Below are 144,179 nucleotides of genomic sequence, written 5' to 3'. Positions count from 1 at the left end.
TTATAAATTAAAACTAATATAGCGTTAAGCTTTGTTTAAAAGATTCCCTGTAGACGAACCGGACTTACTAAAAACTACACTACTGTACGATTAGGTACACTGCCTATAAGTGTTGTAGCAAGGTTTAAGTATATCCATTCTATAAATAAATAAATATCTAGTGTAAAATTGTATCGTATTTAATAGTTTTTCCTTGTAAAATTTAATAGTATTTTATGCCCCTTAGCTTTAAACATCAAGTTTCCAAGAATGGAATCCGAATGGTCTTTCCCTAGCAGACCCTAAAGAACTAGTCTTCTCCCCCCATTCTAAATTTTTATTTTTTTTAGGTTTTACGAGATGAAGAATTCCTTTGATCTGAACCATGGTCTAATGCTACATGCTATGATTACTAAACGTAATAATGACACACTTCCGAGTGAACTGGTATCATTCATAAGAGAAAAAATGGACGGAGTAAGAAAAGAACTTAGAAAAGATCATCATAAGATACATTTTGGTAAAGAAAAATCAAAATCCGCAACGAAAAGAAGAGCACGACACCTTGAAAGATGTTACAAATGCGGAAAATGGTCACACGAATGTAAATGTTCAAATAATCAAACATATTCAAATACCGAATTTGTTACTCTATGCAGAGAAGGACCGTTCATATGTTTAGAAGAAAAGATATTGAAGATTCAAGGTTATGCTTACGTAGCTATGGAGAACCAAATCACACGACTCTCCTATGAGTCGGCTAAAGCAGGTCTCTGAGAATTCTTTCTCATAGGCAAGTATGTACAGTTTTTTTTTATTGCTTTTAACCTTTTGATAATAAACGCTAAATCGTTCGCTATAAAGTATTAAATTGGTATTCAATAAAATTAGGTATGTGTAACCGAAATTATTGATATGATACAAAAATTTATTACATCAATTTGAAATTTACCGTTTATTCTTAAGGTATAAATATCTTTAATCAATCAACCTAAAATATTTCAAAAATTCGTCAGGAGTAAAACTAGGTCGTTGAACTGAAATTACTTTACCGGAAAGAGGGGCGTATATTTTTGATAATATTTGATTGATTAAAGTGAGATAAAATACCAAAAAGATTTTTAATTTTTAATTTTTACCATGTTTTTAAAATTAATATAGAAATATTAAATTAATATTGTAAACTTTTTAAAATCAATATATTTAAGTTTGTAAATATTTGAAAAATTAATATTTTTAATATAAGTTTGTATGTTTAAAAACAAAATTTTTAATATAAAGTTTGTATGTATAAAAATATTAATAATATGAATTTTTAATTTTATGCATTTTAAATTTTAGTTGGTGTGAATTTAAAAACAAAATTTACTTTATTCCGTTAAGTTAAAAATTTGATATTTAAAATTCGTTGTGAGTTGAAAACTAGGTCGTTGAACCGAAATTGCTCTACCCAAGGGAGGGACGAGAACTTTTATTATCATTATTTTTAATATTATTGAATTAAAGTATGCCAAAAACATTTAAAAAACCCAAAAATCTTTACTTTTAAAACTGAAAAGACAAATTTTAAAATTTTATCGAGGGACGGACTAGGACAACGATCCGAAACGCCCTCACTCCTAAAAAGAAACAAAATTTTTAAAATTTAATTAATTATTTTTTTAATAAGTATAAGGTTTTATATAAAAAAATAAAAAATAATACCAGACCTCCATACGATCGCATTGGGTTTGGCCTTCAAATCCATGCGATCGCATGGAGACCGAAATTAGGTCAGGATCAAAAAGAGCAGTCGCTGCTGCTGCTCCTCACTTCCAACACACACACAAAAATACCCCAAAAACCTCTCTAAAATTCGCAAATTTTCACCGTAATTCGTCAAATTTCTCGCTCTAATCATGAAATTGTTCAGAAGCTTTTCAAAGAAGGTAAAAATTACACCCCTAAACTCATAAATTTTCTGGTTTTTGTGATATTTATCAATATTTTACCTAATTTGATTTTGTTAATTTCTAGTGTTATTAGAGTTAAATTGTTAGTATATTATGCATGTATAACCTAGATTGATGTTATTTAACATGATTTGAAGCCAAAAACTTCAAAAATTTTAGGAATCTAGGGTTTGTGTTCTTGAGCAATTTGGGGCTTTTTGATATAAACAGGTTATGGCCGATTTTTGTCATGAATTATTGCTAAATTAAGTAGTGTAACATGTTTAGGTAGCTAAATGATCCAAACTTTGATCCTAAACATGATTTTTGAGAATTAAAGTGAACTTTTTAGGTATAAAATTCATGAACTTGATTAAATTGATGTAAATGCCATTTGAAGCTTGTTTAATTGCTAGTAATGGTTGTTTTAACATGTTATTTGAGTTAAATGCTTATGAACTTTGTAAACATTTTCATATATGCTTATTTGAAAAAGTGTAGAATTGTAAAAATTGTGAAAATGTATATAAGTTTAATTTTGATTGAACATGTTATTGTAATTGTGTTAATTTGTTATTTTGCTAACACTAATGCATATTTGGATGCACAAATTTTGTGTTTAATGTGTTTTGCAGAGATTTACTAATACTGATGGTGCATCATCATCATCATTTAGACAACCTGCTCCAGAGCCTGAACCAGAAATGCAATATGAACCTGAACCGGAGCAACAACAGGAACAACAACAACAACCTGATCAACACGTACCTTATTATGATCCGCATCAAGAATATGTTGATGCTTACGTAGTATTTCCGATGCATCCGATAGTAGCTCACCCAATGATTCATGAAGAACAGTTGCATCCCAATCTAAGATTTGATCGAAGTTGGAAAGATTACCCAACATATCAAAGTAACAAATTCAAACTGATACCAAAAATTGTAGAAGTGCCAAGGGTAATCGACTGGGAGCCTTCGGAAAGGGTCCAACTTGTTAACTCAGTTAGACAGCATTTGATCCAAAGGTATGGCAGCTCTTCTTTTCCCGATTGGAAAAGTTTATTCACCATTCGTAGACCTGTATATAAGGAATGGTGTATTGAGCTTATGAGTACTATTTCACTTAATGCGGATGTAGATAGATTAGATGATAGAATTTTTCTTAGATTTATACTTAGCCGTAGGATGTACAGAATGTCCATGCTGGATATGGCCAGGGCTTTACAGATATATACGCCCACTGAATTGCTATTACCCGATTGTATGAATTTGATTTATCATGGTGAAAGGGTGGATAGGAATTTTGATGCTAACGCCGTCTGGAAGAGTATGTCAGATTTTAATGTTTTTGGGCGGGCAGGAACACACACCTACTTACATATTCATAGAGCCGAGCTTCGTATAATTCATAGATTTCTGGCTAACTCGATTACACAGAGAGGTCACAACAAGGAGAAAATGACCTTACATGATTTATTCTACCTTAAGTGTATTCGAGACCCAAGAGGCTTTGTTAATATCCCTTACTGTGTTAGTGTTTATTTGTCTAAGATGGTGGAAGGAATACAGGAAGGGGGAATAATAGGAGGAGGTATTTTTGTTACTCTCATTGGAGAGTATTTGGGTGTATATAGGGATTAAGGTGGTCCACTTTTGGTATATAGGGAACAGGTTGAGCCTTTAGGATTGAGGGTCTATCAGGGTGCTAAGGTATTAAAAAGCAGACGCAATCAGACAATACCCTATGTTGGTAATCATCCTCAGGTAGAGAGAGGTTCAGATGAGAAAATGGAGGAAGAAGATGACATTAGGGATGTCATTAGGGAGGCTATGACTGATATCTACCAGCGTGTAGATGAGGTACATATGACCAACGAGGAGAGACATAGACGGTACGAGAAGTGGCAAGCCCGGAATGATTACGAGCATTCCAGGCAACGACAAAATGATAGATGGCACTATCACCAGTATCAGATCATGAGCCGGCTATCACCTCAGGATCACTACGTACCGACCCGACCCGCTTACTATCCTCCACACCAGCCCGAGATGAGACCACCATATACTCTCTACGACCTTAACCAGGCCTACCAGTACACCTATCACCAACCATGGAACCCAACCGACAATATGAACTGGAACCCCTATCCAGATTGATATAGTTCCCGTTGGTGATTTCTATGATTTTTATTTTTTATTATTTTTATTTATTTATGTTTAAACATACAAATATTGATACTTTTATGTAATGTTTAATATTTTTATTATGTTGTACTAATATTTCATATTTGATTTGAAAGTGGGTTTTTAAGTCCCATTTCAAATTACAATGCATGTTTATATTTGTATGTATGTATATTGTCAATTGTACACAACATGGTAAAACAGCGCATTTTCAAAGACTGGCATTAAGTTCAGCAAAAGCTACTAATTTTGACGACAAAACGAAAAACAAATGTGATGTAACAACAAGACGGAGTGAACAAATGATGTGCACCATTTATCAGTCAACAAACAAACGCCAATATATTTGGAAACTTTGGTAAAATTTAATCATTTTTCTACGCTAATCACCCTCAATAATTTAAATTGTTACTGATTTCTTGCAAATGAGGGCATTGCAAGATCTTAAGTGTGGGAAGGGGTTAAATTCTTTCGGATTTTTAAAAATTTTTTAACTTATACACTTGGTTACCATTAAAAATACTAGTAACGCACTAGCTGTATTAGAATCTAGTGCTCTCTGATAATAAAGAACAGCCCTAGTTTTATATACTGACTACCCAATTCTAGTAAAATTCTCAAAATTTTCAATTAAATGAATTCAAAATCATGTTTATACATATTTATGAACGATAAAACTAGGTGTTAACACCGAAATTATTGTTACCTCGGAAAGGACATAAATTGAGAAACAACCCAAAATGTTAGAATTCATTTAAAATGGAATAGAGGACAATAAAAAGGCAAAGAAAGGAAAATAAAAGCCAAGTGTGGGAAAAATTTACCAAGTTATTTAAACATATATCACATATTTTTTTATAAATAATTGAAGATACTTTTGTTTTGGACAAAATTAACCGTTTTACCCGGTAAATTGTAAGATATTTGAAAGAAAGATGGATCTACGCGATGAATCAATTCCATCATTAAAAGGAAGTAAAGTCTTCCGAAAAAGAAACGCGCTTCTTGATTTAGGTCAGGAAGTGGTCGTCCAAACCAGCTGTAGGTTGACGAAAAATCTAGAAAAGTCATCTCTAAAATCAGCAGGAAATCCACGGACCTCAGCATCAAACAGGGTCACCAAGTGGTCAGACTTATCCTAACCATGAGAGGATCTGTCTCGTAAAATGGGGAGGGCGCCATGCAAATTAGCTTGATAAGACTAATGAATCAGATCCTCAGAACGGATAATCTCCTTAAAGATCAAAAATCAGCTTTTATGACTGATATTACTCAATCCTTGAGATTGACTTTTAAAGATTGAGGATTCAAACTCATGGAATTCGATGATATCTAAACTCGAGCTTGAACGAGAAAATATTTTGATCAAAACTACAAACCGATTTGTTTTCTGAAAACACATTTTTAATGCGTTCATTACCATTGAACGTAAAATCCTATGAATTCACCTAGAATTCATTAGGTCACCTGAATCAAATCGGGTGTCAACCGTAAGAACGGTGGTTGCATAGCATGGTCAAAGAAAGGACCTTGTGCCAGACCGAAAAATTATAGGGTGAGCTTTACTATTGTTCCTACAAAGGATAGTAATTGCATCCGACACGATATAGACCATAATTAAAAGCATGTCAGGAGACATTGCCTTAACAGTTGCTTGTTCAACGCTTTCCTCTACAACCGGATGGTAGTTTACCGAAAGGTAATATACGGAGCAAGTAAACTGGACGTGTTGCTTTCCCAATACAAGGTTAGCAAGTGGGTGACACAAAACCGCAAGTTTTGAGTTAAATTATTCAAATCTGAAACCCACAAAACCCACAAAAACAATTTGCAAACACCGGTGAAGGGTTATTCCGGAAAACTTATCTAGGGTAAAAGCTAGATTGTATTTTCAAAAGATCAAATGTTTTCATAAAGATCCAATTTCCTTAAGGATCTAAATTTTTATAGTCATGTGGGACTGTAAACCACATCGTTACTACCATTGTTCATACCACCGTATAGAAATCACTGATGTACAAAGTGTGAAGAATAAAGAAATGATTCTAGTATTTTTATTTCAAGACTATATTGCTTGAGGACAAGCAACGCTCAAGTGTGGGAATATTTGATAATGCTAAAAACGAACATATATTTCATAGCATTATCCCTTAAGAAAGACAAGCTTTTAGTTGCAATTGTTCTATTTACAAGTGATATTCGTTTAAATAATAAAAGGTGAAGACAAAAGACAGATTCGACGAATTGAAGACGCAAACGACCAAAAAGCTAAAAAGTACAAAATACAATCAAAGTGGTTCAAATTATTGATGAGAAACGTCTCAAAATTACAAGAGTACAAGACGCAAAATGCAAAGTACAAGATATTAAATTGTACGCAAGGACGTTCGAAAATCCGGAACCGGGACCAGAGTCAACTCTCAACGCTCGATGCAACGGACTAAAAATTACAAGTCAACTATGCACATGAATATAATATAATATATAAATAATTCTTAAAAATTATATATATTATATTATATTTATAAACTGTCGGCAAATAAGAAAACAAATGAGTGTGAGCTGGAACTGCACTCCATGCGATCGCATGGGAATCAGGCATTAAAGCCATGCGATCGCATGGCCCTGAAATATTGGTCACATCTATAAAAGGCGACGAGTTTTCAGCGAACAAACACATCTTTTTCTCTTCATCTATCAACGTATATATATATATATATATATATATATATATATATATATATATATATTATAACTTTAATTTTAATTTTAATTTTATTTCTAATAATAAGGGTATGTTAGCGAATGTTGTAAGGGTGTAAGTCGAAATTCTGTCCGTGTAACGCTACGCTATTTTAATCATTGTAAGTTATGTTCAACCTTTTTAAATTAATGTCTCGTAGCTAAGTTATTATTATGCTTATTTAAGCCGAAGTAATCGTGATGTTGGGCTAAAATATTAAAGATGGGGTAATTGGGCTTTGTACCATAATTGGGGTTTGGACAAAAGAACGACACTTGTGGAAATTAGACTATGGGCTATTAATGAGCTTTATATTTGTTTAATTAAATGATAGTTTGTTAATTTAATATAAAGATTTACAATTGGACGTACCTATAAATAACCATATACACTCGATCGGACACGATGGGCGGGATATTTATAAGTACTAATAATCGTTCATTTAACCGGACACAGGAATGGATTAATAGTCAATGGACTTATTAAAACAGGGGTGAATTATGTACAAGGACACTTGGCGTAATTGTTAATAAAGTATTAAAACATTGGGTTATACGCAGTCGATATCCTGGTGTAATTATTAAACAAAGTATTAAGACCTTGTTACAGTTTAAGTCCCCAATTAGTTGGAATATTTGACTTCGGATATAAGGATAATTTGACGAGGACACTCGCACTTTATATTTATGACTGATAGACTGTTATGGACAAAAACCAGACAGACATATTGAATAATCCAGGACAAAGGACTATTAACCCATGGTAATAAACTAAAATCAACACGTCAAACATCATGATTACGGAAGTTTAAATAAGCATAATTCCTTTATTTCATATTTAATTGCACTTTTAATTATCGCACTTTTATTTACTGTTATTTTATTTAATTGCACTTTTAATTATCGTACTCTTTAATTATCACAATTTTATTTATCGCACTTTTATTTATCGCAATTTCATTATCGTTATTTACGTTACGCTTAAAATTAAGTTATATTTATTTTTAATATTTTACATTAGGTTTTAACTGCGACTAAAGTTTTAAAATCGACAAACCGGTTATTAAACGGTAAAAACCCCCTTTTTATAATAATAATACTACTTATATATATTTATATATTTACAATTATAGTTTTAAAAATATAGCGTTAAACTTGGCTAAGATCCCTGTGGAACGAACCGGACTTACTAAAAACTACACTACTGTACGATTAGGTACACTGCCTATAAGTGTTGTAGCAAGGTTTAGGTATATCGATTCTATAAATAAATAAATATCTTATGTAAAATTGTATCGTATTTAATAGTATTTCCTTGTAAAAATATAACTATTTTGTATACACCTCTACGCACATCAGTAATGCAGAGCATTCTTCACTCAGTGGAATTTTGTTAGAGTCTGGTATCTTCTCCTTTGTAGAGAGAAGCCTTCGGATGCATCTCTTCTGGTTGGGAACTTTGGACATGGTGTCCAGGAATCTTCCATCAAGTTTGAAGGAATCGAGCTTGGATGGTTCTTCTTGTAGCCTTCCAGGATAAGGTACGCGAACTGGAGTTTCAGGAGTCAGCTTCTGATTATATGTCGATTTGTTCTTGAGCCTAGTTGACCTTCTTCGTGGTTCTTCCTCTGGGATTACGGCGTCAATTTGCTTTGCTTCTTCTATGTGGGGATTTTAGATAGTATTGATTGGCAATCTTCCATGCGGTCGGGTTTTAAGGCGTTATGATAACTGTCCGAGCTGTGTTTCCAAACTTTTGAGCAGAGCCAATTAATTTCTCATTAGTATCTCCGTCTGATCTTTTCTGGTTGTAGTTCTCTGATTTAACTGTTGTTGCCCTTGAATGAACTGAGTTAACTGATCATCAGCTCCAAGAGTGGGGTTAGTTGCTTTTGTAATCTGGGTGGTAGGGGAATTTTCCTCAACTGGGGAACCAGTGAGTGGGAGTGTTTGATCATAGGTCAATTGAGATTGTTGGGCTGGATAAGGTGGATAGCGATAGCGAAAAGGTTGATTGCTTCGCTGAAATTGATTAACCCTAGGTGGTTGATTGAATCCGGGATTTGGTAGACGAGCTGGGTATTGGATGTAACAGACTGAACCGTCAGGGTTTTCGTACTCAACTTGATATTCTTCAGCAGGTTGCGGGTTGGTACAATTAACACAAGCCTGAGCTTGGTTAACCTGCTGCAGTTGCGTCTTCAGTTCTCCGAGTTGTTTAGCAAGAGATTCCATCTTATCCGTGAGGGATTTGATGGCCTCTGTTTGATTGTTAAGTGCAGAGAGTGGGGCAGATGATAAAGTTGTTTCACCACTGTTCCAGTCATGATGATGCATTGTCATGTTCTCGAGCAATTTCCATGCTTCATCTGCGGTTTGGTTCATCAGATTTCCTTGAGCTGCTGCATCGATTGTCGTCCTATGATTTACCATAAGACCATTGTAGAAGGTATAGATTTGGGCTGACCGTTCTAGCTGGTGATTAGGGCATTTCTTCAGCAGGGTTTTGAATCGCTCCCATGCAGTGTAAAGAGATTTATCATAACTTTGTTTGAAGTTAATTATGTCATTCTTCAGTTTGGTTTGTTTAGAAGGAGGGAAATATTTGGTTAGGAATTTAGTAGCCATCTCTGTCCATGACGTGGTGGAATCCTTTTCCAGTCCTTCGAACCAAGTTTGAGCATGATGAGTGAGAGAATAGGGGAACAAGTATAGCCGAACTATATCTTGTCCTATCCCTGGCTGTTTGTAGGAGTTCGAAAGAGATATGAATTTATCAAGGTGAGAATTAGGATCGTCATTCGGTAATCCATGAAACTGACAGCTATTTTGAATGAGCTGGATGATGTGATGTTTTAATTCGAACGAGTGTCCTTGAATCTTTGGAAATCTGATTGGTCCTTCTCGACCTTCAATTGAGGGTTTGGTGTTTTCTGCTAAAGTAACGCGTAACGCCATTTGATTTCTGATTCGTGCTTCCTTGCGTGGTTTAGAGATTATTGCGCCTGGATCAGGTACGAATAACAACAGTCCTGGTATAGATCGGGTTTGGGTCATACACTGGGTATGCGTTTTTGTTTTTAATTTTTTGCAAATAAGCTAAATTATAATAAGCTAAACTAATCTAATCTAATTCTAGGATAATCTAATTCTAAGGTAATCTAATTTAATCTAAGGTAATCTAATCTAATTTAATCTAGGGTAGTTTAAAGTAATCTAAGGTAATCTAATTTAATTAACTAACTATCCTACGGTTGAATATGTTTTTGGTTTTGGCTACTGATTCCTTGGTATTTTGGTAACAGAGCTCTGCACAAACTATTCAACAAACCAAGTGGCCAGGCCGACTATGGAGTGGCAGGATCTTTTTGGTCCCAATATAATTGGCGACTGTTCGGAAAATCCAATAACCAAGTCCGTGTATAATTATCTTTCTTAGACACCACTAAATGCTTGTGAATAAGTTTGATAGAGAGCAGTATTGCCTGATACCAGTTCCCCGGCAGCGGCACCAAAAACTTAGTATCCTCCCGTGATATGGCCAAAACGGACGGTTTTTATTCGCGCGGTGTCGTCAGGCCGCGGCTCGCGAGGGTCAGCCACTCGTGGGAGGAAGGTACTGTTTTAAATTTATATTTAGCGGGGCCTAAATCTTACTACTCCTTATAAGTAAGGGAAGTATGACTTAGGGTCGTATTTTTGAGATATCAGTAGAATCGAACCTATATTTAAGCCTAAGATAGTTAGGGAGTAGTGAATATTTATTTTTGGTTTTCTAATTTATACGACAGATAAAGTAAATGCGATAAAATTCGTATTTCAGATAAGGTTAAAGTGAGTGCATACTATGACTTCATCAGTTATTCTGCCAAGATTATGGAATGCTGGCTCATGAATAGGCAGAGGCCCTGTATTCATTACACTGGTCCTAAACGCCCCTGTCATAAGACATGTCACTGGGTACTGCGTTAGGCTTGAAGATTCTGAATAGACAGCAACGTCCCTTACCCCCGACGCCTGTGCAGTCTGACTACAGGCATACACGTTCAGACGGCTCATCCAATTGAGCGACTCAGTTGGGTGACGTATTAACATTCCGAAATGGTATAAACTTTCTTAAGTATAATAGAATACATGGTTTACCATATCCGAGAGACGTGATGTGTTGCAATTCTTTCGTTAATGATTGGTAAAAGGTAGTTAGGCCCTTAAAAAGAGTTCAACCATAAAGAACACCATGGCCAAGTCAAGCTGACTTCCATGAACACGTTCAGTTATCCTAACGGTCCAATCCTTTATGTGTCTAAACAAACAGTTCCTTAATTAACTAAGAATCCCTCAAGCAGGGTGCAATGCTTGAGACCGCTTTATGATGTAGTGTACTGGTCAACACTAACCGGGTTCCATGGCCTTACTTAGCAGAGGTACAGCTTACAACAACTGCTGTGCTTCAGCGTGCACGTACGAAGTTTATATGCTTGGTGACTACACTAGCATGGTCTAGGACCGACAATGTACTAAGGGTCTAGTCAGATGTTTCACTACGAAAGAGTCCTCAGTCGGAATCCAAAGCTTGATAGACTTACTACAACCGGTGTGCCTCGATCGATCTTACGTTGTATCCGATAGACTTCTCTTACCAAGGGGTGACACAGATAGTGTACTCTGAATCGGGGTTCGCGACTTCCCAATAACAGAGCCTATAACTACGTTCTATTAGTTGGAAAAGCGATTGAGTTTAAAGCATAATCGGAAAGCATTTCAATAGCATACACAGACCATAATATTATTTCGGCATTATAACTGCTTACATCATAGCATACACTAAAGATAACTACTCGCTAATCATGGCAACAATATCATAAAACATTATATAAGATAAAGGATAGAAGTACCAGTAGATTAAACGAGTTTCGAATACAAAAGTGACAATTTCAAGACTCCAGACCACTCCTAATACAATCTTCAGCGTTTTTCTCCGGGTACTAGGTTTCCCGCACGGAGTCGAAGGCCTTGAGAGTATGACTAATATTGTACAAGAGAGAGAAAGAAGTGAATTGAAGTGTGTGTTGGAATGAATGACAAATCCCCTTTAAATAGACTAGGAATTTTCCAAAATACGACTGGCAGGCCGTTTGGCAGGCCTTTTGGTGGCCCGTATTTGGCAGGCCGTTTGCCTGGCAGCCCGTATGGCAGGCCGCTTGGTGAACTGTATTTGGTAGGCCGTTTCCATATTGGCAGGCCGTATGGCAGGCCGTTTTTGATGCTGGTCAGCCTTGATTCACTGGATCATAACTTGATTTCTTGTCTTTCACCGTTTTCGCTCTAGAATCTTCGTTTTAGCTCCGATTCTCTTGATTCTTTTTGCACCGCCTTCGTAATTACTTGTTCTTCAATTCTAACCGACGAAGTGGATATTTTGCCAATAAAGTTCGAATCTTTGTTGTTTTTGGGCCTTAATACCGGGGTAAAAACGTGACTTTTTAGCTGATATCACCATGCGATCGCATGGCTATGCTGTGCAAACCCCATGCGATCGCATGGGGTCTATTTTTTTTTATATAAATCTTTAACTAATAAAAACAATTAATTAATTAATTTTAAAATTTTGTATTCCTTAATATTTAGAATGAGGTCGTTTCGGTACGTTTACCTAGTTCGTCCCTCGCCAAAATTTTAAAATTTTCAATTTCAAAGCGATTGTTTTAAAAGCAAAGATTTTTTTTTGTTTTTGGCATACTTCAGATCAATAAAATTAAAAATAATGATAATAAAATTTCTCGTCCCGCCCTTGGGTAAAGCAATTTCGGTTCAACGACCTAGTCTTCAACTCACGACGAATTTTAAATATCAAATTTTTTACTTAATGAAATAAAGTACATTTTTGTTTTTAAATTCACACCAAACTTAAAATTAAAATTCATAAAATAAAATTTCATATAAATATTAATATTTTTACAATCTTAGATTTGAAAATAATATAGTTATATATTAATTTTTTTAAAACAAGATAAAATTAAAAATAAAAATCTTTTTGGTCTTTTATCCCACTTTAATCAATCAAATATTTACAAAAAATATACGTCCCTCTTTTGGGTAAAGTAATTTCGGCTATATTACCTAGTTTTACTCCTGACGAATTTCTGAAATATTTTGAATTGATTGATTAAAGATATTTATACCTTATGAATAAACGGTAAATTTCACAGTGATGCATTAAATTTTTGTATGATATCAATAATTTTGGTTTCGCATACCTAATTTCATTGAATATTAATTTAATACGTTTTAGCGAACGAGTCAGCGTTTATTATCAAAAGGTTAAAAGCAATAAATAAAAACAAATAAAAACTGTACATACTTACCTATGAGATAGAATTCTCAGAGACCTGCTTTAGTCGACTCATAGGAGAGTCGTTCAATTAGGTTCTCCATAGCTACATAAGCGTAACATCGATTTTTCAATAACTTTTCTTCTAAACATATAAATGGTCCTTCTCTGCATAGAGTAACGAATTCGGTATTGGAATGTGTTTGATTGTTCGAACATTTACCTTCGTGTGACCATTTTCCGCATTTATGACATCTTTCAAGGTATCATGCTCTTCTTTTTGTTGCGGATTTTGATTTTCATTTACCAAAATGTATCTTATTATAATCTTTCCTGAGTTCTTTCCTCACTTCGTCCATTTTTCCTCTTATGAATGATACCAGTTCACTCGGGAAAGTGTTATTATTACGTTTAGTAATCATAGCGTGTAGTAGTAGACCATGGTTCAAATTAAAGGAATTCTTCATATCGTAAAACCTAAAAGAAATAAAAATTCAGAATGGAGGGAGAAGACTAGTTCTTTAGGGTCTGCTAGGGAAAGACCATTCAGATTCCATTTTTGAGAACTACATGAAAACAGAAAATCTAACTCTAGAAAGCATTATATTATCCTTAAAAGATTCTAATCTTCCCACACTTAGTTAGCTGTGGTATCGAAATTGTGATTAACTTCATCTTCAACTTCCATTGGATTATCTATGTAATGTTTAAATCTGTGACCATTAACCTTAAATTCAATCCCATTTGAATTTATTAACTCTACTATTCCGTACGGGAAAAATCTTTTGACTATGAATGGTCCAGACCATCTTGATTTCAATTTTCCAGGAAATAGCTTGAATCGTGAATTGAAAAGAAGGACTCTGTCTCCTTCCTTAAATTCTTTTGAATTCTGATTCTTTTATCACGCCATTTCTTTGTTCTTTCCTTATAGATTAACGAATTTTCATATGCATCATGTCTTAATTCCTCTAATTCGTTTAGTTGACTTAATCGTAAACGTCCGACTTCGTGCAAATCAAGATTACATGTCTTCAAAGCCCAAAATGCTTTGTGCTCAATTTCTACTGGAAGGTGACATGCTTTTCCGTAAACGAGTTTAAAAGGTGTGGTGTCAATTGGAGTTTTGTAAGCTGTTCTAAAAGCCCAGAGTGCATCATCCAATTTCATGGACCATTCCTTTGGATTTGATCCTACGGTTTTCTCTAGAATACGTTTTAAAGCTCGGTTGGTATTTTCAAGTTGTCCACTTGTTTGTGGATGATAAGCGGTTGAGATTTTATGAGTTACTCTATATCTTTTGAGAACTTTCTCAAGTTAATTATTATAGAAATGAGTACCCCGATCACTTATTAAAGCTTTCGGTATTCTGAACCTTGCAAAAAGACGTTTTAAGAAGTTGACTACAATTCGTCCATCGTTAGTTGGGAGAGCTTGTGCTTTCGCCCATTTAGATACATAATCAATGGCAACGAGAATGTAGAGATTATTATGAGATTTTGGAAATGGACCCATAAAGTCAATACCCCAAACGTCGAATACTTCACATACTTGAATTACATTTTGTGGCTTTCATCACGTTGACTTATTTTTTTGGCTCTTTGACAAGCATCACAGGATTTACAAAGAAGGTGTGCATCTTTGAAAATTGTAGGTCAATAAAATTCAGCGTCATAGACTTTTCTTGCTGGGAGTTGAGGCCCATAATGCCCTCCTGTTGGTCCTGTGTGACAATGGTTTAGGATTTGACTAGCTTCATCTCCGAATACGCATCGGCGTATTATTCCATCAGGACAACTTTTAAACAAATGCGGATCTTCCCAAAAATAGTGTTTTATATCACTAAAGAATTTCTTTCATTTTTGGTACGACAACCCTTTTTTAGGGAATCCACATACTAAGTAGTTTGCATAGTCTGCAAACCATGGAATTTCATTATAATCGATTTTCAAGAGATATTCATCAGGAAAGTTACCTTGTATGGCCGATTCGTTTAGAACTTCTAATTCAGGATTTTCAAGGCGAGAAAGATGATCAGCTGCGAGATTTTCTGCTCCCTTTTAATCTCGAATTTCAATATCGAACTCTTGTAAGAGTAAGATCCAACGGATTAATCGTGGTTTGGCATCTTGTTTTGAAAATAGGTATCTAAGAGCGAAATGGTCGGTATAGACCACCGTTTTTGCTAGAACGAGATATAAACGAAATTTGTCAAAAGCAAAGACAATAGTAAGGAGTTCTTTTTCAGTAGTTGTGTAATTCGTTTGTGCTACTTGTAACGTCTTACTAGCGTAATAAATAGGTTGAAATCGTTTTTCAATCCTTTGTCCTAAAATGGCTACCATTGCAAAATCACTTGCATCGCACATGAGTTCAAATGGTAGATTCCAATTTGGAGTTATCATGATCGGCGCATTAGTGAGTTTTTCTTTAAGAATATTAAAAGATTTGATGTATTCATCTGAAAAGATGAATGGAGCATCTTTTTCAAGGAGTTTATTCATAGGAGTGTCAATTTTAGAAAAATCTTTTATGAAACGTCGGTAAAAATCGGCATGCCCTAAAAAACTTCTAACTCCTCTAACATTGGTGGGATGTGGAAGTTTAGCAATTATATCTACTTTAGCTCTCTCCACTTCAATTCCTTCCTTTGAAATTTTATGACCAAGAACGATGCCTTCTCTAACAATGAAATGGCATTTCTCCCAATTAAGAACTAGATTTGATTGCTCGCATCTAATAAGCATTCGTTCAAGATTAACTAGACATTTTTCAAAAGTATCACCGATGACTAAAAAATCATCCATGAAAACTTTCATGCATTCTTCTATCATGTCGTGAAAAATTGCCATCATGCACCTTTGAAAGGTTGCAGGGGCGTTGCAAAGTCCAAATGGCTTGCGTTTGTAAACAAAAGTACCATAAGGGTACGTGAAGGTAGTTTTCTCTTGGTCCTCGGGTGCGATTGGAATTTGAAAATATCCGGAGAAACCGTCAAGAAAACAGTAGTAACTATTTCCGGCTAATCTTTCCAACATTTGATCAATGAAAGGTATGGGAAAGTGATCTTTTCTGGTGGCGTCATTTAATTTTCTATAATCAATACAGACACGCCATCCTGTTACAGTCCTAGTAGGAATAACCTCATCGTTTTCATTTGTGATAAAAGTCATGCCACCCTTCTTAGATACACATTGAACTGGCTTACCCATGGACTATCAGAGATTGGATAAATTAAACCTGCATCGAGCAGTTTAATAATTTCTTTCTTAACAACATCTTGCATATTTGGATTTAGTCTTCGTTGGCGTTGCACATATGTTTTATGACCTTCTTACATAAGGATTTTATGTGTGCAATACGAAGGACTTATTCCTTTAATGTCATGAATCTTTAATGCAATAGCTGGTTTATGAGCTTTTAGCACAGAAATGAGTTGAGATTTTTCATTTTCCGTAAGAGAAGACGATATTATTACAGGTAATTCAGATTCACCATGTAAATAAGCATATTCCAAATGGGTTGGAAGTGGCTTTAACTCTAATGTTGGTGGTTCTTCTATCGATGATTTATATCGATATCTGTCTTCCTCTTTTAGCATTTGAAGTTCTTCTGTTGTTGGTTCGTATTCATTAGCCATAAGTGTAGCTAACATTTCAGCTTCATCAATTGGTTCAGTTCCTTCTCCTAAAGAACATTCTCCTGTTCCTTGTAATTCTGGAAATTCTTCTAATAATTATGCATGTGAATCTATAGTTTGAATATAATAACATGTATCATCTGCAGATTGCGGTTGTTGCATGGCTCTATCAATAGAAAAGGTAACACTCTCGTCCTATATACTTAGGGTCAGTTTCTTACCGAATACGTCTATTATTGCTTTACCCATGCTAAAGAATGGTCTTCCTAATATGAGAGGAACTCGAGAATCTTCTTCCATGTCCAGAATAACAAAATCTACTGGAAATACTAAAGTACCAACTTTAACTAGCATGTTCTCCATTATCCCTCTAGGATATTTTACTGATCGATCGGCTAGTTGTATGCTTATTCGTGTTGGTTTCAATTCTCCAAGGTCTAGTTTAGCGTATAATGAATATGACATTAAATTTATACTAGCGCCTAAGTCTGCCAATGCTTCTATTGAATTAAGACTACCCAGAAAATATGGAATTGTGGAACTTCCCGGATCAAAGAGTTTTTCTGGTAGCTTATTCAACAGCACTGCAGAATAATTAGCATTCATTGTAACAGCTGAGAGTTCTTCCATTTTCTTTCTATTTGTGATTAGATCTTTCAGGAATTTAGTATATCTTGGCATTCCTGAAATCACATCAATGAAATGAAGGTTGATATTTATTTGTTTAAACATATCCAAGAATTTGAATTGCCCGGCTTTAAGTCTTTCTTTTCTCATTTTACTCGGGTAAGGAAGTAGTGGTTGGTATGGTTTAACATAAGGTTTTTCCTTAACTGTATTATCCTCATTAACCTTTTCAACTACCGGTTCTTTTTCCTTATCTTGCTCAGATTGTGCTGCTTATGGAGTAGGAATAGAGTCATCAGAAATTACAAGTATTTCAGGTGGTTTAAGTGTAATACCACTTCTTGTGGTAATGGCTTTAGCTGTTTCATTCCGGGGGTTAGCATTTGTATCGCTAGGTAGACTCCCTGGTTTTCTTTCACCTATCAACCTTGCTAGGTTGCTCACTTCTTGTTCCAGATTTTGAATAGAAGTTTGTTGATTTCTAAATGCTTGAGCATTTTGTTCATTAATTTGTTTATGAGATGTGAAAAACTGCGTTTGAGATTCAACTAGCTTCGATATCATATCTTCTAAATTTGGCTTTTTATCATCGGTTTGTGGTGGTTTATTTTGAAAAATAGGTCTTTGCTGGTTGTAAGTATTATTGGATACTTGTTGATTGCTAAGACCTTGTTGGTTATTGTATGGAACATTTCGGTTACAATTCTGATTTTGATTGTAGTTTGGTCTTGGCGGTTGATAATTATTTTGATAATTATTTCCAGGCCTTTGGTTCATGTATGAAACATTCTCTCTTTGTTCCATTGTTTGTTCAATACTGAGACAATCTTTTGTCAAATGTGGTCCTCCACACTGCTCACAACTAATTCGTATTGCGTGAATATCTTTAGTCATCTTTTCCATTCTTCTCTCGAAAGTATCTAACTTTACGGAAATGGAATCAAAGTCATGGCTAGAATCGGCTCTAGCCGCTTTAGATGATCTAACGATGTCTTTTTCTTGATGCCACTTATGTAAGTGGGAGGCTATGTTATCAATAATTTTGTAAGCTTCAGTTGCGTTTTTCTTCATAATTGAACCACCAGCCGCTATGTCGATGTCTTTTCGTGTAGTAATGTCGCATCCTTGGTAGAATATTTGTACTATTTGATAAGTGTCTAAACCATGTTGAGGATATCCTCTCAACAACTTTCCGAATCTTGTCCACGCCTCATATAAATTTTCATTTGGCTTCTGCGTGAACGTAACAATTTCTCCTTGAAGTCTCACGGCTTTGGATGCCGGAAAGAATATTTTAAGAAATTTCTCAACTAAAACATCCCATGTATCAATCGCCCCTTCACGTAACGATTCTAACCAATCTTTGGCTTCTCCCTTTAAAGTTCGGGGAAATAACATGAGATAGATCTGTTCATCCTCAGCTTCTCTTATTTTGAATAGAGTACATATCCAATTAAAGGTACGAAGATGTTTGTTTGGATCTTCCTTTGGTGTACCACTAAATTGGCACTGATTAGTTATCATGTGTAGGATTTTTCCTTTGATTTCATAATCTGGCGCATTAATGTCTGGTTGAGTAATTGCATGACCTTGGCCAGTGCGTGTATCCCTCATTCGGTCTTCCATACTTAGAGGTTCCTGATTTTCCATTATTGAGTTTGTATAATCTGAATCACTATGGGATTCTGATTTAATAGTTTCTTCTTCGACATTCTCTGGATGAGTGATTTGTGGTTCAGGAGGAATAATTAGTGGTTCAGGATCTCTGAATTGTCCATGAATATCTTTCGGATTCTCAATTGTGAGGTCGGGTTCAAAAAATAGATTATCAGAAATTTGAATTGGAGTACTTGGTCGACTAGATGATGATTCTAAAGAAAAATCAACTTCGACAATGTTGGCTAGATGTCTTGATCGAGTTACAGGTGGTGAACGTATGAAAGGTGGTGAACGTTTTACTCGGTGCATTCACTGAATATCCTATTAGTTATAAAGATAAAAATTATTAAAGTTATCAAATTAATAGACTTATCTGATTTTGCCCACGTTTCGAATAGCCAATAGATGCAGTAGGTAGCCAGGACCCTTTAAATCGGAAGCTCACAACTCGCCACTAACAAATCCAACTATTACTACGAACCAAAAAATTTTGGATGTCTATTAATTTAACCGCTTAAAATAAATTTTTTTTTGAAATTTTGAAGAAGATATAGAAAATTCTATGTCCTAAAAACTAGAGCGTAGAAATGAGAAAGAAGAAGAGTGCGTCGAAAAACGTCGAAAAATAAAAGGGTCGAAAAATAATAATAAGAAAGTAAAGCGTCGAAACTTAAAAGTCTATAAACTAAAAATTAAAGATTGCGTCTAAAGGAATTAAAGCTTAAAAGGAATTCTATATCCAAAACGGCAATAACTTAATAGGCACTAAAATCTATTAAATATTAAAGCGATAAGCGACGTCGTAAAATTCTAAAGCACCTAAATCTTAATCTAAAGAAAAATCACTTAAGGGATTTTACGACAAAGCCTAAAAATCTAGAAATAAACAATAACTATGGCAAAATACTAAGTTTAAAACTAATTACGAACGATAAATTACAAATTACGTACTAAATAATAAAAAGATACAAAAATAAAAAAATTACTTATTTTTATAAAAATATTATTTTTATTTTATTATTTTATAAAAGTATTAATTTTATATTTAATAAAACTAATTAAAACTTAAAATTATTAATTAAAACTAAACTTAAACTAAATTAAACTATTATTTAACAAAACCTTAAATAACTAATTAATTAATAATAATAATAAACCGTAACCCTAATCGTACCAGTTAAGGTTTCAGACCAGTCACATCAACTAATGTGATCGCATGAGTTGAGTATTGTAATACCATGCGGTCGCATGGATTTGGGTTCCAGGCCAGATTATTTTGGACTGCTACAGTTTCGGTGAAGGGACCCGTTCATATACATTATAAACGATTCAAAATAGTTGATTACATCGCGAGGTATTTGACCTCTATATGATACAAATTACAAACATTGCATTCGTTTTTAAAAGACAAAACTTTCTTTACATCGAAAATTGATGGCATGCATACCATTTCATAATACATCCAACTATAATTGACTTAATAATAATTTTGATGAACTCAACGACTTGATTGCAACGTCTTTCGAAATATGCCATGAATGACTCCAAATAATATCTCTAAAATGAGCAAATGCACAGCGGAAGATTTCCTTAATACCTGAGAATAAACATGCTTTAAAGCGTCAACCAAAAGGTTGGTGAGTTCATTAGTTTATCATAATCATTCATTTTCATCATTTTAATAGACCACAAGGTTTCATATATTGTCACGCGTAACTCGCGAATTAAAATTCATTCATATGGTGAACACCTGGTAACCAACCTTAACAAAATGCATATAGAATATCCCCATCATTCTGGGACTCACATCGGATATGATAAATCGAAGTACTAAAGCATCCGTAACCCGGATGGGGCTCGTTGGGCCCGATAGATCTATCTTTAGGATTCGCTTCAATTGGTGGCAATTATCATAAACACAAATTCTTAGGCTACCAAGCTAAAAAGAGGCATATTCGGTTCGATAATCCAACCATAGAATGTAGTTTCGATCACTTATGTCTATTTTGTAAAGCATTTATAAAAGCAGCGCATGTATTCCCAGTCCCAAAAATATATATTGCAAAAGCATTTAAAAAGGGAGCAAATGAAACTCACTGTAATGTATTTTGTAATGAAAATACATATGACGACATTGAACAACTGAACAATGCAGGGTTGGCCTCGGATTCACGAACCTATACCATTTGTATATATATATATATATATATATATATATATATATATATATATATATATATATATATATATATATATATATATATATATATATATATATATATATAGATTATAGATATATATTAAAACATATACTTGTAATCGAACAATTATATATATTATTATTAGTGATATAATCTTTATATTATTAATTTGTGTATTTTGTTATTACTATGTAAAAATATAACTTTTATTAAGTTATATATATCAAATATTTTATATGTATATATTTCATTTGTTTGTTAAAATTGTAATTATATTAATACTAAAATAATATTAATAGTGATTAAAATAATGATAATAATAATACTAGTGTTAATAATAAGGATAATAATATTATTGATTTTATTAATAATAATATTAATGACAGTTTTAATGAAAAATCTTATAATAATGATAATAACAGCAGTTTTTAATAAATTAACTAATTTAACAATAATGATAATGGAAATAATACTTTTTGATATTAATATTTAATACTTAATGATAATAATTGTAACAATTTTATTACTAATGGTAATCTTAATAATAATACTTTTATTAATAATAATAATAATAATAATAATTCAAAAATGATATTAGTACTAATATTAATATAACTAATAGTAACTTTTATTACTTTCATCATAATACTAATAATAATTCTAATAACATTAATAATAATAATAATAATACATATATTAATAATAATTATAGTATTAATAATTACAATACTTGTAATAATAACAATAATTGATAATGATATTAATAATAATAATAATAACCCCCGGATTCATCATACTTAATAATAATAATATTCAATTTTTTAATTATAATCATAATAATAATATTACTTTAAAAATACTAATGATAATAATGCTTCTAATACCTATAAATCTAATCATGATAGTAATTGTAATAATAATTATAATACTATCAATAACAATAATAATAATAATAATAATAATAATAATAATAATAATAATAATAATAATAATAATAATAATGATAATAATAATAGTAATCATAATTAATAATAATAACTCATAATTAATAATAATAACATAACAATAACAATAATAATAACAAGGAAGTAATAATAAAGATTTAATTACTACCTCAAGTGTAAGTCATTCTAAAAAGATTTGTCACTGACGGAATTCGAACCCCCGACCTCTCGTTAACACACCAACACACCAACCATCTAACCATCTCATTTTTCTGCTATAATACGCGTTTGGATTTTATTTAGCCCCTATCTGTTTCGTTTTCTTTTCTTCTTCTTCTTAGTTTCAAGTTCGACCCAGGAGACTCACTTCATAATCATAATAACGAATCAAGGATTGTATTAATATTTGAAACTTAATTATAAACGACCTGTAACAAATCCTTTTGTTCAATTAAATAAAAAAAAAAATTTAAAAAATGACTGCCGTTCGTAAAAAAAATAATATATATAACTCAAACATCAATCTTGTTTTTAAAAACATTTTAAACCATGATTCCTGAATGAAAAAGATTCAAAATAGTTATTAGGAACTTTCTGAATAATCAATTTGAGTGAAACCATCAAAACGATTTCAAATTTCTCGATGAACACTTACTTTGACTTTTTTGAAAATAAGGTTTGACTCCAAAATTCGATTTCAATTCAATGAATTGAAGATTGAATCTTTCCAGATAGATTGAGTAGAAGAATTCAAACAACACTTCATTTATAAATTTTTAAATAAAACTCGAACTCGATATTTGGCTAAAAATACTCAAGAACAGAGGTTAGACTTTTATTTTCTGTTTAGTTTTCGAATTTCTGGGAGAATTGGGATTATCTAAGTAATTGAATGGATTGTAACACTTATAATTGATCAGTATTGTTGTGTAGTGAATATAGGATGTCGACATTTCACGGATTGCAGACAGGAAATGGAATCACAATCTGGAAAAAGAAAAAAAAAGTTAAAACAGATAGTGGTATCAAACAGTTTTCGTACACTTACTGTTATTGTTTGTTATCAATTTCAAACAAGAATCTAAAACAAAACTTGAAAGGAACGTGAAACTGACTTTGACTCCTATTCCAGATTTACGATTTTTTTATATAAAAGATTTTAATAATTATAATTAATAAAAATAATAATAATAATAATAATAATAATAATAATAATAATAATAATAATAATAATAATTAATAATAATAATAATAAGTCTCGGTAACAATAATTTGGTGGGATTTATAATAATATTACTAATGATAACTATAATAATAATACTAATTATATTTATATTAATAATAGTATTAGTAATAATAATTATTTATATCAAATTTCATATCTATATATTATATTTTTAAAACAATACTATTAATAATACTAGTATCGATATTATTATTAAAAGTAATAACAATAATAATTATATTAGTATTACAATTTATAGATTATATACTATATTATAATAACGAGTATTATATATTTTGATAATAATAATATCTAATCGTAATTAAGATATTACATGTTTCCATCTTTATATAATATTAATAATACTGATATTGTTACTAGTAATAATAAATACAATTATAACAAATATATATTTTTAACTTGTAATTACATTTAATTATTAATATTTTATGATATCATGCTGAATATTTAACATTTATACATTATATATATACTACCGTATAATAATAATTTTTAATAAGAATCATATATTTATAGATATATATATATATATATATATATATATATATATATATATATATATATATATATATATATATATTCATTTTAATAATACATAATTATTTTTATTTTACATTTTTAATTATACTCAATGGTTCGTGAATCGTCGGGAATAGTCAAAGGTCAATTGATTTCATGAAATTGTTCAGAATTTTTGAGATTCAATTAAATAGACTTTGCTTATCGTGTCGAAATCATAAAAGATTAAGTTTAAATTTGGTCGAAAATTTTCGGGTCATCACAGTACCTACCCGTTAAAGAAATTTCGTCCCGAAATTTGATCGAGGTCGTCATGGCTAACAATAAGAATGTTTTCATGACGAATATGAGTAGATAAATAGAGTTTTATTACTGTTGAGTAATATGGGTAAGATAACTTGATTACTCGAAGAGTACGAGTGAAGTTGTCACAAAAGAGTGAAATAGAGATTTAACTTTTGACGTAGTCACAATGGATTTTTAGAATTTAAGGAATTTAGAGAAAATCTACGTAATCTATATAAGATTTGATTCTTCAAAATTTAAGAAAATTAAGATCTCTTTAGTTAAATGCAATGATCTGCCTCGATTGCTCTGTCTGATATTTCACTTATAAATAAAACTCTTCCGTTCCATTATTCTCACCATTCTTATACTTCCTTTCTTAGTTCATACATTTAAAAGATTGTGAAAATGCTTAATCCAGCTCTAATCCTTGATATTTTCCTAATTATCATTTATGTCATCCTTCTTTTCAATCTTCCACCAGAAAAATCTGTTTACTTCTACTATTACCTTAGGGTGATACTATTCTTAATTCTACCATGTCTTTATATTGCAATTCATATTAATATCCACTGTTTGTAACCTCCGTGTTGTTATTGGGCTTTATATTTTCTCTTATATTTTGGAGCTCTTTGCCTTTTTATTCTCTTCTCGACCTCTAGTAAAGCGAGTAACGGTCCAGAATTCGTAAGTATGGAGTTTCGAATGAACTTAATGTTCTAAACAATAAAGTACGTAATCGCACGATTTGATTTGTCAAATTACCTGAATCACTGAGAATAGAACTATCAAAGATATACTTTCTTAATATGTTCAGAAGTTAAGTAGAGTGAAAGAGTTATGTAACATGGCACATGATGACGTTATGATCTGTGAATCATCACGTCCCATTAGAAACTCAGCATGAATTACTGTAATATAATCACGTTGATCAAGTGTCATTATATTATACTAACTCATGCTTCAGTTCCCAACACTACTTCAATAACATTCATATTATAAATTTGAATCTTCAGAATTTAGAAATTAAAATAGTTTCCTTTCTGATGTAACACTGATATCGTGAAAAGATAAATGATTTCATATAAGAATAGTTATGAAAATATCTTCAGAAATATCGAGGATATTTATAATGAAAGATACGATGATATCTTAGAATTTCTAATATCGATGGATGATGATGAAGATTTATTCGTAAGAGTTTAGAGTTAGGAGCAAGGTATTCGTTAATAACTTCAGTAGATGTTGGATCATTTGGGTTCTTTGAAGGCAGGTTTAGTCTTTGTGACTTGTCCACAGCCTCCTTCAAGGTTTGCTCAATCCGTTTTCCAGTTCCAACATTTCTGAGCTTTGCCAGCATACAATTCTTTATCATCAAACTTTCGATGGTTAAAGTCGTTTACGGTTGTCTACAGTTTCTGCTGCTTCATTCAGCTTTTTTCAAAATTTAGAGTATTGATTCGTAGGCTTGGTACTTTTCAAAATTTTAGAATGGAAGATGGTAATTCTAAAAGATGAATGTTATATGTATACATATGATTGTTGATGTAGAAACGTTGCGAGATTCAAAATACAGATTTGCTGATTCCCGGTAATTGGTAAAGCAATTCTTGTTACAAGATGTGCATGAGTATATGATAGGGTTTTAATGAACAAATATAATGGTTTTTCGAAGAGACTTAAGCCAATGAGTAATGAAATTGCTGGTAAGTTTAATGCTAATGTGGTGGAATATGAACGGTTCTCCGGTAACGACGATGAAAGGCAAACTTATATATCGAGGTTATAATAAGGCTAATTCAAAATGAAAACTTGAAGTTGATTTGCTGGAGCTGTGACAGAATTGGCTACTTTGAAAAGGGATTTCATAGTTATTTTCGGTAATAACAACGCCAAAAGGGCTAGCACAGATACGTGTTAAACGTTTACTCAGGTTTCGAGTGTTTTTAGGTGCATAACTATATGCATCAATCTTTGCTTCCATAGACGAAGTGCAGTTGGTTCATCCTCTCGATTGAGGTGTTTTCAAGAATCATGAAAGGTGTGAATACAGATTGTAATCGTCAAGATATAAATGAGGTTTAAGATGAGATCAAGTGGCAAACTTGAAGAAATGTTTAGTTTTATATGTTATAATCAATATTTTAATTCATTTTAATTGTCCAATGTTATTAGTCCACAGTCGATAGTCCACAGTTAACAGTCCAATAATTCATATATAGTTTAATACTACCTCCGTCTCATTCCAATAGGGCAGTATTCCATTTTGGGTTGTCCCATTCTGATAGTCCACTTCCATAAATAGAAAGGAAAGAAGATATTTCATTGGTGAATCTGGAAAGAGAAGATATTTCATTGGTGGAGAAATAAAGTTAGTGGAATTTTCTAAAATTGCGTGTTTTTTGTCTGTGGACTATTGGAATGATTCGGAGGGAGTATATAATATTCGAATTAATTAATACGTATCGTGACCCGTGTACATGTCTCAGACTCGATCACAACTCAAAGTATATATATTATTTTAGAATCAACCTCAACTCTATATAGCTAACTCAAGCATTACTGCATATAGAGTGTCTATGGTTATTCCAAATAATATATATATATATATATGTGTCAATATGATATGTCAAAACATTGTATACGTGTCCCGATATTTAAAATGCGTAAATAACAGTATTTAAATGACGATAAATAAAGTGCGTAAAATAAATAACAGAAATTAAATGACGATATATAAAATTGTGAGAATTAAAATTGCGATAATTAAATTACGATAAATAAAATGTAATAATGAATTAACGGTTAGCTAGGAACAGTTAGCTAGGATTTTGTTAGCTTGGATTCTTAATAAAATTTCTCATAGTTAATTTGTTTGTTTCTAACCAATTTTATTTTGTCCAATGTTTTTTTTCATTATGCCACTTGTTGAATTCTGATAGATCAAAATCCAAATATGAAATTGAATGAAAAGGGTTATTCTGCGGTGAACGGATACGTATATTGGTGGTTGTAAATAGGATAGTAAATGACTGTTGAATTAGATTTGAAAGAATGTACAGTGTACTTATTAATGTGAAATCTAAATATTCCTCGGGTATTACCTACCCGTTAAAATATTTTCACCATTAACAGTTTATACGAAAAAAATTTTAATTACAATCTTTATGAAAATATATATACATATACATTTTCTTCAGATGTAATCATGGATTTAATGATTCAGTATGATATTAAACTCATTTGATTTACCGTTAAAACAAGAATATATAATCTCTAAAACATTAGAGATTACATAATCGCCATGTCGAACGAAGATAAATGATGTAGATCGATTCTCATATTGATGATTATGCTCGAGGTACATAATGAGATGTTGAGGTGTGCGATGTTGAGGCTTATGTTATTGGTAGTACTGGTGTTGCCGGTGATGTTGCTGAAACTGGTAGGTTTTGCACCATGTTTTCCAAATTGATTACTCGAGAGCGAAGCTCGTTGACTTCTTCGATTACTCCGGGATGATTGTCGGTAGGAATGAGCGAATGAATAAGGTTTAGAATCTGAGTTATGATATAGTCGTGGCGAGTTACTCTGGAAATGAGAGAAAAAATGGTGTTTCGAACAGGTTCGCAGGTAATTGCTTTAGGTTCTTTGCCAAGAGGGCAATTTGGTTGGTGGAAAGGATCGCCTTCTTCGCGTCTCCATTGATTAAGTCGATTACGAACCCATCAGATGAATTGGGGATGGCTGATTGGTTGATTCATTCTGGTGACGCTGCTTCCGGAGCTTAGGTGAACATCCATGTCTGAATAGCTGTTGGGTTCCGAAGATCTTGAACTAGTGACGAGTTCCATTTCGTACGATTGAGTAAAGGATTTTTCGATATGAAATGATTTTCGGCTATCGAATGGTATCCTAATTACATAGGATATCCGTATATATAGAACAAATGATTTCGTAGACTATGGAGGAATTTACGACATATGTCAGGCAAGTCTATAGTAACAGATACGCTAAGGTATGAATTATCAGATACGCTAAGATATGAATTTTGTCTATACACTATTCATGCAATCAATGTAGTAAGATGTGTCTTGACTAGGAATGATAACCAGGTAATTCCCTAAGGATGATAAGTAGATGATTTTCGACACGAAATGATAAGCCAAACTTTTGACATGCAGATACGGTCGAAGTCCAGACTCACTAATGCATATAAATAACTATCAGTTAGACACACTAATGCAAGACCTGGTTCGCTAAGACCACCGCTCTGATACCAACTGAAGGGACCTGTTCATATACATTATAAACGATTCACAATAGTTGATTACATTGCGAGGTATTTGACCTCTATATGATACATTTTACAAACATTGCATTCGTTTTTAAAAGACAAAACTTTCTTTACATCGAAAATTGACGGCATGCATACCATTTCATAATACATCCAACTATAATTGACTTAATAATAATTTTGATGAACTCAACGACTCGATTGCAACGTCTTTCGAAATATGTCATGAATGACTCCAAATAATATCTCTAAAATGAGCAAATGCACAGCGGAAGATTTCCTTAATACTTGAGAATAAACATGCTTTAAAGTGTTAACCAAAAGGTTGGTGAGTTCATTAGTTTATCATAATCATTCATTTCCATCATTTTAATAGACCACAAGATTTCATATATTGTCACGCGTAACTCGCGAATTAAAATTCATTCATATGGTGAACACCTGGTAAACGAAGTTAAAAAATGCATATAGAATATCCCTATCATTCCGGGACTCACATCGGATATGATAAATCGAAGTACTAAAGCATCTGTAACCCGGATGGGGCTCGTTGGGCCCGATAGATCTATCTTTAGGATTCGCGTCAATTGGTGGCAATTATCATAAACACCAATTTTTAGGCTACCAAGCTAAAAAGGGGCATATTCGGTTCGATAATCTAACCATAGAATGTAGTTTCGATCACTTGTGTCTATTTTGTAAAGCATTTATAAAAGCATCGCATGCATTCTCAGTCCCAAAAATATATATCACAAAAGTATTTAAAAAGGGAGCAAATGAAACTCATTATAATGTATTTTGTAGTAAAAATACATATGACGACATTGAACAACTGAACAATGCAGGGTTGGCCTCGAATTCACGAACCTATACCATTTGTGTATATATATATATATATATATATATATATATATATATATATATATATATATATATATATATATATATATATATATGTATGTATGTATGTATTAAAACATATACTTGTAATTGAATAATTATATATATTATTATTAGTGATATAATATTTATATTATTAATTTGTGTATTTTGTTATTATTATGTAAAAATATTGCTTTTGTTAAGTTATATATATCAAATATTTTATATGTATATATTTCATTTGTTTGTTAAAATTGTAATTATATTAATACTAAAATAATATTAATAGTGATTAAAATAATGATAATAATAATACTAGTGTTAATAATAAGGATAATAATATTAATGATTTTATTAATAATAATATTAATGACAGTTTTAATGACAAATCTTATAATAATGATAATAACAGCAGTTTTTAATAAATTAACCAATTTAACAATAATGATAATGGAAATAATACTTTTTGATATTAATATTTAATACTTAATGATAATAATTGTAATAATCTTATTACTAATGGTAATGGTAATCTTAATAATAATACTTTTATTAAAAATAATAATAATAATAATAATAATAATTCAAAAATGATATTAGTACTAATATTAATATAACTAATAGTAACTTTCATTACTTTCATCATAATACTAATAATAATTCTAATAACATTAATAATAATAATAATAATAATAATAATAATACATATATTAATAATAATTATAGTATTAATAATTACAATACTTGTAATAATAACAATAAAATTGATAATGATATTAATAATAATAATAATAATAATAATAATAATAATAATAATAATAATAATAATAACCCCATGATTCATCATACTTAATAATAATAATATTCAATTTTGTAATTATAATCATAATAATAATATTACTTTAAAAATACTAATGATAATAATGCTTCTAATACCTATAAATCTAATCATGATAGTAATAGTAATAATAATTATAATACTATCAATAACAATAATAATAATAATAATAATAATAATAATAATAATAATAATGATAATAATAATAGTAATCATAATTAATAATAATAACTCATAATTAATAATAATAACATAACAATAACAATAACAATAATAATAATAATAATAATAATAATAATAATAATAATAATAATAATAATAATAATAATAATAATAATAATAATAATAATAATAATAATAATAATAATAATAATAATAATAATAAGGAAGTAATAATAAAGATTTAATTACTACCTCAAGTGTAAGTCATTCTAAAAAGATTTGTCACAGACGGGATTCGAACCCCCGACCTCTCGTTAACACACCAACACACCAACCATCTAACCATCTCAGTTTTTCTGCTATAATAGGCGTTTGGATTTTATTTAGCCCCTATCTGTTTCGTTTTCTTTTCTTCTTCTTCTCAGTTTCAAGTTCGACCCAGGAGACTCACTTCATAATCATAATAACGAATCAAGGATTGTATTAATATTTGAAACTTAATTGTAAACGACCTGTAACAAATCCTTTTGTTTAATTAAATAAAAAAATTAAAAAAAAATGTCTGTCGTTCGAAAAAAAATAATATGTATAACTCAAACATCAATCTTGTTTTTAAGAACGTTTTAAACCATGTTCCTGAATGAAAAAGATTCAAAATAGTTATTAGGAACTTTCTGAATAATCAATTTGAGTGAAAACATCAAAACGATTTCAAATTTCTCGATGAACACTTACTTTGACTTTTTTGAAAATAAGGTTTGACTCCAAAATTCGATTTCAATTCAATGAATTGAAGATTCAATCTTTCCAGATAGATTGGGTAGAAGATTTCAAACAACTCTGCATTTATAGATTTTTTTAAAAAACTCGAACTCGATATTTGGCTAAAAATACTCAAGAACAGAGGTTAGACTTTTATTTTCTGTTTAGTTTTCGAATTTCTGGGAGAATTGGGATTATCTATGTAATTGAATGGATTGTAACGCTTATAATTGATCAGTATTTTTGTGTAGTGAATATAGGATGTCGACATTCCACGGATTGCAGATAGGAAATGGAATCACAATCATGAAAAAGAAAAAAAGTTAAAACAGATAGTGGTATCAAACAGTTTTCGTACACTTAGGTGTTGTTTGTTTTCCTGTTTGCAGACCTTATTATGTCTTATGTCTGCTCGCTCGCAGATGTTTTTACTGCAGACAGTTTGTTTTTCTGAAGACATAATATAAAATTATGTCTTATTATGTCTGCAGCCTCGCAGACTTAGAAATGTGCTTTTAAGTGCTGCAGACAGAATTAAGTTATATTGCAGACCTAAAAACAAACAGTCTTCATTATTCAGCATACAGACCTTCAGACCACATCTTTTATACAGACATGGTCCGCAGATCTTCAGACAAAAACATCTTAAAAAACAAACAGCACCTTACTGTTATTGTTTGTTATCAATTTCAAATAAGAATCCAAAATAAAACTTGAAAGGAACGTGAACTTGAAAGGAACGTGAAACTGAAACGTCAAATAAGAATCCAAATTTACGATTTTTTTTATATAAAAGATTTTAATAATTATAATTAATAAAAATCAAAATACTAATAATAATAATAATAATAATAATAATTAATAATAATAATAATAATAATAATAATAATAATAATAATAATAATAATAAGTCTCAATAACAATAATTTTGTGAGATTTATAATAATATTAATAATGATAACTATAACAATAATACTAATTATATTTATATTAATAATAGTATTAGTAATAATAATTATTTATATCAAATTTCATATCTATATATTATATTTTAAAACAATACTATTAATAATACTAGTATCGATATTATTATTAAAAGTAATAACAATAATAATTATATTAGTATTACAATTTATAGATTATATACTATATTATAATAACGAGTATTATATATTTTGATAATAATAATATCTAATCGTAATTAAGATATTACATGTAATTACAATTATAACAAATATATATTTTTAATAATACTGATATATTGTTATTAGTAATAATAAATACAATTATAACAAATATATATTTTTAACTTGTAATTACATTTAATTATTAATAATTTTTTTATTATAGCGTTCTATGGCGTCCCCGGTAGCGGCACCAAAAATACTTGATGTTAAAACGAAGGGGTACGTAATACCAAGGTTGTAAAAGACGCGAGTCGGGGACGCATCGGCCATGCCTAAAAAACGACGCGTCGGACGCAACGGTGACGCAACGGCCGTTGACTAACGTTGACTTTTTAAAATAGTTTTATTAAATATATATTTATATATAATATTATATAGATCAAATCTTTAAATATAAACTATATTTACAATAAACATGACCAATTAAAAATTATTAACAATATTACAAAAAAAAAAATTGACCGACTTTGACTAACTTTGACCGACTTTTTCCGAATTAGACCAACTTTTTCCGACTTTGACCGACTTTTTGTAGTGACCCGAACTTTTTCATGTTTATATATATTAAATGAAATTGTTATTTACATGATTAAGTGTTTCCAACATGTTAAGCAATCAAGCTTGTTAAGACTTGATTAATTAAAATAGGTTTTATATAGACAATTGACCACCCAAGTTGACCGGCGATTTACGAACGTTAAAACTTGTAAAAACTATATGATGATATATATATATGGATATATATATATATAGTTAACATGATATTATGATAAGTATGTACCTCATTAAGTATTTTAACAATGAGTTATATACATAAAAAAATGAGACTATTGATTTAAGAAACTCGAAAACGATATATATAATGATTATCGTTATAACAACGTCTTACTAATTACATATGAATTATTTTAAGATATTGTTACACTATACATAAACATGATAAATGTTAAGTAAAAATATCATTAAGTATATTTACGATGAACTACATATGTAAAAACAAGACTACTAACTTAAGGATTTCAAAACGAGACATATATGTAACGATTATCGTTGTAACAACATTTAAATGTATATTTATCATACTAAGATATATTAATATATCATAATATCATGATAATGTAATAATTTAACATCTCTTTAGATATAATAAACAATGGGTTAACAACATTTACCAAGATCGTTAACTTAAAGGTTTCAAAACAACACTTACATGTAACGACTAACGTTGACTTAACGACTCAGTTAAAATGTATATACATGTAGTGTTTTAATATGTATTCATACACTTTTGAAAGACTTCAAGACACTTATCAAAGTACTTCTACTTAATAAAAATGCTTACAATTACATGCTCATTCATTTTCATCAACAATTCTACTCGTATGCACTCGTATTTGTACTCGTACAATACACAGCTTATAAATGTATTTACTATTGGTATATACACTCCAATGATCAGCTCTTAGTAGCCCATGTGAGTCACCTAACCATGTGGGAACCATCATTTAATATCTAGCAAGAAATATCTCACAAAATTACAAACTAATGGAGCCTATATGGAGACTACAAGTTCACGTCAATGAGGAGTACCATAAACACATTCACTTTGCAATTTTCTTGAATCAAAGTACTCTCTCTCAAGTGTTCTTCTATTGTTCTAAGTGTTCTTCATCATCTTCATCAAAATCTAGCTCAATCTAGTTCATAAATCCATACATAAACCAAGTTATAAAACAATTACTCAAGAAAACACCAAAAACACTTCCAAGTTTGCTAGCTTACTTCCAATCTTGCAAATCCACTTTGAGTGATCATCCAATCTCAAGAAATCTTTCTTATTTATAGTAAGATATCTTTCTAATACAAGGTAATAATCATATTCAAACTTTGATTCAATTTCTATAACTTTAACAATCTTATTTCGAGTGGAAATCTTACTTGAACTTGTTTTCGTGTCATGATTTTGCTTCAAGAACTTTCAAGCCATCCAAGGATCCTTTGAAGCAAGATCTATTTTTCTCATTTCTAGTAGGTTTATCCACAAAACCTGAGGTAGTAATGATGTTCATAACATCATTCGATTCATATATATAAAACTACCTTATTCAAAGGTTTAAGCTTGTAATCACTAGAACATAGTTTAATTAATTCTAAACTTGTTCGCAAACAAAAGTTAATCCTTCTGACTTGACTTTTAAAATAAAATAGACACATGTTATATATCTATATTATATGCTAACTTAATGATTTAAAACCTAAAAACACGAAAAACACCGTAAAACCGGATATACACCGTCGTAGTAACACCGCGGGCTGTTTTGGGTTAGTTAATTAAAAACTATGATAAACTTTGATTTAAAAGTTTTTCTCCTGGGAAAATGATTTTTATTATGAACATGAAACTATATCCAAAAATCATGGTTAAACTCAAAGTGGAAGTATGTTTTCCAAAATGGTCATCTAGACGTCGTTCTTTTGACTGAAATGACTACCTTTACAAAAATGACTTGTAATCTGTATTTCTGACTATAAACTTATACTTTTTTTGTTTAGATTCATAAACTTAAGTTCAATATGAAACCATATCAACTTTAATCACTCAAAAAGGATTTAAAACGAAGAAGTTATGAGTAAAACAAGATTGGATATTCTTACTTGTTGTAGCTACGTGAGAATTGGTAACAAATCTATATTAATCATATCCTAGCTAACTTATATTGTATAATACATATATTCTAATATATTATGTAATCTTGGGATACCATAGACACGTATGCAAATGTTTTGGCATATCATATCGACCCATCTATATATATTATTTGGAATAACCATAGACACTCTATATGCAGTAATGTTGGAGTTAGCTATACAGGGTTGAGGTTGATTCCAAAAATATATATACTTTGAGTGATGATCTAGCCTGAGACGTGTATACACTGGGTCATAGACTGATTCAAGATAATATATATCAATTTATTTCTGTACATCTAACTGTGGACAACTAGTTGTAGGTTACAAACGAGGACAACTGACTTAATAAACTTAAAACAAAAAAACGTATTAAAAATGTTGTAAATATATTTTGAACATACTTTGATATATATGTAAATATTTGTTATAGGTTCGTGAATCTACCAGTGGCCAAGTCTTACTTCCCGACGAAGTAAAAATCTGTGAAAGTGAGTTATAGTCCCACTTTTAAAATTTAATATTTTGGGATGAGAATACATGCAGTTTTATAAATGTTTTACAAAATAGACACAAGTAAATGAAACTACATTCTATGGCTGAATTATTAAACCGAATATGCCCCTTTTTAGTCTGCTAATCTAAGAATTAGGAAACAGACACCCTAATTGACGCGAATCCTAAAGATAGATCTATTGAGCCCAACGAGCCCCATCCAAAGTACCGGATTATTTAGTACTTCGAATTTATCATGTCCGAAGGGAGTCCCGGAATGATAGGGGATATTCCATATGCATCTTGTTAAGGTCGGTTACCAGGTGTTCACCTTATGAATGATTTTTATCTCTATGTATGGGATGTATATTGAAATATGAAATCTTGTGGTCTATTATTACGATTTGATAAATATATAGGTTAAACCTATAACTCACCAACATTTTTGTTGACGTTTAAAGCATGTTTATTCTCAGGTGATTATTAAGAGCTTTCGCTATTGCATGCTAATATATGGACAAGATTTGGTGTCAGCATACTTATATAATATTGTTTAAAACTGCATTCGGGATTTATTTTGTTGTAACATATTAATATTGTAAACCAATATGTATTGGTAGTGTGTAAGTGTGATATTTTTTAGATTATCATTTTTGGATAATCTAGGTGGTGTTTTTTTAACCTTGTCGATAAAATAAAGGTTATGGTTTGTTTTAAAAACGAATGCAGTCTTTGAAAAACGTCTCATATAGTGGTCAAAACCTCGCAACGAAATCAAGTAATATGGAACGTTTATAATCAATATGAACGGGACATTTCAGTTGGTATCAGAGCATTGGTCTTAGAGAACCAGAAATTTGCATTAGTGTGTCTTATCGAGTTTGTTAGGATACATCAATGAGTCTGGACTTCGACCGTGTTTTCTTTAAAAACGATTGCTTAACACTTTTGTTGGAAACTATATATTATTAACATGTAAATATTATGTGATATATTAACCTCTTAATGTGTTTGATATTGTGTGATAGATATCTACCACTAGTAAAAATCCCATCGACTCACCTAATAATAATGAAGAGTCGAATATAATTTGGGAAGATTCACAAATTATCGAAGAAGAACCGAAAGAGGAGGAACCGGAAGAGGAGGAACCGGAAGAAGAGGAACCGGAAGAGGAGGAACTGGAGGAGGAAGAACCGGAAGAAGAAGAGGTTCCGGAGGAAGAAATATTGATACCTACAGTAAATCGTTTAAATAAAAGAAAATCCTCAACCAACGGACCAAAGTTAAAAATGGTCAATGGTGTTTCCGCCGAGGAAGTAAAATATTTGGAAGATTACCAATTTTCTGATGAATCGGATCCCGATGAGGATTCCGATGATGTTATAGATATTACCTCTACCCAATTTAATATAGCAAAAGAAAATAATAAGGGAAAATGTGTAAAAATAGAGAAACCTGATTCCAACCCCGATGAACTTTATATGTATCGGCAACATCCGTATCTCCCAAATTATAACAATAACCCGGGAATCTCTAAACCACCAGGTTTTTCTAAACCATTGTGGAAAACGACGGCTCGTATTAGAGGATCACCATATATCCCTAGAAAATTAGGAAAACGAACCAAGTTCGAAGAAGAAGAAACCAGTGATTCAGATTAGAGGGTTGTAATCATGTTGTGTATTATATGTATTGTAATGTGCTTGTACTTTTATGTTCTATGTAAAAAATTGCTTGTATTGTTTGTTAATTATCTTTTACGAATCTAATCCTTGTCTATTTTACAGTATAAAAACAAAATGAACGTTAAGGGTAGACTACCGAATATTTTAGAAGACTTACCAGAGGATATGATTGAGGAAATCTTGTCTAGAGTCGGTCAGAATTCACCAGCACAATTAGTTATGGCGAAATTAACTTGTCAAACATTTGAAAGACTTTACAAAAATGCCTTAGTTTATAAAAGGCTTTCCTTTGATAGGTGGGGTATATCACATTGGAGAGACCGTAAGTTACGTCGTGTTTTCTTTAAAGCGTTAAATGCGGGGAACCCAAATGCAATTTTACACTACGGGTTAAGAACCTATTTTGACTCAACATATCCCAACATAGGATTTCGTGAGTTAGAAAGAGCTTCTAACATGCAACATAAGCATATTATTCTTACGAGTTATTGATGTTCACTTCTTACTAAAGTGAGAAAAAGAATATTGGATTACAACTTTTAAATAAAACCTTCCCACAAGTGACAGATTCAGTAGTTGGGGTGAGAAACAAGGTTTTTAGATTATTACGGGGCTGTTGGACATTACGAAACCCCTTGTCCTTTTGACAATATTACAACATGCTGCCTAGCCAATGGTCATAACGGTTACTTTCTACAAGGCCAAGGATGGGAAGTCGTCTTAGTAAAACCAGAATGCATGACTTGTTTCTGGACTTATGAATTATATGTCTTTATTTTTTTTGCTGAACAAGTTGAGTATTAACTAGAATTGCCTTTATAGCTGTCGAGTAACAAAGTGATTATGTGCTATATTTCATCCTAAATGTATAATAGCGGTATTGTAAGTTTGTAAAATATTGTATAAAATTTGAACGCGAAATTTTATTATAATCAGTTTTTTCATATAGAATTGTAGTAGTTGAATTGTATATTAGCTACTAAGTATGAACTTAACGGGTAGGTACTACCCGAATTAAAACTATAAAACGCTAATATGAAGAAAAATCTTTTATAAATGAGTTCATACTATGCTACGAAATACTATTGACTTCTCTTAAAATTCTATATGATTAACTTAATTCTTTTGGGCTATTTTTGAAGGAAATGGCACCAGCGACTCCTCAGAATTTGAACATGAGCGAGGAAGACTTCCGTGTTTTCCTTGCGGCAAACATAGCCGCAGTACAGGCTACGATGCAAAATAACAATAACTCTCCTAATTCCACAAGAAATTGTGTAGGATGCTCCTACAAAGAATTCACTGCCTGCAAACCTTTGGAATTTGATGGAACCGAAGGACCAATTGGATTGAAACGGTGGACCGAGAAAGTCGAATCGGTGTTTGCCATAAGTAAGTGTACTGAAGAGGACAAAGTTAAGTACGCTACGCATACCTTCACAGGTACTGTGTTAACGTGGTGGAACACCTATCTTGAACAAGTAGGATAAAATGCTGCTTACGCACTACCGTGGTCGGCATTCAAGCAATTGATGAACGAGCAGTACCATCCTAGAAACGAAGTCAATAAGCTCAAGGTAGAACTTAGAGAGTTACGAACACAAGGGTTCTACATTACCACATATGAACGACGATTCACAGAGTTGTGCCTATTGTGTCCAGGAGCGTTCGAAGATGAAGAAGAGAAGATCGATGCGTTTGTAAAAGGGTTACCACTAAGGATTCAAGAAGATGTGAGATCACACGAGCCCACTTCCATACAAAAGGCAAGTCGAATGGCTCATAAACTCATAAATCAGATTGAGGGAAGAATTAAAGAGCATGCGGCCGAAGAAGCTAACACGAAACAACTCAAGAGAAAGTGAGAAGAAACTAGTGACAAGGGTCACCAATACAACAACAACAACAATCACAACCATAATCACAATAACAATCATAACAACCGCAACAACAATCGCAACAATAATCGCAATCCTAACAATAACTACAACAAACGTCCCAACAACAGTAACAACTACAACAACCGTTTCAACAACAATAACAATCCCAACAACAACCTCAATAACAACAAACAACAGAAACAACCATGCTTCAGGTGTGCAGAGTACCATCCGAATGCGTTTTGCACAACATTTTGCACCAAGTGTAAGAGAGGTGGTCATGGCGCGACAAAATGTGAGGTTTACGGACCAAATAACAACAAAAATAAAGAAAAAAATAATGTCGGAACAAATAATGCGGACGTGGTTTATTATAAATGTGGAAAACCGGGCCACATTATTAGAAATTGCCCAAACCAAGGGAATACTAATGGGCAAGGCCGCGGAAGAGTTTTTAATATTAATACAGCAGAAGCGCAGGAAGACCCGGAGCTTGTTACGGGTACGTTTCTTATAGACAATACATCTGCTTATGTTTTATTTGATTCGGGTGCGGATAAAAGCTATATGAGTAGAGATTTTTGTACTAAATTAAGTTGTCCACTGACGCCTTTGGATAATAAATTTTTACTCGAAATAGCAAATGGTAAATTAATTTCAGCAGATAATATATGTCGGGATAGAGAAATTAAACTGGGGGATGAAAAGTTTAAAATTGATTTAATACCAGTCGAGTTAGGGAGTTTTGATGTAATAATTGGCATGGACTGGTTGAAAAAGGTGAGAGCAGATGTCGTTTGTTACAAAAATGCGATTCGCATTATGCGTGAAAAAGGAAAACCTTTAATGGTGTACGGAGAAAAGAACAACGCGAAATTAAATCTTATTAGTAGTTTGAAGGCGCAAAAACTAATAAGAAAAGGTTGTTATGTCATTCTAGCACACATTAAGGAAGTTAAACCTGAAGAAAAGAACATCAGTGATGTTCCCGTCGCAAAAGAATTTCCCGATGTATTTCCGAAATAATTACCGGGATTACCCCCACATCGATCCGTTTAATTTCAAATAGACCTTATACCAGGAGCTGCACCAATAGCTCGTGCTCCATACAGACTCGCACCCAGCGAAATGAAAGAATTACAAAGTCAGTTACAGGAACTTTTAGAGCGTGGTTTCATTCGACCAAGCACATCACCGTGGGGAGCTCCTGTTTTGTTTGTCAAGAAGAAGGATGATACATTTAGGTTGTGTATCGACTACCGAGAGTTGAACAAACTTACCATCAAGAACTGCTACCCACTACCAAGAATCGACGACTTATTTGATCAACTACAAGGCTCGTCAGTTTAGTCGAAGATTTATTTACGTTCTGGATATCATCAAATGCGGGTGAAGGAGGATGACATTCCGAAGACTACTTTTAGGACGCGTTACGGTCATTACGAGTTTATGGTTATGCCATTAGGGTTGACTAATGCACCAGCTGTATTCATAGACCTCATGAACCAAGTGTGTGGACCATACCTTGACAAGTTTGTCATTGTTTTCATCGATGACACACTTATTTACACAAAGAATGACCAAGAGCACGAAGAACATTTGAGAAAAGTGCTAGAGTTGTTAAGGAAAGAAAAACTGTATGCTAAGTTTTCAAAGTGTGCATTTTGGTTGGAAGAAGTTCAATTCCTTGGTCATATAGTGAACAAAGAAGGTATTCAGGTGGATCCAGCAAAGATTGAAACCGTTGAAAAGTGGGAAACCCCGAAAACTCCGAAACATATACGCCAATTTTTAGGACTAGCTGGTTACTACAGAAGATTCATCCAAGATTTTTCCAAAATAGCAAAACCCTTGACTGCATTAACGCATAAAGGGAAGAAATTTGAATGGAAAGATGAACAAGAGAAAGCGTTTCAAATATTGAAGAAAAAGTTAACTACGGCACCTATATTGTCATTACCTGAAGGGAATGATGATTTTGTGATATATTGTGACGCCTCAAAGTAAGGTCTCGGTTGTGTATTAATGCAACGAACGAAAGTAATTGCTTATGCGTCTAGACAATTGAAGATTCACGAGCAGAATTACACGACGCATGATTTGGAATTAGGCGCGGTTGTTTTTTGCATTAAAGACTTGGAGGCACTACTTATATGGGGTCAAAAGTATTATATATACCGACCACAAAAGTCTTCAACACATATTTAATCAGAAACAACTGAACATGAGGCAGCGCAGGTGGATTGAATTATTGAATGATTACGACTTCGAGATTCATTACCACCCGGGGAAGGCAAATGTAGTAGCCGACGCCTTGAGTAGAAAGGGCAGAGAACCCATTCGAGTAAAAGCTATGAATATAATGATTCACACTAACCTTACTACTCAAATAAAGGAGGCGCAACAAGGTGTTTTAAAAGAGGGAAATTTAAAGGATGAAATACCCAAAGGATTGTAGAAGCATCTTAATATTTGGGAAGACGAAACCCGGTATAGGGCTGAAAGGATTTGGGTACCAAAATTTGGAGATATGAGAGAAATGGTACTTAGAGAAGCTCATAAAACCAGATACTCAATACATCCTGGAACGGGGAAGATGTACAAGGATCTCAAGAAATATTTTTGGTGGCGGGTATTAAAGCCGATGTTGCTAAATACGTAGGAGAATATTTGACGTGTTCTAAGGTCAAAGCTGAGAATCAGAAACTATCAGGTCTACTTCAACAACCCGAAATCCCGGAATGGAAGTGGGAAAATATTACCATGGATTTCATCACTAAATTTCCAAGGACTGCAAGTGGTTTTGATACTATTTGGGTAATAGTTGATCGTCTCACCAAATCAGCACACTTCCTGCCAATAAGAGAAGATGACAAGATGGAGAAGTTAGCACGACTGTATTTGAAGGAAGTCGTCTCCAGAAATGGAATACTAATCTCTATTATCTCTGATAGGGATGGCAGATTTATTTCAAGATTCTGGCAGACATTACAGCAAGCATTAAGAACTCGTCTAGACATGAGTACTACTTATCATCCACAAACTAATGGGCAGAGCGAAAGGACGATACAAACGCTTGAAGACATGCTACGAGCATATGTTATTGATTTCGGAAACAGTTGGGATCCACACCTTCCGTTAGCAGAATTTTCCTACAACAACAGCTACCATTCAAACATTGAGATGGCGCCGTTTGAAGCACTTTATGGTAGAAAGTGCAGGTCTCCGATTTTTTGGAGTGAAGTGGGGGATAGACAGATTACGGGTCCGGAGATAATACAAGAAACTACCGAGAAAATCATCCAAATTCAACAACGGTTGAAAACCGCCCAAAGTCGACAAAAGAGCTACGCTGACATTAAAAGAAAAGATATAGAATTTGAAATTAGAGAGATGGTCATGCTTAAAGTTGCACCTTGTAAAGTCGTTCGATTTGACAAACGAGGGAAATTAAATCCAAGGTATATTGGACCATTCAAGATTATTGATCATGTCGGACCCGTAGCTTACCGACTTGAGTTACCTCAACAACTCGCGGCTGTACATAACACTTTCCACGTCTCGAATTTGAAGAAATGTTTTGCTAAAGAAGATCTCACTATTCCGTTAGACAAAATCCAAATCAATGAAAAACTTCAATTCATCGAAGAACCCGTCGAAATAATGGATCGTGAGGTTAAAAGACTTAAGCAAAACAAGATACCAATTGTTAAGGTTCGATGGAATGCTCATAGAGGACCCGAGTTCACCTGGGAACGAGAAGATCAGATAAAGAAGAAATACCCGCACTTATTTCCAAAAGATACGTCGACACCTCCTATTGCTTAAAATTTCGGGACGAAATTTATTTAACGGGTAGGTACTGTAGTGACCCGAACTTTTTCATGTTTATATATATTAAATGAAATTGTTATTTACATGATTAAGTGTTTCTAACATGTTAAGCAATCAAATTTGTTAAGACTTGATTAATTGAAATAGGTTTTATATAGACAATTGACCACCCAAGTTGACCGGCGATTCACGAACGTTAAAACTTGTAAAAACTATATGATGATATATATATATGGATATATATATATAGTTAACATGATATTATGATAAGTATGTACCTCATTAAGTATTTTAACAATGAGTTAAATACATAAAAAATGAGACTATTGATTTAAGAAACTCGAAAACGATATATATAACGATTTTCGTTATAACAACGTCTTACTAATTACATATGAATCATTTTAAGATATTGTTACACTATATATAAACATGATAAATGTTAAGTAAACATATCATTAAGTATATTAACAATGAACTACATATGTAAAAACAAGACTACTAACTTAAGGATTTCGAAACGAGACATATATGTAACGATTATCATTGTAACAAGATTTAAATGTATATATATCATACTAAGATATGTTAATATATCATAATATCATTATAATGTAATAATTTAACATCTCTTTAGATATAATAAACAATGGGTTAACAACATTTAACAAGATCGTTAACTTAAAGGTTTCAAAACAACACTTACATGTAACGACTAACGATGACTTAACGACTCAGTTAAAATGTATATACATGTAGTGTTTTAATATTTATTCATACACTTTTGAAAGACTTCAAGACACTTATCAAAGTACTTCTACTTAACAAAAATGCTTACAATTACATCCTCATTCATTTTCATCAACAATTCTACTCGTATGCACTCGTATTTGTACTCGTACAATACACAGCTTCTAAATGTATTTACTATTAGTATATACACTCCAATGATCAGCTCTTAACAGCCCATGTGAGTCACCTAACCATGTAGGAACCATAATTTAATATCTAGCGTGAAATATCTCACAAAATTACAAACTAATGGAGCCTATATGGAGACTACAAGTTCACGTGAATGAGGAGTACCATAAACACATTCACTTTGCAATTTTCTTGAATCAAACTACTCTCTCTCAAGTGTTCTTCCATTGTTCTAAGTGTTCTTCATCATCTTCATCAAAATCTAGCTCAATCTAGTTCATAAATTCATACATAAACTAAGTTATAAAACAACTACTCAAGAACACACCAACAACACTTCCAAGTTTGCTAGCTTACTTCCAATCTTGCAAATCCACTTTGAGTGATCATCCAATCTCAAAAAATCTTTCTTATTTACAGTAAGATATCTTTCTAATACAAGGTAATACTCATATTCAAACTTTGATTCAATTTTTATAACTTTAACAATCTTATTTCGAGTGGAAATCTTACTTGAACTTGTTTTCGTGTCATGATTTTGCTTCAAGAACTTTCAAGCCATCCAAGGATCCTTTAAAGCTAGATCTATTTTTCTCATTTCCAGTAGGTTTATCCACAAAACCTGAGGTAGTAATGATGTTCATAACATCATTTGATTCATATATATAAAACTACCTTATTCAAAGGTTTAAACTTGTAATCACTAGAACATAGTTTAGTTAATTCTAAACTTGTTCGCAAACAAAAATTAATCCTTCTAACTTGACTTTTAAAATCAACTAGACACATGTTATATATCTATATGATATGCTAACTTAATGATTTAAAACCTGAAAACACGAAAATAACCGTAAAACCGGATATACGCCGTCGTAGTAATACTGTGGTCTGTTTTGGGTTAGTTAATTAAAAACTATGATAAAATTTGATTTAAAATTTGTTATACTAGGAAAATGATTTTTATTATGAACATGAAACTATATCCAAAAATCATGGTTAAATTCAAAGTGGAAGTATGTTTTCCAAAATGGTCATCTAGACGTCGTTCTTTTGACTAAAATGACTACCTTTACAAAAAAAACTTGTAATCTATATTTCTGACTATAAACTTATACTTTTTATGTTTAGATTCATAAAATTAAGTTCAATATGAAACCATAGCAACTTGAATCACTCAAAACAGATTTAAAACGAAGAAGTTATGAGTAAAACAAGATTGGATATTTTTACTTGTTGTAGCTACGTGAAAATTGGTAACAAATCTATATTAATCATATCCTAGCTAACTTATATTATATAATACATATATTCTAATATATTATGTAATCTTGGGATACCATAGACACGAATGCAAATGTTTTGACATATCATATCGACCCATCTATATATATTATTTGGAATAACCATAGACACTCTATATGCAGTAATGTTGGAGTTAGCTATACAGGGTTGAGGTTGATTCCAAAAATATATATACTTTGAGTTGTGATCTAGCCTGAGACGTGTATACACTGGGTCGTGGATTGATTCAAGATAATATATATCGATTTATTTCTGTACATCTAACTGTGGACAACTAGTTGTAGGTTACTAACGAGGACAGCTGACTTAATAAACATAAAACAGTAAAACGTATTAAAAATGTTGTAAATATATTTTGAACATACATTGATATATATGTATATATTTGTTATAGGTTCGTAAATTGACCAGTGGCCAAGTCTTACTTCTCGACGAAGTAAAAATCTGTGAAAGTGAGTTATAGTCCCACTTTTAAAATCTAATATTTTGGGATGAGAATACATGCAGTTTTATAAATGTTTTACAAAATAGACATAAGTAAATGAAACTATATTCTATGGCTGGATTATTAAACCGAATATGTCCCTTTTTAGTCTGGTAATCTAAGAATTAGGGAACAGACACCCTAATTGACGCGAATCCTGAAGATAGATCTATTGGGCCCAACGAGCCCCATCCAAAGTACCGGATGCTTTAGTACTTCAAATTTATCATGTCCGGCCACCTTAACCGACACTCTAAAATCAAGATCACTAACCATCTCCACTTCACTCCCTCTCTTCTCTATGTCCGAACCCACGAAACTCCATCACCATTACAACCACCACCGGTTAACCCATTACATAAACCCACTTCTTTTTCGGTTGTTCGAATCATCACCATCTCAAATCATTATCACCTAAACTCATTTCATCCTCATGAACCCATCACTTTATCATCTTCCTCCTTCATGCTTGAATACCACCGCCTACTTTCAACCATCAACCACCATCACGTATAACCACCTTCGATCAACATTGCAACCCACCATTCGAACATCACACATTTATGCTTTATTTCCTGTCTGATCAAACCCAAGTCAAACACCCATCAAACATACTTTTGTTTCTTCTGTTCGCACAGACCATCAAGGCCAACACCACTTGTCATTTTCCTGATACTATTTCGATTCATCAATATCACCACAAAATCACTATCATACGTAACCCAAATTACCTCATGTTTCTGTTGTTCGAGAACAGTTGTTACTACTCATATTCGTTATTGTTTACAATTGTAAACATCCACAAAAACCGGCCTACAGTCACCAATTTGTTACTACTTCTGTTTTATCATATTCCACTGTTTCTCCTTCTTCTGTTGTTACAGCGATGACGAAGTGATGGAATGGTGGAAGAACACGATGATACTATAGTGATGCAATGATGGTGGAATGATGATGTAATGTTAAGCAAAGGTGATGGCATGATTAAAGAAAAATGATGATAGATGTCGTTGGCTTTGATAAAAGAGATAGTGATGTTATCACGATTAAAATAATTAAAATAATTCAAGTGGCAGCTTGATGATGTTTTTGATCAGGCCACTGATTTGGGCCGATCATGTTTTAGAAGGGATTGCAGTATGGACTTGCAATTTGGGCTTCATTCTTTAATGGACTGCGACTATAATTAACCGTACTTGGGTTTTCGAGATTAGCCAACAGAAGGTGTTTATGAAACGAAGATAAGTTGATTGTTGTTTCTGTTACACTTCGATCTCAACACATACACACACGTATTATTTATGTTTCTATCTCTTTTGCCAATTAATGATAACGGTTGTTGATGTTGATGATAAATAAGTTACAAATATGATCGACGATGATGAACGAATAATAATAAGTACGAAGTAAAGAAAAAGAAAGTATGATATGGTGAAACATATGATAATGATAGTGAGGGTCATAATAAAGATTAGACTAGGAAGATAACGATGATAGATGATGCACAGTAGCAAGAATGATAGATTTTATGATGATATTTGGTACGTATTGAATGATGATCGAAGAGGATGATTATGTTATGATGATCATGTAGGTAACGATGATGATGTTATGATGTTATGATTGTAGGATGAAGAAGAAGTCATAACAATTTGTACAGGTTATATATTTTATACGCGAGAGTTAGTACAAGAGAGTATCAAGCAGAGCATTGGTTTAAGTGGGTGTTTGTAGAACGAGAGATCACGGGTTCGAGCCCGGGCAATGGTGTTTTATTTTTAGGAGCTTGTTTTCTTCAAAGGTTGTATTCTAAAATTATTATTATTATTATTATTATTATTATTATTATTATTATTATTATTATTATTATTATTATTATTATTATTATTATTATTATTATTATTATTATTATTATTATGATTATTATTATTATTATTATTATTATTATTATTATTATTATTATTATGATTATTATTATTATTATTACTATTATTATTATTATTATTATTATTATTATTATGATTATGATTATTATTATTATTATTATTTTCATTATCATTATTATTGTTGTTATTATTATTAGTATTATAATTATTATTGTTATTATTACTAAAATAAATATTAGTTATCATTTATTATTATTATCATTACAATTATGATTATTATTATTATTATTATTATAGTTATTACTAATATTATGATCATTTCTAGTAATATCATTAAGTAGTATTATTATTAATATTATCATTAGTAATAAGATTGTAATTATTATTATTATTATTATTATTATTATTATTATTATTATTATTATTATTATTATTATTGTTATTATTATTATTATTATTATTATTATAATTATTATTATTATTATCTTTAACAGTATTGATATTAGTATTATTATTATTAATAAAATTATTAGTTTTATAGTTATTATTGTTAATAGTATTATTATCATTATAATCAAAAACAACTTTTATTACTATTATTGATATTATGCTACCAAATAAACATTTTGTATATAAAAATATACTTTTAGTAATATTACATATAAATATGTATTAATCATATTAACATTTATTATAAAGGTATATACACAAATTAAATATATATAATATATAAAATAAGTTATAATATATGAAATTGTTCAAATACGATTATATGTGTTAATATATATACAATTTATATAGGTTCGTGAATCCGAGGCCAAACCTGCACTTGTTTAGTGCCATCGTATGCATATTTTTACTACAAAATATCGTATAGTGAGTTTCATTACTCCCTTTTTAAATGCTTTTCCAATATATATTTTTGGGACTGAGAATACATGCGCTTTTATAAATATTTGACGAAATAGACACAAGTAATTGAAACTACATTCTATGGTTGAATGATCGAAATCGAATATGCCCCTTTTAGCTTGGTAGCCTAAGAATTAGGGAACTGGCCCCTAATTGACGCGAATCCTAAAGATAGATCTATTGGGCCCAACAAGCCCCATCCAAAGTACCGGATGCTTTAGTACTTCGAAATTATTGTCCGAAGGGAGTCCCGGAATGATGGGGATATTCTATATGCATCTTGTTAATGTCGGTTACCAGGTGTTCAACCCATATGAATGATTTTTATCTCTATGTATGGGATGTATATTTATGAGAAATGAAAATGAAAATCTTGTAGTCTATTAAAATGATGGAAATGAATGTTTATGATAACTAATAAACTCACCAACCTTTTAGTTGACACTTGAAAACATGTTTATTCTCAGGTATTAAAGAAATCTTCCGCTCTGTATTTGCTCATTCTAGAGATATTACTTGGAGTCATTCATGACATAGTTCAAAAGACGTTGCATTCGAGTCGTTAAGTTCATCAGGATTGTTATTAAGTCATTTATAGTTGGATATATTATGAAATGGTATGCATGCCATCAACTTTCGATGTGATGAAAGTTTGTCTTTTAAAAACGAATGCAATGTTTGTAAAATGTATCATTTAGAGGTCAAGTACCTCGCAATGAAATCAATTATTATGTAACGTTTATAATCGATATGAACGGGGCATTTCAGTTGGTATCAGAGCGGTGGTCGTACTGAACCAGGTCTTGCATTAGTGTGTCTAACTAGTAGTTGTTAGGATGCATTAATGAGTCTGGACTTCGGCCTAGTAGTTGTTAGGATACATTAATAAGTCTAGACTTGAATCTGGTCTGCATATCAAAAGTTTTTCTTACCGTTCTTTATCGAAAAATATCTATCTATCATTTTCAGACTCGACACGTCTTATTGCAATTATTGCATAGATGGTGTATAGACAAATTCATATCCCATCGCATTAAATATTGTCTGACACGTTTCCTTGATTTCCTCCGTAATCTACGGGATCTTCTGTACTACAGATAAGTATTCTATGTAGTTAGAATATCATCCGATATCCAAAAATCATTTCATATCGAAAACCCTTTATCTAACCATCTACTGAACGATGTTTTTCACTCGTATTATCCTGAGGTCAATGAATCCTCAACTAACATCTCATTTGTCTATTAGACATCTTTTGAAAACTAAAGGTATTATGGTTACCTTTCGCAACTTGAAGCTGGTACTATCCCTAACAAACACCAGCCATACATTTAACTACGTAACTGAAATCTTTACGTACTCTACTCTATTTTATCTGCCCTACTATTGTGGCATGAACACTCAAGACTCTAATGAGCTCAGCAACACATTTAATGCTGATATAGCATCAACTTTCCTTTTAAAGGAAAACTAGCCAAACGACACTCTTGTTATTCCTTGGAAAATCTCCGATTTAATGCTCTTTGTAAACGACCTAGTAAGGTTAAGGATCATGAGATCAAACATGTAAACAAAACAATATACATATTGTTAACACTAACTGGAATTCACGTAAGGGCCCCGATTGTACCAGGGAACGTGAAAATCAAACTTTATTGTTAAAATCCATTGGAATTCGTGTAGAGGCCCCGAATATACCTGGGAACACAAAGACCAAATGATACGGAAATACTTCCATCTCTTCTCAACTGCTAATGCAAACGAGAGCTCTAACTAAAACTTCGAGACGAAGTTTCTAATAACGGGGAGGTACTATAATGACCCTCAAATTTCAAACATTTATATATCCTTTCATCATTTATTTTGCCGAACGAATAATTAAAACTTAATGAGTTAACTTTGATCCTTAACTGTCAACTTTAAAAAGTTATAAAACGCACTAAATAACTTTGTGCAACACATGACAACTAATAAAAGATGTAATAAAAATGTTCTTACAAACATGGTGTAAGTAGTAACTCAAAACCTAAGGTGTTTAAATAACTAATTGGGAACAATTAAGGAGCTATTTTAAACAACCAAAAGTACAAAGACTAAAGTGAAAAAGGTTCCACCTCCTTCCATGAAACCCTAGCCGAAATTTTAAGGGTAAAATTACCCTTTTGCCCTCCTAAAAATCGGCCCATATCACTCCTCCCTAAACCCTAACTTGTCATAACCCGTCCTTAACCCTAAGAACGAGTTAGATAACGTATGATTTCATTGCGAGGTATTGACCTCTATATGAGACATTTTTAAAAGAAAACTGCATATATTTTACATTACAAACCACAAATCTTATTTTTGATACAAGCTTTAGACGATAGAAAGATGATTATCGTTTAGCGATAATCTTCGACTTACAAACTTTACAAATAATGATAACAACACGATTTCTAGTATATTTTACAACACAAATCCTCGGGTATGCAGTTTTATTTTTGACACAAATATGCGTACGCAAGATCCTACTCAAATTCAACATAATGCAGCGGAAACTTCTAATTATCACCTGAGAATAAACATGTTTAAAATGTCAACATAAAGTTGGTGAGATATAGGTTTAGTGCCGGCAGCAATATATATATAGACCACAAGATTTCATATATAAACAGTTTAATAAAAATATTCTAAGTGGTTGAGCACTTGGTAACCATACTTAACATTTAATCACGTCGCATATTCCCTTTATTATGAAATCTTACTACACCGTACCAAGTGTAGTCACGAAACGAAGTACTGTGCAACCGTTGAATACTGGTCGTCCAGTCCGGTTGGGGTTGTCAGGCCCGATAGATCTATCAACAGGATTCGCGTTTACAATACCGCTGTAAATATTAGTTACCAAGCTACAGGGAAGTATGCCAGTGGTACAACTCAACGTAGAATATATTTTTCAGTTACTTGTGTCCATAACGTAAAACATAAAATACATGTATTCTCATCCCGAAATATTTAGAGTTTAAAAGTGGGACTATATACTCACTTTCGTCTTGAAGATATGTAATTTTGACTTGGTCTCCGATTGATATCACGAACCTATCCATATATAATATATCAATACCTTTTCTTTTTAAACAAACGTCACATATATATACTTGTTATACTTTTAATACTTTGAATAATTCCTTAGTCCGTAGTTAGCAGTTCGTTGTTAGTAATTCAATTTTAATGGTTCATTTTTAGGTGTTTAATAAACCCCCAATGAAATAAATAAAAACCCCCATCGTATATGTATTGGTCGAGATTAATCTTGACCCATGGTACCGGTGTTGTCAAATGACGTGTTGCGTACATAAAGTACCGGTGTTGTCAAATGACGTGTTGCGTACAATCATGGGATCTTATGATTAATCTTCTCGTATTGTTTACGGGTGATCCTGAACCATATAAAATTAAATTATGAGTACATATATATAAAATATCATGTTATTTTAAAAAGATGTGATTTATTTAATTTTCTCCAATTATTTTCGTAGCCAAACTAGTCTTAGATATCCGATCTCGTTTTGGTCATAGTTTCTTCGTTACAACTCCGTTTTCGTTGATTCAACTTGCCACTTCCTTGGATCGAGTCCCTCTTTAAGACTATGAACTGTAAATACCTTAGTTTGTATTCGAAATCACAGGTCATAGGTCAAACTTTAGTGAAACTTATGAAGTTAATCATTTTCCATCATGTAAACAACCTTAAATGATTATTTTTCTAAAAATACTTATACTTTGAGTTAAATCATGAAATTTTTATGTGTTATCATATTCATAGTAAAAATCATTTTTACAGAAAATAAACCTCCAATTCAAAGTTTAAGATGGTTTTTAATTACCCAACCCAAAACAGCCCCCGGTTGCACTCCGAAGTCATAAAAACAGTTTTTAAGGTGTTCTTTGAAAAACCAAGTTATACCTTGTTAAATTAGCATATTTTTAAGTTATATTACAGGTCTTGAAGTATTTTAAAAGTTAAGTTAGAAGGATCTATTTAGTTTGCGAACAAGTTTGAAATCATTCAAACTATGTTCTAGTTTATAAACTCTTATATATATAGCTATAAATATATGAATTGAAAAAGAGTTGAAGTAGAGTTTTTACCTCAAGTTTAAAATGTAAAGTTGCTGGAAAGAAGTAGTAAAATAAAAGTTGAGAGAGTTCTTGCAAGTGTGTGTGAAAATTGGAAGTAAAATTTGGAAAATGAATGTGTAAAAATGAGTTAGAAATGGTGCTTATTTATAGGCTTGAAAATTTGGTTTTTAGTGAAAATATCTAAGATAAGTTAAAATTTATTATGTCATGAATGACATATTATTCCAATAATTGAAGATTTCTATTGGTATATACCAATAGTAAATACTTCTAGAAGCTGTGTATAGTACCCTAGATATACGTATAGGATTATTGAGGAAACGGAACGAGAATTCAAATATAACTATCTTTTGTAAATATACTTATATTGTTTTATGTATAAAAGCCCTTTAAAAATGATTAAATACATTACTTATACGATATATGTATAAACATTATAAATCATCAGTATTTATGTCAAATAACGTTACGTAGGTTATTGTTTTGAAAACTTAAGTTAGTAGTTTCAAAATATACTTATGACTTTTTGTTATTAATATAAAATGAGATATTAAAACATCCTTAGATCATGTTAAATATGTATGTATAATTATCATATATTGTATAGTTTGTGATATCATCGGTCAAACTAGACGGTCAAACGTTGTGTAAAACTCTTTTCAAAAACATAAGTCTCAACAATTTGGATTGCTTATCATGTTGGTAAGGTTTAATTTATATAAATATTAATCTCATAAGTATAGAATGATCGGAAAAGTGCGGGTCGTTACAGTACCTACCCGTTAAATAAATTTCGTCCCGAAATTTTAAAATTGTACCTATTTTGCGTCATCGAGAAACAAGTGTGGATACTTTTGTTTCATCTGATCCTCTCGTTCCCAAGTAAACTCAGGACCTCTTCGAGCATTCCAACGAACCTTAACGATTGGTATGTTGCTCTGCTTGAGCTGTTTAACTTCACGATCCATGATTTTGATTGGTTCTTCGATGAATTGTAGTTTCTCATCGACATGGATTTCTTCAAGAGGAATGGTGAGGTCTTCATTTGCAAGACACTTCTTAAGGTTTGAGACGTGAAAGGTATTGTGTACTCCGGCGAGTTGTTGCGGTAACTCGAGTCGATAAGCTACCGGTCCAATGCGTTCGATGATCTTGAACGGGCCTACATACCTTGGGTTTAGTTTACCCCTTTTTCCAAAACGTATTACACCTTTCCAAGGTGACACCTTTAACATAACCATGTCACCGATCTGAAACTCTAATGGTTTCCTTCGAACATCGGCGTAGCTCTTTTGGCGACTACGGGCTGTTTTCAATCTCTCCTTGATTTGTACTATCTTCTCAGTCGTTTCGTGTATGATCTCGGGACCAGTTAATTGTCGATCTCCTACTTCATTCCAACAAATAGGAGATCTACACTTCCTTCCGTACAATGCTTCGAATGGCGCAGCTTTAATGCTCGCATGATAACTATTATTATACGAGAATTCTGCTAATGGTAGATATTTATCCCATCCGTTTCCAAAATCGATCACACATGCCCTGAGCATGTCTTCAAGAGTCTGAATCGTTCTTTCACTCTGCCCGTCGGTTTGCGGATGATACGCGGTACTCATATCCAAACGAGTTCCTAGGGCCTCCTGTAGTGATTGCCAGAACTTTGATGTAAATCTACTATCACGATCGGATATAATGGAAATAGGTATTCCATGCCTTGAAACAATTTCCTTTATATACAATCGTAATAGTTTCTCCATTCTATCCGTTTCCTTTATAGGCAAGAAATGGGCAGACTTGGTGAGACGATCAACAATCACCCAAATGGTGTCGTATCCCCAGGCAGTCTTTGGTAACTTCGTGATGAAATCCATGGTAATACCATCCCATTTCCATTCTGGGATTTCTGGTTGTTGAAGTAACCCTGACGGCTTCTGGTGTTCAGCTTTGACTTTGGAACAAGTTAAACATTCCCCAACATATGTTGCAACGTCTGTCTTTAAATTAGGCCACCAATAATGTGTCTTAAGATCTTGGTACATCTTTCCAACTCCAGGATGTATCGAGTATCTTGTCTTATGTGCCTCATTTAATATCAACTTCCTTAATCCACCCAACTTCGGTACCCAAATACGATTTGCAAAATATCGAATTCCATCTTCCCGCATAACGAGTTGCTTCTCATACTTCTTCATTATTTCATTTCCTATATTTTCTTTAGTAAGTGCTTCTCGTTGAACTTCTTTGATTTGTGAGTTGAGATTCATGCGAATTTTTATGTTCATCGCTCGTACTCGAATTGGTTCTCGTTCCTTTCTGCTTAAAGCATCGGCCACCACGTTCGCCTTCTCGGGATGATAACGAATTTCACAATCATAGTCGTTTATTAACTCGACCCACCTACGTTGTCTCATGTTCAGCTGTTTCTGATCAAAAATATGTTGAAGGCTTTTATGATCAGTAAACACAGTGCATTTAACCCCATACAAGTAGTGTCTCCATATCTTCAATGCAAACACGACTGCTCCCAGTTCTAGATCATGCGTCGTATAATTCCGCTCGTGAATCTTCAATTGTCGGGATGCGTATGCAATAACTTTCTTTCGTTGCATAAGAACGCAACCAAAACCTTGTCGCGAAGCGTCACAATATATTTCAAAATCATCGTTCCCTTCTGGTAACGATAAAATAGGCGCCGTAGTTAACTTCTTCTTTAGTAATTGAAATGCACTCTCCTGCTCAGAAGTCCATTCATATTTCTTCCCTTTTTGCGTTAACGCTGTCAACGGCTTAGCTATTCGGGAAAAATCTTGAATAAACCTTCTATAATAACCGGCTAAACCCAAAAATTGACGTATCTGCGTTGGTGTCTTAGGAGTCTCCCATTTTTCAATGGCTTCAGTTTTTGCTGGATCAACCTGAATTCCTTTGCTACTAACAACGTGGCCAAGAAATTGAACTTCTTTCAACCAAAAAGCACACTTAGAAAATTTAGCGTATAGCTGTTCTTTTCTCAACAACTCTAATATCAACCTTAAATGCTGCTCATGCTCTTGCTCACTCTTGGAATAGATAAGAATGTCATCAATGAAAACGATAACAAACTTATCTAAATACGGACTACAAACTCGATTCATGAGGTCCATGAATACAGCTGGCGCATTCGTCAATCCAAACGGCATAACCAAAAATTCGTAATGACCATAACGTGTCCGAAAAGCAGTTTTCGGAATGTCCTCTTCTTTGACACGTAGTTGATGATAGCCCGATCTTAGGTCGATTTTCGAATAAACACATGATCCCTGGAGTTGATCAAATAAGTCGTCAATTCTCGGTAGTGGATACCGATTCTTGATAGTTAACTTATTTAATTCACGATAATCTATACACATCCTAAAAGATCCATCTTTCTTTTTAACAAATAGAATCGGAGCTCCCCACGGTGAAGTACTTGGTCGTATGAATCCATGATCCAGTAATTCTTTTAACTGACTCTGAAGTTCTTTTAACTCGGACGGTGCAAGTCTATATGGAGCACGAGCCACTGGTGCAGCTCCTGGTACTAAATCTATTTGAAATTCTACAGATCTAAATGGAGGTAATCCCGGCAACTTTTCCGGAAAGACTTCAGGAAAATCTCTTGCCACAGGCACGTCATTGATGCTCTTCACTTTTTCCTTTGTTTCGACTTTATTAACATGTGCTAAGATAGCATAGCACCCTTTCTTCAAGCACTTTTGAGCTTTCAAATAACTAATGAGTTTTAGCTTTGAGTTACCCTTCTCTCCATAAATCATTACTGGCGTTTTATCCTTACGAGGAATGCGAATTGCCTTCTTGGCGCACACAACTTCAGCTCCTATTTTGGACATCCAGTCCATGCTGACTATTACATCAAAACTTCCTAATTCTACGGGTATCAAGTCAATTTTAAACGTTTCTCCGGCTAAATTTATTTTACAATCACGGCAAATTTTATCGGCTTTAATTAGTTTACCATTAGCTAACTCAATCATGTACTTAGCATCGAGAGGTAATGATGAACAATTCAATTTAGCGTGAAAGTCTCTACACACGTAACTTCTATCAGCACCAGTATCAAATATAATAGATGCGGATAAGTTATTAATGGTAAACGTACCCGTAACAAGCTCCGGGTCTTCACATGCCTCTTTAGCATTAATAACAAATGCTCTTCCACGTGCAGGTCTGATACTCTTCTCTGGATTCGGGCACTGGCTCTTATAGTGGCCTTGTTTTCCACACCCAAAACAAGTAATGGTAGCCAAAGCAGTTCTATTTGCGTTGGTGGCAGGAGTCTTAGCACCATTTGTATTCGTAACGAGAGCCCTACAATCTTCAGCAAGATGACCCTGTCGATTACATTTGTTGCATACCACACTACAGTAACCAAAGTGATGTTTGTGACATCGGTTGCATAAAGGACTTTGTCCTTTGTAACCAAAACCTGAACCACTACCCGCACCTTTCGGGGTTTCTTGTTTCTTAAAAGTTTGTTGTTGATTACCTCGATCATAGCTTCCATTCCACTTTCTCTTGTTACCTGATACCTTCACATCAGTATTGAATGCTTTCTTATCCAAAATGACCTGATCCATTAGCTCGTTTGCCATGGTTATAGCTTCATGAATTGTCTTAGGTTTCGATGCTGTAACATTTGCCTTGACCTTTTTGGGCAAACCATCTTTGTACATTTCAATCTTCCGTTCTTCGGTTGGAACCAATTCAGGACATAGCAAAACTAATTCCATGAATCGCTGATTGTAGTTGGTGATTTCAGTACCAATAACCTTCAGACTTCGTAACTCATCTTCCAACTTCCTAACCTCGTTCCTTGGACAATATTCATTGATTAACATTGTTTTGAATTCTTCCCACGGAGTATCATAAGCTACATCTCCTCCTACAGCCTTCACATAATTTTTCCACCACGTGAGTGCACTATCTTGTAAAGTGCACGATGCGTATTTGGTCATGTCCTTTTCAACACAACCACTGATTTTGAACACAGTTTCCATCTTTTCTATCCACCGGGTTAAACCGATCGGTCCTTCTGTTCCACTGAATGATGAGGGCTTGCAAGCTTGAAAAGTTTTGTAAGTGCACCCCACACGAGGATTTGGGTTAACTGCAGCACCTCTTGCAGCCTCGACCCATAACATTCTGTCGTTCACTCGCTGATTGATGAGTTCCTGGATTTCTTGTTCCGTCATTCGGTTCAATCGCGCCATATTCTTCTATAAGAATGAAAAGAAAATAATTATTCACATGGAATATTATAGATGTAGTGTATATTTACAGTACATTATAGCTTATTAATAATATGAACCAGGTATTATTATAAAAGCCTTTTCTTCTTATTAGCGTTTTATAATTATATCTAGGGTAGTACCTACCCGTTAATGTTCATACTTAATAGCTTAGTACCGAACCAATTACTACAATCTAAATAATACTTAACCATGGAAAATTATTGCATTTCACACTTCACTATTTTACATATGCTTATCTTACATCGAACATTAAGCAAACCACACTAATAATATTATACAAAACATTATATGATCCCATGGTTTAATACGGCAGCGCATCGTTTGGTCTATTTTCTAGGACGTTTAGTTCCAATGAATGGCCTAACGCTTATCCTAACTGTCTGCCTATATTTTGGCGGTGGGGCTGAAGAACTAGATGCCGGGATAGAACGAATAGGAATAGCGGGAATAGGGGTGGTAGTGTCTAGTGGAGTTGGTGCCACATCATCCTTATTAAACTCAGGATTTGAATTTTCTAATTCATTAGCCTTTCGTTTCTTTCCTAGTTCGAACTCTTCTTTTGTAATTTCCTGTATTTCTTCCTCGGGTTCACTTTCCTCCTCGGGTTCACTTTCCTCCTCGGGTTCACTTTCCTCCTCGGGTTCACTTTCCGGGTTCTCTATAGTCGGTTCATCCGGAATTTGTGAGTCTTCCCCAAAGATATTATTTTCGTCATCGGATAGGTTAATGACTGGAACACCATCTGAAGATTCTGGTTCGGAGTCGCTGAATGTGATAACAAGTTTTGAGCCCGACATCTATCACACAACAACTAACCCATTAGTACTACATAATATTTACATATAAATTTTAACCAACAATGATAAGCAATGGTTTTTAAATCAGACCCGGTCAAAGTCCAGACTTACTAATGTATCCTAACGACTTATCAGTTAGACACACTAATGCAAACCTGGTTCGCTAAGACCACCGCTCTGATACCACATGTCATAACCCGTCCTTAACCCTAAGAACGAGTTAGATAACGTATGATTTCATTGCGAGGTATTGACCTCTATATGAGACATTTTTAAAAGAAAACTGCATATATTTTACATTACAAACCACAAATCTTATTTTTGATACAAGCTTTAGACGATAGAAAGATGATTATCGTTTAGCGATAATCTTCGACTTACAAACTTTACAAATAATGATAACAACACGATTTCTAGTATATTTTACAACACAAATCCTCGGGTATGCAGTTTTATTTTTGACACAAATATGCGTACGCAAGATCCTACTCAAATTCAACATAATGCAGCGGAAACTTCTAATTATCACCTGAGAATAAACATGTTTAAAATGTCAACATAAAGTTGGTGAGATATAGGTTTAGTGCCGGCAGCAATATATATATAGACCACAAGATTTCATATATAAACAGTTTAATAAAAATATTCTAAGTGGTTGAGCACTTGGTAACCATACTTAACATTTAATCACGTCGCATATTCCCTTTATTATGAAATCTTACTACACCGTACCAAGTGTAGTCACGAAACGAAGTACTGTGCAACCGTTGAATACTGGTCGTCCAGTCCGGTTGGGGTTGTCAGGCCCGATAGATCTATCAACAGGATTCGCGTTTACAATACCGCTGTAAATATTAGTTACCAAGCTACAGGGAAGTATGCCAGTGGTACAACTCAACGTAGAATATATTTTTCAGTTACTTGTGTCCATAACGTAAAACATAAAATACATGTATTCTCATCCCGAAATATTTAGAGTTTAAAAGTGGGACTATATACTCACTTTCGTCTTGAAGATATGTAATTTTGACTTGGTCTCCGATTGATATCACGAACCTATCCATATATAATATATCAATACCTTTTCTTTTTAAACAAACGTCACATATATATACTTGTTATACTTTTAATACTTTGAATAATTCCTTAGTCCGTAGTTAGCAGTTCGTTGTTAGTAATTCAATTTTAATGGTTCATTTTTAGGTGTTTAATAAACCCCCAATGAAATAAATAAAAACCCCCATCGTATATGTATTGGTCGAGATTAATCTTGACCCATGGTACCGGTGTTGTCAAATGACGTGTTGCGTACATAAAGTACCGGTGTTGTCAAATGACGTGTTGCGTACAATCATGGGATCTTATGATTAATTTTCTCGTATTGTTTACGGGTGATCCTGAACCATATAAAATTAAATTATGAGTACATATATATAAAATATCATGTTATTTTAAAAAGATGTGATTTATTTAATTTTCTCCAATTATTTTCGTAGCCAAACTAGTCTTAGATATCCGATCTCGTTTTGGTCATAGTTTCTTCGTTACAACTCCGTTTTCGTTGATTCAACTTGCCACTTCCTTGGATCGAGTCCCTCTTTAAGACTATGAACTGTAAATACCTTAGTTTGTATTCGAAATCACAGGTCATAGGTCAAACTTTAGTGAAACTTATGAAGTTAATCATTTTCCATCATGTAAACAACCTTAAATGATTATTTTTCTAAAAATACTTATACTTTGAGTTAAATCATGAAATTTTTATGTGTTATCATATTCATAGTAAAAATCATTTTTACAGAAAATAAACCTCCAATTCAAAGTTTAAGATGGTTTTTAATTACCCAACCCAAAACAGCCCCCGGTTGCACTCCGACGTCATAAAAACAGTTTTTAAGGTGTTCTTTGAAAAACCAAGTTATACCTTGTTAAATTAGCATATTTTTAAGTTATATTACAGGTCTTGAAGTATTTTAAAAGTTAAGTTAGAAGGATCTATTTAGTTTGCGAACAAGTTTGAAATCATTCAAACTATGTTCTAGTTTATAAACTCTTATATATATAGCTATAAATATATGAATTGAAAAAGAGTTGAAGTAGAGTTTTTACCTCAAGTTTAAAATGTAAAGTTGCTGGAAAGAAGTAGTAAAATAAAAGTTGAGAGAGTTCTTGCAAGTGTGTGTGAAAATTGGAAGTAAAATTTGGAAAATGAATGTGTAAAAATGAGTTAGAAATGGTGCTTATTTATAGGCTTGAAAATTTGGTTTTTAGTGAAAATATCTAAGATAAGTTAAAATTTATTATGTCATGAATGACATATTATTCCAATAATTGAAGATTTCTATTGGTATATACCAATAGTAAATACTTCTAGAAGCTGTGTATAGTACCCTAGATATACGTATAGGATTATTGAGGAAACGGAACGAGAATTCAAATATAACTATCTTTTGTAAATATACTTATATTGTTTTATGTATAAAAGCCCTTTAAAAATGATTAAATACATTACTTATACGATATATGTATAAACATTATAAATCATCAGTATTTATGTCAAATAACGTTACGTAGGTTATTGTTTTGAAAACTTAAGTTAGTAGTTTCAAAATATACTTATGACTTTTTGTTATTAATACAAAATGAGATATTAAAACATCCTTAGATCATGTTAAATATGTATGTATAATTATCATATATTGTATAGTTTGTGATATCATCGGTCAAACTAGACGGTCAAACGTTGTGTAAAACTCTTTTCAAAAACATAAGTCTCAACAATTTGGATTGCTTATCATGTTGGTAAGGTTTAATTTATATAAATATTAATCTCATAAGTATAGAATGATCGGAAAAGTGCGGGTCGTTACATAACTTGTTCCCTAAGTTCCTTTAACCTAAACCCTAGTTCTAAAATTTTCTAACCTCACCTATAAATAGAGGCCTAAGCTAATACTTTTCATGTACCAAATCATTCTATTAATCCTCTCTCAAAAATCACAATCTCCCTCTCCCTTGGAAATTTCCGCCAAGAAACCACCAACACACCACCACCATATTCAAGCAATCTTCAAGTTATCTTCAAGCAATCTTCATCGTGTTCTTCGCATTCTTCGTGATCTTCAAGGTGTTCTTGAGTTTTTCAAGTGTTTGATCTTCCTCATCAAGTTATCTTCATCATTTTCTTGTTAATCTTCAACAAGGTAAAAAACCCTAGATCTAAACTTTTAATTCTATCTTGTTGATTCATGTTTATGTTCATAATCATATTCATGTTCTTGTTCTTATACATAATCATACTTATATTGTTCATAAAAAAATATATAAAAGTATACATATACATGCATACATATGAAAAAAAGAAAAAAATAAAAAAAATAAAAGAGGTTTAGATCTTAAAACCCTAAAAGATTCATCAAGATTATGTTAATGTTAAAAAGGGTAACAAGATAAATACATGCTATAAATAGATACACCATGTAAAAAAAATATAACATATATATATATATATATATATATATATATATATATATATATATATATATATATATATATATATATATATATATATATATATATATATATATATATATATATATATATATATACATATATTGGTATATAGCCGAAAATAAAAATAAAAAAAGATTTTTTGTTTGATCTTTAAGAACCCTAAAGATTTGTTAGGGATTTGTTAGTGTTTAAATAAGGAAACAAAATGTATACACATATATATATACATATGCGACATATATATACATATTTATATAAAATTTTTTTATATATATACATATACATACGGTTTATATAAAAAAACTATATATATATATACATATACACGAAATATACATATGTACATACCTAAACCCTAATTAAACCTAACCCTAATTATTAAACCCAAATTTACCTAACTAAACCCTAAACATAAATGAAAACCCTAATCATTACCTAATCATTACTTTACTAAACTCTAACCCTAATATTACTGTAATACTATTAAAACATTTATTACTTAAACCCTAATCATTTATTAATTAATAAACCCTAACTATTAATACTACTTAACTAATAAACCCTAAGACTACTTATACTATATTACTAATACTACTTATACACTTATACTACTACTAAAACTTATAATATATATACCACTTATAGTATAACATACGATTTCAATAGTCATCCACGATAATGTGAGGACTACTCGAACGTCAACTCTACTTAAGGCCTAGGGTGATCCTTGGTACCACTATAGGACGCTTGTGGATTACGAATGCCAAACTTAGATTTTTGTCAAGAAATCCTGGGCCAACTGGTAATAATTGGTCATTCTGGTGACTCGACGGTGGAATAGATGTTTGGGTATGATGCACAATGTCAAACCCAACTATAGTAATCATACACTTGGTTACTTTCACACTTAATAAGTGGTAGACTTATTAAGGACAACTCACTAGTGTTCAACACTAACTTACTATAAATGGAAACTTACTAAAAGTGGAAACTTTCTAAACATGGCAACTTTCTAAATATTGTAACTTTCTAAAAATGAAAACCTACTAAAAGTGGAAACTTACTAAGAATAGAAACTTAGCAACACGAACTATACTTAAGTACATACATATTTAAACTTTTCTTTAACTCGGGCAAAACATCTAAACTATTCTTAATGTCATTAGGTTGACATTCGGCTCACGATCATCCAACTCACTTATCTTTATCTTCCAAGGAATAACGAACTCTTTTCCTATTAAGGTGAACTCATAGCCCCACTCTTTATTTGCATGCAACTTATTTAACTTTTTGGGGTGAGACACATGCTACTTTTACTATTTACAATTTAGACACAAGTATCAACTGTTAAACTATGCTATACCCGGCTATGTCCGACTAACTCCATACAGTGATATTTTTAATTGCTCGTTAAATCCATTCTTAATTATTGGGTTTAGGCCTATCGGGAGTAACGTCCTCGATACATTTGACCAAGTCATTGTATTACTTAATAATGAAATTAAACCGACAAGTATAGACACAACTTGTCATTGGGGCAAACTTTGAACGTTTAGTCTAAATATCACGAATTGGCATAACTTTTTGGTCCCCGCGAGATCAACTTTTAAGATCTTTGTGATCTTCTTGACAACTAAAGATCTGTGTGATCTACTTTTGAAAACAAAATCTTGTGATCTAAAAACAACGATAACTACTTTTGTTAAACCTATGATTTCACTCAACCTTTTTGGTTGACTCTTTAGCATGTTTGTCTCAGGTGCCGATTGATCAAGGATATTATACTGCTTATGTGATTCTTACTTGGACTTAGGATCAAGAACTATCGCATTTATTATTCTTGCATTTGAAATATTTACTTTATCGTAATTTCCATCATTGTAACGACGCTTCATTTTCCGCTGCGTACTCAATAAAGTTTGTTTTTTTATCATTTAGTATTGTTCTCGTGTATTATAATTTGTTGGTGTATTTGATATTAGTGACGTTTTCTTCCAGACCCTATCCGGAGGACATCACAGAGTAGTATCAGAGCATGACCAGGCTGTTATAGAGAACCAGGATTGCATCTTTATGTGTGCCTTACTTGCTAGATAGGGTGCCTTAGCAATCTAGGAAACTATAACCTTTCCTGCCTTAGACTTAAAGCACTTAGAATTGCCTTATAATCTTAACACATATGCTTTACTAAACTTGACTCAAAGATTCTAATCAAAATCTCTTTCCTAATGTTAGGATGCCTAACTCTCATCAAGCGAACAAAATGAATCTTTTCAAGCCAACCGAAAAAGGAGCTGAAAGGTCTTCTACTGAAAGACAAGTCCAAAGTCCACCTTATGGCATTGGTAGTCCTCCCTCACCAAATTATAGCCCGGATACTCTACCAACTTCTCCTGATTTTCACCCGACTCAAGGATCTGAAAGCAAAGGAAAAAGCCCTGCTAATTCTGCTGACTCTGGCTCTTATCACTCACTAGTATATTGACCGATGAGTACTCCCGAATGGGATGCTCTTCAAGATCTCCCTAACTACGATAGTGACTTCTCAAATTATGAGCCGGAAGAAGAGCCTATTGAAGAATCATCTGAAAACTCAACTCCAAAGAGAAAGCAACCCGAACCCGCTACTACTGGTGAAACCAGTCCATCATTTTGTAATAACATGGAGCACGTAATGGTGAAGTGTGATATCATCAATCATCAGAGTAGTTGTGAGAAGAATAGAGAGTATAGCAGATGACATGTTGCTCGGATAGAAGTGCGTCTAAACAACCTAGAAAAAGAAAATAAAATCTTGAAGGAAATCATCAAAGAGTCCTTCGACTCTCAAACCGAAAGGCTAGAGAAACTTGTGAAGAATAGCATGGACAAAGTGACGGAGAAAGTGATGGCTGAGAAAGAGAAGAAATGAAGCGTATCTTGTTCTTTGTTTTCCTATTTATTTATTTTCCATTTTCCTATCTATGTAAAGGCTATGCCTTAAATTATTCCCATTTCCAACTCGTGTAATAAAGTGTTTCGTTTATATCATATTCATCTTTATATCGCTTAAAATTTTTCAAACTTATGACCTATCAGATTTATCAAACTTCTATACACCCTTATATAATGAAGAATCATGGTTCGTCCAACCGCACCAACTCTTACTACGATGTTTCATAACTTCCTCTTTTGACCACGTCCATTTCATGACTTCCATAACTTTCAAAGATATGAAAGTTGACCAAGTCTATAAAGACTGCAACTTAAAACTAGCCAACCATGACTCGACAAGTTTGTAACTATTTTCATGGATGACATTTCGATCTTCTCCAAGAGTAAGAAAGAACATGAGCAACATTTGTAAATTCATTCTTGAACTCTTAAGAAAAAGAACAACTCTATGAAAACTTTTTCAAGTGCAGGTTTTGGCTTAAAACTGACATGTTGTCGATCCAGCTAAGATTACTGCTATCCTTAACACACTATATTAGAAATCAACATTGATCACATATCCTGACCTCATGGGGTGATATTGAAATGGAAATATGAATTAGTGAAATATAATGGCGGTGGCAACGTGATTATATTACGGTAATTCATAGAAATATTCCAATATCATGACGTATGAAATAGAAAGTGAATCAAAGAAAACTCTCAAGCTATCTGTTCAAAAACCCAAATGCAAGGGTATGAAAGGAGAAAAATGACCATCTTGATATTAGTAGATACGAAGAACTCATTCTAATCAAACTATATATCGATCTCATACTCATTTAACAAACTTTCATGTACCATAAAGGTTGTAAACAATCGAATCTTGAAATTTTACATTCCTTTATCCTAAATGAATATCTCCTGATTATTGGTACTTAATCATCACTTGTTATATCCAAATCCTCACTGTTATTACACTTTCGATGTAAATTTTCATATGACTTTCAAAAACCCATGTCATTTAAACCCTCAAACGTCGATATTACAAACACCATGTCCAATATTATGTTTTCTATGTCGAGATGATAAATATCTCATATGCATAATCTTTTAAAGAATGGAACCTCCATACGTGTATCGTTTTGACTATCATAGTCAAAAAACTTCTGTACTCGTACATCTACTTATAATAGACTACTTGGTACCATGCAAGTAATGGTGTCATACTCAAACAATAATCGATCATTGTCAACCCGAAAATCAAAGGTGAAATACACTATCTCAAGTTGTGGCTTGAGCTAAACTCATCACATCTGAAAAACTGCTGTAACAATTGAAATAACTCCATCATACTTTAACGTATCCTCCTCTCAGACCAACTAAGGCTGAATTCAAACGATCATTACATAGTTGAAATTCACCGCTTTAGCATTTATTTATACTTGTCTATGCGACTGCCAGATTATTTATGCCGAATTCTCGAACTCTCACTATCACTCGAACGATTCAAAGTTACAAATCTTATTTGAAGTTCTTTCATACATAACTCTAAATTCGAGGGATTTACTCATTAGATGATAACCACATTATCATCCTTCTTACTTTAATGTTAACATTTTGAGTCCAAGGACTCGTGCCCTGATAAAAGTCAATTCATTAGTTTTCACTACCTCGAAACAATTATTATTCAATTATCCGAAATTTTAAAATCTTCAATCAATTTTTCTTAAATAAATAAACTCTTAAATATAAGTACCCTGTTTTCCAAAGATTCCTTACACGAATCTTTATTTTCAAACTATCTCGGAATTTATAAAAATAATTTTTCACTTATGCGATTTATAAAATCTTATACACAAATTTAACTTTACATACTTTGACTAGTACATATCAAATTATATTTTTGCTTCTACAAATTTCCACTTTGATTAAATCGGAATTACTTTAAAAATTTTACGTAACCCTAGTTTTACTATGAACATCATTTTGTCACCTCCTCTAAAATTAATTTCACTAATTATATAAACACTTTCGCATTTTTATCAATTTACCTTTGTTTTATTAAATTAAACATTCTTTTAATCAACTCTTTTTCGTAATGTTCGAATTATTTCACGTAAAATAATACGTGTTGTACATAACTCAAGTCTTACTAATTGCTTCGCTTCATTTATATTGACACATCAAACGTCACAACTTTTTAAAAATTAGTTTGGCTTATTATTTTTCGTATTGCTCTCCAATGTGTTTGGATCACCTCTTTTCTCATTCTCCGTGCAAGAACGAGACTTACCTCTTTACGTACATCATCTCTTCCTTGCTATGCTAAACGTTAAGAAGTTTCTACTTCTGGTATTTCACGGATAAACCACAACACCCTCGTGAACATCAATACTACGATCTTTTGAACAAGGAAGCAAAGGTTCCTTCATGGTGGAAACAATACCTTCTAAACAATGATTCACAATCGCATCCGCGTTTAAACTCATAAGTAAATAATAGACCGACTCACTATTTGTGCGAAAACACTTTTCTTACTCTGAAGGAGTTACCTTAAACATTTATGAAGATACTCTAAACATTTCTTCCTTCGTGGATTGTGATTAGATGTTATTCTAGTCAAGTTTTAATTTATGGTTCGACATGAAACTGAAATCATAAATCTTAAAGCTACATCCTGAAACTATTTCTAAATACAAGTTCTCATGTATACTGAACGATGTCTTTCACTCGTATTATCCTGAGGTCAATGAATCATCAACTAACATCTCATTTGTCTATTAGAAATCTCTTAAAAACTAAAGGTATTATGGTTACCTTTGGCAACTTGAAGCTGGTACTATCCCTAACAAACACCAGCCATACATCAAACTACGTAACTAAAATCTTTACGTACTCTACTCTATTTTATCTGCCCTACTATTGTGGCATGAACACTCAAGAATCTAATGAGCTCAACGACACATTTAATGCCGATATAGCATCAACTTTCCTTTTAAAGGAAAACTAGCCAAACGACACTCTTGTTATTCCTTGGAAAATCTCCGCATTTAATGCTCTTTGTAAACGACCTAGTAAGGTTAATGATCATGAGATCAAACGTGTAAACAAAACAATATACATATTGTTAACACTCACTGGAATTCACGTAAGGGCCTCGATTGTACCAGGGAACGTGAAAATCAAACTCTATTGTTAAAATCCATTGGAATTCGCGTAGAGGCGCCAAATATACCTGGAACGCAAAGACTAAATGATACTGAAATAATTCCATCTCTTCTCAACTACTGATGCAAACGAGAGCTCTACCTAAAAATTCGGGACGAAGTTTCTAATAACGGGGAGGTACTATAACGACCCTCAAATTTCCAACATTTATATATCCTTTCATCATTTATTTTGCCCAACGAATAATTAAAACTTAATGAGTTAACTTTGATCCTTAACTGTCAACTTTAAAAAGTTATAAAACACACTAAATAACTTTGTGTAACAAATGACAACTAATAAAAGATGTAACAAAAATGTTCTTACAAACATGGTGTACAAAAAGTAGTAACTCAAAACCTAAGGTGTTTAAATAATTAATTTGGAACAATTAAGGAGCTATTTTAAACAACCAAAAGTACAAGGACTAAAATGAAAAAGGTTCCACCTCCTTCCATGAAACCCTAGCCAAAATTTTAAGGGTAAAATTACCCTTTTGCCCTCCAAAAAATTGGCCCATATCACTCCTCCCTAAACCCTAACTTGTTCCCTAAGTTCCTTTAACCTAAACCCTAGTTCTAGAATTTTCTAACCTCACCTATAAATAGAGGCCTAATCTAATACTTTTCATGTACCAAATCATTCTATTAATCCTCTCTCAAAAATCACAATCACCCTCTCCCTTGGAAATTTCGGCCAAGAAACCACCAACACACCACCACCATCTTCAAGCAATCTTCAAGTTATCTTCAAGCAATCTTCATCGTGTTCTTCGCGTTCTTCGTGATCTTCAAGAAGTTCTTGAGTTTTTCAAGTGTTTGATCTTCCTCACCAAGTTATCTTCATCTTTTTATTGTTAATCTTCAACAAGGTAAAAAACCCTAGATCTAAACTTTTAATTCTATCTTGTTGATTCATGTTTATGTTCATAATCATATTCATGTTCTTGTTCTTATACATAATCATACTTATATTGTTCATAAAAAAAATATAAAAGTATACATATACATGCATACATACGAAAAAAAAAGAAAAAGAAAAGAGGTTTAGATCTTAAAACTCTAAACGATTCATCAAGATTATGTTAATGTTAAAAAGGGTAACAAGATAAATACATGCCATAAATAGATACACCATGTAAAAAAATATAATATATATATATATATATATATATATATATATATATATATATATATATATATATATATATATATATATATATATATATATATATATATATATATATATATATGGCCGAAAAAAAAAGATTTTTTGTTTGATCTTTAAGAACCCTAAAGATTTGTTAGGGATTTGTTAGTGTTTAAATAAGGAAACAAATGTATACACACACACACACACACACACACACACACACATATATATATATATATATATATATATATATATATATATATATATATATATATATATACACATATATATAAAATAAAAAAAGAATATTTATATATATATACATATAGATACGGTTTATATATAAAAACAAACTATATATATATATATATACATATACACGAAATATACATATATACATACCTAAACCCTAATTAAACCTAACCCTAATTATTAAATCCCAATTTACCTAACTAAACCCTAAACATTAATTAAAACCCTAATCATTACCTAATCATTACTTTACTAAACTCTAACCCTAATACTACTTTAATACTATTAAAACATTTATTACTTAAACCCTAATCATTTATTAATTAATAAACCCTAACTATTAATACTACTTAACTAATAAACCCTAATACTACTTATACTATATTACTAATACTACTTATACACTTATACTACTACTAACACTTATAATATATATACCACTTATAGTATAACATACGATTTCAATAGTCATCCACGATAACGTGAGGACTACTCGAACGTCAACGCTACTTAAGGTCTAGGGTGATTCTTGGTACCACTATGGGACGCTTGTAGATTACGAATGTCAAACTTAGATTTTGGTCAAGAAATCCTGGGCCGACCGGTAACAATTAGTCATTCTGGTGACTCGGCGGTGGAATAGATGTTTGGGTATGATGTACAATGTCAAACCCGACTATAGTAATCATACACTTGGTTACTTTCACACTTAATAAGTGGTAGACTTATTAAGGACAACTCACTAGTGTTCAACACTAACTTACTATAAATGGAAACTTACTAAAAGTGGAATCTTTCTAAACATGGCAACTTTCTAAATATTGGAACTTTCTAAAAACGTAAACCTACTAAAAGTGGAAACTTACTAAGAATAGAAACTTAGCAAAATGAACTATACTTAAGTACAGACATACTTAAACTTATCTTTAACTCGGGCAAAACATCTAAACTATTCTTAATGTCATTAGGTTGACATTCGGCTCACGATCATCCAACTCACTTATCTTTCTCTTCCAAGGAATAACGAACTCTTTTCCTATTAAGGAGAACTCTTAGCCCCACTCTTTATTTGCATGCAACTTATTTAACTTTTTGGGGTGAGACACATGCTACTTTTACTATTTACAATTTTGACACAAGTACCAACTGTTAAACTATGCTATACCCGGCTATGTCCGACTAAGTCCCTACCGTGATATTTTTAATTGCTCGTTAAATGCATTCTTAATTATTGGGGGTAGACCTATCGGGAGTAACGTCCCTGATACATTTGACCAAGTCATTGTATTACTTATTAATGAAATTATACCGACAAGTATAGACACAACTTGTCATTGGGGCAAACTTTGAACGTTTAGTCTAAATATCACGAATTGGCATAACTTTTTGGTCCCTGCGAGATCAACTTTTAAGATCTTTGTGATCTTCTTGACAACTAAAGATCTGTGTGATCTACTTTTGAAAACAAAATCTTGTGATCTAAAAACAACGATAACGACTTTTGTTAAACCTATGATTTCACTCAAACTTTTTCGTTGACACTTTAGCATGTTTGTCTCAGGTGCCGATCGATCAAGGATATTATACTGCTTATGTGATACTTACTTGAACTTAGGATCAAGAACTATCGCATTTATTATTCTTGCATTTGAAACATTTACTTTATTGTAATTTCCATCATTGTAACGACACTTCATTTTCCGCGGCGTACTCAATAAAGTTTGTTTTTTTATCATTTAGTATTGTTCTCGTATATTATAATATGTTGGTTTATTTGATATTAGTGACGTTTTCTTCCAGACCCTATCTGGAGGACGTCACATTCAAAATCTTATTTACCCGCTTGTTCCAATCGCCAATCATCCCGGAGTAATCAAAGAAGCCAACGAGCATCGCGCATGAGTAATGATTTTGGAGAATATGGTGCAAAACTTACCAGCTTCAGCAACATCACCGACACCAACAGAACCACCAACAACATCCACATCCCATGTTTCAACATCACAAACTGTTCCACGAACATCAACGTCATACGCCCTGTAGATACCAAGGAGTACAAACAACAATAACAGATGAAGTATTGATTCATAACTTCATTGGAGAAACATTCTGTGGCGATTATGTAATCTCTAAACTCTTAGAGATTATTTATTCTAGCTCAAACCAAAAAGCAAATGAGATTAATATCATATTAATTCATTAAATCTATGATTATATCTGAAGAAAATATATATGTATATATGTTTTCATAAAGATTGTAACTAAAAATTCTTTTGTACAAACTGTTAATGGTGAAAATATTTTAACGGGTAGGTAATACCCGAGGAATATTTAGATTTCACATTAATAAGTTACACTATATATTCTTCGAATCTGATTCAACGGTCATTTACTATCCTAGTTACATCCACAGATATACGAATTCGTTCACCACATAATAACCATTTTCATTCAATTTCATATTTGGATTTTGACTTATCATAATCCAATAAGCGACATAATGAAGAAAACATTGGACAAAAATAAAATTTGTTAGAAACAAACAAATTAACTATGAGAAATTTTGTTAAGAAACCATACTAACAAAATCCTAGCTAACTGTTAATTCCTTATTACATTTATTTCTCGCAATTTATTTATCACAATTTTAATTCTCGCAATTTTATTTACCGTCATTTAATAACTGTTATTTACTTTACGCACTTTAAATATCGTCGGATAAAATCGGGACACATATACAATGTTTTGACATATCATATTGACGTCATCTATATATATTATTTGGAATAACCGTAAGTTACTCTATATAGCGATAATGCTCGAGTTAGCATATAAAGGGTCGAGGTTGATTCTAAAATAATATATATATACTTTGAGTTGTGATCGAGTCTGAGACATGTATACAATGGTTCCCGACACGTATTAATTAATTCGAATATAATATATTAAACTATATATGAATTATTGAACTACTAACTGTGAACTACTAACATTGAACAATTAAAATGAATTAAAATATTGATTATAACATATGAAACTAAACATTTCTTCAAGTTTGCCACTTGATTTCATCTTAAACCTCATTTGTATCTTGACGATTACAATCTACGTTCAAACCTTTCATGATTCTTGAAAACAACTCAATCGATAGGATGAACCAACCGCACTTCATCTACTAGAAGAAAGATTTAAGCAATAATCATGCACCTAAAAAACTCTCGGAAACTAAGTAAAAGTTTAACACGAATACGTACCAGATCCTGTAAGTATTATTATTACCCAAAATATTTTGGTAATCCCTTTCAAAGTAGCAAATTTTGTCACAGCTCCAACAAATCAACTTCAATTTTTCATTCGAATAAACCTTATTATAAAGATTACCCCTTCATCATCGTTACCGGGAAACCTTTTATAACTCGCCACATTAGTAGTAAACTTACCAACAACTTCATTGATCTTTGACTTTCTGAAAAATCATTATACTCATTGAAACTCTATCAAGTACTCATCTACATCTTGTAACAATAATTACCATACTAACTACTGGAAATTAGCAATCAGGATTTTGAATCTCACAGCATTTCTACGCAACAGTTATATATATATATATATATATATATATATATATATATATATATATATATATATATATATATATATATATATATATATATATATATATATATATATATATATAACATCTATCTCCTAGACTTACATACTTCGAATGTGAAGTTTCTGAAGAACACCCCAAACTGCGAACTAGTTCTCCGAAATTGGAAAAATGCGATGAATCAGTAAAAACTGTAAATTATCTTAACAGTCAAAAGTTTGATGATAAAGAATAATGTATTGGCAAAGCTCAGAAAAAGAGAATGTTTGGAAATGAAAAACGGATTGAGCAAACTATGTAGGAGGCTGTGGACAAATCACAAAGACTAAACCTGACTTCAAAGGATACAAATGATTCAGTAACTGCTGAAGTTAGTAACGAATACCTTGCTCCTGACTCTACACTTTTACGGACAAATCTTTATCATCCATCGATATTAGAAATTCTATGATATCATCGTATCTTTCATTATAAATATCGTCGATATTACTGAAGATATTTGATAAACGTGATTATCTCTTCACACTATCTGTATTACATCATAAAAGAAACTGTTTAGTTTCTATATTTTGTAATCCTTCAAGTTTAAAATATGAATGCTTTTGAAGTAGTGTTGTGAACTGAAGCATGAGTTAGTATAATATAATGATACTTGATAAACGTGATTATATTACAGTAGGTCATGCTGAGTTTTCTAATGGAACGTGATGATTCACAGAACATACCATCATCATGTGCCATGTTAAACGACTCTTACATTCTACCTCATCTCCAAACATATTAAGAACATATTTCTTTATAGTTCTATCATTTCTCTTGAATTCTGGTAATTTAACCAATCAAGATTATGCTATTACAATTTCTTTCTTAGAACATTAATTATGTTCATTCCGAAATTCATACCTACGAATTCTGGACCATTAATCGCTTGATTTAAAGTCGGGAAGAGAAAATAAAAGAATAAAGTTCCGAAATGGGAGTATAAATCGCAGCAAATAGGAGTGAGCATTAACTATGGATGATAATGATTATAGAAGATAGAAGCAGGAACATCGAAATATAAGGGAAGATATAAAACCCAACAACAACCCAGAAATTACAAACCTTATATATCGATGCATATAGCAATATAAAGACAGGGGAGGACTAAAAACACTATAAAACCAAGAGTATAATAGAAGTGAATAGATTCTTCTGGCGGCAGATGAAAAAGAAGAATGACAGATATGAAAGTTAGGAGTATATCAAGAATCAGAATTGGATGGAGCATATTGGTGAATGCTATAAAGTATGAATTGAGGGAGAAAGAATAGAAGGTGTAAGCTGTGGAAATAAGGAAACAAAGGGGGTGGATTTATAGTGAAATATCCGACAGAGCAATCAAAACAGATTATTATGTTTAACCAAAGAGGATTCTAATTTCCTTAATTACCGAAGAATCAAATCTTATTACGAAGATTTTCTCCAAATCCCTTGAACTCTGGAAATCAATCATATCTAAGTCAAAAGATATGACAAACATACTTTTTAATCATTTCACTCTTTTGTGATAACTTCACTCATACGCTTCACTTAAACAAATTGTTTTATCCATAATACTCATTGACGATAAAACTCTAATTCCCAACTTATATGAGTCATGAAAACATACTTATTGTCAGCTATGATGATCCCAATCAAATTTCAGGACGAAATTTCTTTAACGGGTAGGTACTGTGACGACCCGAAAATTTCCGACCAAATTTAAACTTAATCTTTATATGTTTCCGACACGATAAGCAAAGTCTGTTAATTTGAATCTCAAATATATGAAATTATATTCATGTAATCAATTACCATTTGACTGTGTTCAACGATTCACGAATATTTTTGTGCAAATCGATATGTACATATTTAATATATATTAATTTGAAATGTTATATGATTCAATTATTAGAATTTACTATGTAAAATAAAATAAAATATGATATTAAAATAATTATTATTTAAAACATAACTATATGTAAATAAAGTATATTTAAAAATAAATATTAAATGATTGTAATACTCGTTGGACGTTTCGATTATTATTTAAAGAAGTTTAATTCAAATTTATATGATTTTAGAATAAACGGTGATCCGAAAACGAGTTCTATAAATTTTAGGCTTACTAAAAATGTATTTAGGATCTAGTTATTAAATTTTAGCACTTTTTATATTTTACCCATAATTGAGATGGACAGTTGATGTAATTTTTATTTAATAAATTAATGATCGAATTTTATATCATAATGACTGAAATAAATAAAGATAATTATTATAAAAATATGGAATTTTTCTGAAGACTTTTTATTCGCCACTGAATGAACAACGGGGCACGATATAATAGTCCGTTAAAACTGTCGGTAGGATATTTTTCCAACAAACTATCACAGGTGAAATATGTGAGTTTAATTATGAAGTGATTACTATTAAATCACTGTTTGCTTTGGTTGTTTCTTCTTCCCACTGAATCTATTCTCCATATAAATATACATATATATACAACTACATAGATATATGATACATACACTTACACAATTCACAGCCTCTCTTCCACCTTCGGCACCTTCATTCACCGGACCACTTTACACCACACTACTTGATCATCTTCTCCGGCAACAACCACTCCAGGCTATCACCGACCACCTTAACCGACACTCTAAAATCAAGATCACCAACCATCTCCACTTCACTCCATCTCCTCTCTCTGTCTGAACCCACGAAACTCTATCACAATTACCACCACCACCGGTTAACCCATTACATAAACCCACTTCTTTTTCGGTTGTTCGAATCATCACCATCTCAAATCATTATCACCTAAACTCATTTCATCCTCATGAACCCATCACTTTATCATCTTCCTCCTTCATGCTTGAACACCACCGTCGACTTTCAACCATCAACCACCATTACGTACAACCACCTTCGATCATCATTGCAACCCACCATTCGAACATCACACATTTATGCTTTATTTCCTGTCTGATCGAACCCAAGTCAAACACCCATCAAACATACTTTTTTTTCTTATGTTTGCACAGACCATCAAGGCCAACACCACTTGTCATTTTCCTGATACTATTTCGATTCATCAAGATCACCACAAAATCACTATCATACGTAACCCAAATTGCCTCATGTTTCTGCTATTCGAGAACAGTTGTTACGAATCCTATTCGTTATTGTTTACAATTATAAACAACCACCAAAACCGGCCTACAGTCACCAATTTGTTACTACTTCTGTTTTATCGTATTTCACTGTTTCTCCTTCTTCTGTTGTTACAGCGATGACGAAGTGATGGAATGGTGGAAGAACACGATGATACTATAGTGTTGCAATGATGGTGGAATGATGATGTAATGTTAGGCAAAGGTGATGGCATAATTAAAGAAAAATGATGATAGATGTCGTTGGTTTTGATAAAAGAGATAGTGATGTTATCACGATTAAAATAATGAAAATAATTCAAGTGGCAGCTTGATGATGTTTTGGATCAGGCCACTGATTCGGGCCAATCATGTTTTAGAAGGGATTGTAATATGGACTTGCAATTTGGGCTTCATTCTTTAATGGACTGCGATTATAATTAACCCTACTTGGGTTTTCGAGATTAGCCAACAGAAGGTGTTTATGAAATGAAGATAAGTTGATTGTTGTTTCTGTTACACTTCGATCTCAACACATACACACACGTATTATTTATGTTTCTATCTCTTTTGCCAATTAATGATAACGGTTGTTGATGTTGATGAAAAATAAGTTACAAATATGATCGACGATGATGAACGAATAATAATAAGTACGAAGTAAAGAAAAAGATAGTATGATATGGTGAAACATATGATAATGATAGTGAGGGTCATAATAAAGATTAGACTAGGAAGATAACGATGATAGATGATGTACAGTAGCGAGAATGATAGATTTTATGATGATATTTGGTACGTATTGAATGATGATCGAAGAGGAAGATTATGTTATGATGATCATGTAGGTAACGATGATGATGTTATGATGTTATGATTGTAGGATGAAGAAGAAGTCATAACACTTTTGTACAGGTTATATATTTTATACGCGAGAGTTAGTACAAGAGAGTATCAAGCAGAGCATTGGTTTAAGTGGGTGTTTGGTGAACGAGAGATCATAGGTTCGAGCCCGGGCAATGGTGTTTTATTTTTAGGAGCTTGTTTTCTTCAAAGGTTGTATTCTAAAATTATTATTATTATTATTATTATTATTATTATTATTATTATTATTATTATTATTATTATTATTATTATTATTATTATTATTATTATTATTATTATTATTATTATTATTATTATTATGATTATTATTATTATTATTATTATTATGATTATGATTATGATTATTATTATTATTATTACTATTATTATTATTATTATTATTATTATTATTATTATTATTATTATTATTATTATTATTATTATTGTTATTGTTATTAGTATTATAATTATTATTGTTATTATTACTAAAATAAATATTAGTTATCATTTATTATTATTATCATTACAATTATGATTATTATTATTATTATTATAGTTATTACTAATATTATGATTATTTCTAGTAATATCATTAAGTAGTATTATTATTATTATTAATATTATCATTAGTAATAAGATTGTTATTATTATTATTATTATTATTATTATTATTATTATTATTATTATTATTATTATTATTATTATTATTATTATTATTATTATTATTATATTATTATTATTATTATATTATTATATTATTATTATTATTATTATTATTATTATTATTATTATTATTATTATTATTATCTTTAACAGTATTGATATTAGTATTATTATTATTATTAGTAAAATCATTATTTTTATAGTTATTATTATTAATAGTATTATTATCATTATAATCAAAAACAACTTTTATTACTATTATTGATATTATGCTACCAAATAAACATTTTGTATATAAAAATATACTTTTAGTAATATTACATATAAGTATGTATTAATCATATTAACATTTTTATATTAATATTCATATATGAAAAATTAAGTATTTTTAATATAATACTAACCAAATATATATTAATATAACTATATAAATATTAGTTATTATAAAGGTATATACACAAATTAAATATATATAATAAGTTATAATATATGAAATTGTTTAAATACGATTATATGTGTTAATATATATACAATTGATATAGGTTCGTGAATCCGAGGCCAACCCTGCACTTGTTCAGTGCCGTCGTATGCATATTTTTACTACAAAATATCGTATAGTGAGTTTCATTACTCCCTTTTTAAATGGTTTTGCAATATATATTTTTGGGACTGAGAATACATGCGCTTTTATAAATGTTTGATGAAATAGACACAAGTAATTGAAACTACATTCTATGGTTGAATGATCGAAATCGAATATGCCCCTTTTAGCTTGGTAGCCTAAGAATTAGGGAACTGGCCCCTAATTGACGCGAATCCTAAAGATAGATCTATTGGGCCCAACAAGCCCCATCCAAAGTACCGGATGTTTTAGTACTTCGATATTATCATGTCCGAAGGGAGTCCTAGAATAATGGGGATATTCTATATGCATCTTGTTAATGTCGGTTACCAGATGTTCAACCCATATGAATGATTTTTATCTCTATGTATGGGATGTGTATTTATGAGAAATGGAAATGAAAATCTTGTGGTCTATTAAAATGATGAAAATGAATATTTATGATAAACTAATGAACTCACCAACCTTTTGGTTGACATTTGAAAGCATGTTTATTCTCAAGTATTAAAGAAATATTCCGCTGTGCATTTGCTCATTCTAGAGATATTACTTGGAGTCATTCATGACATATTTCAAAAGACGTTGTATTCGAGTCGTTAAGTTCATCAGGATTGTTTTTAAGTCATTTATAGTTGGATATATTATGAAATGGTATGCATGCCGTTAACTTTCGATGTGATGAAAGTTTGACTTTTAAAAACAAATGCAATGTTTGTAAAATGTATCATTTAGAGGTCAAGTAGCTCGCAATGAAATCAATTATTATGTAACGTTTATAATCGATATGAACGGGGCATTTCAGTAAAATGCTCGAAGAAAAAAATGAAAACATTCAATGCATTGAATGTTTTGATTCTGAGTTTTTTTTAAGGGGTTAGAAATTAGGGTTTAGAAATTAGGGTTTAGAAATTAGGGGGTTAAAAATTAGGGTTTAGCTATTAGGGTTTAGAAATTAGGGTTTTGGGTTTAGAAATTAGGGTTTATGGTTTAGAAATTAGGGTTTAGATTGAATATTTTAACACGGACGGTTTAGAGTTTAGGGATTTGGGTTCACGGTTTACGGAGTAAACTCAAAAACCTTAAACCCTAAACACTAAACCCTAAACTCTAAATCGGGCTAAATTCGAAAAAAATACTTCACACAAGATGAAAACAAAACGATGCAAATAAATTCAGCAGCAAAACATTCAATGCATTGAATGTTTTTATTTTTTTTCGAGCGTTTTCCCGCCAAAATAATGATATTCATCACAAAGTGTCTTTTTTAAATGTTCATATTTTCATCTAATCTATAAATTCGTGAACAAAGTTTTTTCAAAAAACGAAAAAAAAAATTGCTTCCTACTACCCCCCAAAAAAGTGCTTCCCTCTTGATTATGACATATATATATATATATATATATATATATATATATATATATATATATATATATATATATATATATATATATATATATATATATATATATATATGTTATCTTTTGTTGGATGGGCTGATTGGTCTTTTTACCATCCGTGCGTTTAGCTCTCTTGCCTACTGAAGCTTGCGCTTCATTTAGTGTAGGGCTTACTGTTATTGTTGGATGTGATATGGAAATGGGTGAGGGTGACCTAATCGGCTCTAGGTCTTGGTCCGTATCACCAATGGTTGCAGTAACTATTTGGCGTACGTTAGGAGTCGTAGTCCTACATCTAGTCACTCGTTGGGTTGGCGGAGTCTGAATCATCTGATCAGGCATATATCGTGTTCTCTTTGGAGAATATTCGGGAGATGACTCAGTTGCTGAAGAATCGGTGTCACTGCTCGCCTCAGGTGTTGTGGAAATGGTTGGTTCAATCCTAGGTGAACTAGGTTCCCTGATCCTCACGGGTTGAGCTTGGTATGCTACCCTAGAACATTTGAGGTTTACCCTAAGTGGAGGATTAGTTGGCCCGAGTGATTGTACTACAGGTTCCTTTACAACCTCTGGGGCTAGAACCGTGGCAGGTTCAACTTGTACTTGTTGTACCAGGCTCGGAAGAGGTATTCCTACAGCCTCAAAATATGAATGCATTCGAGTGTCTTGGGGTTCAGCTAGCCCCACTAACCTATTTGGAATCGGTGCAGTGAATTGATTGTCAGAAATCACTGGGGTATTCATCTTCAACTCCCTAAATCTCTTTATCTGTAATCCATGTGTACCTGGTACAAATATATTTGCATTTCTGCAAGCATTTATAGCATCATGGATAAAAATAAAGAAAAACCTTTCACAAGGGATGTAGGAACCCCTTGGTTTATCAACTTGAGCCTGAACCAGATCCCAAAGAAATTCTGCATAATTTGGAGTTTCCACTTTTGTGAAAGAGTAGAACAGCTTGAGCATCGACACAGTTAAGTTATCGGATCCACTCCTTGTCATCAGCAAGCATCTATTGATGATTGAGAAGATCACATACCACTGAGAGTGTAGATATTTCTTCTGAAACTTAGCTGGTGGAACATTTGTAGCTCCAACATATCCAAGCTGGAAGATTGAGGTCATCATCTGCTGAGTAGCAGGGAAAGCAAGAGCATTCTATATAAGAGGAAGCTGAAAGATCCTCCTGAAGTCAGCCTTTGTGATACTCCTCATTCCTTGTACCCCTCTCAGCTCAAATTCAAATTTAGCTGGTTCTCCCTCTGGATTGATAGCAGTAGGTTGTGTAGCTTCCACAAACCTAATTATTCTATTCAGAAGCTCTAGATCTGTTACAGCCACACTGGAAGTAGAGCTGAGAGCAGGCCATAACGTATGCCTCTCTAGAATTGTAGTCCAATAGTTGCAGGGAATATTGGTTTCAGAGTTGATGAAGTGATTGTTCGCCATTTATATGTATAAATAAGAAATAGAAGACCACAAGATGTTATCATAAAACACATATCTCTTTTCTTATTTCCTTTGAAATTCTTTGTATTTTTCAGATTTTATAATTTTTATGATTTTTCTAAGTTATAAAAATCATTTATTCCAAATATGAACAAGCAATTGACAAACATGACATTCATATGATATTCATCACATTACACAATCATCATGTAAAGTCAACTGTATAACACAAAGAATCAAAACAACACTTAGTCAAGTTTTAGCACATATCAAGCAGATTCGGTATTCATGAAAACTTCAAATTCGGTAACCAAATAAGCTTGAGTTTTCAATTCAAAGACTTACATAAAACATGTTAAGTGTTTTAAGTAAAAAATCACATTATTTCAAAGTACCAAATAACATACTCGGTATCAAGCCAAGAACAGATTCGGTATCTTTAAAATTCAAAGACAATCACTCAACATGCATATTGTGATGGCCCCGTCAAAACACTTAACGGCTCCGTCACTTGGTCCCACAGCTTGATCGGACTTAAATGAATTAAATAAACAACATTGCATTCTTTTATTCAAAAAGTTTCCCCAAAAGGAAATTTAACAAAATATGTAGTTTAACAAACCCAACATATTAAATATCCAAAGTTGACTTAAAACATTGTCAACAAAACACCCACATGTTTAATTATTCAAAAAGAGAATGCAAGTTTAATGTTTCATAATTGTTTAACAAAAATCTGCCCAAATGAATGCAGACTCTTCTAACACAGCGAAAGAAAACCAAATAACTCAAGTACCTGTGAAAACATGCGAGTAAACTGTCAACAAAAATGTTGAGTGAATTATAGGTTTAAATAATTGAATAAACTTTAGACCACAACCTTTAAAATGTTAGATAACATAAATCATTATTCCATTATCAATGAGTCACCTGGTAACCACTTAACCCTTTATTTACCCTTGTCAAACACAATAAATAATATACACTGAACAAGTGTATCTACAACAAAATACGAAGTACTAAACATTCCGATTATAAATTGCTAGCGCGACTAGCTCGAAATGGGGTTGTCAAACCCGATAGATCTATCCGTAGGATTCGCGTTCACCAGTAGAAACCAGTGATTACAGTTACCAGACTAGGGAATATTTTTGTTCAACTCATAACGAATATTTCAAATTTAATTGTCACTTGTGTCTAAACGTAAAACAAAATGCATGTAATCACATCCCAAAAAAAATATACTTTGAAAAGTATGTAAAAACGGGACTATAACTCACCTCGGTTGCACGGAAAATAACAGATACTCAAATAGCGAAATAAACAGCACCTGACGGGTACTCGACCTATATTGAAAGTGGTCGTTCAGTGGTCAAACTTAACCAAAAATATGAGAACAAGCAACTATATAAAACACAATCTTTACGACTCGAGTTCGAGTAATACATTGTACTTTAGAATTGTATGATAAAATGTCAGTTTTATAAATTTTCAACACTAAACATTTAACACTGATTGCACATATCTTACATAACACAATATTTCTTAATGGTTTAGAACTCGGGTTCTGTATAAATTGACAAAAAAAAGTATACCACGATTAATGCATTTACTTATCTAATCATTTTAAAACTTATATTTTTAAATCTCTCTTTCAGAATATTATACATCGATAAAATATATGTTACCACATAATTATTTCATTCATATTAATATATTAATATTAATATTTAATATACTATATTATAAGATTTTATAATATTACACTCGATTTATTTGTGCCACACTTCACTGGTTTCAAGGACTAACACAAAATATATATCTAGTAATATGTAAAGTGACTACTTGCTTTCTTCTCCATGTACTGAACAAACAAAGCAAGCCATGCATATTTCATTATTTATTATTTTTTTCGATCAAAAAAAAAAGAGAAAGAAAAAAAAAATTTATATTTTGTAACTAGTATTCGAGTCCTAACGTTCAAACGATAAAACAATATAAACTTATAGGTCTCGTTTAATTTATTTAAATCACCAAAGTTCCCGGACCGAAACCGAATCCGACGGTTTAAGACGATTAATCTAGGTTGCGTTCCGTTCGTTTCATTCACATATTCTGTTACTAGATGTCCAAACAAATTAATACATATAAATATTTCTATAGTAAATTTCATGGTATCATCTTTCAAGATTGTTCATATGTGTTTTATTTTATAGCCTAAGGGGTCACAATTTATTAAAATGAAATAAGTTTCATTGCAGTTATGAAAAAAAAAAAAAAAAAAACATATGTATACATACCATACATATAGGAGGTTAAAATGAAGATTCTTAAACATTACACCATATCATCTTAATCGTACGTACACATCGAAATTAGTTTCTTTCAAAGATATTGATACTATTATGTAAATATTCAAATTAGTATAAGGCTTACCTTCAGATTAAACCAGAATTCGTAATAGAACTAAGTGCGAAACTTCCCGTTCATGTTGCGTAACAAACTCCAGACGACTTTGTGTTATAACTTAAAAATGCTTTTGGGTAAGCTATATGGTGTGTTAGGTAAAATACACGGTGAAGAGTGGTCTACAAATTTTAGAATGAGATGGCCTATACCCTTAATATATGTAGTCAAAGACAAAAGCATTTCTATAGAATATAAAAGATTTTTGCTATAACTAAATGTCGAGTGAGTAAAAGGAAAAGATCATGTAATTAACGAAATGGGTTGGTGTGATAAAGTTTCCAGCCAAGCTTACTCAATTAACATTTCCTTTATTAAATTAGCACTCAATCTCTTCTATTATACCATGAGTATATTTGTTTGTTAATTTTAAATGAACGAATGTCAATTATTTCTCTACTACCACCAAAGTTGTTATGGACCAAAATCCTAATATTTTAAAGGCAACAAATTTGCCAAGTACTAAATCATATCATATGAAGAAAAAAAAAAAAGTTTCCTATGGACCTACACTTAAGAGTTATTAATCGAAATGGTTTCTCTAGATTAAAGTCAAAATTTAAAACTAGAAATCTTAAGCATAAGAAAATGCTACACATAAATGTTATAAAAAAAATATTTATATTTAAATATAACGTATAATGTTATTTAATCCAATAGAAGACATAGTAGTCAATTAACGGGAACGAAAAACCACTAACGATCTCGAAAGGTCGTCTGGTTTGAAAACCGAAATGGTTCGCCGGATAGAAATCCACGACACGTAGAAACGTACAATTTAGATACGAATACAAATATTCATATAACACATAATAATTAATATATTATTACTAAAATAATAATATAAGTCATAGAAATGACATGACAGGAATAACAATTAACGGGCGTTAAATAATAAACGGTAAAAGATAACGAAAAAAGTAGGGTCGTGACAGTACCTTCCCGTTACGGAAATTTCGTCCCGAAATTTAAGCAGGTGCAGGGGTTGACTCGTCATCTGAAAACAAATGCGGGTACTTCTGCTTCATCTGATCTTCACGCTCCCAAGTGAACTCGGGATCGCGTCCGGCGTTCCATCTAACACGAACAATAGGAATTCTACTCTGCTTAAGAGTCTTAACCTCTCGGTCCATAATTTCAACAGGTTCCTCAATAAAGTGTAGTTGCTTATCAACATGAAGTTCCTCTAGAGGAATAGTCTCATCGGCTTCGGCCAAACACTTCTTTAAATTCGATACATGGAAAACGTCATGAACAGCACTGAGTTCTTGTGGCAATCTCAAACGATAAACCACGGGTCCAACTCTCTCAATAATCTCAAATGGTCCAACAAAACGAGGACTCAACTTTCCCCTTTTACCAAAACGTATCACGCCCTTCCAAGGCGATACCTTCAACATAACACGGTCACCGACCTGAAATTCAATATCTTTCCTTTCCTTATCGGCATAACTCTTTTGCCGACTTCTGGCGGTTCTCAATCTTTGCTTAATCTGTACGATCTTCTCGGTAGTCTCATGAATAATTTCTGGGCCTGTGAGTTGAGCATCCCCAACCTCATTCCAACAAACAGGAGACCTACACTTTCTACCATACAGAGCTTCAAACGGTGCGGCTTTAATACTTGCATGATAACTGTTGTTATAAGAAAATTCAGCTAGCGGCAAATATCTATCCCATCCATTACCAAAATCAATAACACACGCTCGCAACATGTCTTTTAACGTTTGAATGGTCCTTTCACTCTGACCATCCGTCTGCGGATGATAAGCAGTGCTCATATCCAACTTAGTTTCCAAAGCTTCCTGTAAGGATCGCCAAAACCTCGATATAAATCGACTGTCTCGATCTAAAATGATTGATACAGGAACACCATGCCTAGAAACAATCTCCTTCAAATACAAACGAGTAAGCTTCTCCATCGAATCCGTTTCCTTAATCGGAAAAAAGTGAGCTGACTTAGTGAGTCGATCTACAATCACCCAAATGGTATCATAGCCACCCGCAACTCTCGGTAACTTAGTAATAAAATTCATCGTAATACCTTCCCATTTCCATTAGGGAATCTCAGGTTGCACCAACAGTCCTGACGGTTTTTGATGTTCAGCTTTAACCTTAGCACAGGTCAAACACTCAGCCACATACGTAGCCACATCAGCTTTCAAATTAGGGCACCAATATAGCTCCTTAAGATCATGATACATCTTTCCTGAACCAAGATGAATAGAGTACCTAGACTTATGAGCTTCATCTAAAACAAGTTGTCGCAGATCACCATACTTCGGAACCCAAAGACGTCCTGCAAAATATCTTGTACCATCTGCTCGTACCTCAAACTTCTTAACCATGCCTCTGACATTCTCGTTCACAAAATTCTCCTCCTTTAAGGCTTCTTGTTGTGCCTCAAGAATCTGCCTTGCGAGGTTAGTCCGAATCGTCATATTCAAAGCCCTAAATCTGCGGGGTTCAACCCTCTCTTTACGACTTAACGCATCGGCTACAATATTGGCTTTTCCCGGATGATATAAAAGTTCACAATCATAATCATTCAACGTCTCAACCCATCTACGCTGCCTCATGTTCAACTATTTTTGGTTAAGGATATGTTGAAGACTTTTGTGATCAGTGTACACTGTACTCTTGACCTCATAAAGATAATGTCTCCAAATCTTAAGAGCAAACACAACAGCTCCCAACTCTAAATCATGGGTTGTATAGTTCTGTTCGTGGATCTTCAACTGAAGTGACGCGTACGCAATAACTTTCTTTCGTTGCATCAAAACACAACCAAAGCCCTGACGCGAAGCATCACAATAAACAACAAAATCGTCATTACCCTCAGGCAGTGACAATATCGGAGCGGTAGTCAACTTCTTCTTCAAAGTTTGAAAAGCATTCTCTTGTTCATCCTTCCACTCATACTTCTCCCCCTTGTGCGTTAAAGCAGTCAGAGGTTTCGTAATACGAGAGAAATCTTGAATGAACCTTCGATAATAACCTGCCAACCCTAGAAAACGACGAACCTGAGTAGGAGTTTTCATAATTTCCCACTTCTCGATTGCCTCTATCTTGGCAGGATCAACTTGTATTCCTTGTTTACTAACAATATGTCTAAGGAATTGAACTTCTCTTAACCAGAAAGCACACTTAGAGAACTTAGCGTACAACTCTTCTTTTCTCAACAGATCAAGCACCAACTTCAGATGTTCTTCGTGCTCTTCATCACTCTTAGAGTAAATAAGGACGTCGTCGATGAATACAATAACGAATTTTTCCAGATAGGGTCTGCACATACGGTTCATGAGGTCCATGAACACAGCAGATGCATTTGTCAATCCGAACGGCATAACAAGAAATTCGTAGTTACCGTAACGGGTGCGAAAAGCAGTTTTCAGAACATCAGATTCTTTAACACGCAGTTGATGATAACCGGAATGAAGATCGATCTTAGAATAAACAGACGAACCTTGAAGCTGATCGAACAGATTATCAATTCTAGGAAGAGGGTAACGGTTTTTAACAGTAAGCTTGTTCAATTCACGATAATCAATACACAAAAGAAACGAACCATCTTTCTTCTTAACAAACAGAACAGGAGCTCCCCAAGGGGACGAACTGGGACGAATAAAACCTTTGTCTAACAACTCACGGAGTTGACTCGACAATTCTTGAAGTTCAGAAGGCGCAAGTCGGTAAGGAGCACGTGCTACAGGAGCAGCACCGGGAACAAGATCGATTTGAAATTCTACCGCGCGTTGCGGCGGAAGGCCATGTAAATCATCGGAAAAAACTTCAGGAAAATCTTTAACAATATGAACATCACCAACGTTCTTCTCTTCTCTATCAGAATCAACAACATGGGCTAGAATAGCATGACAGCCTTTGCGAAGATGTTTATCAACTTTCAAACAGCTAATAATGTTCAACTGTCTGCATTTTTTATCCCCAAAAATCATCAGCGGCTCTCCAGCCACATTAGTAATACAAATAGCTTTCTCATAACACACAATCTCAGCACGATTCGCAGACAACTAATCCATACCAATAACAATGTCAAAATTGCATAGGTCAATCGGTATCAAATATATCTCAAAATCTCTACCAGCCAAATTAATGTTACATTTACGGTACACAGTCTTAGCAGTAAGAACTTTACCATTAGCTATCTCTACAACATAAGTATTGTCTAGAGGAGTTAACAGTGTTTTGATTTTTGGACTAAATTTACTCGACACAAAACTCAAATCAGCCCCTGAATCAAATAGTACATAAACTGATAAATTGTTGACCGAGAACGTACCCGTAACAAGTTTAGGATCTTCCTCAGCATCCCTGGCATTAATGTTGAATGCTCTTCCTCGTGCATTCTCAGTAGTCTTCTTGTTAGGGCAGGCATCACAGAAATGCCCCGGCTTACCGCATTCATAACAAACTCTCTGACTACCACCATTCCTTGGCTTCCCATTACCATTACCACTACCACCATTATTACCAGCATTATTACTACCACCTGCAGCAGGCGTAGCAGAACCCGACATAAGCACCGTACAATCTTTAGCAATGTGTCCCTGCTTGGAACACCTCTTACAAGTAACCATACAGTAACCATCATGAGCCTTATAACATCGAGGACACACACACTGATTTCGGTTATTAGAACCAGAAGTATCTTGTTTCTTCTGCTAAACTTGGTTTTGGTTAAGGTTATTATCTCACTTCCTTTTCCCATTATCAGCCTTCTTAACAACTTCCTCACCGGCATTGGTCACAGCAGCCTTACTTCTCCTCAAAATCTTATCATTAAGCTTATGAGCCATAGACATAGCAGCTTCAATAGTCTGGGGCTCACTTGACTCAACCTCATGCTCAATTTTCTCAGATAATCCATCAATATAAGCTTTAATCTTAAGATTCTCATCAGCATAAATATTTGGACACAACAAAGTCAACTCGAAGAACCTTTGCTCATAGGCATCTAATTCGGTTCCATTCATTTTCAAGTTCTTAAGCTCGGCTTCTAATTTCTTAAGTTCACCCCTAGGACGATAACGGGTGATCATTCTCTCTTTAAAGTTGTTCCAATTTAAACCATACGCCACATCATTACCCAAACTACTAACCAAGTTGTTCCACCATGTTAGTGCACTATCCTTAAGAGTGCAGCTTGCGAAACTAACCTTGTCCTCATCGCGGACTCGGCTAACCCTGAAAATAGACTCAATCTTCTCAAACCAACGAGTAAGTCCAATGGGTCCTTCAGTGCCACTAAATTCTTGTGGACGACTTGCCATGAACGTTTTGTGGAAGCATCCCACCTGGTTGTTGTTATTCGCATTAGCATTAGCATTAGCTGCCATAGCAGCTGCTATTCCTTCGGAGATAAGTCGTTGCATACGAGCTTCGTTGGTCTCACGGGGAGGCATGATTTTCAAAACAGAATAACACAACCGTTAGTACTAAGAATAATACCAGTGTTATAAAGGAATAGATCGAACACGAAAAGATTAACCATTAAAATAATAGTCAATAAACACTATGAGTAATAACATGACAGTTATGATAGTTATAGAATTAGCCACCACATGCATACATACCTTATGATAAAAATCATACAACATACATAGCACCTAACATACATGAACTACATTACGCATAATATAACATGCTAAGAGTCACAACACCAGAAATAAAATACGATAATGATAATAGATGTCATAAAGAAATAACCATCCATACATAAATGAAAAATATCCCATAACAAAATCCTTAATAAAATCCTCGGCAAAACGTCGTACATCACCCAAAAATTTATGTATAAAAGGACATTAAGTCTTATGAAATAAGTAATCAATCATGAATCATCATATCACATCTGCTTGGAGCGGGTGTGATAAGCTGGGCCAGTATGAGGCTCGGCAGGAGTCTCATACTTCTTCAACTTTCCCTTTACCTCCTCCAAATCTGCCTTCAGACCACGAACAATGCTCTCAAGAGCCTCGAACTTAGCGTCCACCTCACGATTACGCTTCCAATTCTCGAACTCAACATTATGCTTGAAACTGATAAACGAATCCATCCTAGCTCTAATCTTGATCATCACCTCGTTATGCGGCAAGGCACGCATACAGTCGCTAAGAGCATCAATACGAGTCTTATTCGTATATGCCCTGGTCATGTGAGCGATGGTGGCCATGTAAAAGTCAACTGGGTCGTCGATTAACGGCTGACGTGCAAGGCGTGTATCCTCAGACGTCGGAGCAGGAGCAGGAACTGAATTGTTGCTCGAAGTAGACATCTGCAAACAGTAAAACCACAAACCACATACCAAATAGAAAAAATGCTTATGAAATATCTTATACGAAATGAAATGCATAATAATTCTATAGCAAAAGGGTCGGGCTGTAGACTAGACTCTAATGCACCCTAAAAATCACGGGTTAACCACATTATGACCGCCTAGTTTCCTACAACTAGAGATCTGATACCAACTGTGATGGCCCTGACAAAACACTTAACGGCTCCGTCACTTGGTCCCACAGCTTGATCGGACTTAAATGAATTAAATAAACAACATTGCATTCTTTTATTCAAAAAGTTTCCCCAAAAGGAAATTTAACAAAATATGTAGTTTAACAAACCCAACATATTAAATATCCAAAGTTGACTTAAAACATTGTCAACAAAACACCCACAAGTTTAATTATTCAAAAAGAGAATGCAAGTTTAATGTTTCATAACTGTTTAACAAAAATCTGCCCAAATGCATGCAGACTCTTCTAACACAGCGGAAGCAACCAAATAACTCAAGTACCTGTGAAAACATGCGAGTAAACTGTCAACAAAAATGTTGAGTGAATTATAGGTTTAAATAATTGAATAAACTTTAGACCACAAGCTTTAAAATGTTAGAAAACATAAATCATTATTCCATTATCAATGAGCTACCTGGTAACCACTTAACCCTTTATTTACCCTTGTCAAACACAATAAATAATATACACTGAACAAGTGTATCTACAACAAAATACGAAGTACTAAACACTTCGATTATAAATTGCTAGCGCGACTAGCTAGAAATGGGGTTGTCAAACCCGATAGATCTATCCGTAGGATTTACGTTCATTGCAGTTATGAAAAAAAAAACATATGTATACATACCATACATATAGGAGGTTAAAATGAAGATTCTTAAACATTACACCATATCATCTTAATCTACGTACACATCAAAATTAGTTTCTTTCAAAGATATTGATACTATTATGTAAATATTCAAATTAGTATAAGGGTTACCTTCAGATTAAACTAGAATTCGTAATAGAACTAAGTGCGAAACTTCCCGTTCACGTTGCGTAACAAACTCCAGACGACTTTGTGTTATAACTTAAAAATGCTTTTGGGTAAGCTATATGGTGTGTTTGGTAAAATATACGGTGAAGAGTGGTCTACAAATTTTAGAATGAGATGGCCTATACCCTTAATATATGCAGTCAAAGACAAAATCATTTCTAAAGAATATAAAAGATTTTTGCTATAACTAAATGTCGAGTGAGTAAAAGGAAAAGATCATGTAATTAACGAAATGGGTTGGTGTGATAAATTTTCCAGCCAACCTTACTCAATTAACATTTCCTTTATTAAATTAGCACTCAATCTCTTCTATTATACCATGAGTATATTTGTTTGTTAATTTTAAATGAACGAATGTCAATTATTTCTCTACTACCACCAAAGTTGTTATGGACCAAAATCCTAATATTTTAAAGGCAACGAATTTGCCAAGTACTAAATCATATCATATGAAAAAAAAAAAAAAAAAAATTTTCTATGGACCTACACTTAAGAGTTATTAATCCAAATGGTTTCTCTAGATTAAAGTCAAAATTTAAAACTAGAAATCTTAAGCATAAGAATATGCTACACATAAATGTTATAAAAAAAATATTTATATTTAAATATAACGTATAATGTTATTTAATCCAATAGAAGACATAGTAGTCAATTAACGGGTACGAAATGATAAACCACTAACGATCTTGAAAGGTCGTCTGGTTTGAAAACCGAAATGGTTCGCCGGATAGAAATCTACGACACGTAGAAACGTACAATTTAGATACGAATACAAATATTCATATAACACATAATAATTAATATATTATTACTAAAATAATAATATAAGTCATAGAAATGACATGACACGAATAACAATTAACGGGCGTTAAATAATAAACTGTAAAAGATAACGGAAAAAGTAGGGTCGTGACACATATTCAGTCTTATGTCATGCAAAAACATAATCATAATTAATTAACAATTCAATCAAATCAAAAAAAACATGTTAATCATTTGAACAAACTCGGTACTGTAGCAAGAACACATTCGGTATGTACTGTAGTGACCCGTCCTAATCCACCTAGACGAAGTTTTCAACATTTGGTCCCATTGCAAGGTACTGACCTCTATATGATACGTTTTACAAACATTGCATTCGTTTTTAAAAGAAAAACTTTCATTACATCAAAAGTTGACAGCATGCATACCATTTCATAAAATCCAAACTATAAATGACCTAATCTGTCATTTACTTAATAATAATCTTTATTAAACTCAACAACTTGAATACAACGTCTTTTGAAATATGCCATGAATGACTCCAAGTAATATCTTTAAAATGAGAAAATGCACAGCGGAAGATTTCTTTAATACCTGAGAATAAACATGCTTAAAAGTGTCAACCAAAAGGTTGGTGAGTTCATTAGTTTATCATAATCATTCATTTCCATCATTTTAATAGACCACAAGATTTCAGATATTTAATTGTACACGTAACCCGAGTACAAAATAGTACGCATAACCTGCGAATTAAAAATCATTCATATGGTGAACGCTTGATAACCGAACTAACAGGATGTATATAGAATATCCCCATCATTCCGGGACTCTCATCGGATATGATAAATCGAAGTACTAAAGTATTCGTACCCCGAATGGGACTTGTCAAGGTCCATAGATCTATCTTTAGGATTCGCGTCAATTAGGGACCATTTTCCTAATTCTTAGGCTACCAAGCTAAAAAGGGGCATATTCGATTCGATAATCCAACCATAGAATGTAGTTTCAATTACTTGTGTCTATTTTTTAAAACATTTATAAAAGCAGCGCATGTATTCTCAGTCCCAAAAATATATATTGCAAAAGCATTTAAAAAGGGAGCAAATGAAAACTCACAATACGATATTTCGTAGCAATAATTCATATGACGGCACTGAACAAGTGTAGGGTTGGCCTCGGATTCACGAATCTATATTAGTTATATATATATATATATATATATATATATATATATATATATATATATATATATATATATATATATATATATATATATATATATATATATATACTAAAACATATAATCATAATCGAACAAGTTTATATTTTATTATTAATTGTTATGTTAGTAACTTGTATATTTCATTAATAACTAAATTTACTATACTTTATTTTATATACATTAGATAAATAATTAGTATTTATTATGAAAATATTATTGTTGTTATGTGATATGTTTTAAATATATTCTTATATAGCTATTTATTTGGTAAAATAATATCAATAATAATAAATAAAAATTGTATCTTTTTATGATAATAATAATAATACTAAAAGTGATTAGATTTAGTAATGATACTGATATTAATAGTTTTGATAATAATACTAATAATAAAAGTAATGTTAGTAATAATAAAAATTTTAATAAAAATGATAAGATAAAAATGTTAGTTTTCATAAAAATAATATTTTAAATAATAATGGTACTTTTAATAAAAATGATGATTTTAATAGAAATTTTAATAGTCATTTTAATAATAATACTATATATTTTAATAATAATAATAATAATAATAATGATAATAATATTAATTATACTAATAATCTTATTTCTAATATTGGTAATAATAATTACTTAATAACAATGAATAATAAATAATAATAATAATAATAATAATAATAATAACATAATAATAATAATAATAATAATAATAATAATAATAATAATAATAATAATAATAATAATAATAATAATAATAATAATAATAAGAGTATTAGTAATAACTACCTCAAAGGAGTATCCCTTAAAAAAAGAACGCACAAGCCCGAGTTTGAACCCGAGACCTCCCGCTAACCCGGTAACATCCTTAACCACTCCTCTGACCTCTTTTTTCTGATTAAACTCAGATTTATTTTTATATAACCCATCACTCTTTGTCATTCGGCCCAATAAAAAAAGTCCATTAACCTTTTAACAATAACCCAATTCTCCTATCTTGTTAATTGACCCAAATAACCGATTAAGTTTCGTGGTTTCTTTCTATACTTCGAACCCTAACAGTACAACGATTTATTTGGCTTAAATCAAATAAGAAACAGAATACGGAATCAAGGCAGTGAATCAAAATCGATTGGTTTTTGTTGGGTATTTTTTTTTGAAATGAAACTGTAAGCTTGTAGCATCAGTCAAAGACAAACCGTAGAGTTTTAACAATACTTAGTTTGAATGGTAGCAAGAATGATTGGCTAATAATACTTTTGGGTTTGTGGTTTGTTCGAACAGGAAAAGAGCAAAACAGGTTCATCATCATCATTCACGTAATTGTAATCGCCTAAATGTCGTGTTTTCATCATCACCTTTATGATCGTATATCATCATCCGTATTATTCTTAAATCACTCTAATCAACATAAAATCATAACGTCATTATCATGAATTTGTGCATCACTCAATTTTTCCAATATCATAATCATAACGATAGATTACCCGCAATCATAAATAATACTTTGTATATTTAGATAAAAATTTAAGTATGGTCATAAGAATCACCTTCCTTATTGAATTATTACTCTCTTTATAACCCACTAGCAATATAAAATGGTAAGTGGGGTATTGTTGGTTTAGAGAGTGTTGGTGTAAAAGGAAATATAAAAAAAATCTCATTTGCCCCTGTATTCGTCGACCATAAGCAACCCACAAAGACCCCACACGTTTAAAAATTAAAAGGATTTTTCCTTTTCACTTTTGCAAGTCAACAGGTGGTATGGCTTTTCTTCTTATTATTTTGTTTCTTTGCTTCGTTTAAACAGAAGGGAAAGAGAAATAATCTGTGGCTGTTTTGTCTTGTTTGGTTCGTCCAATATTCACAGAAACATCGAGCAGTAGCATCAATGTATAAATGATAGTAGGTAGTTTTGTTGTGGGGGCCTATGATCGTAACAAACAAGGAAAAAATAAATAATTGCAGCTCAATGGAATTGTGGTGTTGGTGTTTTAATGGTGTTTGGTTTGTTGGACAGAAATAGAAATAAAAGAAGAGAAGTGCAGCAGCGAAAAGGTGTCGTGCATAAAAAGAAAGAAAGGAGGAAGAAGGAAGGTGGTTTGATGGTGATTGTGTCTTTGTAAAACGGGAACGTGTAATAACAATGGTGGATTATGTGATGGCTTTAAAGGGTGATGGTTGAGTGGTTATTCCAATGGGTTTGGTTTTTGAAATGCTTGTTTGGAAACAGAAAACGAAGACAATAGTTTGCTAGTGGTGATGATAAGTAAAATCATAAAATCATGAACTTTAGCATGCATACCATGATGATGGTGTTGGTTTAATGGTGGTTGGTTGTTGGGTGATTAACATAAGTGGCCGATGGTTTGTGATCTTTAATCGTGAGAAAAATGTAAAGAAAGGTGGTGAGGTTTGGATTGACATAAAACATAAGGGAAAGTAGGTGATGATAGTAAGCCATAGATGTTGGTAGTTCATGGTGATAATATGTGGCGGTTTAGTGGTGCGATGGTGGTGATCAAACAATAGGTGAGGTGGTTCTATAAGTTGCTTGGTCTCGGTTTTTCAGGAACATAATTAAGGATGTGATATATACATACATACATATATATATATATATATATATATATATATATATATATATATATATATATATATATATATAAATACATATCTTATATATAATTTATTCCTTAGGTATTATATATGATAATGGGTGGTACAGAAATAATGTAGTAAAACAAAAGTAAAATAAAGTATGCATCAATAACAATCAAAAGTTGCAAGTGGTACCGTTTGTTTAATGTCGACTGAAATACAATTGCATTAAGTCAAGAGTGTTATTGTGAAAGGAAATAAAATTTCATCAATCAACACCAGAAAGTTTATAATAATATTAATATAATAATAATTATAATAAAAACGTGCGATTAAGTTAGCCGTCGTCTACTATTTCATTCATGGACTGAAATTCGTACTCCGTTGTTACTCAGTGGCGAAATAAAAAGTCTTCGAAAAAATCTCATATTTTTAAATTAAATCCCTTTATTAATTTCAGTCATTAGATGTGAAACACGTAATCAAAAAGGTTCGTCTAATATTTATTTATTTATTTATTTATTTATTTATTTATTTATTTTAGTTCCAAGTAATATGTACAGAGTAGTAAAATTTAAACTAAAAAGGTAAAAGTATTTCTCTCAAACCTATAATCTTCGCAATCTATTTACGGACTAACTTTTATTTTAAATCTTCTTGAACTCGTATTAGATCTATATGAACACTAGCGAAGTGCCAACCGAGTGTTACAATTAATTAATAAATGTATTTAATAAACTTTTATATCTATATATAGATTCATTTTAATAATAAATTTTATTATATCTTATATTTTTTTATTTTACAAAATTAATTTTAACAACTAAATAATATAATACTTCAAATTATATTTCGAATCAATATATATATATATATATATATATATATATATATATATATATATATATATATATATATATATATATATATATATATATATATATATATATATATATATATATATATATATATATATATATATTAGATATATATGTATCTATTTACAAATAGTTGTTCATGAATCGTTGAGAATTGTCGAAAGTCAATTGAATATATGAAACAGTTCAAAATTTTTGAGACTCGAGCTAACAGACTTTTCTTATCGTGTCAAAAATATTAAATCGTATCGAGAGTTTGGTTTAAAATTAGTCGAAATTTTACGGGTCGTCACAGTACCTACCCATTAAAGAAATTTCGTCCCGAAATTTGAGTGAGGTCGTCATGGCTAACAATAAAAATGTTTTCATGATGAATATGAGTTGATAAATAGAGTTTTATCATTATTGATTAATATAGATAAAAGCGATTTGATTATGTGAAGCGTATGAGTGAAGCTGTTACAAAAGATTGAGATGTGAAAATAAAGTTCGTCTTAGCCTTTGACGTAGTCATGGTGGATTTCTGGAATTCAAGGAATTTTGAGAAAATCTACATAATCTATATAAGATTTGATTCTTCGGAATTCAAGGAAATTATGATCCTCTTTGATTAAATGCGGTAACCTGCTTTGATTTCTATGTCTGATATTTTGCTATAAATTCATCTCTTTCGATCCATTATTTCCACCATGAGACAACCCGGAAATTTCCGACCAAATTTAAACTTGATCTTTATATGATTTCGACACGATAAGCAAAGACTGTAATGTTGAGTCTCAAAATTTTTGAACTAGTTTCAATATGCAATTACCCTTCGACCATTTTCGACCACTCACGAACAATTGTTTGTAAATTAATATATATATATATATATATATATATATATATATATATATATATATATATATATATATATATATATATATATATATATATATATATATATATATATATAAATGTAAGGATATACGATAATTGAAAATAATAAAATATAAACTAAACATAGGAATTAATTATGTAAAACAAAAATACAAAATAATATTGTTATAATTTAAAATAAATCTATATATAAGTAGATAAGAATTCTATGTAGAATTATTATTAAAGGCATATTGAAATAGTGCATAAATATTCAATTATACATAAGTAATGAACTTAACATTAATATATTAAATGTAATTACAAGTTAAAAATATAGTTATTATACTAATAATACTATGATTACTTTTATTAATAATAAAATCAGTATTTTTAACTATTATTAATCTCAATATATAATATATGGATATGAAGTGTGATAAATATAAATTCTTATAATATTATTATCACTAATATTATTATTGTTAATATTATTATCATTAATATTATTAGTAATATTATAATTAATATTATTATTATTATCAATATTATTGTTATAAATCTTATAGATATTATTATTATAATATTATTATTTTATAAATGGTTATTGTAGCGACCCCGACAAATCGTCAAGTGACGGCGTCGTCTACGTAGGTCCCATTGCATGGTCATAAGTCTTTAAGACAAAGTTTGACCAAAATATGTCGCCTTCATTTCAAAATAAAGATTGTTTCCAAAGTTTACAAGAATTGTTCAACCAAAAGTTAAGTTACAAGGTTATAAGTACATTTGAAATCTAGGCGACACGGTTTAAAATAAAGTCAAAAGACGCTCCAAGTAATGCATGTATACTCGACATCCAATGCAAGTATCAAATAGTGAGCGGAAGCATGTATCACATATCGTGCAAGACCTGAGAAAAACATAGAAATCTGTCAACGAAAACGTTGGTGAAATCATAGGTTTAAGTAAGTATGTGAGTAAAAGTAAGTTGAACCACAAGATTTGCAACATCGATAAAGTCATAGTACATTCTAAAAGTTAATATTCACGAGCACTCAATTATCAAAGCTTAACATTCCGTCCGTTGAACCCCGTAATAATAGTGTTAGAACATACACTGTTTCCCGAAAATATATTTCACCCGTAGACGGTAGCGAACCGTCCGAAGTGAGGGTTTGTCAAACCCATATGGCCATATAACATAAGTTCTTGCTTACACCATCTGATGTAACTAATGATAATCGAATTGAGGATTTGTGTTCAAACTCGTATGTAGAATGTTTGTTTTCCCTGTACTTGTGTTCACGTAGTTTAAAAGAACGTTTATGTTTTCTCATCCCAAAAGTAAGTTCAAAAAGAGTAAAAGTGGGACTATGATCTCACCTTGAGTAAAAGAGTTAATAAAGTACTTCGACAAGTACACGCGTGCAAAGACAAAGCTAGTCTTGACCTAAACATATAGGTTATATCAATAACGATAGTCACGAAGGGTCAAAGATGTTCAATTAGTCCTATGGCTCATTACGACTCGATTAATATAGCACGTGGATCAATTTGTCAAGTTTCATGCACGATACATGTAATTAAGCATGTTAGAACGATCGTATAATTGTTTGGTTAAGTTTGACTAAAAGTCAAACTTGGTCAAAGTCAAAGTCAACGGGGTCGGATCGGGTGTCCGACAATTTTCTCATGATGAGAAGTCATATACGAGCATAATAGTCAAGTTTCATGGTAAACGGGGTTATAGTAAAGCGGGAAACATTTTTTGTGACATGAAAAACAAAGACAAAATGAGCTGGGCAGATGCGCGGCGCGCTATGGGTTGCGCGGCGCGCACCCAAGTGTAAATCCTGGTCAGAACTTAACCCACGAAGGCAAACATCTGGGATTTCTAATTCTGCGCGGCGCGCGGGTATATGCGCGGCGCGCAATACCTGGGAAACATGCAGTTTGCAGAAAAATGGTCCAAGTCACGAACCAAAATACAATTTAACACATCTCATGCACCGAAAACACTTAGAACATGTATCTTATACCATCGGAAAGGTATTTTGACAAGGAAAACATCTAAATGCATTTCATCAATCAAACTTCCACTTACAACAACCAAAAACCGCAATTAAACATTCATAATCGAAGTTCAAGTTCCAAAAACGCATTTTATGATTCGGGAACTTTTAACATACAAATGATATGCCGTTTTGAAGGTAATAACGCATACATTGCAACTAGACGCATATTCCAAGTTTCAATAAACATTTACTACGTCAAAATCACTAGCCACGTTATCGTTTCAAAATCAATTTCGACACAAATGAGACTTATGATTCACTAATCAAACGCTAGCATACATCACATCATTTCGAAGCTATTTACGCATGCAATTTAACTAGTTAACTAGCATACATTCAAACAAGTGTCTCAACTAGCATTCAACCGCATCAATTTCCTACCAAAACGATAATCGATTCACCAAAAACACATTTCATGTTATTGAGCTAGTTTTTCATCACCCAACATATCAAAACGAAGCTAATGAAGTAACTAACACTTTTAACACATACACTTTATCTTATAACATCATTTGAGCAACCAAAACTCAAGATTAAGCTAGACCCATTTGGGTGTTCATGTCATATTTTCAAAACACGAAGAACGAGCATACAAATTACATACACGACATCCCTACGAGCCATAGACACTAATTAACACCATTTCAAGTCAAAAACACGAATTTAGAGAAATCTAGAGTTTTAGAAATGTTACCCAAACTTGATGATATTGGTATCAAAATGTAGAGGATGAAGAGAGGATCACGAAAATGTAATTTGTTTTGATGTTTGCTTCTCCAATCGGATTTAGATGATGATTTTATGTTTGAGGGTTTTGAGTTCAAAAATGGGAAGTAGAGAGAAAGAGGAGGATGAAGGTGGGAGGTGGAGATGAAATGAATGGATGTGGTAAGTGGGTTGACTAGTTGACCTAGTCAACTAGTTTGCCCATTTGGCAATCTTGGTCCCTCGAGTTTCAAAGCGGGTGCGGGAATTAACCCAACGAATATTTTAAAAACGTTCGAGTAACGGATGACTTTATAATTAAATAACGAGGATATTATGAACGTTAGTTAACGAAAGATGCCAAATTAAATGACGAAAGATATTATTTAAAAAAAAAGACGGTGTTAAAATAAATTTAACGGAAAAACGCGGGATGTTACATTATCCACACCTCAAAAGAAATTTCGTCCCGAAATTTAGTTGGAAGTAGTAGTCGATATCTCTTACTCGAGACTTTACGTTGTTCATGATATGAATAAGTGTAGGTACGTCCTTGAGTGTTCTCATGAATTTGGATAGTCAGGGTTTTACGTTGTATTAAGGTTTGGTTTTACGATCCCCGGTTTCAACTGGTTTTCCTATGAAGAGAAGTTTGTCATCGATAGTTGGTGTATCTAGCAGGATTGCACGTTCCTGTTCCGCAGGACACGTTTCTAAGTTTGTTACACGAAATGTAGGGTAAACGAAAACTTAATTTAGTCGGAAGTTCTAAACGGTAGGAAGCGGTTCCAATACGCCCCAAGGTTTCAAAAGGGTTAACATGTTGCGGGTTTAACTTTCCCTGATTCCCGAAACGGATTACACCCTTCCAAGGTGCAGGTTCTCAATATTACGTGGTTACACACTGGGATTTGTGAGGTTTTCATCTAAGTTTGGTATAACTCTTCTGGCGACTACGGGTCATCTCGAGCCCTTCTCGGACTTGAACGATCTCAATTGTTGTTTCTTGATGGGGTTCGGATTCGGTGATTTGCTTGCCACATGCTTTGGTTAAATGAACAGGGGTATGACATTTGTGGTCATATAGGGTTTCGGAGGTGCGGCGTTAATATACGAGTGATAGCTGTCGTTGTAAGAGGAACTACTAAAGGTGACAATACCAGTCTGTAACATGTCTTTCCAAGATTGAATCGTACGTTTGCTCGGTTCGTCAGTTGTGGGAGATACGCGGTACATGTGTCTAAGCGAGTTCCCAAGGTTTCTTGTAACACTAGAAGTGAAACGAGTATTTCGATACAGGATAAATGACGAAGATACACCGTACTGGAATAGAATCTCTTAAGATATGTTTGAACAAGTCAGTTAGGGTTCGAAATATGTTCGTTAGGACTATTCACCCTCGTGGCGAATGTTAAGGTAATATGAGGAGTTTCTCTATCCATGGAGAAATGTCACAAGGAGTTTCCTTAAACGGAAGTGCGAGCGATAAAGATAGGAGTGAAATGAGGTCTTAGAATAGGATGAGTTTACATCTCAAGGTCGCCGTATTGTGCATCTAGTTGTCAAAAGTTGAAGTTTGAAAGAAAATCGAGATAGTACACGTAGTTGTATAGTTCGGGGTTGAATAGTAGTTGGCCGATTATCAGAAACACAAGGGCGTTATGTCAAATAAGAGTGATGTATCCTTGGATTGCGGGTTATCTTAAGTTCCAGTAATATCCGACGATAACGGTGGAATAACAGAGGTACGTAGTGTGGTACGTGATGACGAGAAAATTGATCGGATCCACAATTTAGTATTCGAATTCTTCGTGCAAAATAACGAATTTCAGTTCCGTTGATTTCGAGTCGAGAGAGTATGCCTTTCGGGCGTTTAAGTAGAATTATTTCCATATTGAGTTCCGTTATGTGCTATACGAATTTAGCTAGAAATGTTTGCATGCAAAATTACGTTCAAGGTTCGAACACGGAGAGGTTTAAAGTTTTCCTTAGTGAGTTAACGAGTTTAAAAGTCGTGTGACACCGTGTGATACTATTCCGTAACACCCCAGCTTAACATAACCACAATATTGTCCGCTTTGCCCGCAGGCGCACGGCTTTTTCTTGGCGATAACACACGAGAAAAGTCAGAAATGAATCTTCGGTAACAACCGGTGAGATCTAATATTTTTACGAATATACGTCTGAGTTGGGAGAGTTTCCTGATTACATGTGGCTTGATTTCGAGATTGATTGTAATGCCTTGACCATTAACATCATGGTCTAGAAAATTGGACTTCGTTCAACGGAAATTCTCACTCGGAGAATTTGGTATAGAGTTGCTCTTTTCTCAAAAGTTCGAGCTTAAGATGGTGATGTTGTTCGTTTTCCTTCTTTACTTGAATAAGTTAAGATGTCATCTATAAATACGATAACAGATTTGTCTAGATAAGTTGCATACGTGATTTAGGAGGTTCATGAATACGGACGGAGTCCTAAATAAATCAAACGGTTCTAAGAGAGATTTACAACTAACGTTGCGAGTTCGGAAATGGCTTAGGAGACATCGTCTCACTTAACCCCCAATTGATGATAACCGGAACGGAGGTCGATTTGGAACATACGGGATTCGTGCAAATAATCATGAGGTCATGGATGTGAGGGAGAGGGTATCGGTTTTCAACCGAAAATTTCTTAGTTCACAATAATCTATACATAAATGTAGGGCAACAATTTCTCCTTAATGAATAGGTTTTGAGTTCTTTAGTTCTATTGGTGTCGAGTTCAATTTCTTAACGTATATCCTCCGATAATATTTATAGGCACACAATATTTTTCCGTTGGTCGCTTAAATCGCCTAAATAGTATCTAGGGGAAAAAGATGGAAGGTAATGAGTACAAGTCAAAGTCTTGGTTGTAAAACGTCTAGCGGTAATCGAATCGAACAAGTATGAAGTATACGGTTTGTTGTGATGAAACGTACCCGTGACTAGTCCATCGTCGTCTCGGGCATCCTAGGTGTCGATGTTGAAAGTTCAATGGCGTGCGTTGGGGTTGATTTCTTCTTTGGGCACACATTCCTAAAATGACCCAGTTGACCACATTCGAAGCAAGCACCCGTCCTGTGTGCGTTGGGTACCCTTCGAGCGACGGTAACGGTACCCTTACAGACATGGGCCACATGGCCACTTCTTTGACACTTGACGCAAAATGGTTTGCCACATTCACCAAAATGATGTTTGCGACACTTGTTACAGTGAGGTAGGGTTCCGGCATACCCCTTCTTGCCGCCGGGGGTGAAAGGCTTCTTGGAGATGTTGTTATTGTTGTGGTTGCTTGGTTGCGAGGCTTCCCATTTTCTTTTGTTGTTACCCGGGTGGTTCTCGACCATTCGTACCGGTGCTTCCATTTCATTCACCGTTTCTAAAGTTTGGTGGGCCTTTGTTAAAGCCACTTGTAGGTTAGTGGGTTGGGATGCCATTACCCCGTGTTGAATGCTCTTAGGGAGGCCATCCATGTAAAGTTCGACTCTTAGGTATTCGGGAGTCATGAGATTTGGACACATCGAGACTAGTTCGGTAAACCGTTGATTATAAGCTTCGAGGTCATTTCCGACCGTTTTTAAATTCCTTAGACCCTGTTCGAGCCTTCGAGTCTCGTCGCGCGGGAAGTATTCGGTGATCATTCTTTCTCTTAATTCGGTCCAAGAGAGTGTGTGGGCTTCATCGCTTCCCACTAATTGTACATACGTGTTCCACCATGAGAGAGCAATACCGGTGAAAGTGAGGGTGGAAAACTTGACCTTATCTTGGTCTCGACAACCGCTTGTGTTAAAAACGGTCTCCATTTGTTCAAACCATCGGGTGAGAGTAACCGGTCCCCCGGTTCCATCGAAAGTGGGAGGATTGTACTTCATGAAGTTCTTGTAGGAGCAACCTTCGATTGAATTACCGGCTCCATGATTGTTGTTGTTAGAAAAGTGATCGGCCACGGCCGTACCCACGGCGGTGGTTATCATTCGTTGAAGAGCTTGTTCTAGAGTTTCGAGAGGAGTATTGTGTTGACCTTGGTGAGCCATTGTTCCTTCATGACACAAGAATATGGTTGGTTAGTATTTTCAACAATACTAACCGGAGTATGGAATAAGGATAGAGAGGAAATTTTTCCTTGACTCGCCTTAAATTCTTTACGTCATAATGTCGGAACGTCCATGTGAATCACCGTAATATAATCCCGGAAATTATATTACCCTGATTTACATGTGCATTTAACATTACTTTATAAAGTCAAGGTGGCGCGTCAACAAAATTTATCAACGTAAGATCAAGATCGAATTCGAGTTAGATATGATAGAAGAGTTCGAGTATAAGTGCACAAATAGTCAAGTAATTCCTACTTCAGTCTATATGCCGGTTGTAGTCTAGATTCACCTATGTACCCTATGACTCGGGGTGGACACAAATGAACTCTAAATCCCTACAACCAAGGCTCTGATACCACTTGTAGCGACCCCGACAAATCGTCAAGTGACGGCGTCGTCTACGTAGGTCCCATTGCATGGTCATAAGTCTCTAAGACAAAGTTTGACCAAAATATGTCGCCTTCATTTCAAAATAAAGATTGTTTCCAAAGTTTACAAGAATTGTTCAACCAAAAGTTAAGTTACAAGGTTATAAGTACATTTGAAATCTAGGCGACACGGTTTAAAATAAAGTCAAAAGACGCTCCAAGTAATGCATGTATACTCGACATCCAATGCAAGTATCAAATAGTGAGCGGAAGCATGTATCACATATCGTGCAAGACCTGAGAAAAACATAGAAATCTGTCAACGAAAACGTTGGTGAAATCATAGGTTTAAGTAAGTATGTGAGTAAAAGTAAGTTGAACCACAAGATTTGCAACATCGATAAAGTCATAGTACATTCTAAAAGTTAATATTCACGAGCACTCAATTATCAAAGCTTAACATTCCGTCCGTTGAACCCCGTAATAATAGTGTTAGAACATACACTGTTTCCCGAAAATATATTTCACCCGTAGACGGTAGCGAACCGTCCGAAGTGAGGGTTTGTCAAACCCATATGGCCATATAACATAAGTTCTCGCTTACACCATCTGATGTAACTAATGATAATCGAATTGAGGATTTGTGTTCAAACTCGTATGTAGAATGTTTGTTTTCCCTGTACTTGTGTTCACGTAGTTTAAAAGAACGTTTATGTTTTCTCATCCCAAAAGTAAGTTCAAAAAGAGTAAAAGTGGGACTATGATCTCACCTTGAGTGCAAGAGTTAATAAAGTACTTCGACAAGTACACGCGTGCAAAGACAAAGCTAGTCTTGACCTAAACATATAGGTTATATCAATAACGATAGTCACGAAGGGTCAAAGATGTTCAATTAGTCCTATGGCTCGTTACGACTCGATTAATATAGCACGTGGATCAATTTGTCAAGTTTCATGCACGATACAAGTAATTAAGCATGTTAGAACGATCGTATAATTGTTTAGTTAAGTTTGACTAAAAGTCAAACTTGGTCAAAGTCAAAGTCAACGGGGTCGGATCGGGTGTCCGACAATTTTCTCATGATGAGAAGTCATATACGAGCATAATAGTCAAGTTTCATGGTAAACGGGGTTATAGTAAAGCGGGAAACATTTTTTGTGACATGAAAAACAAAGACAAAATGAGCTGGGCAGATGCGCGGCGCGCTATGGGTTGCGCGGCGCGCACCCAAGTGTAAATCCTGGTCAGAACTTAACCCACGAAGGCAAACATCTGGGATTTCTAATTTTGCGCGGCGCGCGGGTATATGCGCGGCGCGCAATACCTGGGAAACATGCAGTTTGCAGAAAAATGGTCCAAGTCACGAACCAAAATACAATTTAACACATCTCATGCACCGAAAACACTTAGAACATGTATCTTATACCATCGGAAAGGTATTTTGACAAGGAAAACATCTAAACGCATTTCATCAATCAAACTTCCACTTACAACAACCAAAAACCGCAATTAAACATTCATAATCGAAGTTCAAGTTCCAAAAACGCATTTTATGATTCGGGAACTTTTAACATACAAATGATATGCCGTTTTGAAGGTAATAACGCATACATTGCAACTAGACGCATATTCCAAGTTTCAATAAACATTTACTACGTCAAAATCACTAGCCACGTTATCGTTTCAAAATCAATTTCGACACAAATGAGACTTATGATTCACTAATCAAACGCTAGCATACATCACACCATTTCGAAGCTATTTACGCATGCAATTTAACTAGTTAACTAGCATACATTCAAACAAGTGTCTCAACTAGCATTCAACCGCATCAAGTTCCTACCAAAACGATAATCGATTCACCAAAAACACATTTCATGTTATTGAGCTAGTTTTTCATCACCCAACATATCAAAACGAAGCTAATGAAGTAACTAACACTTTTAACACATACACTTTATTTTATAACATCATTTGAGCAACCAAAACTCAAGATTAAGCTAGACCCATTTGGGTGTTCATGTCATATTTTCAAAACACGAAGAACGAGCATACAAATTACATACACGACATCCCTACGAGCCATAGACACTAATTAACACCATTTCAAGTCAAAAACACGAATTTAGAGAAATCTAGAGTTTTAGAAATGTTACCCAAACTTGATGATATTGGTATCAAAATGTAGAGGATGAAGAGAGGATCACGAAAATGTAATTTGTTTTGATGTTTGCTTCTCCAATCGGATTTAGATGATGATTTTATGTTTGAGGGTTTTGAGTTCAAAAATGGGAAGTAGAGAGAAAGAGGAGGATGAAGGTGGGAGGTGGAGATGAAATGAATGGATGTGGTAAGTGGGTTGACTAGTTGACCTAGTCAACTAGTTTGCCCATTTGGCAATCTTGGTCCCTCGAGTTTCAAAGCGGGTGCGGGAATTAACCCAACGAATATTTTAAAAACGTTCGAGTAACGGATGAATTTATAATTAAATAACGAGGATATTATGAACGTTAGTTAACGAAAGATGCCAAATTAAATGACGAAAGATATTATTTAAAAAAAAAAAAGACGGTGTTAAAATAAATTTAACGGAAAAACGCGGGATGTTACAGTTATTATTATTATTTATAATATTAAGAGTATTAATATTATAGTTATTAATTTAATTATATTATACAGATAATATACATACAGATATATATAATTACAGATATACATACTAAAATGTATATATATAGATACATATTATATACAGATACATATAGGAGTCTGTATTATTGTATATATGAATTGAAAATCCAAATCTGTTACACATCTCAATCCAACTGTATTTGAGTATGATTGTTGTCTCCAATTTCGTACAAGATCAAATGCAATCGTAGATACACAAAAAAAAAATCTGACAGAATCAAAATCAGATGTACAATTGAAATTCTGTTAGCCATCATGATCAAACTTTATTCATTTCTGTTTCTATCTTACAATCCGTTACCTGTACATCTCAATCCCAAACAAAATTCGCGAATTATATACTACAATTGAGAAAGAAATAAAAATAGATAAATAAAAAATCTGTTTGCTTTTGTTATCTGCTTTACATCTCTTTTATTTCTTTCGTACTGGATTGATTCTAATTGTCTCTAATTTGTTACAAGTCGACCTCACACATTGATGTGTGCGATGTGTAGTATAAAATAGATATTATTTTATTACGAAATACTATTAAATACGATACAATTTTACACAAGTTATTTATTTATTTATAGAATGGATATACCTAAACCTTGCTACAACACTTATAGGCAGTGTACCTAATCGTAAAGTAGTGTAGTTTTTAGTAAGTCCGGTTCGTTCCACAGGGATACAGCTAAGCTTAACGCTATATTTATTTTAAACTATATTTTTATAAATATATATATATATATATATATATATATATATATATATATATATATATATATATATATATATATATATATATATATATATAAGTAATATAGTAGTATTATTATTATTATAAAGGGGGGTTTTACCGTTTAATGACCGGTTTGTCGATTTTAAGTCCTAATGCTAAATAATAACTTAATTTAAAGTATAAAGTAAATGACGATAAATAAAAGTGCGATAGTTAAAAGTGGGATAATTAAAAGTACGATAAATAAAATAACAGTAAATAAAAGTGCGACGAGATATATAATAAAGGAATTATGCTTATTTAAACTTCCGTAATCATGATGTTTGATGTTTTGATTTTAATTTATTACCATGGGTTAATTGTCCTTTGTCCTGGATTATTCGATATGTCCATCTGCTTTTGTCCATAATAGTCCATCGGTCATAATTATAAAGTGCGAGAGTCTTCGCCAAATTAACCTTATATTCGAAGTCAAATATTCCAACTAATTGGGGACTTAAACTATAACAAGGTCTTAATACTTTGTTTAATGAACACACCAGGTTATCGACTGCGTGTAATCCAAGGTTTTAATATTTGTTAACAATTACACTAATTACCCTTGAATGTAATCCACCCGTGTTTAAATGAGTCCAGTGACTATTAATCCATCCCTTTGTCCGGTCAAATGAATAATTATTAGTATTTATATATATCCCGCCCACCGTACCCAGTTAAGCGTATGTGGTTAAATATAAATACGTCAAATTATAAATCTCTATATTAAATCAACGAGATATCATTTAATTAATATAAAGCCCATTAATAGCCCATAGTCCAATTTCCACAAGTGTCGGTCTTTTGTCCAAACCCCAATTATGGTCCAAAGCCCAATAACCCCGTCTTTAATATTTTGTCCAACATCACGATTACTTCAACTTAAATAAGCATAATAATAACTTAGCTACGAGACATTAATTTAAAAAGGTTGAACATAACTTACAATGAGTATTAATCGAGTAGTGTTACACGAACAGAGTTTCAACTTACAAAACCTTAAAACATTCGCCATAATAACTCAATTATTGTTAAACTTAAATTAAAATTAAAATTATATATTATGTTACAGAGAAGAGAAGAGAAAAGGTGTAAAGAATTCGTCCAACTCATTGGCTATTTATAGGACCTGACCAATAATTTGGGACCATGCGATCGCATGGGATATGTGCCTCCTGGCCATGCGATCGCATGGTGGCTTGTGACAGCTCACATTCTTTTGTTTTCTTGTTTGCCGACGTTTTATTTTAATATATATAATATAATATATATAATTTTATATAATTATATATATATGTTATATTATATTCTTTTGCATAGTTGATTTGTAATTTTAGGTCCGTTGCATCGCGCATTGATACTCGGTTCAGGTCTCGGTTCCGGATTTTCGAACGTCCTTTCGTACGCTTAGATATCTTGTACTTTGCATTTTGCGGCTTGTACTCTTGTAATTTTTAGACGTTTCTCACCAATAATTTGAACCACTTGGATTGTACTTTGTACTTTTTAGTATTTTGGTCGTTTGCGTCTTCAAATCGTCGAATCTGTCTTTTGTCTTCACCTTTTATTATTTAAACAAATATCACTTGTAAATAGAATAATTGCAACTAAAAGCTTGTCTTTCTTGAAGGATAATGCTATGAAATATATGTTTTTAGCATTATCAAATATTCCCACACTTGAGCGTTGCTTGTCCTCAAGCAATATAGAACTTGAATATAACTTTACTTGAATCACTTCTTTATTCTTCACACTTTGTACATCAGTGATTTTGATATGGCGGTATGAACAATGATAGTAACGATGTGGTTTTACAGTCCCACATGACTATGAAAATTTAGATCCTTAAGGAAATTGGATCTTTATGAAAACATTTGATCTTTTAAAAATTCAATCTAGCTTTTACCTTAGATAAGTTTTTCGGAATAACCCTTCACCGGTGTTTGCAAAATGATTTTGTGGGTTTTGTGGGTTTCAGATTTGAAAATTTTAGTTCAAAACTTATGGTTTTGTGTCACCCACTTGCTAACCTTGTATTAGGAAAGCAACAAGTCCAGTATACTTGCTCTGTATATTACCTTTTGGTAAACTACCGTCCGGTTGTTAAGGAAAGCGTTGAACAAACAACTGTTAAGGCAATGTCTAATGACATGCTTTTGATTATGGTCCACAATGTGTCGGATGCAATTACTATCCTTTGTAGGAGCAATAGCAAAGATCACCCTATAGTTTTTCGGTCTGGCACAAGGTCCTGTCTTCGACCATGCTATGCAACCACCGTTCTTACGGTTGACACCCGATTTGGTTCAGGTGACCTAATGAATTCCGGTGAATTCTTAGGATTTTACGTTCAACGGTAATGAACTCATTGAAAATAGATTTTCAGAAAACAAATCGGTTTGTAATTTTGATCAAAATATTTTCTCATTCAAGCTCGAGTTTAGATATCATCGAATTCCATGAGTTTATAATTCTCAATCTTTAAGGTCAATCTCAAGGATTGAGTAATATCAGTTTTAAAAGCTGATTTTTAATCTTTTAAGGAGATTATCCTTTCTGGGGATCTGATTCATTAGTCTTATAAGCTAATTTGCACGGTGCCCCCCATTGTACGAGACAGATCCTCTCATGGTTAGGATAAGTCTGACCACTTGGCGACCCTGTTTGATGCTGAGGTCCGTGGATTTCCAGCTGATTTTCGAGAAAACTTTTCAAGGTTTTTCGTAGACTCTACAACTGGTCTGGACGACAACTTCCTAACCTAAATCAAGAAGCGTGTGTCTTTTTCTCGAAAGACTTTACTTCCTTTCAAATTCCATTTATATTACAATAAACTGGGTAAAACTGATTAATATCGTTCAAAACAAAAGTATCTTCAATTATTTGTTCAAAAATATGTGATATATGTTCTAAATAACTTGGTAAATTTTTCCCACACTTGGCTTTTATTTTTCTTTCTTTGCCTTTTTATTCTCTTCTATTCCATTTTAAATGAATTCAAGCGTTTTGGGTTGTTTCTCAATTTATGTCCTTTCCGAGGTAACAATAATTTCGGTGTTAACACCTAGTTTTATCGTTCATAAATATGTATAAACATGATTTTGAGTTCATTTAGTTAAAATTTTTTAAAAATTTTACTAGAAGTGGGTAGTCAGTATATAAGACTAGGGCTGTTCTTTATTATCAGAGAGCACTAGATTCTAATACAATTACTGCTTTACTAGTAAAATTTAACGGTGGCTATTAAACCAAGTGTATAAGTCAAAATTTTAAAACTGAAAGAATTTAATCCCTTTCCACACTTAAGATCTTGCAATGCCCTCATTTGCAAGAAATCAGTAACAATTTAAATTATTGAGGGTGATTAGCGTAGAAAAATGTTTAAATTTTATCAAAGTTTCCAAAAATATTGTTGTTTGTTTGAATGATAAATGGTGCACATCATTTGTTCATTCCTGCAGTTGTTATTTCACATATATTTTGCATCTTGTCGTCAAAATTAGTTGCTTTTGCTAAACTTAATGCCAGTCTTTGAAAATTCGTTGTTTTACCCTGTTGTGTACAATTCACAATATACATACAATACAAATATAACATGCATGGTAATTTGAAACGAGACTTAATATCCCACTTTCAAATTATAAATATGAAATATTAGTAACACAATAATAAAAAATGTTAAAAATTACATAAAAATATCAAAATATTATATGTTTAAATAATAATAGATAAAAATGATAAAAAATAAGAAATCACCAATGGAACTGTATCAATCTGGATATGGATTCCAATTCACGTCATCGCTTGGGTTCCATGGCTGGTGATAGGTGTTCTGATAGGCTTGGTTGGGGTCGTACAGGTCAAAGGGTGGTCGTATGTCGGGCTGATGTGGTGGATAGTATGCAGGTCGAGTCGGAATGTAGTTATGTGTTACCTGATATGATAGCTGTCTCATGATCTGGTGCTGATAAACGGCCTATCTATCATGCTGGTGTTGCTTGGATTGTTCGTACACATCCGCGGCTCTCCACTGCTCATACTGACGATGCCTAGCCTGGTTATTCATTTTCACCTCATCTATATGCTGATAAACATCAGTATAACTATCCCTAATGACATCTCTAAAGTCATCTGCTTCCTCCATCTCCTCATCCGAACCCCTCTCTACTTGTGGATAGGTGCCCTGATATGGTATTGGCATATTGTGTCTCCGTTTTAATACCTTTGCACCTTGATAAACCTACAATCCTATTCTCTCGGCTTATTCCTCAATCTCTACCATCGAACCCCCTTGCTCTTTATTTATACCTAAGTACTCTCTAATGAGAATAACAAAAATACCTCCCCCTATAATACTTCCTGCTTGCATACCCTCAACAACTTTAGACAAATAGTTGCCTACGCAATAAGGAATATTAACAAAGCTCCTCGGGTCTCGAATACACTTAAGATAGAATAAATCATTTTGGGTCATTTTCTCCCTATTTCTACCTCTTTGTGTAATCAAGTTTGCTAAAAACCTATGAATTATGCGAAGCTCTACTCTATCAATATCTAAATAGGAGTGTCTACCACCCCGCGTAAACTCCCTAAATCTTGACATACGCCTCCATACGGCATCATTATAAAAATTCCTATCTACTCTCTCACCTTCGGTAATTAAACTATTACAATCAAGTGTACTAATCTCAGCGGGGGTGTAGATTAATAAAGCTCTAGCCATGTCCAACGTGGGCATCCTGTACATTCTACCGCCTAACAAAAATCTAATAAAACTTTTATCTCCTAACATAGTAACCTGATTATTTAACTCTATAGTGCTAAGCAACTCAACACACCATTCTCTATATATAGTTCTACACATGGTAAATAGGCGGATCCAATCGTTAAATGTAGAGTTACCATACCTCTGACCTAGTTAACCTCTAACTGAATCGGCTAGGCCAACCGCTTCCAAAGGCTCCCAATCGATTACCCGAGGCATTTCAATATTTTTGTGGTACAGGATGTGCATGTTCTTTTTAAATTTCGGGTACTCTGTCCAACAACGATCGAATCTTAGGTTGGGATGTAACTGTTGTTCATTGATAAGTAGGTGTGTAATCCTCGGGTGAGGCTGAAATTGACGATAATGAGTGTAAAACAGTTGTTCCGGCTCATGATATGGTAAATGTTGATCATAGTGATGTTGTTGTTCAGGTTATGGTTCCGGTTGTGGTTCTTGATCTGGTTCTTGTTCAAGTTGTTGTGAAGACAAACCACCACCATCAGTGTTTGTAAATTTCTGCAAAACACATTAAACACAAAATTTTGTGCATCCAAATATGCATTAGTGTTAGCAAAATAACAAATTAAAACAATTACAATAACATGTTTAATTCATATTAACTTATACACATTTTCATTATTTTAACAATTCTACATTTTTTCAAATAAGCATATATGAAAATGTATACAATGTTCATAAGCATTCAACTCAAATAACATGTCAAAATAACCATTACTAGCAATTAAACAAGTTTCAAATGACATTTATATCAAAATAATCAAGTTCATGAATTTTAGACTTAAAAAGTCCACTTTGATGTTCAAAAATCATGTTTAGGATCAAAGTTTGGATCATTTAGTAACCTAAACATGTTATACTACTTAATTTAGCAATAATTCATAACAAAAATCGGCCATAACCTGTTTATATCAAAAAGTCCCAAATTGCTCAAGAACACAAACCCTAGATTTCTAAAAATTTTGAAGTTTAAGGCTTCAAATCATAACAAATAGCATCAATCTAGGTTATACAAGCATAATATATGAACAATATAACTTTAATTAAGCTAAAAATTATCAAACTAAGATTATTACAATTTATTGTAATTATCACAAAAATTAGGAAATTTAGGAGTTTATGGGTGAAATTTTTTGCCTTTTTCCTTCCAAATCCAAGAAAAGGCATGATTATAGCGGATTGTAGTAAGAGATTTCGTGAATTTTAGTTGAAAATTGGTGATTTTTTGGTTGTTTTTGTGGAGATGCTCGTATGTGTGTTTGTTTGTGAGAAGGCAGAATCAGCGAGCTGCTTATTTTAATCTGTCCAGATTTTTTCATCCATGCGATCGCATGGTGTTATAGGGTAAATCCCATGCGATCGCATGGGGTCCCGGTTTTATATATATATATATATATATATATATATATATATATATATATATATATATATATATATATATATATATATATATATATATATATATATATATATATTTATATATATATATAACCTTTTACTACTAAAACAATTAATTAATTAATTTTTAAAATTTTATTTACTTTTAGATTGAGGGCGTTTTGGTACGTTTACCTAGTTCGTCCCTCGACAAAATTTTAAAATTTGTCATTTTTAAGCGTTTGTTTTAAAAGCAAAGATTTTTGAGTTTTTTTAATGTTTTTGGCATACTTTAGATTAATAAAATTAAAAATAATGATAATAAAATTTCTCGTCCTGCCCTCGGGTAAAGCAATTTCGGTTCAAAGACCTAGTCTTCAACTCACGATGAATTTTAGAAATCATATTTTTAACTTAATGAAAAAAAGTACATTTTGTTTTTAAATTCACACCAAACATAATTTTAAAATGTATAAAATTTCATATAAATATTATTAATATATACATTACTTTTACAAAACTTACATTTAAAATAATATAGTTATAAATTAATTTTAAAAACAAGGTAAAAATCTTTTTGGTCTTTTATCCCACTTTAATCAATCAAATAATAACAAAAATATACGTCCCTCTTTTGGGTAAAGTAATTTCGGCTATATTACATAGTTTTACTCCTAGCGAATTTTTGAAATATTTTGAATTGATTGTTTAAAGATATTTATACCTTATGAATAAACGGTAAATTTCGCAGTGATGAATTAAATTTTTGTATGATATCAATAATTTCAGTTTATTATACCTAATTTTATTGAATATCAATTTAATACTTTATAGTGAACGATTCAGCGTTTATTATCAAAAGGTTAAAAGCAATAAATAAAAATAAAAAATGTACATACTTACCCGTGAGATAGAATTCTCAGAGACCTGCTTTAGTCGACTCATAAGAGAGTCGTTCGATTTGGTTTTCCATAGCTACGTAAGCGTAACCACGAATTTTCAATAACTTTTCTTCTAAACATATGAACGGTCCTTCTCTGCATAAAGTAACGAATTCATAATTGGAATGTGTTTGATTGTTCGAACATTTCCCTTCGTGTAACCATTTTCCGCATTTATGACATCTTTCAAGGTGTCGTGCTCTTCTTTTTGTTGCAGATTTCGATTTTCCTTTACCAAAATGTATCTTATTATGATTCTTCCTGAGTTCTTTCCTTACTTCGTCCATTTTGCCTCTTATGAATGATACCAGTTCACTCGGGAAGGGGTTATTATTACGTTCAATGATTATAGCGTGTAGTAGTAGACCATGGTTCAAATCACAGGAATTCTTCATCTCGTAAAACCTAAAAACACAAAAATATAGAATGGAGGGGGAAGACTAATTCTTTAGGGTCTGCTAGGGAAAGACCATTCGGATTCCATTTTCGAGAACTACACGAAAACAGAAAATCTAACTCTAGACAGCATTATATTATGCTTTAAAACATTTGAATCTCCCCACACTTAGTTAGCTGTGGTATCGAAATTGTGATTAACTTCATTATTAACTTCAATTGGACCATCAACAACTTTCATATCTCTGACTTTTGCTTCAAGCCATTTGTTGATTTCCTCTGTAACATTCACAAATTCAATTAACATCACCTTTTCTTTAGGTGACAAATTGGATACTAATCAGTTATATAACTTAAAGTTCCCCTTAATCCTATCATATTGAATCCGTTTATAAAGTTTCTTCGTTGAACTGTTAAAAACGGGTTCATCTAATTTCGTATCACTAACGGGGTTCTTTGTTATCGGCTCATCATTAGGTGTTTCTTCTTATTCCCCACACTTAGGCATTTTTATTGGTTCAACAGTTTTGGTTGGTGGAGATTTAAACTTTCAGTTCACAAAGGTGACCAATTTGTCACCATCCCTAAGTGTCATTCTACATTCTCTTACATCAAAGAACGCTTCGGTGGATGCTAAAAATGGGCGACCTAAAATTAGAGGAATATCAAGGTGTTCCTCCATATTGATAACTATGAAATTTGCAACAAAGGTTAAACTTCCCACTTTAACAAGTAAATTATTAGCTATTCTAATCGGGTATTTAATGGTTTGGTCAAATAATTGAACACTTATTCTGGTTGGTCTTAATTTACCCACACCTAATCTTTTGTATAAGGAAAGAGGCATAACATTCGCACTCGCTCCTAAATCTGCAAGCCCATTATACATAGCACCATCATTAAGCAAGCAAGAAATGATAAATTCACCTGGGTCTCCCACTTTAGTAAGTGGAGTTGGTTTGTTAACCTTTTTCGGGTGATCTTTTCTTGGTTCTTTCACTTCTACTTGAACTTCTTGTTCATACTTTTCTTCGTTTCTCAGAATGGGAGGTTTATATAGAAATTCTTCTTCATCACTCCAATTTGTAGCTTCTCCATCTTCCAATTTTAGTTTTTCATAAGTCGTTGAAAACATATTTATGTTTTAATTCTGAGGGTTTTTTTTGGTGGTGAAATTATGATTAACTTCATTGTCAACTTCCATCGGATCATGTATGTAATGTTTAAATCTGTGACCATTAACTTTAAATTTAATCCCATTTGAATTTATTAACTCTATTGTTCTGTATGGGAAAACTCTTTTGACTATAAATGGTCCAGACCATCTTGATTTCAATTATCCAAGAAATAGCTTGAATCGTGAATTAAAATGAAGAACTCTGTGTCCTTCCTTAAATTCTTTTGAACTTGTGATTCTTTTATCATGCCATTTCTTCGTTCTTTCCTTATAGATTAACGAATTCTCATATGCATCATGTCTTAATTCTTCTTATTCGTTTAGTTGACTTAATCGTAAACGGCCAGCTTCATGCAAATCAAGATTACATGTCTTCAAAGCCCAAAATGCTTTGTGCTCAATTTCTACTAGAAGGTGACATGCTTTTCCGTAAACGAGTTTAAAAGGTGTGGTACCAATTGGAGTTTTGTAGGCTGTTCTAAAAGCCCAGAGTGCATCCTCCAATTTGATGGACCATTCCTTAGGATTTGATCCTACAGTTTTCTCTAGAATACGTTTTAATGCTCGGCTGGTATTTTCAACTTGTCCACTTGTTTGTGAATGATAAGCGGCTGAGATTTTATGAGTTACTCTATATCTTTTGAGAACTTTCTCAAGTTGATTATTACAAAAATGAGTACCCTGATCACTTATTAAAGCTTTCGGTGTTCCGAACCTTGCAAAAAGACATTTTAAGAAGTTAACTACAACTCGTGCATCGTTGGTTGGGAGAGCTTGTGCTTCCGCCCATTTAGATAGATAATCAATTACAACGAGAATGTAGAGATTATTATGAGATTTTGGAAATAGACCCATAAAGTCAATACCCCAAACGTCAAATACTTCACATACTTGAATGACGTTTTGTGGCATTTCATCACGTTGACTTATTTTTCTGGCTCTTTGACAAGCATCACAGGATTTACAAAGAAGGTGTGCGTCTTTGAAAATTGTAGGCCAATAGAATCCAGCGTCGTAGACTTTTCTTGCTGTGAGTTGAGGCCCATAATGCCCTCCTGTTGGTCCTGTGTGACAATGGTTTAAGATTTGACTAGCTTCATCTCCGAATACGCATCGGCGTATTATTCCATCGGGACATCTCTTAAACAAATGTGGATCTTCCCAGAAATAGTGTTTTATATCACTAAAGAATTTCTTTCGTTTTTGATACGACAACCCTTTTTCAAGGAATCCACATACTAAGTAGTTTGCAAAGTCTGTAAACCATGGAATTTCATTATAATCGATCTTCAAGAGATATTCATCAGGAAAGTTGTCTTGTATGGTCGATTCATTTAGAACTTCTAATTCAGGATTTTCAAGACGAGAAAGATGATCAGCTGCGAGATTTTCTACTCCCTTTTTGTCTCGAATTTCAATATCAAATTCTTGTAAGAGTAAGATCCAACGGATTAATCATGGTTTGGCATCTTGTTTTAAAAATAGGTATCTAAGAGTAGAATGATCGGTATAGACCACCGTTTTTGCTAGAACGAGATATGAACGAAATTTGTCAAAAGCAAAGACAATAGCAAGGAGTTCTTTTTCAGTAGTTGTGTAGTTCGTTTGTGCTCCTTGTAATGTCTTACTAGCGTAATAGATAGGTTGAAATCGTTTTTCAATCCTTTGACCTAAAACGGCTCCCATTGCAAAATCACTTGCATCGTGTGACGTCCTCCAGATAGGGTCTGGAAGATTAACGTCACTAATTATATCAAATCACAGTTGTATAAATGAGAATGACTCTATATAAGACGTTTTATTGAGTTTTTGCAGCGGAAGATAAATAGATTACATTGTATTTAATGAACAATGCATTAAATGGCTTTAATTGATCTGATATGAAATGAAGACTCCAAGCATGGAAAGCAATCATCATCAAAGCAGTAGATATACAGCGGAAGCAATACTTAAGTACCTGAGAATAAACATTCTTAAAAAGTCAACACTAAGTTGAGTGAGTTCATACGTTTGTCATAATAATGATTTCAGTAATAGTGTTAGACCACAAGATTTTAGTTCATAAGCTTGGTCTCGCAGGGACCAATTAGTAGATCACGCAGATCCAAATGTTGTTTATAAGCTTGATCTCGCATGGACCAATTAGTAGATCACGCAGATCCAAAAGTTGTTTATAAGCTTGGTCTCGCAGGGACTAATTAGTAGATCACGCAGATCCAAAAGTTGTTCATAAGCTTGGTCTCGCAGGGACCAATTAGTAGATCACGTAGATCCAAAAGTTGTTCAAAGTTTGCTCCAAAGACAAGTTATGTTTATACTTGTCGGTTAGGGACTTAGTCGGACATAGCCGGGTATAGCATAGTTTAAAGTTGGTACTTGTGTCTAGCATGTAAAAATAGTTATAAAAGTTGTGCATGTATTCTCAGCCCAAAAATGTATATAAAGTTTAAAAGGGAACTATAAACTCACGAAAAATCAGTTTTAGTATTTGTATTCATTTCATAAAACAGTTATTAAAGTAGCGCATGTATTCTCAGCCCAAAAATGTAAAGAGTAAAAGGGAACTATGAAAAAAACTCATGAAAAATCAGTTTTAGTATTTGTATTCATTTCATAAAACAGTTATTAAAGTAGCGCATGTATTCTCAGCCCAAAAATATAGTTAAAAAGGGAACTATGAAAACTCACGAAAAACAGTTTTAGTTTTTGTATTCATTTCATAAAAACAGTTATAAAAGTAGCGCATGTATTCTCAGCCCAAAATATAGATAAAAAGGGAACTATGAAAACTCACTAAAAATCAGTTTTAGTATTCGTATTCATTTTATAAAAATAGTTATAAAAGTAGCACATGTATTTTCAGCCCAAAAATATATATAAAAAGGGAACTATGAAAACTCACGAAAAATCAGTTTTAGTATTTGTATTCATTTCATAAAAACAGTTATAAAAGTAGCGCATGTATTCTCAGTCCAAAAATGTAAAGAGTAAAAGGGAATCAAATAAACTCACGAAAAATCAGTTTTAGTATTTGTATTCATTTCATAAAAATAGTTATAAAAGTAGCGCATGTATTCTCAGTCCAAAAATGTAAAGATTAAAAGGGATCTATAAACTCACGAAAAATCAGTTTTAGTATTTGTATTCATTTCATAAAAACAGTTATAAAAGTAGCGCATGTATTCTCAGCCCAAAATATAGATAAAAAGGGAACTATGAAAACTCACAAAAAATCAGTTTTAGTATTTGTATTCATTTCATAAAAACAGTTATAAAAGTAGCGCATATATTCTCAGCCCAAAAATATAGATAAAAAGGGAACTATGAAAACTCACGAAAAATCAGTTTTAGTATTTGTATTCATTTCATAAAAACAGTTATAAAAGTAGCGCATGTATTCTCAGCACAAAAATATAAAGAGTAAAAGGGAATCAAATAAACTCACGAAAAATCAGTTTTAGTATTTGTATTCATTTCATAAAAACAGTTATAAAAGTAGCGCACGTATTCTCAGCCCAAAAATGTAAAGAGTAAAAGGGGACATATGAAAACTCACGAAAAATCAGTTTTAGTATTTGTATTCATTTCATAAAAACAGTTATAAAAGAAGCGCATGTATTCTCAGCCCAAAATATAGATAAAAAGGGAACTATGAAAACTCACGAAAAATCAGTTTTAGAATTTGTATTCATTTCATAAAAACAGTTATAAAAGTAGCGCATGTATTCTCAGTCCAAAAATATAGATAAAAAGGGAACTATGAATACTCACGAAAAATTAGTTTTAGTATTTGTACTCATTTCATAAAAACAGTTATAAAAGTAGCGCATGTATTCTCAGCCTAAAAATATAGATAAAAAGGGAACTATGAAACTCACATTAAATAGCAGTTGAAGTATTCCTTGAAAGGAATGAAATGAATGGAAATAAGTAACTGGGATCTCAACCTAGTGATAGAATGTACGATCAGGTGTTGTCTAATAGACATAAGTATGGTAACTATACCAATGATAATGGTTTTCTGAGAGAAATTCCATTTTCAGAAAGGTTACTATCTATGGAAAGTTTCCACTTTTAGTAAGTTTCCATGTTTAGTAAGTTAGTGTTGAATACTAGTGAGTTGTTCTTAATAAGTCCACTACTTATTAAGTATGTAAGTGACTAAGTGTTGTTCACTTAGTGAGTGTGTGATTACTATAGTCGGGTTTGATATTGTGCACCATACCCAAACATCTATGCCACTACCGAGTCACTTGATTGATCTATTTTTACCGGTTGGCCCAGGATTTCTCGACCAAAATCTAAGTTTGGCATTCGAAATCCACAAGCGTCCCATAGTGGTACCAACGATCACCCTAGGCCTTAAATAGCGTTGAGGTTGATATATAGTGCACGTTATGTTGATTATAACCTTGATGATAATAACGATAGTAATAATAATAATAATTGAAAATGGAAACATCACTCACGTATCAATATTGTGACTCAATATTGCAGGAAAAAGTACGCAGATGTAACGGACATTACAAATGCTAGGTTGACCTCACGAACAATACCCATAACCTCCATAGCTATAACCCATACTTTCCTTAGCTCTATCCCGCTCATAAAACCCGTTTTGAAATGACCCGCTCATGACTTCGTCGTAGTATTTTATGTATAAATAATAATATGTTATAATTCAGTAGGCTTATAACTACCTTTAGTGGTTTGATTATGTTATAATTGAGTAGGCTTATAACTACTTTTAGTGGTTTGATTATGTTATAATTCAGTAGGCTTATAACAACCTTTAGTGGTTTGATTCTTGATTAAGAATACTAATAATGAAGTGTAAGAACAAAGATGATAAAGGAGAGAAAGAAAGAAACACTTTGTAAGTGTGAGAAATGGTGCAAGTTTAATGCTTGCATTCATGAGTATTTATAGCCTAAAATTTCAATATAAAAATACATACTTTATGTACCAAAATTGACTATATGTATACTACTTTATAATTTTATTTTTAGTCAACATAAGGATGTACTAGTTTATACTTTTTTTTTTAATTTTTATTTATTTTTAGTCCACATAAGGATGTATTTGTTTAGGATTCTTTTTAGTCTCATTATTATTATTATTATTATTATTATTATTATTATTATTATTATTATTATTATTATTATTATTATTATTATTATTATTATTATTATTATTATTATTATTATTATTATTATTATTACATTTACTACATGATAAGTATTATTCTTTTTATTAATTCATTATATATATATATATATATATATATATATATTCATTTCGAAATATATATTTGAAATATTTATTTAATATTTAGTTTTTCAAAATCAATTATATTTTAAAGTTTATTTTAAAATCGTTTAAATAATACTACCTCCGTCTCATTCCAATAGGCTAGTATTCCATTTTGGGTTGTCCCATTCTGATAGTCCACTTCCATAAATAGAAAGGAAAGATGATATTTCATTGGTGGATTTGAAGAGAGAAGATATTTCATTGGTGGAGAAATGAAGTTAGTGGGATATCCTAAAACTGCATGTTTTTTGTCTGTGGACTATTGGAATGAGACGGAGGTAGTAGAAATTATTATAACACGTAACGTTTTTAATTAATATATATATATATTTACATAAAATTGTTCGTGAATCGTCGGAATCATATAAAAGTTAGGTTTAAATTTAGTCGGAAATTTCCGGGTTGTCATAGTACCTACCCGTTAAAAGAAATTTCGTCCTAAAATTTAGTTGTTGCCATCAATCGGCGTTGTTCGTACATAGACGAGGATATTTACGTTTTATTTGGTCTTCACGTTCCCAGGTATGTTCGGGGCCTTGCGTGAATTCTAACAGATAGAATATTATTTTTGTTTCAAAATTTAAATCATACGAATCATAAATTCTACCGGTTCTTCGATGAAGTGCATTTTATTATTAATGCGGAGATCATTTAAAATGATAATGTTATACAAGTCATTTCAGTAAATCATCATTGATTATCAATCCGAGATGGTTTCAAGAAATTTTACTTTTAGATGATTAAACGCTGATTGTAATCGTCAACGGATCTAATGGTTGACGAATAGGCGTTGTTGATTTCAAAAGTAATGAATGATAATTTCGGTGGTTTGATGTGATAATTCATCATAGAATACGAATGAATATAATTCATGAATGTAGTGATATTTAGGAAGATAACACCTGCTAAAGCTTTACTTGGATTCTGATATATCAAAATCAGAATATGTAATTGAAAATGGTTGTTCTTTAGTGAACGGATACATATATCTTGTGATTTTAAGTAGTATATTTACTGACTACCAAATTAGAATTAAAGAATGTACAATGTAACATATTAATATGAGATATAAATATTTCTCGGGTCTTACCTACCCGTTAAAATATTTTCACAATTAACAGTTTGTACAAAAGAGAAGATATACGTTCATATATGTATTCTTCAGATATAATATAGATTTAATGAGTTAATATAATATTAAACTCATTTGATTTGCGGTTGAAACGAGAATAAATAATCTCCAAAACCTTAGAGATTTCATAATTGTCGCGAAATATTTCGCTAATGAAGTTATGAATCAATACTTCATCATTTGTTGTTATTGATATACCTCGATATATGATGTTGATGCTCGTGAAATTCTTGTGAAATTCACAAGGCATGAATGATGTTTTCTAGAAAGTTTCGAGTACATCGAAAACAGATGTGTAAAATCAAACATGTATTTGAATAATACACTTGATTTATTATGAAATGGAGTTTATTGTGCTGAAGCAGTGATTAACGATTGTTAAGTCATTAACGAAGGATGTACATCATAGCATATTAGTTATATGAATTAACCAAGTAGTATTTACTAGTTAAGATTCACACGTAATAGCTTAGTACGGAAAGATTTATTATTATTCCAAACCATATATATATAAAGTATACGTATATAATTCTTCAGGAAGAATGAGTCAATACATCTTAACTCATTATTACTAATATTCCTTGGTATCTATGTGCGTATGATGTTGATATCCGAGGTACCGAGTGTGATGTTGAGACGTGGGATGCGGATGTTGTTGTTGATGAAGCTGGTGATGTTGGTGGTGATGCTGTTGGTACTAGTGGTACTGGTGGTGATGCTGGTTATGCTGCTGGTGCTGCTGGTGCTGCTGATTCTTGTAGAATTTGCACCATATTCTCCAGAGCCACCACTCGAGCGCGAAGCTCATTAACTTCTTCTATTATACTGGGATGATTGGCGGTTCGGACAAGGGGATGAATAAGATCTAGAATTCTAGATATTATATAATTGTAGCGAACTGTTCTGGAAATGAGGGTGAAAATGGTGTTTCGGATCAGTTCGCCGGTAAGTGCTTCAGGTTCTTTGCCAAGTGGTGCTTCTTGCCTCCATTGATTGAGTCAGCTAAGAACCCACCCCCAATTCATCCAAAATAGATGATGGCTAATTGGTTGGTTCATTCCGGTTACGCTGCTATTGGAGCTCAAGAAGTTCGAGGAATCCATATTATGTGTTTTGAATAGGGTTTGATATGAAATGGGTGTTGAATATTAAATGATATCTTCGTCTCCTCGAATAGTATATATAGCAAAAAGATTTCCGTAATTTACGGAGGAAATTTAAGAAAAGTGTTAGACAAAGTCTATTAAGATAGATATGATAAGATATAATAAGATATGATATGTCTATACTCCAATAATGATAGTATGACGTGTCGAGATCATAAAATGATAAGTATGTAATCTAATAATCTTTCAATTAAAGACTTTCAATTTGTATACTATGATAACCCAATGACATTTTCTGGTTCGTATACCGATGCATATAGGCATAAGGCACATAGGTACGTGATATAACAGGGAGTTATATACGTTTGAGTATGAATAGTAACGAATATAGGAGTTTCAAAAATCATGGATAATATTTCAGGTAATACATATGTAATACATAAAACCATGATAGATGACATAGGAATGTCAAGAATTTCAGAAATCATGGTGTTGCATTTAAATGCGGTGGCGTAATTGGATAATACTTAGGAAAGTTCTTAGATTGGCTCGGCATTCTAAGATAAGTAAAGTTTCTAAAGTATAGTGTAGCATTTAACAATTAAAGGCAACAAGTAAAGGCACTATGGTCAAGGAAAGTTGTAGTCCTACATTGATAAGGTACCTAATTGTATAAGGCACATATAAAATGCAATCCTGGTTCTCTACAACAAGACTGCTCTGATACCAATCTGTGACGTCCTCCAGATAGGGCCTGGAAGAATAACGTCACTAATTATATCAAATAACAGTTGTATAAACTAGAACGACTCTATATGAGACGTTTTATTGAGTTTTTGCAGCGGAAGATAAATAGATTACATTGTATTTAATGAACAACGCATTAAATGGCTTTAATTGATATGTTATGAAATGAAGACTCCAAGCATGGCAAACAATCATCATCAAAGCAGCAGATATACAGCGGAAGCAATACTTAAGTACCTGAGAATAAACATGCTTAAAAAGTCAACACTAGGTTGAGTGAGTTCATAGGTTTGTCATAATAATGATTTCAGTAATAGTGTTAGACCACAAGATTTTAGTTCATAAGCTTGGTCTCTCAGGGACCAATTAGTAGATCACGCAGATCCAAAAGTTATTTATAAGCTTGGTCTCGCAGGGACCAATTAGTAGATCACGCATATCTAAAAGTTGTTTATAAGCTTGGTCTCGTAGAGACCAATTAGTAGATCACGCAGATCCAAAAGTTGTTTATAAGCTTGGTCTCGCATGGACAAATTAGTAGATCACGCAGATCCAAAAGTTGTTCATAAGCTTGGTCTCGCAGGGACCAATTAGTAGATCACGCAGATCCAAAAGTTGTTCATAAGCTTGGTCTCGCAGGGACCAATTAGTAGATCATGTAGATCTAAAAGTTGTTCAAAGTTTGCCCCAAAGACAAGTTGTGTTTATACTTGTCGGTTAGGGACGTAGTCGGATATAGTCGGGTATAGCATAGTTTAAAGTTGGTACTTATGTCTAGCGTGTAAAAACAGTTATAAAAGTTGTGCATGTATTCTCAGCCCAAAAATGTATATAAAGTTTAAAAGGGAACTATAAACTCACGAAAAATTAGTTTTAGTATTTGTATTCATTTCATAAAACAGTTATTAAAGTAGCGCATGTATTCTCAGCCCGAAAATGTAAAGAGTAAAAGAGAACTATGAAAAAAACTCACGAAAATCAGTTTTAGTATTTGTATTCATTTCATAAAACAGTTATTAAAGTAGCGCATGTATTCTCAGCCCAAAAATATAGATAAAAAAGGAACTATGAAAACTCACGAAAAATTAGTTTTAGTATTTGTATTCATTTCATAAAAACAGTTATAAAAGTAGCGCATGTATTCTCAGCTCAAAATATAGATAAAAAGGAAACTATGAAAACTCACGAAAAATCAATTTTAGTATTTGTATTCATTTCATAAAAACAGTTATAAAAGTAGCGCATGTATTCTCAGCCCAAAAATATATATAAAAAGAGAACTATGAAAACTCACGAAAAATCAGTTTAAGTATTTGTATTCATTTCATAAAAATAGTTATAAAAGTAGCGCATGTATTCTCAGCCCAAAAATGTAAAGAGTAAAAGGGAATCAAATAAACTCACGAAAAATCAGTTTCAGTATTTGTATTCATTTCATAAAAACAGCTATAAAAGTAGCGCATGTATTCTCAGCCCAAAAATGTAAAGAGTAAAAGGGATCTATAAACTCACGAAAAATCAGTTTTAGTATTTGTATTTATTTCATAAAAATAGTTATAAAAGTAGCGGATGTATTCTCAGCCCAAAATATAGAAAAAAGGGAACTATGAAAACTCACGAAAAATCAGTTTTAGTATTTGTATTCATTTCATAAAAACAGTTATAAAAGTAGCGCATGTATTCTCAGTCCAAAAATATAGTTAAAAAGGGAACTATGAAAACTCACGAAAAATCAGTTTTAGTATTTGTATTCGTTTCATAAAAACAGTTATAAAAGTAGCGCATGTATTCTCAGCCCAAAAATATAAAGAGTAAAAGGGAATTAAATAAACTCATGAAAAATCAGTTTTAGTATTTGTATTCATTTCATAAAAATAGTTATAAAAGTAGCGCTAAAAACAGTTATAAAAGTAGCGCATGTATTCTCAGCCCAAAAATGTAAAGAGTAAAAGGGAGCATATGAAAACTCACGAAAAATCAGTTTTAGTATTTGTATTCATTTCATAAAAACAGTTATAAAAGTAGCGCATGTATTCTCAGCCCAAAATATAGATAAAAAGGGAACTATGAAAACTCACGAAAAATCAGTTTTAGTATTTGTATCCATTTCATAAAAACAGTTATAAAAGTAGCGCATGTATTCTCAGCCCAAAAATATATAGATAAAAAGTGAACTTTGAAAACTCACAGAAAATCAATTTTAGTATTTGTATTCATTTCATAAAAACAGTTATAAAAGTAGCGCATGTATTCTCAGCCCAAAAATATAGATAAAAAGGGAACTATGAAAACTCACATTAAATAGCAGTTGAAGTATTCCTTAAAAGGAATGAAATGAATGGAAATAAGTGACCGGGATCTCAACCTAGAGATAGAATGTACGATCAGATGTTGTCTAATAGACATAAATATGGTAACTATACCAATGATAATGGTTTTCTGAAAGAAATTCCATTTTCGGAGAGGTTACTATCTAAGGAAAGTTTCCACTTTTAGTAAGTTTCCATGTTTAGTAAGTTAGTGTTGAATACTAGTGAGTTGTTCTTAATAATTCCACTACTTATTAAGTGTGTAAGTGACTAAGTGTTGTTCACTTAGTGAGTGTATGATTACTATAGTCGGGTTTGATAATGTGCACCATACCCAAACATCTATGCCACCGTCGAGTCACTTGAATGATCTATTTTTACCGGTTGACCCAGGATTTCTCGAAGAAAATCTAAGTTTGGCATTCGAAATCCACAAGCGTCCCATAGTGGTACCAACGATCACCCTAGGCCTTAAGTAGCATTGAGGTTCATATATAGTGAACGTTATCTTGATTATAACCTTGGTGATAATAACGATAGTAAGAATAATAATAATTGAAAATGGAAACATCACTCACGTATCAATATTGTGACTCAATATTGCAAGAAAAAGTACGCAGATGTAACGGACATTACAAATGCTAGGTTGACCTCACGAACAATACCCATAACATCCATAGCTATAACCCATACTTTCCTTAGCTCTATCCCGCTCATAAAACCTGTTTTGAAATAACCCACTCATGACTTCGTCGTAGTATTTTATGTATAAATTATAATATGTTATAATTCAGTAGGCTTATAACTACCTTTAGTGGTTTGATTATGTTATAATTCAGTAGGCTTATAACTACCTTTAGTGGTTTGATTATATTATAATTCAGTAGGCTTATAACTACCTTTAGTGGTTTGATTCTTGATTAAGAATACTAATAATGAAGTGTAAGAACAAAGATGATAATGGAGAGAAAGAAAGAAATACTTTGTAAGTGTGAGAAATGGTGCAAGTTTAATGCTTGCATTCATGAGTATTTATAGCCTAAAATTTCAATATAAAAATACATACTTTTTGTACCAAAATTGACTATATGTATACTAGTTTATAATTTTATTTTTAGTCAACATAAGGATGTACTAGTTTATACTTTCTTTTTTTTAATTTTTATTTATTTTTAGTCAACATAAGGATGTATTTGTTTAGGATTCTTGTTAGTCTCATTATTATTATTATTATTACATTTATTACATGATAAGTATTATTTTCTTTTTACTAATTCATTACATTGAAATATATATATATATATATATATATATATTCATTTCGAAATATATATTTGAAATATTTATTTAATATTTAATTTTTCAAAATTAATTATATTTTAAAGTTTATTTTAAAATCGTTTAAATAATAGAAATTATTATAACACGTAATGTTTTTAATTAATATATATATATATATATACATAAAATTGTTCGTGAATCGTCGGAATCATATAAAAGTTAGGTTTAAATTTAGTCAGAAATTTCCGGGTTGTCATACATCGCACATGAGTTCAAATGGTAGATTCCAATTTGGAGTTATCATGATCGGCGCATTAGTGAGTTTTTCTTTAAGAATATTAAAAGATTTGATGCATTCATCTGAAAAGATGAATGGAGCATCCTTTTCAAGGAGTTTGTTCATAGGAGTGGCAATTTTAGAAAAATCTTTTTTGAAACGTCGGTAAAAACTGGCATGCCCTAGAAAACTCCTAACTCATCTAACATTTGTGGGATGTGGAAGTTTAGCAATTACATCTACTTTAGCTCTATCCACTTCAATTCCATCCTTTGAAATTTTATGACCAAGAACGATGCCTTCTTTAACCATGAGATGACATTTCTCCCAATTAAGTACTATATTTGATTGCTCGTATCTAATAAGCATTAGTTCAAGATTAACTAGACATGTTTCAAAAGTATCACCGAAGACTGAAAAGTCATCCATGAAAACTTCCATGCATTCTTCAATCATGTCGTGAAAAATCGCCATCATGCACCTTTGAAAGGTTGCAGGGGCGTTGCAAAGTCCAAATGGCATGCGTTTGTAAGCAAAAATACCATAAGGGCACATGAACGTGATTTTATCTTGGTCCTCGAGTGCGATTGGAATTTGAAAGTATCCAGAAAAACCATCAAGAAAACAATAGTAACTATTTCCGGCTAATCTTTCCTACATTTGATCAATGATGAAATGTCCTGTTCATATTGATTATAAACGTTCCATATTAATTGATTTCGTTGCGAGGTTTTGACCTCTATATGAGACGTTTTTCAAAGACTGCATTCATTTTTAAAACAACCATAACCTTTATTTTATCAATAAAGGTTTTAAAAACATTACGTAGATTATCAAATAATGATAATCTAAAATATACTGTTTACACACGACCATTACATAATGGTTTACAATAGAAATATATTACATCGACCTATGTTTCTTGAATGCAGTTTTTACACAATATCATACAAACATGGACTCCAAATCTTGTCCTTATTTTAGTATGCAACAGCGGAAGCTCTTAGTATTCACCTGAGAATAAACATGCTTTAAACGTCAACAAAAATGTTGGTGAGTTATAGGTTTAACCTATATATATCAAATCGTAACAATAGACCACAAGATTTCATAATTCAATATACATCCCATACATAGAGATAAAAATCATTCATATGGTGAACACCTGGTAACTGACATTAACAAGATGCATATATAAGAATATCCCCATCATTCCGGGACACCCTTCCGATATGATATAAATTTCGAAGTATTAAAGCATCCGGTACTTTGGATGGGGTTTGTTAGGCCCAATAGATCTATCTTTAGGATTCGCGTCAATTAGGGTGTCTGTTCCCTAATTCTTAGATTACCAGACTTAATAAAAAGGGGCATATTCGATTTTGATAATTTAACCATAGAATGTAGTTTCACGTACTTGTGTCTATTTTGTAAATCATTTATAAAACCGGCATGTATTCTCATCCCAAAAATATTAGATTTTAAAAGTGGGACTATAACTCACTTTCACAGATATTTCCTTCCTCGGATATAAGACTTGGCCACGGATCGATTCACGAACCTATACAAATATGTACATATATATCAAAGTATGATCAAAATATAATTACAACCATTTTTATTATGTTTTAAAGATTTGAGTGTATTAAGTCAGATGTCCTCGTTAGTAACCTACAACTAGTTGTCCACAGTTAGATGTACAGAAATAAATTGATATATATTATCTTGAATCAATCCACGACCCAGCGTATACACGTCTCAGGCTAGATCACAACTCAAAGTATATATATTTTTGGAATCAACCTCAACCCTGTATAGCTAACTCCAACATTACTGCAAATAGAGTGTCTATGGTTGTTCCAAATAATATATATACATGGGTCGATATGATATGTCAAAACATTTGCATACGTGTCTATGGTATCCCAAGATTACATAATATATTAGAATACATGTATAATACAATATAAGTTAGCTAGGATATGATTTGTATAGATTTGTTAAACATTTTCCGTAGCTAAAAAGATCAAAAATATCCAATATTGTTTTACCCATAACTTCTTCATTTTAAATCCGTTTTGAGTGAATCAAATTGCTATGATTTCATATTGAACTCTAATTTAAGAATCCAAACAGAAAAAGTATAGGTTTATAGTCAGAAATTTAAGTTACATGTCAATTACTAAAGAGGTAGTCATTTTCGTCGAAAGAACGACATCTTGATGACCATTTTGAAAACAAACTTTCACTTTGAGTTTAACCAAGATTTTTGGATATAGTTTCATGTTCATATGAAAAATCATTTTCACAGAAGAACAACTTTTTTATCAAAGTTTATCATAGTTTTTAATTATCCAAACCAAAACAGCCCCCGATTTCACTACGACGGCGTATATTCGATTTTATGGTGTTCATCGTGTTTCCAGGTTTTAAATCATTAAGTTAGCATATCATATAGATATAGAACATGTGTTTAGTTGATTTTAAAAGTCAAGTTAGAAGGATTAACTTTTGTTTGTGAACAAGTTTAGAATTAACTAAACTATGTTCTAGTGATTACAAGTTTAAAACTTCGAATAAGATAGCTTTATATGTATGAATCGAATGATGTTATGAACATCATTACTACCTCAAGTTTTCTGGATAAAACTACTGGAAATGAGAAAAATGGATCTAGCTTCAAAGGATCCTTGGATGGCTTGAAAGTTCTTGAAGCAGAATCATGACACGAAAACAGTTCAAGTAAGATTTTCACTCGAAATAAGATTGTTATTGTTGTAGAAATTGAATCAAAGTTTGAATATAAATATTAAATTGAATTAGAAAGATAACCTACTGTAAATAACAAAGGTTCCTTGATCTTAGATGATTACTTGGAATGGATTAGAAAGCTTGGAAGTAGACTTGCAAACTTGGAAGTATTCTTGATTTTTATGAAACTATACTTATGGAATTTATGAAGAACACTTAGAACTTGAAGATGGAACTTGAGAGAGATCAATTAGATGAAGAAAATTGAAGAATGAAAGTGTTTGTAGGTGTTTTTGGTCGTTGGTATATGGATTAGATATAAAGGATATGTAATTTTGTTTTCATGTAAATAAGTCATGAATGATTACTAATATTTTTGTAATTTTATGAGATATTTCATGCTAGTTGCCAAATGATGGTTGCCACATGTGTTAGGTGACTCACATGGGATGCTAAGAGCTGATCATTGGAGTGTATATACCAATAGTACATACATCTAAAAGCAGTGTATTGTATGAGTACGAATACGGGTGCATACGAGTAGAATTATTGATGAAACTGAACGAGGATGTAATTGTAAGCATTTTTGTTAAGTAGAAGTACTTTGATATGTGTCTTGAAGTCTTTCAAAAGTTTAAGAATACATATCAAAACACAACATGTATATACATTCTAATGGATTCGTTAAGTCTTCGTTAGTCGTTACATGTAAGTGTTGTTTTGAAACCTTTAAGTTAACGATCTCAATTAATGTTGTTAACCCAATGTTTATTATATAAAATGAGATGTTAAATTATTATATTATCATGATATTATGATGTATGAATATCTCTTAATATGATACATACATTAAAATATCGTTACAACGATAATCGTTACATATAAGTCTCGTTTCGTAATTCTTGAGTTAGTAGTCTTGTTTTTACATATGTAGTTCATTGTTAACACACTTAATGATATATTTAAATATCATTTTATCATGTTAAATATAGTGTATCAATATCTTAATATGATACATATGTATTTAGTAGACGTTATCATAACGATAATCGTTATATATATCATTTCGAGTTTCTTAACTTCGTAATCTCATTTCTTATGTATATCACACATTGTTAATATACTTAGTGAGATACTTACTCATCATAATCTCATGTCAACCATATATATATGTCTATATATACCACAACATGTAGTTTTCACAATTTTGTAACGTTCGTGAATCGCCGGTCAACTTGGGTGATCAATTGTCTATATGAAACTTATTTCATTTAATCAAATCTTAACAAGTTTGATTGCTTAACACGTTGGAAACATTTAGTCATGTAAATATCAATCTCAATTAATATATATAAACATGGAAAATTCGGGTCACTACAGTACCTACCCGTTAAATAAATTTCATCCCGAAATTTTAAGCTGTTGAAGGTGTTGACGAATCTTCTGGAAATAGATGCGGGTATTTCTTCTTCATCTGATCTTCACGCTCCCAGGTGAACTCGGGTCCCCTACGAGCATTCCATCGAACCTTAACAATCGGTATCTTGTTTTGCTTAAGTCTCTTAACCTCACGATCCATTATTTCAACGGGTTCTTCAATGAATTGAAGTTTTTCATTGATTTGGATTTCGTCCAACGGAATAGTGAGATCTTCTTTAGCAAAATATTTCTTCAAATTCGAGACGTGGAAAGTGTTATGTACAGTCGCGAGTTGTTGAGGTAGCTCCAGTTGGTAAGCTACTGGTCCGACACGATCTATAATCTTGAATGGTCCAATGTACCTTGGATTTAGTTTCCCCCGTTTACCAAATCGAACAACGCCTTTCCAAGGTGAAACCTTAAGCATGACCATTTCTCTAATTTCAAACTCTATATCTTTTCTTTTACTGTCCGCGTAGCTCTTTTGTCGACTTTGAATGATTTTCTCGGTAGTTTCTTATATTATCTCCGGACCCGTAATCTGTCTATCCCCCACTTCATTCCAACAAATTGGAGACCTGCACTTTCTACCATAAAGTGCCTCAAACGGCGCCATCTCAATACTAGAATGATAACTGTTGTTGTAGGAAAATTCTGCTAACGGTAGGTGTCGATCCCAACTTTTTCCGAAATCAATAACACATGCTCGTAGCATGTCTTCAAGCGTTTGTATCGTCATTTTGCTCTGCCCATTAGTTTGTGGATGATAGGCAGTACTCATGTCTAGACGAGTCCCTAATACTTATTGCAACGTCTACCAGAACCTTGAAACAAACCTACCATCCATATCAGAGATAATAGAGACAGGTATTCCATGTCTGGAGACAACCTCCTTCAAATACAATCTCGCCAACTTCTCCATTTTGTCATCTTCTCTCATTGGCAGGAAGTGTGCTGACTTGGTGAGATGATCAACTATTACCTAAAAAGTATCATAACCACTTGCAGTCCTTGGCAATTTAGTAATGAAATCCATGGTAATATTTTCCCATTTCCATTCCGGGATTTCAGGTTGTTGTAGTAGACCTGATGGTTTCTAATGTTCAGCTTTGACCTTAGAACACGTCAAACATTCTCCTACATATTTAGCAATATCGGCTTTCATACCCGGCCACCAAAAGTGTTTCTTGAGATCTTTATACATCTTCCCCGCTCCGGGATGTATTGAATATCTGGTTTTATGTGCTTCTTTAAGTACCATTTCTCTCACATCTCCAAACCTTGGTACCCAAATTCTATCAGCCCTATATCGGGTTCCATCTTCCCGAATATTAAGATGTTTCTCTGATCCTTTGGGTATCTCATTCTTCAACTTTCATTCTTTTACAACTCCCTGTTGCGCCTCCTTTATTTGAGTAGTAAGGTTAGTACGAATAATTATATTCATAGCTTTTACCCGTATAGGTTCTCTGTCCTTTCTACTCAAAGCGTCAGCTACCACATTCGCCTTCCCCAGGTGGTATCGAATCTCAAAATCCACCTGCGTTGTCTCATATTCAGTTGCTTCTGATTAAATATATGTTGGAGACTTTTGTGGTCGGTATATATAATATTTTTGACCCCATATAAATAATGCCTCCATGTCTTTAATGCAAAAACAACAGCGCCCAATTCCAAATCGTGAGTTGTATAATTTTGCTCGTGAATCTTCAATTGTCTAGACGCATAAGCAATCACCTTCGTTCGTTGCATTAATACACAACCGAGACTTTGCTTTGATGCGTCACAATAAATCACAAAATCATCATTCCCTTCAGGCAATGACAATATAGGTGCCGTAGTTAGCTTTTTCTTCAATAACTAAAACGCCTTCTCTTGTTCATCCTTCCATTCAAATTTCTTCCCTTTATGCGTTAATGCAGTCAAGAGTTTTGCTATTTTGGAGAAATCTTGGATGAATCTTTTGTAGTAACCAGCCAATCCTAAAAATTGACGTATATGCTTCGGAGTTTTTAGGGTTTCCCACTTTTCAACGGTTTCGATCTTTGCCGGGTCCACCTGGATACCTTCTTTGTTCATTATGTGACCGAGGAATTGAACTTCTTCCAACCAAAATGCACACTTTGAAAACTTAGCGTGCAGTTTTTCTTTCCTCAATACTTCTAGCACTTTTCTCAAATGTTCTTCGTGCTCTTGATCATTCTTTGAGTAAATAAGTATGTCATCGATGAAAATAATGACAAACTTGTCAAGATATGGCCCACACACTCGGTTCATAAGGTCCATGAACACAGCTGGTGCGTTAGTCAATTCAAACGGCATAACCATAAACTCGTAATGACCATAACGCGTCCTAAAAGAAGTTTTTGGAATATCATCCTCCTTTACTCACATTTGATGATATCCAGAACGTAAATCGATTTTCAAATAAACCGACGAGCCTTGTAGTTGATCAAATAAGTCGTCAATTCTCGGCAGTGGATAACGGTTTTTGATGGTAAGTTTATTCAACTCTCTGTAGTCAATACACAACCTAAATGTACCATCCTTCTTCTTGACAAACAATACAGGAGATCCCCATGGTGATGTGCTTGGTCGAATGAAACCACGTTCTAATAGTTCTTGTAGTTGGCTTTGCAGTTCTTTCATCTCGCTGAGTGAGAGTCTGTAAGGAGCATGAGCTATTGGTGCAGCTCCTGGTACAAGATCTATTTGAAATTCAACAGATCGATGTGGAGGTAGTCCCGGTAATTCTTTCGAAAATACATTGGGAAATTCTTTTGCGATGGGAACATCATTGATGCTCTTTTCTTCAGTTTGTACTTTTTCGGCGTGTGCTAGAACAGCATAGCAACCTTTTCTTATTAGTTTTTTGTGCCTTCAAATTACTAATAAGATGTAGCTTCGTGTTGCCCTTTTCTCCGTACACCATTAAGGGTTCTCCTTCCTCTCGTACAACGCAAATTGTATTTTTGTAACATACGATCTCTGCTTTCATCTCCTTCAGCCAGTCCATGCCAACTATTACATCAAAACTCCCTAACTCTACTGGTATCAAATCAATCTTAAATATTTCGCTACCCAGTTTAATTTCTCGATTTCGGCATATATAATCTGCTGAAATTAATTTACCGTTTGCTAATTCGAGTAAAAATTTACTATCCAACGGCGTCAATGGACAACTTAATTTAGCACAAAAATCTCTACTCATATAGCTTCTATCCGCACCCGAATCAAATAAAACGTAAGCAGATTTATTGTCAATAAGAAACGTACCCGTAACAAGCTCCGGGTCTTCCTGTGCCTCTGCCGCATTAATATTGAAAACTCTTCCGCGGCCTTGTCCATTCGTGTTCTCCTGGTTCGGGCAATTTTTAATAATGTGGCCCGGTTTTCCACATTTATAACAAACTACATAGGCATAACTTGCTCCGACACTACTTGCTCCGCCATTACTCGTTCCGACACCATTTGTCCCTTTCATTCTGTTAAACCCTGGTCCGTAGACCTCACACTTCGCCGCGCCATGACCATTTCTTTTACACTTGTTGCAAAATTTGTTGCAGAACCCCGAGTGATACTTTTCACACCTTTGGCATAGCTGCTTCTGATTGTTGTTGTTGTTGTTGTTGTTGCGGTTGTTATCGTTGTTGAGATGATTGTTGTAGTAGTTGTTGTTGTTGTTGTTATTGTGTCGTTTGTTGTAGTTGCGATTGATGTTGCGATTATTGGGATAGTTGTTGTTTTGGTGACTCTTATCACCGTTTTCCTCCCACTTTCTTTTGACTAGCTTCACGTTGGCCTCTTCGGCCGCCTGTTCTTTAATTCTTCCCTCAATCTGGTTCACTAGTTTGTGAGCCATTCTACATGCCTTTTGTATGGAGTCAGGCTCGTGTGAACTTATATCTTCTTGGATTCTCTACGGTAACCCATTCACAAACGCGTCAATCTTCTCATCCTCATCTTCGAACGCTATCGGACACAATAGGCACAATTCTGTGAATCGTCTTTCGTACGAAGTAATATCGAATCCCTGTGTTCGTAACCCTCTAAGTTCTGACTTGAGCTTATTGACCTTGGTTCTAGGACGGTACTTCTCGTTCATCAAATGCTTGAATGCTGACCACGGTAGCGCGTAAGCAGCATCTTGTCCCACTTGCTCTAGATAGGTATTCCACCATGTTAACGCAATACCTGTGAAGGTATGCGTAGCGTACTTCACTTTGTCTCCTTCAGCACACTTACTTGTGGCAAACACCGATTCAACTTTCTCGGTCCACCGTTTCAATCCGATTGGTCCTTCGGTCCCATCAAATTCTGAAGGTTTACAGGCAGTGAATTCCTTGTAGGAGCATCCTACACGATTTCTTGCGCCGTTAGCTGTATTGCTATATTCAGAGTTATTATTGGTATGTAGCGCGGCCTGTACTGCGGCTATATTTGAAGCAAGAAAGGCACGAAATTTCTCTTCGCTCATATTCAAGGTGTGTCGAGTAGTCAGTGCCATTTCCTTCAAAATAGTCAAATGAAACAAGTTAATCATACAGAATGTTAAGAGTAGTCAATAGTATCTCGTAGCATAATATGAACTCATTTATAAAAGCTTTTTCTTCATATTAGCATTTTATAAGTTTAAATTCGGGTACTACCTACCCGTTAAGTTCATACTTAGTAGCTAATATACAATTCAACTACTACAATTCCATATGAAAAATTGATTATAATAATATATCACATACAAATATTCTTCAAACTTACAACTTCGCTATATTACATATAACATGAAATATAGTACACTATGATACAGGACAGTTTTGAAGATAAATCCAGTTAATACGCAAGTTTTTCAGCAAAGGAAATAAAGACACGTAATTCGTAAGTCCAGAAACAAGTCATGCATTCTGGTTTTACTAAGACGACTTCCCATCCTTGGTCTTGTAGAAAATAACCGTTATGACCATTGGCTAGGCAGCATGTTGTAATGTCGTCAAAAGGACGAGGGTTTCGTAATGTCCAACAGCCCCGTAATAATCTAAAAACCATGTTTCTCACCCCAACTACTGAATTCGTCACTTGTGGGAAAGTTTTAATTAAAAGCTGCAATCTGATGTTCTTTTTCTCACTTTGGTAAGAAACGAACATCACTAACCCGTAAGCATAACATGCTTCTTTATGTTGCATGTTAGAAGCTCTTTCTAATTCACGAAATCCAATGTTGGGATATGTTGAGTCAAAATAGGTTCTTAACCCGTAGCATAAAATTGCATTTGGGTTCCCCGCATTTAACGTTTTAAAGAAAACACGGCATAACTTAAAGTCTCCCCAATGTGATATACCCCACCTATCATAGGAAAGCCTTTTATAAACTAAGGCATTTCTGGAAAGTCTTTCAAATGTTTGACAAGTTAATTTCGCCATAACTAAATGTGCTGATGAATTCTGACCGACTCTAGACAAGATTTCCTCAATCATATCCTCTGATAGGTCTTCTAAAATATTCGGTTGTCTACCCTTAACGTCCATTTTGTTTTTATACTGTAAAATAGACAAGGATTAGATTCGTAATAACAAACAATACAAGCAATTTTTACATAGAACATAAAAGTACAAGCACACTACAATACATTTATTACACAACATGCTCACACCCCTCTAATCTGAATCACTGGTTTCTTCTTCTTCGGACTTGGTTCTTTTTCCTAATCTTCTAGGGATATATGATGTTCCTCTAATACGAGTCGTCGTTTTCCACATTGGTTTAAAAAAACCTGGTGGTAATTTCTATAAAGTTCATCGGGGTCGGAATCAGATTTCTCTATTTTGATGCCTTTTCCCTTATTATTTTCTTTTGCCTCATTAAATTGGGTCGGGGTAATTTCTATAACATCATCGGAATCCTCATCAGGATCCAATTCATCAGAAATTTGGTAATTTTCCCAATATCTTGCTTCCTTAGCGGAAACACCATTGACCATTATTAACTTTGGTCCATTGGTTGAGGATTTTCTTTTATTTGACCGGTTTTCTGTGGTTCCTACTATTCCCCCCTCCGAAACCTCTTCTTCTTCCGGTTCCTCTTCTTCCGGTTCCGTTTCCTCTTCTTCCGGTTCTTCGGGAACTTGTGAATCTTGCCAATATATATTCGACTCTTCGTTATTATTAGGTGAGTCAATGGGATTTGTGCTAGAGGTAGACATCTATGACACAATATCAAACATGTTAAGAGATTAATATATCACATAATATTTACATGTTAATAATATAGAGTTTCCAACAAAAATGTTAAGCAATCATTTTTAAAGAAAACACGGTCGAAGTCCAGACTCACTAATGCATCCTAACAAACTCGATAAGACACACTAATGCAAATTTTCTGGTTCTCTAAGACCAACGCTCAGATACCAATTGAAATGTCCCGTTCATATTGATTATAAACGTTCCATATTAATTGATTTCGTTGCGAGGTTTTGACCTCTATATGAGACGTTTTTCAAAGACTGCATTCATTTTTAAAACAACCATAACCTTTATTTTATCAATAAAGGTTTTAAAAACATTACGTAGATTATCAAATAATGATAATCTAAAATATATTATTTACACACGACAATTACATAATGGTTTACAATAGAAATATATTACATCGACATATGTTTCTTGAATGCAGTTTTTACACAATATCATACAAACATGGACTCCAAATCTTGTCCTTATTTTAGTATGCAACAGCGGAAGCTCTTAGTATTCACCTGAGAATAAACATGCTCTAAACGTCAAAAAAAATGTTGGTGAGTTATAGGTTTAACCTATATATATCAAATCGTAACAATAGACCACAAGATTTCATATTTCAATACACATCCCATACATAGAGATAAAAATTATTCATATGGTGAACACCTGGTAACCGACATTCACAAGATGCATATATAAGAATATCCCCATCATTCCGGGACACCCTTCGGATATGATATAAATTTCGAAGTACTAAAGCATCTGGTACTATGGATGGGGTTTGTTAGGCCCAATAGATCTATCTTTAGGATTCGCGTCAATTAGGGTGTCTGTTCCCTAATTCTTAAATTACCAGACTTAATAAAAAGGGGCATATTCGATTTCAATAATTCAACCATAGAATGTAGTTTCACGTACTTGTGTCTATTTTGTAAATCATTTATAAAACCTGCATGTATTCTCATCCCAAAAATATTAGATTTTAAAAGTGGGACTATAACTTACTTTCACAGATATTTCCTTCCTCAGAAATAAGACTTGGCCACGGATCGATTCACGAACCTATACAAATATGTACATATATATCAAAGTATGATCAAAATATAATTACAACCATTTTTATTATGTTTTAAAGATTTGAGTGTATTAAGTCAGTTGTCCTCGTTAGTAACCTACAACTAGTTGTCCACAGTTAGATGTACAAAAATAAATCGATATATATTATCTTGAATCAATCCACGACCCAGTGTATACACGTCTCAGGCTAGATCACAACTCAAATTATATATATTTTTGGAATCAACCTCAACCCTGTATAGCTAACTCTAACATTACTGCATATAGAGTCTCTATGGTTGTTCCAAATAATATATATACATGGGTCGATATGATATGTCAAAACATTTGCATACGTGTCTATGGTATCCCAAGATTACATAATATATTAGAATAAATGTATAATACAATATAAGTTAGCTAGGATATGATTTGTATAGATTTGTTAAACATTTCCCGTAGCTAAAAAGATCAAAAATATCCAATCTTGTTTTACCCATAACATCTTCATTTTAAATCCATTTTGAGTGAATCAAATTGATATGGTTTCATATTTAACTCTAATTTAAGAATCCAAATAGAAAAAGTATAGGTTTATAGTCAGAAATTTAAGTTACATGTCAATTACTAAAGAGGTAGTCATTTCCGTCGAAAGAACGACATCTTGATGACCATTTTGAAAAACATACTTTCACTTTGAGTTTTACCAAGATTTTTGGATATAGTTTCATGTTCATATGAAAAATCATTTTCCCAGAAGAACAACTTTTAAATCAAAGTTTTTCATAGTTTTTAATTATCCAAACCAAAACAGCCCCCGGTTTCACTACGACGACGTATATCCGATTTTATAGTGTTCATCGTGTTTCAAGGTTTTAAATCATTAAGTTAGCATATCATATAGATATAGAACATGTGTTTAGCTGATTTTAAAAGTCAAGTTAGAAGGATTAACTTTTGTTTGTGAACAAGTTTAGAATTAACTAAACTATGTTCTAGTGATTACAAGTTTAAACTATCGAATAAGATAGCTTTATATGTATGAATCGAATGATGTTATGAACATTATTACTACCTCAAGTTTTCTGGATAAAACTAATGGAAATGAGAAAAATAGATCTAGCTTCAAAGGATCCTTGGATGGCTTGAAAGTTCTTGAAGCAGAATCATGACACGAAAACAGTTCAAGTAAGATTTTCACTCGAAATAAGATTGTTATAGTTGTAGAAATTGAATCAAAGTTTGAATATAAATATGATCTTGAATTAGATAGATAACCTACTGTAAATAACAAAGTTTCCTTGATCTTAGATGATTACTTGGAATGGATTAGAAAGTTTAGAAGTAGACTTGCAAACTTGGAAGTATTCTTGATTTTTATGAAACTATACTTATGAAATTTATGAAGAACACTTAGAACTTGAAGATGGAACTTGAGAGAGATCAATTAGATGAAGAAAATTGAAGAATGAAAGTGTTTATAGGTGTTTTTGGTCGTTGGTATATGGATTAGATATAAAGGATATGTAATTTTGTTTTCATGTAAATAAGTCATGAATGATTACTAATACTTTTGTAATTTTATGAGATATTTCATGCTAGTTTCCAAATGATGGTTTCCACATGTGTTAGGTGACTCACATGGGCTTCTAAGAGCTGATCATTGGAGTGTATATACCAATAGTACATACATCTAAAAGCTGTGTACTGTACGAGTACGAATACCGGTGCATACGAGTAGAATTGTTGATGAAACTGAACGAGGATGTAATTGTAAGCATTTTTGTTAAGTAGAAGTACTTTGATATGTGTCTTGAAGTATTTTAAAAGTGGAAGAATACATATCAAAACACAACATGTATATACATTCTAATGGATTCGTTAAGTCTTCGTTAGTCGTTACATGTAAGTGTTGTTTTGAAACCTTTAAGTTAACGATCTCAATTAATTTTGTTAACCCAATGTATATTATATCAAATGAGATGTTAAATTATTATATTATCATGATATTATGATGTATGAATATCTCTTAATATGATACATACATTAAAATATCGTTACAACGATAATCGTTACATATAAGTCTCGTTTCGTAATTCTTGAGTTAGTAGTCTTGTTTTTACATATGTATTTCATTATTAACATACTTAATGATATCATTTTATCATGTTAAATATAGTGTATCAATATCTTACTATGATACATATGTATTTAGTAGACGTTATCATAACGATAATCGTTATATATATCATTTCGAGTTTCTTAACTTAGTAATCTCATTTCTTATGTATATCACACATTGTTAATATACTTAGTGAGATACTTATCATAATCTCATGTCAACCACATATATATGTCTATATATACCACAACATGTAGTTTTCACAATTTTGTAACGTTCGTGAATCGCCGGTCAACTTGGGTGATCAATTGTCTATATCAAACTTATTTCATTTAATCAAGTCTTAACAAGTTTGATTACTTAACACGTTGGAAAAATTTAGTCATGTAAATATCAATCTCAATTAATATATATAAACATGGAAAAGTTCGGGTCACTACAAATGAAAGGTAAGGGAAAGTGATCTTTTCTGGTGGCGTCATTTAATTTTCTATAATCAATACAGACACGCCATCCAGTTATAGTCCTAGTAGGGATAAGCTCATTTTTTTCATTTGTGATGACAGTCATGCCACCCTTCTTAGGTACACATTGAACTGGGCTTACCCATAGACTATCAGAGATTGGATAAATTAAACCAGCATCGAGCAGTTTCATAATTTCTTTCTTAACAACATCTTACATATTAGGATTTAGTCTTCGTTGGTGTTGCACATATGTTTTATGATTTTCTTCCATAAGGATTTTATGTGTGCAATACGAAGGACTTATACCTTTAATGTCATGAATCTTCCATGCAATAGCTGGTTTATGAGCTTTTAGCACAAAAATGAGTTGAGATTTTTTATTTTCCATAAGAGAAGATGAGATTATTACAGGTAATTCAGATTCACCATGTAAATAAGCGTATTCGAAATGGGTTGGAAGTGGCTTTAACTCTAATATCGATGGTTCTTCTATCGATGATTCGTATCGATATCTGTCTTCTTCTTTCATTATTTGAAGTTCTTCTGTTGTTGGTTCATATTCATTAGCCATAAGTGTAGCTAACATTTCAGCTTCATCAATTGGTTCAGTTCCTTCTCCTTAAGAACATTCTCCTGTTACTTGTAATTCTAGAAATTCTTATAACAATTCTGCATGTGAATCTATAGTTTGAATATAATAACATGTATCATCTGCAGATTGCGGTTGTTGCATGGCTCTATCAACTGAAAAGGTAACACTCTCGTCCTCTATACTTTGGGTCAGTTTCTTACCAAACACGTCTATTTTTGCTTTAGCTGTGTTTAAGAATGGTCTTCCTAATATAAGAGGAACTCGAGAATCTTCTTCCATGTCCAGAATAACAATGTCT

This window comes from Rutidosis leptorrhynchoides, chromosome 11 (genome assembly GCF_046630445.1).
Source record: "Rutidosis leptorrhynchoides isolate AG116_Rl617_1_P2 chromosome 11, CSIRO_AGI_Rlap_v1, whole genome shotgun sequence".
In the NCBI taxonomy this organism is placed as follows: Eukaryota; Viridiplantae; Streptophyta; class Magnoliopsida; order Asterales; family Asteraceae; genus Rutidosis; species Rutidosis leptorrhynchoides.
This window is presented reverse-complemented; position numbering follows the sequence as displayed.